We start from the raw sequence: 121,896 nt of genomic DNA, 5'->3' as shown, positions 1-121,896 counted from the left end.
CAGTGAGATTCATCTTGCGGCCTTCAGATGAGACAGAATCTCAGTGGGATTAATATGTGGGAATTAAACTAGGAATTCCTGTACTCTTTCTTTATGGGTGGATTTACCACTACATTTTGAGGTCATTGTCATGTTGCAATGTCCATGTTTCCAGATTCTGCTTTGTTTTTAAGCGATGGGTCTCAAGTTTTATTTCACTTATCACAAAAAGACACAGAGGAGAATAATCAGAATTTATTACCTCGGATACATTGTCCTGTTGAGCAATGATGACTAGCCAGTTACAAAAATACAGTAAACTTAACTTAAATGTCAAAGCATTATAAAGCATATCTATGGCATACAAGAATAACTCCTAAAATGTACATCTTTACAAAGTGTTTACAAATAAGATGTAAAATAAAAAAAAAGTGCAAAAAAATTACCACCAAAAAAACAAAAACAAAGCAATGTACAAACAAAAACATACTTCATTTTCCTACTTTGGATTTGATGTTTTTATTTAGCCTTTTCCCCATGTGCTTCTTTATTTTAAGTCATTTATGATTCAATAGTGCATTAAAATCTACAAATTTCCAAGAATATTCACAGTTTGATTCAGATTTTGAGTCCCTAAATGAAAGCACAGCTGTTGTTTTTAAATAAATATCTTTAAATCTAATTTACAGTTTGTGGCTCGTGGTACTGGTGAGACAGCAGGTACACATTTGAACAAAAAGTCATATATTGTGTTTCTCATCGTTTTATCTGAAATCAAACAACTGCGAGGGTAAAACTCTTAACAAAACAACTGAACTTTAAAGTGTCTTTGATTGTAACGTGACTTTCCTTTCGAGTGAGGAAGTGAAATCAGTAGTGCGATAGTGTCCCATAAAGTAAACCATTAAAATACATTTGCATTTGAATGAAAAAGAAACAAAAGACACCAAATACAGTACTGTCATATTTAAAACCAATTCACCTGTTTATTACCCTTGTGGTCCATCCTCAAACCAAAACTAAAATGAGCAGATTTAAGGAAAATAAAACAGCATCTACTTAGATTATCTACTGCATGTAAGAACCATTTCTCACAGATGCTCTCAATTTTAAAGGAAATAGATACTTATTATTTATTAGAGAATATCTCAATTTTCTTTAAGCACGACTCCCTATTGGTGACCAACGTTAGAGGAAGACTGACTCACTATTTTAAAAATAGACAAAATTTCCAAGTATAAGTACACTTAACCTACTGGATGTTATAATACCCCCAAATATTTGTCTTTATTTCCTGCTTGTTAAGCGATCCTAAAAGTGACTAGCTAGCCTGAGCAGCACATCTCAAGTTGCAAAATCTTGAATTGTAAAAGCAGTTTGTTCACAACTGTTTGATATTATATAATAGCACAATTAAGAAGGCGAGCGGTAACTGTGCTTTCAGCTCTAGTAAAGATGACGAGATGTACAGTCGTCCTTAGGAGCAAAATGAACATGTCCTGAACTACTGCATCTGTACAGCACAATCAATTGCAAATGCTTCTACAAGGCTCAGATGTAAAGCAGTTTAAAAGTTTTAAAATCATAATTCATCACAATGAATTCCACCTCTCCAAATTTTTGGAAGGAAGTTAACGTAAAAGCTAATGATGTACTGTTTTAACCTTTACTTGCGACCTATAGTGTTTTAATATATCTGTAACAGTTTGCTAAAAATAAAGCTGCAATCCAAGGATTGCTTTGATAGATGTATTTTTGTCTTAATATTTAATTTTCTCGTCAGCGAAAGGTGTGGCATATTTGACGCAAAGCAGCTCTGTCGTCTTTCAAACTATATGCGGTGTGTTAGCGTTGTTTTTGGTTTTTAGTTCCTGTGTAGCCTTACGCGAAGCTACTGGAGCTCAAACACTGAAACTTCTCCCTCAGAGACTGGACTATCTTGGGTTGGTTCTGCTGCGGCTCGCTCCACAGGTACTTCTCCAAGTGCTCATGCTCCAGCGACCTCAGCGGGTGGCAGGAGTGGACCGGAGTGCACGGCAAACTCCGGGACTGGACAGCGCTCCGATTTTGAGTTGATCTTGTGGTTCCCTGGTTCGACTTATCACGCTCAGCTTCACTGTCATCCTCTGAGCGGATTTCAACGTAGTCGTCGTCGTCATCTTCCTCGTTGTCCTTAAAGTTGGCCAAGTAGTTCTGAGTGGCTTTGAGGATGCCAGTCAGAGCAGAAGCACGGTTCAGGACCACCACCTGCTGGCCATCGTGTAAGGTGAGGTCAGACTGTCTCAGGGTGGTCTGGTCTGGGAGGCTGCTCTGCCGACCGGCACGCTTCAAACTGGGTCCACGAGGTCTGTGTGTGGACGGACCCACACCGGGTCCATTACAACTGAGCCCAGACTGCCAGTGGTTGTCTTGCTGGGGGTTTGCCAGAGAACCAGCTGACTGAGATTGATCCGACAGGGTAGACTTTGAGGTGGGAGCATTAAAAGAAGGATTTCTCTTTATAGAACTGTACACATGCTCTTCTTCACTCGGCGCGGAAATGCACGAGCTCCACCTCTGTGATGGAGCGGGCGGGGTTGTCTTGAGAGAAGGGATGGAAGTGGTGTGGGTGAGTCTATGCTGAGAGCTGGAGGACGTTTGAGTGTCTGTTCCCCCACTGGATGAAGACATGAAGTTCACCAGCTCCCCGTTGCTGTAGATAGAGTGGAGCCAGTCATCATCCAGAGAAGTTTCCGGCATTGACGGAGAGGATGGCAGGCCTGGGTGGAAGTGATGCGAGGAGGCGGAGGTCTGACTGGTAGAAAGAGGAGTGTCCTTAAACATCACCTGGTCATAGAGCTGTGAGTATTCCGCTATCCTTGCACCTGAAAGGGTAGCATAGAAGGCATAAAACAGGGTGAGTGATTATCTAAAACATTAAAACCAAAGACTTTATTTTGTTCGTATAGGCAAAAATGCAACATTTTGCAACACTAGTCATAGAATAAATCTGATAACATTGACACTTTTTTTTCCGTGTAATAAATTTACTTAAAATGCAATTTCTCTGTAGAACTTGGTCAGTTAAGAAACCGTTGACACAGATACTGACCTCATTAGAATGTCTTTTGTACTGGCTACATGTGACCTACCCCATTTTTGTTTCAATTTAAAAACAAAAGTTATAAAAATCTCCTTCCAGCAGCATGTTTTTAAGCAGGATCTAATGATGCAATAAGTTATCAACCTTCAGCTTTATCCGCTCTGAATCAAATATGCAACCTATTTTCGATCAGTGGGTGCCATGTGCCTGAACTCCACCCATTCACGCTAACCGCAACGCACTTTAGCAAAGAAGTTGATGGATAAATCATCAAAGTTGGCAATTTCAGCTTTAGTTACAAGTGTGATGAAGGATAATGCTCTAACAAGCTATTTAAAAGGAAATATTTTTTACCAAATGCCTCCAGGCTCTAGATTCAATCTGCTACTGCAAAGAGCTAGTTCATTTCAGCTAGCCTGAGCAAATTTTATGAAGACTGAAAAAATTATGGCAAAGTTGCTTTGATTTATTCTTTTAAGCTGAATATGAAACATTTTGTCATTGTATGAAAATCTCAAAGTTAAAGTAAGGGTCCATGCTAATCCCTAACATAAGATGCTAAAGACAGTTAAAAATGTGTTTCAAATGGACAAAGTCCTATTCTACCATGACAGTAATCTTCTAGTTTATATAATCTTTGATTCTAAACTACTTGATTATTTTGAATTCTGCTAATTATAGCTAAACAAGAAAAATTGTAATTAGAATGCACCAGCAAAACTTGGTACATGTTTAGAACTATGCAGATTAAACGGAGAAAGCAGCCATTTTGTAGATAAGATAAATGTTTCTTGTTACCTATGGCTGCACCCCCTTGTTTTTTCTCCTCCAAGATGGCGGCAAGGTCTTTCTGTTTCCTTTCCGCTCTGGCTCGACTGCAGGAATCTCCGGGGTCCATGCTTCTCATTCGCAGCAGCTGGTTGGCTTTCTTGATCTTCTGACTATATTGCCTTGCCATCAAGAACACACGGTTCTTTGTTTTATCCATCAGCTCCAGGGGAAAGTCCACAGACTCCCCCAGCAGGAAAGATGAGTTTGCCAGGGGTGAGTCCAGCCCCGCCAGCTCCCCTGGAAACAAATTTTGGAGGTCCTTCAGGGAGCCCTCTCTCGGAGCGGTGGTACGTTGCGGCAGCTCCACCAGATCATCATCCTCAAGGCGGAAGCTGCCGCTGCTGAGGCGCGCCAATCTGTTTCGGATGCTTTTCACTGTGCCCTGAGGGGGATCTGGGGTGGCAGGAAGGGGACGAGATGCAGGGGCAGGGCTGTGGATTTCTTCTTCAGTGGTACTTTCATTTTGACAATCAGGAAGGTTGATGACTGGGATGGTGAATGATTGTGTGGAGGTGACATGTGGGGGTTTGGGTTGGTGTGCTGGTTGGCTTGTGCGTGTAGGGCTGGCAGTTTGAGAAGCAACCACAGGACAGCTTTTTGTAGGACTGTTTTTAGCAGATGAGATCTTCTTAGGCGACTCATGAGAATTCACAGGGAATGCAGCAGGAAGTCGTTCAGCTTTCTTGGTGTTCTTCATGTAGTTTTCTAAGTCATTACAAAGCTCATCAACCTCCTCAGACATCCGATCAGCTCTCTTGGAGTCCTGTGGAGAGATTTTAGATGCAGAGGCAGGATAATTTGGCTCCGCAGAGCAGAGGACAGGATGAGATTCTTCATTCTTTCTCAAATGGAGGCTGTCCTCAGAAACAAACTCTGCAAGACTTCGAGTCAAGTCTTGCTCTGATGATAAACTGCCCCTTTCTTCTGTTTCTTTACTTCCTTCATTGCTTCCCTTGAGCTCCACTGACGGTGGCTCTCTGAAACAGATGGTGTCATATATATTTTCTTCAACAATCTGAAGATCACAGCTCCCGTATGGCTTTATGTCTTGTGTGGAGGACCGGTTGCTTTCTGATGAACTGTCTGGTTCAATGAGAGACTCTCTAACCTTTGCAGCACTTTGTTCTCTTGCCGAGTCTTTCTGCGTCTGGATTTCATCTGCATCCCTCCTGATGAGACCCATGTTCCTCAGGTCCTCGTAGCTGATGTTGTCATACACGTTTTCAATATCATCTAATGTTAGCTGCTCGGCTGAGGAAGACCCAGATATATCATTGCTGGATGATTCAGTGTGAATCACTTCCACATTGCTGTGACCAGTCTCGTCATTCCCTGGACTCTCTCGAGCCTCTGTGGCTTTCTCTCCTGCACTGCTTGCCCTTCTCAAGACTCTGCTGTTATCAGCAGGAGGGTCAACTTGAACTGTGGGCACCTGTTCAACGTGCCAGCTGCAAGGCCGGGCTGTTCTAGGTGACGATGGAGCCTCCAGTCTCTCCGAGAGAGGTTCTGGCTCTGCTGCGCTTGGTTCTGTGGGAACAAACATTTGGTAGATGTCCTCCTCCTCATCGTCTGGCTGCATCGTTCTCTGTCGGGTGGGAAACATGGCCCTGCGAGCCCGGTGATCAGCCCAAATGTTCCTCAATGAATGGTCCGTTTCTGTCACAACTACAGCTGGAATTGGAGAGTCTAGAGGTTCCTCTGTCACACGAGGGGTCCTGAGTAGTGGAGGATGGTGACTTCCGTCCCTTACTAGGGATTCCCTGGCTCGCTGAGTTAAAAGAGTAAAGCAGAAATATCAATGTATATGTGCTGAACTTCATCTGTGGACAAAATGATGCCCTAACAAATGGATGCCAATGCCAAGTTAACATTTCAACCTTGAATTATTATCCCACCTGCAGGTCTGAGGCACTCATGTTAAAAGCTTTCCACTGCTCTATGCTGTCAACAGACGCCTGAGGGTTCAGTCTCTTTCTGCTGCCTTTGCCGGGAACTTTCAGTCTCTTTCCACGACCCTAAAAGAAATATTGGGGCACAAAAGTTATAATGAATAATTCTTGGGATAAAGTGTCTGCTCAATCTGATTTCATCCAACATAAACTCACAAGAATGCTGTCGTCCTCATCGTCAGCATCTTGCTGATGCGACTCATCCCCTTCCTCCCTGTCGCTGTGCTCGTAGTGATCTCCAGGGTCCAGGGATTCTTGTGATTGGTTGATCAAGCTACGGCTGCGGCCGATAGTGCCCAGAGCCAGCTGGGACACAGGGGACAGCAGGGTAGCACCTAGACTGGTACGCTGGGGAGAGGAAGCAGCAGCATGTTTAAAAATGAGTAATCAATTAAAACTGGTCTTAATTGTTTGACTGTAACTCACTTTTTCACCATCATTGTTGGCAGCATTCTGCTTTGCGTTCTTCAGTAATTTAGAGAGTGGCTCTGGGAAGATATATTAACTAACATTTAGAATGACCTCCTAAAGTTTCTTTGGATAAGTATCTTTATTAAATCTTTTAATTTATCACCTTTTCTCCGTCCTCGGCGAGGAGTGGGGCCTTCCTTGGTTTGAAGGGAATCCTTCTTCTCACCGTCAGGGCTGTAGTGAAACCCAGGGTGGTCTAAAAAAAAAAAAAACATCAAGGTTACAATAAATATTTAAAAAATATGACCACAAGTATATGGATAAGAACTAGAATGCAAAAACTGGACATAATTTACATTGAGGCTGGCACTTACGTATTGCATCCATCTCCAAAATGGCTTGTTTGGCCTGGAATTTGACATATGAATATAGAAAAAAGGTTACTTCATTATAAGATTTACAAAGGGATTTCTTACACTAGGTGGCGCCACATCACAGTTTGAATTTGTTTTAGCTTCAGTGGTTAAAAAGCAGCCAGTACAATCAATTGCATAAAATTGTAATACTATTACACATTCCACTTTTGCAATTATTTGTTAAAAAGGAAAAAAAAAAAAAAAAATATATATATATATATATATATATATATATATATATATATATATATATATATATATATATATATATATATATATATATATATATATATAACCTTAAGCTTCCTAGTTATGAACTATGTAGTGTTATATTGCATAAAAACCTGGAAAATACATTGAGATTTGAATATGTAATGTGATAAATGTGAAAACGTTCAAGGGAAATTAGTATTTTTGTAAAGCATTGCAAATTAACTTTGTGATAAAGTGTGATATTCTACTTTCTGCCTCTTACTACAACATGATTTCCATATTTTATCAAGTATAATTGGATACACTGAATAAGATCTTGATGAATAAGTTCATAGCAATATCAGTCATACACAGTACAGTGTTTTCTGTCATCTTGAAATATTTTTCTAATGGTACTTTGTTATTGTTTTACTAGACATAAGTAGAATTGCACAACAGTAATGCTCAGTGATTGTAATCAAAGGACATAAATGCCCATTTTTATATAGGCAGCGTATCAGCAAGAGCAAAAGGTAATAAATTAAACAGCAGAAGGCAAAGATAAGAGCACAAGAAAATGTAAAGGAATATATGGACAGGATAAAGGGGAAATATTGGAGATATTTCCAACAAATTCCACTCAGTCTGCAGTGAGCTCCTCTCACCTTGGCTGGAATTTTTGCCGGATGGTTTTCAAGTATGAGCCTTTTAAGGTGCAAGATCCACATGCGCTTGTCTTGCTGAGATTTGGCCTGAGGTTAGAGCACAAATCAGGGGTAAGAAGATTATGTCATACATGGGCTTCAAATGGGGCAACATGATTCCTGCACATCACATGTTAGATGTTTTTTTTGTCCCCCCCCACCCCTTATGAATGCCCAAAAGAGAGCGGTTAGGTAACAAATATCACAGCTTTTAGCCATCAAACACTCAACATGTCTGAGCAGCTCATTTTAATGAGTTTTAATGTGCAACAAAACGATAACAAAGCTGTAAACTATCCTCACTCTTTATGGCTCTTGCACAATGCTGCCAGTAGCTGCAAAGGGTTTCCTAACATGTAATTACAATCAAAGCAACATTTGCATCTGGACACTGTGTTGCTGTACCTGAACTGTGTGCTGTAGTTTGGGATTCTTGTAATGAAACACACTGAAACTCAGTGGTTCTTTAGGAATAACCTCCACCAGCATAAGGTTGCAGCACTGGAGGAGACAAGCAAAAAGCTGTATTAGAATTGCTGCTACAAAGCAGAAAACGTCTGGTACTTGGAGTATCTATGGGGCACTTCAAGTTACAACACTGACCAGAATGTGAGCCTTATATGTGTAGGTTTCTTCTCGCTTCTTGGTGATCAGCAGCAGTTTGTCAAACAAGAAGAGGGTTCTTTCATTCTTGGCTCTCTGCAGGCGAAACGTTCCTTCGAGAACTAACTCCCCGTATCCGATCAGGTCCGGGCCCTTCCAATTGGTCAGGAGGCTTTGGATTTCCTGCAGTGAGGATACAGAGAGGAGTTAGACAATCATGTTTATTTTGACACAAAACAGGAAGAGCAATTATGTAATTGCATGAGTATAGAACATTTCTGGACTGTCCCAGAAAAATAATCACACAATGGAAGAACAACGATCGAGGGTCAGACTTTTTCATAATGGAATAACTACAAGAAAAACCTCAACCAAAGTTGTGTGTTTTTGTTTTTGTTTTTTTTGTTTTTTTATCTAAAATGAGTAATTACATTTTCCATCTCACTTAAATGTAAAGGTTGATGTTTGTTTGCTAAATGTTTCAATTTGAAATTTCTGTAATTTCAGTCTTAAGTCATTTGATGCATTTTGCTTTTGTTATCCATTTATTAAATTGCTGAAAATGACCACTTATAGCTACATTAACCACATTTACATAATGAACAAGAGGTAGAAAAAATAGATTAAGTGCCATTAAAACACAGAAGTTAACATAAAAATTTAGAGTGGTAAATAAAGAAAAATATATAATGGGAACATAAAAAGAGGAGATACACAAGTTTTCTTCGAATAGATCTGATTGATAATCAGCATATAAAATATTATAAATTTTAATTCTTCACTATTCATTAGGTGCATAAAAAATATGACAACAATTTTGGTCTGTGCACTTCTGTAAGTTTAAGGCAAAAGAATTGTAAAGTTAGAAAAAGATGCTTTGATACATAAACTCAAATACTCTTTGAAATTCTTGCGTTGGATTCACATCTCCTGCCTTCATCTGTTTTATGGATAGCAGTCCTTAAAATGATTTAAATCAGTCAAAACTTAAATCAGAAAGTCAGACTTAAAATTAGTTTCAGCCTGATTGATGCATCTCTATAAAAAGCCCAACAAAAGCTGAAAATACATCTCGTGTGTCGATAATGTTTTTACACATTCCTGCAGACCATCCCATCTCCCGGCAGATAAAAGAAACAAGCTTTGCCTTTTATGTCTTCCTTATGCAAGGCCATCATTAGGAGGGCATCTTGCGTAAGATATTAGGAATATCGGGGCTTTGGTGGTGAGTTCACATGACTGCTCAGCAAGATAGGAAGCTAAAGAATGGCCTGGAAAGCTTTTACCTGCAGCCTGACAGCGTGTTCATGTTTCCTCTTCATGTCGTTGATGTGCCAAGCCACTCTCTGCATGGTGTCGATGGCTTCCTGCATCACCTCGTAGGTCTCTGTGTCCTTTTCCATATGGTTGGCTATCTCCTGTGCAATCACATACAAATGAGCTTCAATTTAGCAAATGCACACAATGCATGCAAACCCACGCACGCACTCACACACACACACAGGAATGCTCACTAATTTTGTGTATATAAGAAAGAAAATACAATAAGGGCATCCACAAGAACAGTCGTACTGAGTGCCATATGTTAGAACATTTGGCTTTTCCAACAGAGTCATGCTTGAAGCCAAGTCAGCTTGACATTTGCAATGATATGGATAAAAAATATATATTATTAGTTTGTGCTTGCAAGTTTGTACCTGCTCTGACAAAGGTAATTTTTTTTTTTTTACACACCATCGTGTGTGTATGTGTGTGTTTGAAACTGACAGCTGGCAGACAGACTTACGTGCAGCAGGAGGTGATACTTAAGGATCCGCTGCACTGGCTTGAGCAGGTAGGAGCCCAGGGGCAGGGAGTGCCGCAGAGATTCCTGGCGCTCGCGGAAAAACTTGGCCAACGCCTTGTTCCTCATGCACTCGGTTAGCACAGCCACTGACCTGTGGAGACAAATCTCAGTGAATAAGATGTCATGTTTGAGGGAGCTGAAAGCAAACTGGACAAAGGAAACTGTGACGTATTCTCTCAGTGACAATCCAGAAAATGACAACTTCTGATGACTGAAAATTTTATAAAAAGCACAATACAATACAAATGAACTTAAGAAAATTTGACAAAAACCACAAGAGTTAATATTTCAAACAATGGGTTAAGTATTTACAATTCACATTATTTAATGATACGCATGGACCCCTAAAGCAACAAGATGATTATTTAAGTTATTGAAATTATTCACATATTTCTATGTTATGACTGCAAAACAATTTTGTGGTTGTAACAATGAAGTGGCACATCACTGTAAAGTTGAATAAAAGTGTTACATTGCTTTCTTAAATAAAGTATTTCAAAAAGCATCTTCTGATTTCATTTAAGTGTATCAGTGTAATGATGGCTGAGCAGAAATACATACAACACTTTATAGGTGATTATTAGTAAACAAAATTTTTAAAATTATTCACCATTGTTATTTCAATGTTATAATTATGTGCTACTTTGTGATGGTTTAAAATACCAATCCCAGTAAATCCATTGAAGTTGGTGGTTTTAATGTGAGAAAGTGGTTAAAAGTTCAAATAGTGAAAGTTTGCAAAGCACACAGTTTTAACTTGTCTTGTTTCATAGGACATTAAATCATACAATATCTTTATTTCTGTACTTCTCCACTGACAGAATATAAACTTATTGATCTCGCTGCCATACGTCAGTGTAGGATGTCAGTTTAATTGCGTGACACATGTCGAATGCTTTTAGTTTTTGCCAACCTAAACCAAATTTTGCAACTCATTCCCCAGAAACAGCAGCCCTTTACAACCTTGTAAGAAGCAGATTTACTGGCAGAGCTTTGTTGCTGTGCAACCTACAGAAGAATAAAAAGCTTTTTCGGCACAGTGGAACAAGACAGAGAGAGACAGTTGTGAACTTGTCTTCTTTTTTGTCTCTGTGTGTGTCTATGTGCATGTCTGCATGTCTAATTCCATTCCAGTGCGGCTCCAACACAGGCCTCACATTGTTCTGGAGGAAACCCGACCTTAGAGATCCCGATGGTCATGATGCATCCACAGCCTTAGTGAGCGTGCGTTTATGTGCAAAGCGTCTCCTTGTGTGTGACCTCCGCTGGGTTCGCCAGCTGTGGTGTGGATGTGGGAGAAGGCCAACCATAAACAGCTGATGACAGCATACAAATCAGCATTTAATTAGTCAGTAACTTGTAGGCATTGTCCTCTCCTGTGCTTTTCTTGGTAAGAAGATTTGCAGCCTGAGGAAAAGGTGTGTCCGACGGAGCAGTTTGTCAGAGCACAAAGAATAAACTTACGTTTCAGGCTGATTTTAATCACTCGCAACGTTCACACCGACACAAAAATACCCCAGATTATTCCTCCCAGGTGTCTCAAGGCACCGCGGTGCTTGCACAAAGCGGAATAAAACATTAACGCCATTAGGTACGATAAGGTGACAACTTTAATACCCTGTCTGTCAGCATGTGAGCTGTCACAATAAGAGAATGGAGGGAGAAAAAAAATAGTGAAAGGAGCAGGAAGGAAGGCGGAGAAACCCTGAGGCACATCTGATGGCAGACACTTTGACTCCTGCCGTAGGAGGCCTCCAAAAGAGTGCGTCTGCTTGTCAGAGAGGGGTAAAATGTACTCCACTGAAGGGTGCTCACAATAAAGTATGTGTAGATGATGAGGGTGAGATGACAACCATACACCTCCAGAACAGGATAGATGTGTCAGAAGACAACACTTCCAGGAGGGAAGCTGAAGTTCATAGAAAATTACTGTACAAATAAAAAAAAATGTAAATCACTTTTAGATGAATACAGAGGTCCCTTTAAATGGGTTAAAAATTACTGGTCTTTGAACACTTTCTGTATAATGCTCACAGCAACAACAAAGAAACTCAACTGCTTCCATTTGCTTAATCCTTTTCATGAGAGGAAAAAAACCTCAACTTTTTAAAGCAATTCCGAATGGTAGTTACAAATGGCTACTTTTCTGACTTTCTGCAGCAGCTAGCTGTGCTCCATCCCAAATAGCAGCTTTTATCCAAGCAGCAGAAAGATGAGATGCAATTTCAGCTAAGATTTTAGTGTTTTATGTTTTTTCTGCCAGTGCAACAGCTAATACCATTTCTTTTTGTTTTTTTCTTTTTGTTTTTCCTCCCCTCCAGGGGGTCTTTTGTGGGCTCTAGTGTCCCTTCTATGAAAGCAGGCTGACAGGAAGGGGGGAAGGAGAGGGGGCAAGACATGCGGTAAATGTTGCTGGGTCTGGGAATCAAACCCGTGACGACCGCATCGAGGACTCAACGTGGGTCGCGCTATCCCCTACGCCACCACAGCACACCCAGCTAATACCATTTCTTTTAGCATCTCTATTTCTTTCTGTATCTGCACCTATGAAAGAACTAACGGACATAAACACTCAGAGAAAAGTAACTTCTTACCGTGGATAGTTAGTGCAGTACTGGGTATAAATGTGGAACTCTTCACTCTGTAAAAGACAACATAACAAGAAGAGATTAAGTTTAGGAAATCTACACCAAACAGAATATTTCCACAAAATATCCATAGGAATGTGTTGGTTCATATTTGAGCTGGAGCTGATTAGTAAACTAGTAAACTAAATCTTTTTTAAAGGCGAGTCTTGATCTAATGTGGTCTCTGGACAAATCAAATCCGCTTTAGGATTTTCAAAATAAAAGCTTCTCCAGATTCAACACATAGAGCGGACATATTTAATTATTTCTTGCGCGGCCCGGTACGAATTGGTCCATGGCCCGGTACCGGTCTGTGGCCCGGTGGTTGGGGACCACTGGTGTACAGGAAACTAGAAAATGGCTTCAGGTCACTAAATGTCTTCTGAACTGACATTTTACCCATTTTCATAGGTTATTTAAAAATTGACTAAATTGTGCAATCTTTCCAAATACCATTGTGCATGGATTTTACAATGACAATAAAAGCTATTTTATTCCATCTTCACCAGCTGGATAGGCCCTTTGCCATACTGATGATAAACTCATTTGACTTTGCGGTTGCTATCACAGCCTCCAGCAGATTTCACTATATTTTATGATTCAGATCATAAGTGTCGTCATGTCCCTTCTATACTTATTTTCTCATAGTTAAATCTTACATTCACAATCCTATTGTTTCCCAACGGTTTAGACTGTCCACTAAACCAAATTCTAAATGTAGAGACTCCATATGGTTTTGCTTTCTCTTCTGGAAGTTTATCTTCTTTTACAACTTAAGGCGAATGTATTTTTATAGGTGAAAGTCACAACTTTAAAATATAAAATGAAATGCTCACAATGATCTCATTTTCTTATGACTGACTGCAGTGATGATGTCTGCGAGTTTGAAGCCTGCAATAACAAACTGTTGAAACGGTGGCGTGAACATAAGGTCTGCATTACTCTGTTTGTATTGTTGCATACAATGCGTTATTTAATAGGAAACTGATTTAAGGAAATCAAACACCAGCAATGTTTCTCTGGCAGCATTTGATAGTAATTTAATGCTGGGGTAAGGAGAGAATAAATTACTAATGCATTTTCATGTCAAAGAGTCAGATGGGCATGACAACAAACCTCTGTAATATAAAAAAAATGTGCATCTAGAATAAACACGAGCTAATGGGTTTGCTTACTTTACCATCAGTGCATCTCATCTTTATTTAATAATTGTTTAATTTCATCTGTGCTTGGTAGCATTGCTTTTTTTCTAGTTGTGTGGTCTGCAATTTTACTGCCAGGTCTTCCCGACAATCTCTAAAGTTGGTCAAAAAATTTGCCACAAGATTCCAATCAGTGTGTCAAATCTTGTAATTGTCTTAAAATGCTTGTCATTTTAAACACTTCTTTCCTATATTATATGAAAAAACTTATAAATACAAGTACATGTAGACATCAGCAACAATCTAAGTTATTCATCTTCTGAACAACTCGTATTTATATAATTTTGTTCTGTTTATCACCAGTTTCACCTTATCTGCAGTTAATTTCAGTTTTGATGACTAGCTCTTTATTTCATGTTTACTGCCCTGCACAGTCAGAGCCCACATACAAGGCCTCCACTCTCTTCTGCTCACTCATCCCAACTGAAACTCGTGCTTGTAGCTTATGATTAGCAGAGCTTCCAGCCTTTAATTCACAGTTTATCCCAACAGCTCTGTGCGGGCAGATTAAATTGCCCCTCATTCCTCATCGCCGCCCCTTTAACTGATACATTTTCCCACCTTGCATACCTCTCTGAACATCAAAAGACATCAAAAGGGGCAGCGTGACTTTACCAAAGTTGGAAATAAGATCTCTCTGGTCTCCTCTTCACATCAGTCAAGATTTCACTTTGTTTCTGTTTATGCAACATCTTTTCCTGAAAGGTCATTTATGGACATTTTCAATTCTGTCCATGTTGTCCTTTGAAGTTTTGAGATGAACTCTGTTCTCTTGCGAAACTAAGACTCCATGTTAACTCTGTTAGTTTTTCTGTGCGTGATGAGCAGAGGACTGAGCAGAATGCAAGATTTCAGGAATAAACACAGAGGGCAGATGACAGAAGCCTGTTCTAGCTTTTGTACACATGCAAACATGCAAAGCAAACAGACAGTTATAAGCATCTAATCCATAGTAAATTAACATCCTGCAGACATCACATTTATGCAAAAACTTGAGCTTTATCTCTAATTTAATCCGATATATAAAGCTAAGTATATAAACAATATATTCCACCAAAATAGGAACTCAAACTCTTCTGAATTATTAGCTTGAGGTACTTTGTGGGAACCGTCCTTTATTGAAAAGCAAAGCTCCTTCTTCCTCCTCATTGTCTGCAGCATGCTGCTGCCACAGACTGGTCCTAAACACAACCAGATGTGCCACCATCGATTTCTGATGACAAACACTCCCCAATGCATGCTCTTAATATCCCTCCGCAGCTAAAAAAAAAACAAAACGCAAGACCGCAAAGTACATAAGTGGCCCTATGGAAACAAATTTTGCAACGTTTGCAGACACTGAAATGCAAAGCATACACATCTACAGAAACTCTTTGAATCCAACCAGTTCACCAGCAGACCTTGGAATAACTCACATCTGTAATACACGTCCTTTTTTAGAAATATATACAAGCCATGGTAAATCATATAATCACCACATTCTGATTCTTCATGCTAGAGTTCTGAACACTTGTATGCAGCTGGTACCCATGCGGAAAAAGAGACATCTTCCTCAGCAGTATAAAGAGACAAATTATATGGAAGGAGTTTGACTTGTTGGAGCTGAAGCCAGTAATCACTACAGAGGGAAACAAAAAATGGTTCATGCTGGTTCACAGCCCACTCATCACTTTAATAACAAAGTAATAAAGCCCAAGGTTTTGCTGGAGCGATGATTTCCCAAGAACAGACCGATCAAAGTGAGTCAGCAAGTAGGCATTGAACATTGTAAATCATAAAAAAAAGTTTTAGCTCCTTGTGTAATTGTTCTCTTTGTGCTTCAGTCAGTCGTAGCAGCCCAGGCAACACTTTGAAAGGCTTACTCATGGCAAGAAAGGTCAAACAGAAGAGAACATGAGGATAAAAAGCCAATTATCCGAGACAGATTTACAATGGAATCTGTATCTTCTTCAAAAACTGTGCTGGGTTGTGATTCTTGGTTGTTAAAACTTGGAAGATAAATATGCTTATGTGTGGTTTTCTAGGTCTAAGCAACCATCATTAAGTAATAATAAAGCAAGCTCCGTTACAAGACATCAGTCTGGAAAAATATGGAGTCACACACATAGAAAACAACAGCTCTAATTGCCACACGAAGTAGGAGGCAGTCAGTGGTGACTAAATACTTGCAGAAGCTGAGACTCATTTCTCCAGACCATAATGACAAATCTATGCAAGGAGAGTTAATGCTTAGAAGTCTAATACATTTTGGTTTTTGAGAATGTATGTTTTAGCAAAATGGTTTCAGCATAATTTTCAGGCATAAATTACACACTTTAACAGGACATTTCCAGTTTAAATACAAAAGTTTTTTGCGGCTTTGAAGAAGCAGCAACTTTAAATACAATCTGCAAAATGCATCCTAGAAAATGATAGAAGGATATATAAAAACAAATTGAAGCATAGATGGAATGAAACAATAATAAATGTATAAATTTAAGCTGGTACCCAGCTTAAGAATTACTTTTAAGTAATTACTTTTAAGTAATTCTGGACTTAAAAGCTCAGAATTACAAATATTTTACTATTCCCTATTTTGGTTCTTCCCACTTTTCCTGACTGTGCCAAAACTCTAAACCATAAACTGCCTCTTAATCATACAATGAAAACAAAATTGGTATGAACTAAACCCTCAAAGCTTTATTTGAAGAGAACCTGACAAAGACACAGATGTTAAGCCCCAGTAAAAGAAAAAATATATATACAGAAAGTCATGAGCTGAGGAGTTGGTTTTATGCCATCTAAATGTGGTGCAGACATTTGAGATGTTTTGTAATATTGTACTACTTGCAAAATGGTGGAGGCATTCTTTCATCTCACCAATGTTCAACCTCACTCCTAAATGAAGCAACTTTTAACACCACAAACATATTTCATTGCCTTAATGATCCACATTGCAGCAACTACAACAAAGAAAAAAAACAAAAACAGTCAACATCATATGATCCATATTAGGTCCAGTAAGTAGAGCACTTATCTGGAACCAAAAAATTACCACAGCATTTTTTTCTCTGACAACAATTTCATTTTGAGAGTTTCTACAGTATTAATCAGCTGCTAACAAGATACAGGATGTTTGTTTATGAATTTCAACTAATTACCCAAAAAGTGGTATGGACTTCAATAAAACAACCAAAACAAACAAAAAAACATGTGTTTCAAAAAACTGCTGTATTTTGCCAGTAAGTGATGCTGAATGGGTGTTTCTCTTCTTTGTATCTGGTCAGACAGTGGCTGTGTGGTTGTGGAGTAATTGCAGTATGGCAGGGAGGGAATGTAATATGTTTAGTAGGAAGTGCTGGAATGCAATACATTATCATGGGACATGATCGTGCAATCATTTCAATGGGGCCTAAGTAAATGAAAAGTGGGCGTAGAAGAACAGCTGAGCCACATGAACAGAGGAATTCATGAAGTAGAGTTGCTTAGAGAAGCATTGCTATTATTCCTATTGTTGAAAAATGATAGCTGAATTTTAAATAATGGGCATAAATTCCAGTGAAGCTGTCAATGCCTTCCTGACCACCCCTGCTGCAGCTGAAACATAGTGTTACCTATGAACACCTCACCTCTTAATGTTTGTAATTTTCTGTGATTTGTATTTGTTAGAGAAGAATGTTTTGCCATGCAATGCTTTGCCATACAACACATTGCATGGCAACCTTAGTTCCATGGCAAAAGTTGCCAATCAGACTGCAGAAGGCAGTTGCACAGTCACAACTAATTTCTAGATTAAATGAAAGTCATTAGACTTCACAACTGAAAACTGAGATGTGAACAAAGATTAAAGAGAGACAAGGGGAATAAAAGACAGGATCATATTTACCTTGGATACGAAGCACTCTGCAATGGCCACAGGGTCTGCATTGCACTTCTCCAGCTCATGAAGAAGATCCCTAAAACAGATTACAGAGATGTCAGAAGCAAGGTAGGAACTGTCCATGCTGTTATTTTCCTGACTCTATAAACTTTGATCTCCAAAACAATTCCTCTGAATTTCAGAAGTAAGAGGTAGGTCATAGGGCGACTAGCACTGAGCAAATAAAGAATTCCCATGCATTCACACAACCAGCTCCCATGTGTAAAGTTATATAGGTGTATTACTGCATGTTGAGGAAAACAGACTGCTGCTGAGGTTATTGTTTTGTGGCAAAAGCATGAGGTTATCATGACCGCTTGAAACTGCTTCAATTCCTCCTTTTACTGGCCAGCTTGTCTGTGTGAAACTGCAGAGAAATGAATAGGTGGGAGAAAACGGCCACCGTGGGCGATGCTCCACTCGCCACATCTTCTTGAATTAGAACTCACAAGCACACAAAAAATATTGTAAACACGCCTGATTGCTGATCGAAAGATATACATAGACATCAGCGAGCACCTCAAACCAGATTCTCTGGTAGCTGGACATCATTTGTGAAGCCAGAAAGAGAACAGAAACTCAGGGTGTGTCTTTAAGCAGCTGTTGAAAAGTTGTTTCCAAACAATATTCCTGTCTGTCTAAATTAGCTCCCACATCACTGAATATTTCTAGAAATGTTTATTTTCACACAATAAACCTATTTCAGACACTGTCAAAATAATGTTACTTGCAGTTAGTTTTGACTGGTTTAACATTTATTGTCCACATTTTATAGAGAAGCACTTAAAATAGTTCCTCACACTGTGGGCCCAGTAAATATAAGGGGTTGAGGTCTGAAGCCACATTTTGACTAATTTGGTAGCATGCTTAAGTTTATTGTCCATCTGGAAAATATATTTGTATCCAAGCTTCATCTACCTTGTTGACGTCCTGAGATATTATTTAATTATTTCTTGAAATAAATCCATTGTGTACAATACCTGTTAAAGTGGTAGATGTCCCGGATGTTGCCAAACAGCGAACTTTTATCCTCCAAGCTCAGGGCCAGTCGAGACTGGTTACTGATGCACTCCAAGTAGTCCTGTAGAGACAAAGGCAGAGCAGTCAGGAGAGGGACTATAAACACAAAAGTTCACATCTTGATTCACTTAAACTTCACTGACTTTGTTTCAGGTTTTCAGCCTTCCCTTCCCCCTGCTTTTCACTCCCTTGGTTAAATATTAAAGAATCATAAAAATAAAAAAAAAATTAAAATCTAAAGTTCTTTTAAAAATGTGAACTTTTGAACATCGTGGCTGTTCCACCAATAACTGCATATATTAAAGTTAATAAGTCCCCAGTCTGGTGTGAATCTCTTGATTTTTCCACTCACTTTCTTTTTCTAAAAACTCCCAACCATTTGAGATGGAGATTTGTCTATTCTCATATTTAACTGTGCAGAAACACTGTAAACCAAAACAACCCCCAGAAAGCTTTCTGAATAACGTTTTGGCTTCTTTTAAAGTTAAAAGCCTGCTCACTTTCTGTTTTCAGTAAACAGTTTAACGAATAGATGGTGCAGCCTATTATGTTGATACAAATTAGTTAAAGACTGGTTTAACAAGACTCCATTAAAAACAGGTACATGTCAGCTTGGGAGGATTTCACTCAGCACATCTTATCACTGCCTTGATCACATTCGTTACTGATGGGTGCTGATACGCGTGTGGATAGTGTTTAGACAAAAGTCTTCAACCTCTCTCTGCCCTACATGCAGAAAGTGAGACGTGGAGAAACTAGGACAGGTGGAAAGGTTTCCATGCACGTTGCATTTGGACTTTCTATAGGAGAAACTCATGTTGCACAGCATTGACTGAATGTACATGTTATGTCACTTTGCATTAAGGTGGCAGTCAAAGAGAGAAGACACAAATAAGCTTAGGGTATCATTAGAAAACATACAGTGTTGATCACTAATGTAAAAACTTTATATAGTGATATTGGATAGGACAGATGTATCCAGGGTAAACATCCATTATGAAGTGTCTCTGAAATGTCGGTCACAGTCAGAGCTCTGATGGTATCTGTTCCTGCAGGTCTTAGTTCATCCCAAAAACAAGCGTTGGCAACCACTCCCCAACAGTCACCAGTCAAACACCTACGTACACTTTGGTAATACAAATGATGCGCAGGATGAACATAAGATACAAACTCAACACCATTTCTGTAACCAGACCCTACAAAGATGTTACAACACTGACAAAATAAGAAAAACAAGACTGTACTGAACCTGCAGAAACACCCAGTAATCATTTCATCACATAAAGCTGCCTTTATAATACACAAAGAAGAAGGAAGGTTAGGGAGTTACCCTATTCATTTTCTTCAATTTGTTGACTTTTCTTTTTACTTCTATTCTGATGGTTAACTCAAGTTCCTGTTGTTGTTTTGTTTGCTCTTTCATAATAAGAGCAGCTGAGCCCAGGACATCAGTCCTTTCATCTGTTTTTGTTGAGGTCAATGGATAAAAAGCTATCTTGAATCAGTGCATAGATTTTAAATGACCTTCACAATTTTTTATTAGGTTGATAGTCTCCATTTTGTTTTACATTGATACACAGAAGATTTCATGCTTCACCAGTGGAAACAAGAATTAATTAATTAAGTGTGACTTTGATTTGCCTTGGAAATCTGAGATAACTAATGTGGTCTAGTTCCAACTTGGGATAGACAAGCTTAACAAATATGTTTATTGCTTTTAGAGTGTTATTTAGACTATTAAAGTATCAGATTGGGACAATATGCTTTCGAGTGCTTCAAGAACCCATGGTTATTCCTATAACTTTTTTGAAGAAATACTTATTTAAAAATGTGGCTTGTGGACACTAGCATTAGCGTTGGGGACGTTTGTGCTTGCTGCAACATGTTTTGCATTGAGATGTTATTTAGGTTTGAATAGATTCAGTGGCAGGTCAACTCCCTTTTGAACAACAATAATCTTTTCCAACATCCCATCAGATTGTTTTTTGAATCAAAACTTAACGCCCGGATGAGCAAAGTCGTCATTGATCCCTGTGTGTCAAATTTACAGGTGTATCAGAAACCTGTACAGTATACAGAAGATTCCAGTTTGAGACTTTTGTGGGAAAAAAAATAAAAAGAGAAGCAATCTATTGCATTAAAAATATTTAGCACATTAAAATCTATGTAATTAACTTATCAAAAATAATGTTAAATTCTCAACCCTAATTCAAACGTAAAAAAAAAAAAAATCATATAGATTGTGTCCATTGGGGTTAATACATTACAAACTATTAAAAGTTTAAGAGACATTTTACTGCTGCAGCTCTGACCACATGTGGGAACCATATTGGATGTTGAACTTAGGACGGTTGGAGGGATATCCAATTTTCCAAGTTATTTTACAACTTTGGCCGTCAATCTTTTATTTTATGACTTTTTAATCTATAAGAGAAAAAAAAGTTGACATGTAAGTTGTACTAAAAGGCATAATAAGAAATAGCTGATCATAATTTAAGACAGGAAAAAGTTTGGTTGGAATGCACGATCAATGACCTCTAATATTAATTGATAACTCCAAACACAAAAGTCTAGTAAACAAACAACTTTCTTTACTAGACTTCAACATACTGTTTCAAAGGTTCCGGAGCATCAAAAGTTAAAGTAAGCTTAATTAGTTATGCATCAATTAGGGGAATCAATCAATAGTTGGATTGTGGGATGGAGACTCAAAGTCTGTCCATCCTGACAAAATGGACATTGTCAGGATCAAAGGGTTTGAGGTATAGACTGAGATTTTGGAAATCCACTATCGACAAGCTGGTGTTTATGCTGAGGGCTGTGTTAGCAGGTCATGTTTAGGATTTGTTGACTTTAAGCAGTAATATGTAAGGTGATGCTTTATTAGCCACAGGGTTAGGGATGTGACCCGGCGTGACCTTCTCATATCAACATGCTCCGCCTCGGTGAGCTCAACAAAGGTTAGCGTTCAGACCAACACATGCACACACCTGAGGGTTGACTCCCTTCTCTGAGCATCAGACATAACAAGTACAAACCTGATTCTTTCATGTGTTAACCATTAACCTCGAGCAAGTCTTTCCCCAAACATAACCCTAACACTGCACCACAGTAGGAAGTGATTACTCCACACAAAGCAGAGTGCAAGCATCTCAATCTTCACGCTCGAGTATTTTCATAGGCCAGGAAATGTCTGCAGATTATTTCCAAAGTGATGGACAACTTCAAATGACCCAGTTCAAGAGAGAGATTGGAAAGGTAGGAAGGGGAAAACAAGATCCGAACAGTTTGGAAAACTTTAAACTTAGCTGACTGGTGATGGATTGGTCTGGTTGCACATAATAGTTGAGGGAAGAAATTACTGGTCGTGCAGAAGTGAGGTTTAAAAACCACAACTTCACAAAAGATGAAAAAATTCACACAGAAATATTTAAAATCATTAGGCACATCACTGAGAAGAAAAAAAGGAAAACATGGGCAAGAATAATTCGCAACGGCAGTGCTGCTGACAGATGATACACAGGTGAACGCAGGGGAGCCTGGGTAAATATTTGTGCTGAGGCTGTCACACCCTCTTCCTCTGCAGGAAGCATTTTGGGCAGAGGGATTTACTGCAACACAGACTCCGGGATAACTCGGTTGGGCAGTTTGCTCTGTGTGTGTGTTGTGTATGTCTGTTTTCTTTGCTACAAGAAAGAAGAAACCTCAGGTGCAGAATTTGCCGCTCTGCCATCTGTCTATGAATCAAAAGCAAGTTATTTTGTCACAAGTCAGCACTTGGAATGAAAATAAATAGATGGGAAATAATAGATGGTTTTAGAAAAAACAAAAAAAATCTAAAAAGTGTGGTGCGTATTGACTTCACCCTCACACACCAAAGTAAATTTCAATAGAACCAGCTGCCTTCCAAAGCCATCTAATGGAAGCTCTGCCTGTGTGTAATCTAATCCAGTAAAAGACAGCTGTTTAGTTTTGAGAACATTAGTAAACAAATGCATCATGAAGACCAAATAATGCAATTCAATCCCTTGACATGACAATCATCAAATATGGACTTTATGGAAGACGGGCAAGAAGAAAATTGGCAACGAAGCTCTCTAACAACAAAAGATTTTGTACCAATCAAATAACCACACAATGTTTAAGCAGAAAAACAGTGCATGTGTTTGAAGTTTGTATTAATAACCACAACAAAGAAACTGAGCATGAGCATAAAATTCAGAAAGAAATTGGAGTTAATGGAAAAGAGTGCTAGCTTTGACGCAAGCCACTACACCCAGTCCTTAAAGCCACTTGAGCTCTGTCTTGAGGTGATGTGTATTCTTGCAGTTCAAAGCCAACAACACTAAATGAGCCCATTTGCTTGAGTGTGTATACACACAACAGATGTGTGCCTGTGAATGCAGGACAAAGGTACAGGGTGTCATAGGCCTGGACCCATCCCCGCCCACACAGGTGACCTTACAGATTCCCTGCAGGCAACAAGCTGAGGAGCTCACGTGTGTGAAAAAACCCCCATAAAATCGAAAGGATGGGTTAAACTTCAACACACTGCTCGACACACACACACAAAAATATTACAAGTTTTTTTTTTAAAGCATAATTATTCTTACTATTTAAAGGAAATCTACCAAATTTTAACTTGTAAACATTAAAAGAATAAAATGTGAATAAATCATTGTTGGCCTTCTAATTTATTTTCAATGTAGATCATTTTAAAAACACCATAGAGTACCATATCTCACAATAGATATTGATGACATACAACTTTAGAGTTCTATGACAACTTGAGCTTTATCTATTGAAGTTACTGAAACCTGGATCATATTTCAACAGGCCACAAATCATTGGCTCCCTGTTTACCTGTTTGTAAAAGGACAGATTCAAGATCTTGCTGATGGTCTATGGCTCTGAACTGTGTTGGGTCTCGGTACGGAGTCAGAATTTCTAGCCATGAATGTACCATATAGGCTCCTCAGGTCATCAGAGAGGTATCATCTTTTTCTATGCTGATTGGGTCTGGTACCAGCTTCTTTAAAAGCTTGAGAGTCCAGAAACATTCAGTTTCATTAAATCAAACTGAAAGTGTGATACTTACCGTAATTTTTCTAGATAGATGAACGATAACTTCATCATTTCCATTATGTCTAACTTGCATTTTAAGGTTTTTCTTTATGTGATGTCTATTTGTTTTTCAAAGTTCTTTTGATGTATTTCACATTCTGAATGTGTCCTTTAGTTTTTCCATAAAGAACTTTTAATTAATTTGTATATTATGTTACAAATAAACACTAGTTTACCTCTACGATGCTGCGTAGATCCTGAACGTAGGTTCTCTCTGTGTCCAGAATCTCCTGCACCACCCGGTCCACATACGTCCTGGGTCCCTGCACCGGGCTCATCTTCTCTTGTACTTCTGGACTCAACTTCGGCTGTAAATGTTCTTTAGCAGTATGTCTGCTTCCATCTCCATTGTTTCCATCATATTCCTCTTCACATCCCAGCTGCCTGGCCGGGACCAGTTCCAATCGAATCGCCCCGGAGTCCCGGTCAGGGGTGACGGGGTTACACTGAGGGGCCGTGACAAGGGTCGTACGGCTGCCCAAGGAGCAGTGACTGTCCCTGGAGGAGGCGGAGGAGGACGTGGAGCTGTAGCTGATGGGTCGTTCGGTGCCGTCAGGAGAGGAGTCCATGCTGATGGCGGAGCAATAACGTGAGGAGGCGTGGCGGAAGGCCGGGTTGCGGAGGCAGCGTGCTGGGATGTCAACGGAGCTCAGGTCTGAGCCGGAGTCCGGGACTTCGGGAAGAGGAGGCAGCACATCAGGCAGGTAGCTATAGTCGTCTAAATTAAAAAAAAGAGAGAGAGAAAAAAGCATTATTAGATTTAATTCTAAAGGCAAAGCATTTTTCCTATTTATCCAGTTGCAGGCTTTGGTGAAACCTATGAGGACTGCCGACTCGGGTTTCTAGGAGTCAGCAACTGTGGCAACATCACTGATCAATGTTGCAGTTCATTTTGTATGAATTAGGATAAATCTGGGAATTATCACAAAAGGAGTACAGTTATATAGGAACAGAACATCAGGATTAGAAAAAAAATATAAAACTCTACTGTTTTGAGACAGAGGCTAGTAATCAGATTATTGTTTCTGAAAATTTTGTTAACTCATTGTGAATTTACCAGTGGGAAGGCTCTATAAATACATTGCCTACAACATCAGAGCTCCTTCATGAGGAGGGTATTATTGCACGTTATGAGTCTAAAATCTTATTGGGCAAAAACCTCTTAAAAAATAAAAAATAAAAACATATTGAGGCCCAACAATCACATTTAATATTCAAATTAAACAAAAAAATACCAGTGGTAATATGAATCCCTCTCTGTAATTGCAAGTGTTAGTTAAATATCTTTACAGGACCTCTGTTTAGCATCCTCATTCCTGACCACAGTTAACGGACGTTTACACTGACCACCCACCATATGTGGGCCACTTGGAGATCTACCATAAATCTCTTCAAAAATGTTTTTCTTTAAAAAAAAAAAAAAAAAAAAAAAAAAAGCCCAACAGTCATCATACCACCTAGAAAATAAACAGAAAGAAAACCAAGCATTTCTGAATTCTAAGTTGTTTGACCAAATAAGTGTGTGGGTGATGATTTGCTTGAACACTGCATGCTAAGAGCAACCCATGTTATGAATGAAAGCTCTATTTCAAAGATATGTGCACCTACAGTAGTCTCTCTGGCATCTAGCCTGTGTCAAACTGGTTCACAAGAGAGTCCGTTTGTAGAAATTTGTTAAAATACCGTTTACCAACCTCCAATGGCCATACAGTCAGTCTAACTGAAGTAAACTTCAACATTCGATGTTTCAAAACAGAAATCACTTCTCAAATAGACTGCTACTGGTGTAACAGCAGCTGCTGTGTTGTGCCAACAGCGACATCCAGGAAGATCATCAATGCCAGCAGCACCAGCTCAACCTTTCTCACTTCAAAGCATTTGAGATCACAGGTTCAGGTTCAAAACATGAAACGTGAAACTGAGGACAAGCTCAAAGAATCCAGCTCCATACCCACTCTCTCCCTTTTCAAAACAGCCCATCATTTTGCCACAGCAGTACTTGGACTGGTCTCTGACAAGCAGATCATAGACTGGACTCAACACAAATATTAAGAAGCTGACCCCAAATCCATTCTGAATACATTCTGGATGTACAAGCTCAGAGTTAAAGCAAACCAAACAGAGACTTTCTAGTGAAAACCTGAACTATTTTACAGATAATGATTCAGGTTGCGACAGACTGGAGACCTGTGCAGAGTGAACCCCACCTCTCGCCCGAAACGTTCGCTGAGATAGGCACCAGCACCACTCCTGACCCCTCTAGGGACAAAGGTATACAGAAAATGGATGGATAGATAATGATCCAGGATTCTTTATAGCTCCATTTCCCTGCCAAGAAAAGCAGGAAGGAACTCCAGTGTCTCAAGACTTAAGTGGGATGAAGTTTTAGTTTCTCTCAGAAAAGTTTAGAAAGGATTTACTGCTTGTTTTTGTGTCCTCCAAATGTTTAAACCCCAGCCCTGACCCACTTTCTACCAATTAAAGATCAGAAAGAACAACAAATCTATGGAGTGAATCAACAACGCACATAAACACAAACAGACTTGGCTTTTTAGTAAGCCACACTCTGCTTTTATGTACACAATACATAAAGAGACAGATTAAATTGCACTCTGTGACTTTAACAGGCAAATACCCATTTCCTTTGCTGTTTGACAAATCTTTCAGTGCACGTTTGACAAGAAATTATTTATTCCACAATCCATGCCAAAGCTGATTATTTGATGGTTCTATCACCAATGTTTTTAACTAGTTGTACATTCAACTAGGTACGTACAAATCTGTGAATCCTGTACATGCAGACTAATGTGTGAGCACACAAAAAACCCAAACACCACAGAGAAGTTACCCCATCTTATGTTTGCCCTGCTCCTCATTCCCACCCTTCAGCTTCATGTTTGGGGCACACCCTGTCTGTTTCCTGGGTGAACAGGCTATTTTCCCTCTCACACATCAACCAGTCTGACCTCAACACACACATACACAAGCACAGAATAAGGATGACCAGGATTTAGTTACCTGCTATCCAGATTATTTTCAACTTGATCCATGTAAATTACCTCCAATTATGGTCCTAAGTATTCAGGCAGGGACTGGTTCTGCTCTGTGCGTGTGTATGTGTGTGTTGTTTGTCTCTGCATGTGCACGTGAGGAGTAAGGATCGTGTGTGAGGTCGGCGTCTCCTGCCAAAGGAGGGAGAGAGTGAATACAGCGAGTGTCTGAGCAACCTGGCATCAATCTCTGGCTTTCATTGAACTCAAACAAAGAGCGAGGATTTCATATGTTCGACATTAGGCCCGGCTGAAAGGCAAACACCGACAGCCAGCAAGAAACAGACGGAAGACTGGCAAACAGTAAACCCCAAGTACAAACGGCTGAATCATTTATTTTGATTATTATAATGTGTGCAAATGGATTAAGAGAAATGCTTTATGAGAAACCATGAGGAAATTATGTTGCTCAAGTATGTGAACTTTTCTCTAGAGTTTATTTTTAACTTAAATATAGTAAGCGATAGTAACGGAAGTAAATAATCTTTCCACTCAGTGTACTTAAAACGATTATTGCATAAAACAAAATTATTTAGAAGAAAGTTTGTGCATGACCAGAGAGAAGCCATATTTAAGATAAAAAGAAAGTACCTTTAATTTAAAAATGACTTGTATATGAATTGGACTTTGTCACCAGAAGACAATGTCTTTAAACAATTTCAGTATTTTTAGTCAATTCATTTAACATTTTAGCACAATGCTGACATTACAGTTTTAATAAATTGCCTTAAGACCTAGAGCGGCCTGTCAGCTTGAAGTTTTGCTGATATTTTTAGAATGTTAATCAAATATATAAAAAAATAATACAAACAATCAGAAAACTGAAGGTCAGGAATGGCTAAAAATAAGAAGTCTAAGTCTTGTTGACAGCTTTTAAATCAATCCAATAATTTTTTGCAAGATTGTGAATAATTTCTGGCATCATTAAAACTGCATTTAACATTTCTTTGCTTTTTATGGTGTAGTGAGTCTGAAAAGCATACTGTAGTTTGTGGAGGACTATATCTTTCCTGTTGGCAACCACCCAGTCATCCAACTTGGGGGAGAGACAATGTTACCAGCACAACACCGGATGAGGAGGGATGTGGCCAGACATGTTAAGCAGAGCTTCCACCCCTTTTTTAACTGCGTGCAATTCTAGTTTGTTTTTGTTATGCAAATAATTCGGTGTGACATCACAAAAAAAAACCTAAACTATTACTTCTTTATTAAGACATTAAGAGGGGCATGTAGAAACTGATTTGAGCTGATTATATCATATTAAGGAGCATTGCCGGAAACAATTACACGTGTGACTGCAGTGATGCTGAACGATAAAACTGAGTTTTTCACAAAACAGTCTCAGTTTCTTGCCATCATTATCTCATGATCACAAGAAAATATTGTTTTCTCTGTATAAAAGGCTGTCGCTTTTACTAAACATGAGACTGAGGTCTCCAGATAAAGAGATAAACATCTTGGTTTTTGTTATACAACAGCAAGGTTAACTCATGATCTTAAGAGAAACATCAGATTTCACTGTTGACTTGTGCAAGTTCGCCCTGTAGTCATGGATTTTTAAAGTGTGTACATAATTAACGTTCAAAGCTCCCAAATATTCAGTCTATGGACATTTCTATGACAAAGAGAAAATCTTCTTGCTCATAAAAGTCACTGTCATTTTCATTATTATTGTTAGCAATTCTCATCAAGACTGGTTAACAGCGTTAATCAACGTATGTACAACAAAAAGGGCCTTCACAACACACAGACTCACAAAGTAATGAGTTGCAGATCTGCAAACAGAAGCGCAGTGATTTCCCTCCACTGGTGCAAGCCAGCCGGACAAGCCTCCCTACCAGTCCAGCCAAGTTTAATGACTCATGGTAAATTTAACTGGTTCACTTCAGTCATACTCTTTACAGCCACCTGAAGTGCTCTTTGTTGTGAAGTGGTAAGCAAACAGCTGAGAGCGCTGCTCTCTATTTACGGCCCCAGGGGCCTCACAAGTAGCTCAAAAAGCTCTAAGCGTGCTTTGTAATACACATCTCGTGCAATCTTTTAAACTGTGAATCTGTTCCGTAAAAACATTATGGAATTTGATACACAAAACGTCACTGAGCAAAAACTGTACCCAGTGCTTATTGGAAGTCAAGTGGCTTCCTTAATCACTGGGTTCCAGCAGGAAAAATACACAGACAAACTGTAACATGGTGGCTCTAGCAACAAATCCAACACGTGATTCCCAGGGAGGATCCCTTGGCAAGAATATACAGTCCATAGAATATCAAAGACGAGAACTTCATCCTGTAAGGGTTGCCACTTGAGAAGATACCCACTTGGTTTGGCTACATCAAGAGACTCAAATGAAAGAGCAAGAGAGGAAACATTTTAGAGGCAGACAAATACATTACAGAGGCAGATGTGGAGCAAATGAAGTAACATGTCCTGAACTTGCATACACAAAGGTCTGTGTTGAATTTGCATTGTAAATACCCAAAGAACCATTGGGTTAGAAATATATGGAAATTATCCACAGGAGACTTGGGTACAAGATGAAACTGTAAGGAGTCTTATGGTAACCTGCTTGTTCATTGTGCAGCTAAGAGCTGTCATCACTACTTTGGTCTGTACCTTAGGATTAAAATTATTGTTGCACAAATCAGTCATAACAATTGTTGTTGTGGCTAAGAGCTAGACGCATTAAGACAATGAATTCTCCTAATTTGTCAGAATAGAGAAAATGGATGCACTGGACCCTTGTTTTAACAATCTTAAGTACTGATACATCGCTCATATATCAGCCATCTTTACTATATTTTATGTATCCACAGCCCACATTCAAAACAAAATTAGTTTGTGCTTGTAAACGCAGACTTTGTCAATTCAAATTTCAACTGCGGAACGCATCCTCAAAGCACCATAATTGTTGTGAAAACAGTTTAAAGAAATTATTTTGTCAAAATGACTAAATATATAAGCTTTTAATATTATTTAAGCTAAAAATGTCCATTCCACACACAACAACCTTTGGCACCTTTATGAGAACTAAACAGTGATTAGATCCCCATTTCTCTCTGGCTACACTTCAAGAAAACTAAGACAGTAAAACTGATTTTCTATAAACAAAAGACCACAATATGGGAGAAAAACATTTCAGATGCAATAATCCTGATTTTCTCATAGACCTTCAAGCTGCTCTCTATTTTCAAGGCATTTCCGGAAGTAAAACGCTAGAAGACACTCAATTCCTTATTTGAAATACTGGAACTTTGCCACTGTACAAGCGTTTTGATCCAGATTTTGTTACAAGAATATTTTAAATTATTTGGATTCTGATTTGAGCTTCTATGACAGTCATGGAAAAGATAAAAAGCTTTATAGTGAAATTCTTGTAGTTTTCTTCAGATGTTGCAGCAATTTCAACAATCACGTAAATGAAATTCTTTAAAGACAAACAGGAGGTTTCCAAAAACCTTTCAGCCTGCAGGAAAATCCTAGTCACTACTTATTGATGGTGGTTTTTCTGAATGACTAAAATATGTTCCTCTTTGCTATAGTTACATTCACAAGACAGAATAGAAACATATGACAAAACCTCTATTAGTCTTTCTAATTACGCATCTGACTTTACCAAACACCAACAGCCAAAGTTAGCCAAACACTGAAATAATCTTTATAATAATTGTTTTTATGACGAATAATTCACACATGCAACTTAGTGTAATGCAGCAGGGAAAACAAGCTCCATCTCAGCTCCAAGACATTAACCACACCAACAAGTTAAATGACATTCCTTCAGTTATATCCATAACTTATCCCATCTTGCTCACTCACACCTTTACAATACGCTCACAAACCACTCACAATCAGTCATAAACTGACTTCCGATCCTTTTCTTCGTCCCTTCCTGTCATTCTTTTTCTCCATCATATTTTGTTATGAAACTTAAAACACATCTGGTATTTCTCGACAGGAACCCTGCCAACTTCACAATTCAGCTTCCACCAGACATTCCTTTCAGTCAGACCATGCCTGTTCTTTTCTATTTAGGAAAATAACCATAGGCCAACCTGGACATAATGTGGGTACTGACCACCACGGCCCATGTTCACATTTAGGTGCAGTCATTATTTTTTCTCCTCTGGCTCTTCTTGCTTTCCAAGTTTATGAGACATAAAAACACTCACAAAAAATAATTTACTGCAATTTTAACCAAAGTAAAGTAAATTAAATAAGAAGGTGGTAAAACAATAAGATTTCCCTGGTTGGTACTTTGTTGTTTTTGAAAGAGATATGGATATTTGAACACCGTGATTGGCCGAGCTTCCCATTATAAGCAGTTCCCAACAGTGACTTTCTGACTGACAGCTGTTTAAACACCAAATGGATTTACTCTACAGCAGGGGTCACCAAACTCGGTCCTCGGGGGCTGGCATCCAGCACGTTTTAGTTCTCTCCCTGGTGGCACCAACAACCTTTTCAGCATGTCAATGTTCTTCTTAGGCCTTCTAACGAGCCATCATCTGATTCAGGTGCCTTAAACCAAGGAGAGAACTAAAACATGCAGGAGGCCGGCCCTCGAGGACCGAGTTTGGGGACCCCTGCTCTACAGGAACATCCTTAAATTTTCAACCAGCCTTTGAAGGAAAAGAAGGGATCCTAACAAAAAAAAAAGAAAAAAAAAAAAGAGTATGAGCACGAGACAGAATTTGACTGCACATTACTCAAAGTTGCTTGCAAGATTTTGTTTATTATACGGTATGCCTTCCAGATGGCAACTCAATCTTTGACCGTCCTGTGTACTTCTTACGAGAAACTCAAGAACTCTGAACGGATAACCGAAACCAGTTGCAATGCAGTCTCGTCTTTGTTTTCACTTTGGCAGCGTCTTTAACCTCAGGGACATGAGTAACTGCGAGTAAGAGTGAGGAATGAGGGTAGATGTCCCATAGGAATGAAAGTAGGAAGAAAAGATGAGAAAGAAGGCCAAAGGTCAAACACCACCCACTCCCATATTTTTTCCCATTCTTCCATTTCCCACTCAACATTTTTTTTGTGAATTCTGCCTTTTGCTTCAGTCCAACCAATCTACCCAATGAAGCACTAACTTTATAACAGTATATCCTAAAAATTGAACTTAATTTTACACTCTGAAACCTCGTCAATCTTCGACTTCCCATTTTCTGCATATTCCACTTCAGATCTGTCCCTATTTCTAACAGAGACATGGACTTGATCGCAACTGACGTTAAAGACCTCAAAGTGTCACTCTGGATTTCACACTGCAGCCCAATTAATGCAGTGAGGAGAGGCAGACGAATGCAGAGCCCAGAGGTTACGCACATATAGACAAAGAGGTGAAACATAGGATTGGAAATGAGGCGGCGTTTCCACTGAACTTACTGCTAGACCAACAAAGAAATGTGCGGGTTTGGGGAATATACTCAAATGAAAATGTTGCATGAATTGCTGGAGCAAAGTAAGAGGAGGTAGAAATGAAAACATGCTTAAAAAGGCTCTAATTTAAACCAAAGTAAACACAGCACACACCTGGTGCACCAATTAGCAACTGCATTTGTCTCCTGAAGTATAAACACTCATCATAACCACAAGATGTTTACAGTAAACATGCACACAGGTTAAACGGATAGTTTGGGACGCTTAAAGTTAGTTTCTAATCATAAGCAATTAATTATTTGCAGCATATTGCTCTCCTTGCATTTTGATTTATTATAAATCCAGATTAACTGCAGCTAAGGGCTAGTCCAAGAGGGACTAAGACCAAATCAGATGCCTTATGTCTTAAGTCCAATTTCAAAAGCGCAAAGTTATGAAAACATTGTCTTGTGACCTTTTAAAATTTTATTTACACAGAAGTTGGTGATTATTTACACTGAGGTTGGAGGCGGTGTGCCACCAATGAACGTCTTGCATGAAATGTATTGAGATTGAAACATGCAAAGTAAAAATAATGCTCAATCATATTTTTTATTTTTACACTTTATTATTTATGTCAAACTTGGGAGACATTATAACCATCATTCTCAGAACATATTTTACACAGAAAGATTATTGGCAGCGTACAGACTCCTAATTATTTCCTGTGTAAATATTAGCTTGTTTCTAACTCTCCATCTATTGCAAATCAAAGGTTTAATGGTTCATAGTGTTAGCATAAAATAATTGGATGTTTCTGAAATTTGGGGTTCTTTAAAATAATAGAAGTCCCCTGGGTCTTGGCAACTAAGACTACTTGTCAGTTTCAACCTTCTGATACTAAGAATATGAATTTACATTAAACAAAGTCATTATGAGAGTTATCCACTGTAGGTAAGATATTAACTGATTTTACAGTTTAACACAACTCCCTCTCTCTGTGCTATCCCTTTAAACATAAATCTGAGCTTTCATTGCCTCATAAAACTTAAGCAAACATGCATCCAGCTAGTGCACTAATTAACAACAACATTTTCACATAATAAAGAGAACACATTCAACAAAACCGCAACAGATTTAAAATATAAAATCCCCCTATGAAAAATAAATGTCCAAAGATGTCTTTGGACACTTTAATTTGTTTTTGACACCACAAAGACACCACTCAGGAATGTGCAGTGTAGTTATAGTCGAGTAGCTGTGGGAGAAGAATCCACCCGCATGCTGTCCCTATTTTCAGACAAGACCGCTCTCCTGCAGTCTTGTACTTGCCCAAGGGACACCCATGATACGCTTGCTGTTCACACCCTTCAGCCTTGCTTGAGACTGTGGCATGCAAGCCTAAATTTCTGAATGGAAAAAAAAAAAAAGTCATACAGCCGGAGCTGCAGGGTGTCATCTGTGGCCCCTCAGCTGAGAGACTCTAAAAGTAGGAACTTTTAAGGGATCTCATCACCACCCGCTCCCCCCTGAGCCATGTGCACTTATGAGTTTTGGATGGGCACCCTTCCCTCCCTGTGGACATGCAGAGTGGGAGGAGAAATACGGAGTACTCCATTGTCTCCAGCACCTCAAAACCAAAGACTTTGCATTAAAAAGTAATTATTCCCCCTCCTCTTCTTTTCTGCTTCAGACCCATTTGCAGCCTGCTGCCAGCTGCTGCCCTTTGAGACTCTAAATTGGGTCACAGGCTGCCGAATGGCATCTCAACATGCAGCAAGAGGGAAGCAACATGTTTAAGATTTGTTAAAACACAAACCAAGTAGTTCACAGAAATTATGCACTTAGGCAGATATTGTGATGGCAAAACTTTATATAGTGTTGAAATTTACAACTAGTGTGAAACATTAAAGCAAAATGTCAGGCATAGAAATCAAGTCGCATCACAACAGAAACATGTTAATGCCCATTTAAGAAAAGAAATATATATTTTGTAGCTGGATATTTCTGTTCTTACCAGTAGGCATTGTGGCTTGGCCCTTCTTCAGACGAAATGACAAAAATGTTTCTCAAAAGTGATGGTGAGAAAGTTCAGAAGGAACCAGGATTTCCACAGAAGGTCACATATCCAGACTTTTCCAAAACGTATTCCTAGCAGTTCAAGGGGAAAAAAATCCTCAGATTTTCTTAACTGTCCAAAGCATTGTGATTTTCTTTATTTTTCTTTTCTAGACATTAGCGTGCAGTCTGGTACTAAATAGAGAAGTTTTATTCTGAACTAACTCCCCCAGGTCCTTTCTTTCGCTCTCTTTAACTTGCCAATGATCTCCTCTGCCTACTTCTGTCTCTGAAAGCTTCTCTCCCTCCCTCTCTCCTGCATCCACAGCGTGCATGTGTGTGTCTCGAAGTGTTCATGTGTTTGCATTGGAGTGTGTGCGTGTGTATCATAGTGAATGGCCTCTGCTCTCTCATGCTCCCCTCCCTGCTGTGTATTCCCCTCCCCCTGACTCCTCCTCTCGCTCTCCTGCAGCAAATTACAAGAAGACGGGAGTCCCACAATTTGTGCGTTCTTTGCTCCTTATTTTAGTTCATTTGTTTGTTTTTTAGTTTTTGTTGTTTCAATTGAAGTCAGTTCAGCCTTAAGCTGAATTTTTTAATTTCTGCTTAAAAGTTTGAACAGCAAGAAAAGGTTTTTAGGTATATTTGTTGCACACTCTGAGAACAGTTAAACTCTTGCTGCTGGTGCACAACTGCATGGGCTGCACACTGATCCACACTTCACAAGAAGGAGAGGGGGTTATGAGTGATCAATAGGCTGCGAGTCGGCTTGGACAAAAGCTCCTCATCCACGGAGAGAAATCAGACTGCTTTTTGTGTTGCAGATTAGAGAAACACCAGCACAGGATGATCACAAAACATTCCCAAAAAGAAGAAGGCCAAAGAAAAAGCGTTTTTTAAAACGATTAAACTCAGTAATGCTGTAGCTCAAAAGGCTTGTAGGATTTAAAGATGGGCTAATGTCGATATATTACTCAAAATTATGTTAATAAAACTTTAGCTGCTTTGATTAGAATGTCCTTTATGCATTTTTTTAGCATTGAGCCTTGCTTCAATTTTAGTCAAACTTACAAAACAACCAAAAGGTTGCAGAAAGAAAAATGGAATTGCACTTGTATTACGAGAATTAAGAAAAGGTAAAAGTTTACTGTTTGGAATTTAGGGAATTGAAATCAGGGTTTCCTTCAGTGTTTTATAAGGCTGGCGGGCCATCAGGCTCGACTTATGCCCCCAGCAGGGAAATCATTATTTATTTATACAAGTCTTTTTAAGATTTTAGCATTTCTAAAGACTTTATAGTTGGTGTTCTGGTATTAATCATCCAATCTTTCAATAACACATGATTATCAAGTGATATTTTAAAATTTCCTGTCAACTTTAAACATTTCTTAACTCAAAAGCACAACGGGCCACTGGATGAATGACTCCCCTACCACCCAACTACTGGGCTTATCAAGTTTTCTCTGGGAAACCTTGGAAATAATAAAAAGGAAACAAAAACTGAATTATTCTTTGACATCACTTTGACACAGAAAAAAAGTAAATATAAAAGAATATTTTGCTGTGAAAAACAGTTTGATTTAATTTTTTTTATCTATATTCACCAATTTGATTTGTGCGGATGACTGATCCATCCTCTAAATGGTCACATAGTTAACAGGAAAAGGCTACAATAAATCAGGACAGAGTGTCATCTTAATGACACACGTGAGATACCCAATCCTCAATCTTGTACACCAAAGCAAATGTGTTGACCACTTGTTTTTCTTTCCATAAATACGAGGACTGGTCACAGCAGGTAGGGGTCCTAACAGACTTCTTTTTTTCCCTAACCAGTGCCATTACATAGACCCCCCTTGGACGACCATCACAAACAGAACAGAGCCTAAGAATCACAACCTCTCTCTCAAACGGTCAGAGGATCTGTTGACCCACGAAGGACCTCAGTCTGAATCCAAATGGTTCACCTGCAACCCCCTTTCTTCTGAAATACACACACACACACACACGCACACACGTATGCCTTCCATAATGAGCAGCACAAGCTTAGCAAACACGCACACGGATCTTCAAAACTCCTCAGCTCACTCAAGCGTGAACTGTTGAGGACATAAGGCTACAGCAGAAACCCCTTATCTGATGACCTGTGGATGCTCCCAAAGCCTTAACTCCTTGATGTTTGAAACGATACTAAACTCATTTCGGAAGAACCCAAGAGCTTTTATACATTTTCTGTTGCAAAAAGGGAATTTAGACTGATAAATGATAAAAAAAAAAAAAAAGGTGAAATAAAATGTAGAATTTGATAAATGTTTTCTTTATGTATAGCAAGGGTTGGGAGCGTTTATTATGATACATTTCTTGTATTGTCACGATAAATTCCAATTAATGATGTTTAATGTTGTTAGCATCAACAAATGTTAAATTTGAAAATATGATTAAATGCAGCTACTGTGTGCAGTTTAGTGATGGAAGGCACTTCTTTGTGGGACTGGCGTATTACAAATAGGAATGTTTTTCAAGAGTAGTCTTTGCGTTTATGAGACTATGATAACTGTGTAATGCTGTCAAAGCCACAGTTTCTTCAAAAAAGTAAAAAAATAGTTTGCATTATCACAACATACCAGAAAATACTGTGATAAAACCTTCAGTCCATATTAAACACAAGTTGCCACCAACTTATTTGTACCTCTGGTACCTTATTTATTTCCCTAAACAGTACCAACATTGGGCCATTGTCTACAGCTCAACACCAGAGTCACGTTCCTTCAACTTCTCATCCATCACCACTCAGTAATTTCCTCAACAGGATCTCACACACTGACAACAAGCTAAAACAAGGCAGTTGGATCCTTTGAAGGAGGCAAACATCCCTAAACTGGGTTTCCTCATGCAGAGGAAGAGCTGAGATTTTTATAGCGTGTAGAAATTTTAACTGCATGTTGTCGGATTGTCATGATTATAAAACAAAGACATTCACTCCCCCACTCACAAAATTAGTTTTTCAAAAGTATTTCAGCCCCTTGTATGGTCAAAACTAACTGTTTCCTTTCCATTTTTACTTGTGCACTAAACAGAGAAGGACTTTAAACCCACAGAGAGGCGGAGAACTAATTTAAAGCTCATTACTGCAGTTGACAGTATGTGTGAGTGACTGTGTTTGCATTTGAGTGTGAAATCAGGACCCAACTGCAGCGCGCAGTCAGACAGCTTCTTCAAATTTTCAGTTTCTAAAAGGAGGTTAAGTGTTTCTGTGGTAACAAGAGAAGTGTGAATATTAAGAAAAAAAGCATCCGGAAAGCGAGGGAGACTGTGACTAATGGCGGGGATTTGTGGGTGGAGGGGTCATTTATATATGGTTTCCCCCTCCCTCTGTGACACTGTCAATGCTGAGATGGATCATCTGCAAAAAATACACAGTCCGTCTTTATCTTCACAGATTCTTTTAAGTGTCGCCATCACTCACAGCTTTTCTTTTTGCAACATCTGAATTAATCAACTGTTTTGTCTGTTTTTCCCCTTTTCTAAGAAGTTTGAGATTGAAGAATCATTCCTCAGTCTGTATTACTGTAGACAACAAACCAAACACACAGCCAGTAAAAGTAAAAGATATCAAGCAAAAATAAAAACAAAACCATGGGTAAATTTTAAATCACGTTTTATAGCTTTTGTTATTGTATTAAAAGCATTGCTTAGTGTAACATCATCAAAAAAGACATACTTATTATGTATTAATGTGAGGAAACTTCCTCTTGATGCTAAGTGCTAACTACCAAATTTTACTCCTGCTTCCATACTGGTATTTTCCCATAAATTTCTCATATTATGCAGATAACCTCTGTGCTTAGGCACCCCTGAATAGTTGTCATAGTATAGCCAAAGATTTCTCAAGAATGCATTAAAGTTTTGGTGAGGGAATAACATTACAATATGAAATAAAGTTTAAAAAATATGATTATGTAATAACACGTATTTTCTCTTTTTGTTTCTATTGGGGCCACCTCCGGATTTTCTGCATTACTTACAGATAACGTAACATGATGCTAACTAACTTCTAATTCTGTATTACTTGCAGCGGGGAAGTCAGAACCTGGATCTAGAATCATACCTGACTAAATTTTGACTTTACGTTGTGCAAGTCATAATTTGATTTGCTAATTCCTGTGCATAGTGACCAAACCAACTACTATTAGCCATCCAAACTGATATAAATTCTATTTTATTATTTTTCCTTTCAAACATTACAGCAAAATGCTTGCCAAAAGTGGTGGTCCGAAGTAGCATTAAGTTGGTTATTTTTGAAAATGTGATTGATCACAGATCTGCGTCCACTAAAGTGCAGTTATAAGACTTTTGCAAAGCTGCCCAGCATTGGAGTTGATGGATGAAGAGCAGGTTTAGCTCATACAAATTATATTTCTTATTTCAGTGAACTCTACATTTCATAACTTGCTTTAATACCAATTTCCTTTCATTTCCATATTTATGAGCATTCCAGACTCCTGGACGGCATTCATTCTGGCTTCAGCTGTCCACTTTCAGTGCCAGGACAAGTCGAGGAATTTCTAAGTTCTGTAGGCCGAAACAACCTGGCCGCAGCACCGGTTAAAGCTTACGTAAGTGGGGGAGGAGCCAGACAAGCAGCCAGGAACACAAACAAATGTATTTCCCATTCTAGCAGACTAAACATCAATAGAGACAAAGACAAAAACTTCAGCAGCTACGCCAATAAAGCAACATCTGGAGGAACAGCTGTAGCTAATGATAGAGCAGGGTGGTACCATGGCTAATGAAGAACCTGGGAAAAGTATTTAAGATACAAGTTAAAAGTCTACAGCAAGGTAGGCATGAAGTGTGGAAGATAACTAGTGAACAATGGACAAAGAAGCAGAAACACATATGAGCTACCATTAGACATGTTGCAATTCACAATAATTAAATTTATCATGTAATAAATTAAAATCAGCTTAATTTTCATTTGTACAGCTTGCCGTTTTAGCTTCTCACACTCTACTAAAAAAACTGAATGATAAAAGTCTTCAGCCTGGTGCTAGCTCGTTTTCTGAAGGACTGTTTTGTTTACAGAGATTTCATAATTCATTTTATCTGTCGTTTCTGTTTCTTATTTATTTATTTTGTATACTTAAAATGTCTTCCAGTTCCAGTGTTAAATGTTAGAATTTAAAGTTTCTTGATATTTCAGAATGTGTTGTTGCATTAGCAAAATTTGTTATTATAACCGCCCTCGCTAACATGTTTTCCCATTTAAAAAATATATATATTGCATTAAGCCACTAAAACAATAGTGTATTAGGGTGGAGGGTAACAATCATTGTGTGCATGAGCATGTGTGGCGGATATATGGAGGAAGCAGTGTTTGGCCTCAGATTAGAAAACACTGGGGTCCCACTCCAGGAAAAGAGACCAAACAGGGGGAATTTTCCCTCCATTAGGGACATACACTCACTGGCCATCTTATTAGGCAAAACTCTTCAAATACTTGACAATATAAATAGAGAGTGAGCCAATCGCATTTCTTCAATTCAGTGCACTACTTGCTGAAGTTTTAGCATTGGATTAGCGAAGAGAAGGGATTTACCATAAGTGATGTTGAACAAGACACAGTTGTTGCCAGACAACATTCTGGTTTTTTTTTCAGAAACAGATAAATCTAGCAGGATTTTTATGCATTCCCACTGCAGAGAACGGTTGGCAAATGAGAAAATATCTTGTGAAAGGCAATCGTTTAGACAAAAATACTTTGTTGGTATCGGAGATCGGAGGAGGATAGACGGAATGATTCCAGATGATGAGAAAGCAACAGAAGCTTAAACAACTTGCTTCAAACAAGGTAATGCTAATATGATCAATGAATGCACTCCTGTCAGGTAACAACACACCCAATGAGTGTTAATTTTAGCTGTTACATTTAGATAGGGTCAGATGTAGAATAAACAACATGAAATCATAAATCTAGCCTGCCTTGTAGCAGTAACTGAGCATAATTAAAGATGCCACAACCTACCCAATTATTGTTGATGACCCTTTTACAACAGTATTCCTACCGGTCAATGTACCATGCTAGAAAGATTGCATCATCTCCAACTGGTCTCTTAAACAATACAATGGGATCACAGTACTGCAGTGGTCCTCCACAGTCACCAGATCTCAATCCAATAGGGCCGTTTTGGGATGTGGTAAAGTGGGAGATTACAGATGTGCAGTCAGTACCAGTGTTGCACATACATAGTGCTAGCATTGTCAATGTGAACCAAGAAGTTGAGAAGTGTTGCAGACATCTTGAGGATTCAATGAGAATAAGCAAAAAGGAATGTGGTCCTGAAGACAAAACGAGTTCAAATCGCAAACCGGCAAGGCGTACTTTGTGAAGTGGCCAGTAATGAGATACTCAAATAATACATAAACCACTGACAAAATCTGACATCATTTGGTTGCCCAAAGGTAAACACACATTTCTTAAATCGCTTTTTTTTTTTTTAAATGCAAGCCACACATTATTTTCAAAGAAAAAAATCTAAATGCAGGTTAGATAAAAACAATGTTATCTCATCTCTTCAAGAATGAGGTTTCCTTTGTTTTTTTTAATGAACTTTTCAAAACCTGTCAAAAAAATAAGCATTATTCCACCATTGTATGGGGGTGATAAAGTAGTCTCTACCATATTGTATCTAAATTTATGACCCCTAGAAAGCTGGGTGCTCCACTTAGGACTTTCTCAAATGAGGACAAACCACACAGGAGAGCACACACACATTTGTGCACGCCTACACAAAACACTGCAGGCAAGAGTATACTGTCATTGCAGTAACCTTAAAAGTGAAATGATTCATCAACCAGGTATATAATAATCTCACCCAATCAAACGTTACCTGCATGGATAAGTCTTACTGGATAATGCTGGAACTCAGAGAAATTTTACGTTCAAGAAATATCTTAAATGTTAATATATTTTTACAACCAAAACATCTTAAGTTTGTTTAAATTAGAACTTCAACTACAAGACCAACAATGACCCAGCATCATTTTAATTGCCTGGTCCTCAACTCTTCAAACACATTTTACAAAAAGTCTTCCAGGCTTAAACACAGACTGTAGAACCTGCCAAGCTGTCCAGCTAGACAAGTATACAAAGGTGCCATTAGACTTTTGCCAAATTGAAACTTTGGGGTGCGTAATTGCTGGTCAGACTTGGTTTGGCAGGAACAACATCTGCAATTATGATTAAATAAAGACCTGGGTTCTTTTAGCAAGGAAAAATCTTGCATGTATGAGCTAATATCCCATCGTACAACCTATTTTACAGTTTAACATTTACTGATGGCTCCACAATTCCATCCTAGATAGAGACATAACCTGCCACTTACCTCTGAGAGACCATTCTCACAGTTAGCCTTTCCTCAGTTGCTTGTATCCTAGTATCCTTTCGCATGTTAGATCCATGTCCGACAACCTGAAAAGTTTCAGTATAAGGCCAAATGAAAGAGGTAGTTTAAAGAGGTAGTTCTCGCTGTTGTCATCCCAAACCTCTACAATATGAGGTCAGCTCAAAGAAAAAGAGACACTGAAAGGAAAGCAAACGGGGGACAGATGGAAACAACGCAACAGAAATGACTGCCCACTGGGAGAAGAGGGGGAGCGACAGGGAGCGAAGAGCTTGCACATCCAAGCAGCCCACTTCCTGACCAATTAGTGCTGCAAAACTAGTCTCTCTCTCTCTCTCTCCACTTTTCCAAATGGCCAGTTACTCTATCCATCCTCCCTCACTTTGCCAAGCCCAATCGCTTCAAGTACCTGGAGAGCTGCCAGCACTGCAGGTGACACAAGTGACACTGGAAAGTGCAAGAGGAGCCGTCACTGAAACTGTGACAACCTGCTGAGAGGCTAAACGGCAGATGAGCAGTGGTGACAAACTGTTAATGTAAAATAACAGTGATTAGCAGTAAAGAGGAGGATGACGAGTGAGGGAAAAAAAAGTGACATTTATGCAAAAGAGGACTACATACAGATGAGCTGTCTTGCCTAACCCCAAAAATACACCAACAAGTGGGTCGCACTGCCTGCAGAGGCAGTTCAGAGACTTTTTTCTGCCTAACTAACCGTCATATCCACATGCCTCTGATGCAGACATTTGTTTCTATGGGAGAGGTTAACTTGACTACAAACTAAAGTACACATTTCATGAACCCATTCGCAGCAATAGCAGAAACTCCAGCAAATGGCCATGAACATATAAGTTATTTGGTCATTGTTCTGCATCCTAGTGGGGGAGGAAAAAGGAAAGTCCCTTCTCCTGGAGCCAGTGGCAGTTCCTGCCCTCTGGTAGCAAGGCTTCCTGAGATTGATAAAGCGCCTCCTGGCCCTGTCAGCACAACTTTCTCACTTCAACGTTTTCACCGTCTTTTCCAAGGAAAACAAAACTGCAAGTGCCCTTACAGCAAAAACAGATGGTGGGAAACACTGACTTTGATAAGAAAACTAAACAGCTTGCACTAATGCCCTAATTACTTTTTGAGTGGTCAATCTTTTCGAGGGAACCAACTCACTCAAATGAAGGGTGACTATGAAAACTACATTTATATGGGTTAGAAACTGACTGCAAATGTCATTGCCTGGAATATCTGGAATAGTAATGGATTTTTTAAGGCAGGATTATAGTCTGCTTGATATTCTGTTAACCATGAAGTCTGTGTGAATGATTAATTTTCATCATGGTCAGAAACTAAAATTGAGCCCCGACTACAGATTATAATTGTGTGAATAAAAGGCCAAACAGCTTCTACAGCACTTTGACACGTCAACTTTGATAAAGTATTAATGGCGGACACCTTTCGCAACTTGTATTCAGCTTTTATTCTGTGAAACTTAAAAAACTACCCCAGTTAGCTGGGTTAAGAAAATATATTCTTCAAGAGGCTTGTCTTGATAAACAGAATAATCATTACCTTTATAGCAACATTATTTGGTGGGGTAAATATTTAGAATCAACTTATCTACCATATGTTTAGAGTAAATATTTATTTTTATTTTTAGTCTTGGGATTTATTTTTGTTGCTACTTTAAACCTATTAATTAAAATGTTGTAAATTAACGAGTTGTAATTAGTAAAGTGTAGTTACAGTTTAGTGTCATTTTCAATTCATAAAAGGGACACAGTTTCATGGTGCCTTTCCGGTGAAAGTTTAATCTGTATCCTCTTCAAATGCTTGAAGAACGAACATTAAGCTCATGATGTCACATGCTAAATCTAACTGGATGACTACTAAAGGAAACAAGTCATATCCTATCTATCAAGCTGGGTCTGTCCATACCAGTGAACAAATCCATAAAACCTTTGTAATTAATCAAAAAGAGTTTTTATCTTTTTTCCTGTATCGGCATTCAAACACCAAGGTGTCACTGAAAGTATGACAGAGGTTTTATCCAACAGGAGCAAAAAGCACCGAGAAAAAAAAAACAAGCAAAACAACAGGAAGGGTCCCTCCTCCCATTTCCCGCCTATCTTCAGTGACTTGTTTGCAAACGAGGACCAAACAGGACGTGACATAATTAAGCAGGTGAATCATGCTCACATGACGATTTTCTCAATCTAACGTCAAAGCTTCCGATTGTATCTTCTCATCAGAGGAAATACGACTGAGTCCATCATTTGTCCCCTTTGTTCAGGATCTTAACTACAGTGATCTCACTCTGAGTGTTCTTAGCCGCTCCCGCTTCCACCCACACTTCGCAGCTTTTATATTTCATACGTGTTAATGAATGTGGTCAGTTTGAGCTCTGAATAATGATGAAGGTGGCAAAGAATATGATAGTTTAATAGACACAAACTATAATCCAGGTACAGTACCAAAGTATTCACATTTTGAATTTTTTTACATATCACATTACAACCACAAGCATTCATTTTTAGGATTTAGTGTTGGTCCAAAGTGGAAGGAAAAAGAAGCAACCCAAGTCAATACTTTCTAGAACCGTCTTTTGCACACCACCCATCAGGACTTGATCAGTTTTTGAATGATGAAAGGATTCATGACTGTGTTAAATTTGCTCACCAAGTATATGACTTGTGGGAAAAAAAATCATTTATTTCAATGGAATCAAAGTAAATAGGGCAGAATACACATTTCAGATTACAAATTTGTAAAATAAAATTGACTGTAGATTATTTTCTGTCCATTTCACATATATATTTGCAACTTCATGTTGATCTATCATACATAATAATAAAATACAGAGCACTTCTAGTTTTAAAATGTAAAAAAAAAAAGAAAAAACTTCAAGGTAGTATGTTTTCCATTAAGCTTGCACCTTCAATAGTCTCCAAGAAGAAAGAGATTAGAAATTAACATTTTACAAATGCTCACAAAATCCCTCCAATTAAAACTATGCATAATCAACAAAATGAAATACACCAATACATAAAGAAATATTTTGAATATATAGAAAATTGAGTTTTTCATTAGCCTTTTTTCTATAGCAACATGAGAATTTTTTCTTTAAAAAAAAAAAAAAAATCCCATTTAAACACTATTTTAAATAGTCTAGTATTTTTGTACCTGTTCTGTTATTAATGTGTGCACCACTAAAAATTAAGCTATCTGTTTAAGGCTTCCCTATCCAACTTCTAGTCATCAGTGAAAACTTTTGCATTTGGAGGAATCTTATTTTCAAAATGTTAGGAAGCCAGGACCAAAAAATGTTTTCTTTCACATGAGTAACACCACTGAAGCAGGTGATGAGTAGTTTCCTAAATGCTGAAAATCATCTGTTTGTCTGAACACTATTTAAATGCTGCTTGAGCAGAGACATGTGCATTTTATGCTTAAAATGTCAAAGGATGCAGTCACTTCTTCTCTGACATTTTGTGACACTTCGGTCTTCACTGAGACAGTATTGAAAGAAATTGCAACTATGTTATAATACACTAACTAGATTACAGTTGATTTTTTTAATGCAATAACAAACAGTAGGTACAATGAAGCATCCAGAAGTTATCTGTATGAGGACTAGATGGTTTGATGGTCCCATGCCTGGTCAAGCCTTCAAGGGTTACATATGAAAAAGACATACCCTTCCTTCATTCATGAGAAATGTTTCTAGATCTGAAATTGAAATAAATGAAATGAATGTAAGAACTTTGCTCTTTTTGAAAAGTTTGGCAAGCAAACAAATGTTAATACACCCCATTGACTGTATGAGTCATACAATCTGGAAATGATTATGGATTGTGCAGTTTCTGAAGGCAAATACCAGAAGTTTAATGGCTGCTACTGTTTATATGCAGTTTTAAAAGACTTTATATTTAACTTTAATCAAACTTCACAAATTAATCCTATCAATTTTCAAGATGTTAAATCAACTAAAGAATTATGCGCTGAACTTGTCATAATTATCTTAAATCTTAATGGGAAATATAACTCTAATATTTGTTTCAAATTATAAACAAAGAAGATATAAAAATATAGAAAACTCAAACATTTAGTGAAAAAGGAGCAAAAACACATCATTATTCAGTCTGTGATAAAGTACGGAAGAGAAAACTTGTCTGTATTTTAACCACAGTCGGGGAATTGTTCCATTGCATTCAGGCGCCACTTTGTGGATAGCGGTGTCTGTGTGTGTGGATATGTGGGTTTGAGAAGAATAAAGAGCCAGGAGTGCATACTGGCAGGTTCCCTTTGACCTGTGGGGGGCTTTATTTTCTCCCATATTCATATTGGGCTAATACTCTATCTTTCCCATGTCAGCGCAAAACCCTGGAGGCCGAGCCCTCTCCGTCCCTCTTCTCTCTTTGGGAACCTAAGATGTCAGCACACACAAAAGGGGCAATGAAAGCTGTCCAACTCAAGCAGGGGCCATTATTTACAGTACCAAAAGAAAATTGCTCTTCTCTCAAATACTAACCCCTCTCTAAAAATCACCCATCTGTCATCCTCAACTGCATCTCCTTTTTACCCTTTTCCAGTCTGCTTTTTTGATTCAGTCTTGAAATTTCTTCTCCTCCTTCACTTTCTTTCTATCATGTCTTTCACCCTCTTTCAACTCCACCCCCATCACCATAATAAAGTAAATTGTAGGTTTTGCAACCAGCAACTCCAAGATTAATTATAAATCTTATGGTGAAGAACAGCAAATCTCCAGTGAGCCATCCAAAAACAGACACAAAGATCCATGTAGGGCACGCAAGTATAGCTAAAACATGAAACCCTAATCCTCTGAAATTTGTGGAAAACAATGAAAGCTTTTAGAAAAGGCTCCAAATGTTTGTGTTAAGGCATGCTAAAGGATAAAAATACACACATAAAACCTACAATAATTATGATTGGAGTTACCTTAATCTCTGGAATGCATCTATTTGTTTTATTTTATTTTTTTAAGAAAGTGTCCAAGATGACAAGTCATAGGCTGTCTGAAGAAGGCTCGACTTATCTGGTCTCAACTAAAGCAAATATTTTCTAAAAGTGCACTGGCAATGAAGGATTTTCTTATTTAAAACATAAGAATTAATTTATCCACAAATCAAGTAAACCTGTACTTGTGTACTTGGAAAGTACATAAAAGTAAGTTTAACAGGGTTAAAAAAAAAAAAAAACCAGCATACTTGGAGTATTTGCATCTTAATAAAATCATGCTCCAGCGTTTTGAAAGGAAGCTTCTGTCTGACCAATCTAAATGTGATGGCCTTGTGCTACTAGTTTTGATGACAGAGTGAAATTATGAGGCATTACTCTAATAGCATTTAGACACCCAGGCTACAAATATCTTGCAGTTTAACTAAATGATGTCTGAACAGCTTTAGGGAAAGTAAAAGTAAGGGCAAATGGTTCTGACATGTCAAAAGTTAACCCAGGTATCACCAAATAGAAGATGGACCCCTTAAACAACACTGAAGCATCAATTTTACACCTGATTTGGCTTTAATCTAAATTTTGAATAAGTCTGCAACATTCCATCTGAGCTAAAATACACATGCTTGGAGAACTTTATAATTTGGGTTTTCTGGATTTACTAATGAAGAGTCAAGGAAATAAATAAAAAATATCTAAATTTGCAAATAGTAAGCTTTTATTATTATTTATTAGCTTTTATGACAATACAGGAAAATGCATATGTTGCAGAGATGTGCATCCAGTCCATGATGTTATAGTTTATGGTTAAATGCTATTCATAATAAAATAGTTACTAGGTGAAACTGGAAAAAATATGCTTTTTATACGAGTTTACAGGGGACAAACTGCAGTAAAAATCGACAAAGCTCTCCAAACAAAAAACTAAGGCCCAGACTCAAAAATTATAACACCTATTCTCCTTCATTCTTCACCAGAACTCTACTTTTAATAATCTCCAGGTCTCTCAGTCCTGATCTGCCTTTAGGTTCACCGCAGTGTCCATCAACTGTGCCATGTTTCCTGTGAAGTGTGCAGCTAATGTAGGCCATCAGTGACTTCAGCAACATCAAGCAACTGCCCAAATCCAGACCAGAGACTAAATCTGCAATACACACACAAACATACACGCACACATATATCCCTGTGGAGCTGTAACAGAACTCAGGATCTGGGACACCAGAGATAAATGTGAAGAGAGGCATGAGGAAATGGTTTGTAACTGAAAATATCAGAGAGAGAGCAAATATTTACATTCTGATATCAATCACTTAATTAACAGCAGTTCAACTTCAATGTTCAAAGATAAACATGCTTAATGTTCAGCCATTTAAAATAACTGAAACAACTTTATAAAAGAAGGCAAACATGAACAATTTCTAAACCACAACTAAAGCATTACAAAAAAAATGTTAAATTAAAAATTGCCTTTTGTACACAATATTGCTAAACGTCTACTGCAAAATCAGAAAGAAGCAAATTTTCAACTTGTTCAGCTTTGACCAAAATTTTAAAATCCTGTCTTTTTCTGATTGAGGAGTACAGAATATTTACTAGGTTGTACTGACAAGACCCCTCAGTCAGTGTGGGCGCTGTTACTGAGGAAAGACTAAAATTTTGTGATTTTTATATCAAACAGCTGTTTATTTGTTTTTGGGTCAGCTAGCAACTAACTGAAAAACCAGTCAGATTTTTAGTTTCTGACAAGCCAGTTTTTTGCCAGAACTACTCACCAGAAGATTTTCCATGCATGTTAATTAAAATGTGTGGATAGTGTAAATGATTAGTCTGTCAAAATTAAAGAAATAACCACAGATGGACCGGTCCATGTTTTTCACAATACCAATACAGATATCTATGTGTTGGTACTATCTCAGATTTAGTATTGGCTAGTACTGATCCAATACAGAAAATTAGTGCTGAATTGACTTAAAACATTTTTTTTTTTTTAAATGCAGTCGTAAATGTACTAAATTACAAATGTAGTTGATAACTACACTTAAATACCCCAATAGCTTTACAAACTTGGTGAAACATGTAAAAACAAAACAAACTTAATTTGTTCAGTCAGTGCAAAAAGAAATATAACAGTCAATATAAAATAAGAAATTACCTTGGACAAATTTCAATTTCAAGCACATTGCAATTATGTGCAAAGATTTTGACTAAGGAGTAGTAATCAAGTAATGCTGAGCAAGATTCAAATCCTAATACATTCCTGTGTGATGCAACATGAAATACATCAGGTCAGTGATCTATATGTGGCCTAGATACAAGAAAGCCAAGGAGAGAGTTAGCGTGAGGAGGTGGCTTTATTTTTAGTCTTGTTCCGCATTCACTTTTCACTAGCATTTGATTTAGAGAAGTGTTGAAGTTCACAGCTCAACGTAATCTGCAGGCAAAGTACAGGTGCTGATGAAGCACACTGTATCAAATCTAAGAACAAAGAATCACATCTAAGAACAATGGTGAACAATTCTTCTGAATAGCTGATGAGTTCAAAGCCAAGTTATGTACAAAACTGCTGGGAAGTCCACATTACTGACTGTTTAGCAAACACCACCTGTGGAGCATTCAGTTCAGCAACTTCCTAAAATACAATTTGTTCATATCAAACAGGACCGTTCTTTTTCCACATACACACACGTGAAGTCCACTCCCTCAGACGTAAGAGGCTATTTATACACCACTTCCTTTTATTTACCCAGCTCATTGTTCAGACCACATCTGCTGAGGGTCAAGGGCACAATGGCTGGTCTACATATGTAGCTGACCACACACACACAGCTCAGAAAGCCTGCAGTACAAAGAATTTCAGCCAGCAACCAGACACAAGGCTGCATTCAGGAAAATCCACTGCTTTTGTTCTCCGCCCAAGTGACAAAGTCTACAAATTGATGCCACCTGTTACCCAGACATTCTTGCACACTAATTCACACAAAAAATTATTTAAGTCACACAACCTCATATCAAAAACTGCATCAATTTTCAGACTCTGGGCACAAAGCAGAAAAATTGAGAATGGTAATGTTGGAGACTTAGAAAGGGTGTTGAGCAGGCAGCTCGTTATAGTCTTAAACCACTTCATGTCAGCTTTAATACATCAAAACAAATAAAATAAAAATACAGCCAGATCCTTTAAAAAGCCAACAGACGCTCATGATATTAAAACTTGAAAGGCTATCAGCTAAACTTTTAAATGTTTGAGCAGAAACTCAAAGGCAATATTCACATTAAACTTTCAGTTTATTGTGTTGAAGCTTTTAGGTTTGTTTTTCCTCATCTCTTCGCTCTCCTACAGAATAATGTTGCCTCAGATCATTTTACAGTAAAGGATAATGCCACTGGGACGAAGTCTAGTGCCTTTGTTGCAGCTGAATTCCTTCTTGAAGTGAGTTTTAACTACCTGAAGATTGACTTTATGACTTCAATAATAAAGTCCAACAACAAACTAATCTCCCAAATATCTTTACGTCTTTCTGTGATCTTGTGCATTAAATCAAATTGGTGTTTATATGTATTCTGTAGACATAACCGGAGCAATCAGGAAGAGATTAATTTTGTTATCAAAAATTTAAAACAATGTTTCAAAGGGTCTAAAAACCTTCTAGAATTTCTAAACAGTAAGTATTTGCCAAACGGGCAATAGATAGATTCCTGTAGTTTAACAATCTCTGCAGACCATTCCAGAGAGTTATTTCCTTTGGGGACAAGAGCAGCCCAAAATGACCTCTACAGGGTAAACAGTTCACACCATTATATTTCCAAACCAGCAAGCCCCAGGAGTGAAGCAGTGGGGCAGAGCAGGGGTACAGGAAACCAGTATGGTTTTGTTTTTAAACAACTAACCAACTGCTTTAACCACGAAGATCTACGACGCTAATCCAGGTATTATGAAATGTAGCAAAGGCTTCACGTCTGCTCTTCACAGCTTCTGTATGATTAATTCATTTAAGCAGTTTTGACAATACCTCCCATTTTTACTTTTCATTTTTGTGTATTCTACTTTGAATGTTAGTGTAAACATGCAATTTACCACCAGGATGAGGGTCTAAGAGCATAAGGTGAAAGTTATTTGTGCTTCCATTTACAATGACAGAATTTGAGTGGGGCATGTCCAACACACTTTTGCGTTTACTTGCTTCTTTTATAGAAAGGAAAAAAAATAAAAAAATCATACATGGTAATCAAGTTGGGAACAAACTTAAAAGCACATCTGCAGCTCAGATTATTGCTGAAAATGCAAAGGCAAAGCGAGCAAAGGGCTGCACAAAAGATGAAGAAAAACAGACTCTAAATGATGAAGAAAACAGATCCTGTTTGTTAAAAGTTAAATAGAAAAACACCAATAAAAGCAAAAAAGAAAAAAGTGGGTTTACCACTCAGCGAGGCAGTTAGTCAAGAGGTTTTTGTTGGGCACTGCAGAAATAAAGTACTGATTTTAGTGTCCCACTACATTTTTTTCTCCTCTGTGCAGGAAAACAACCTTTTGTCAACACAAATAAATGCCCTCTGTTTCCTGTCCTTGACAAGGAATTTTTTTTTGCCCATGTGGAGATAATCAGGAATACAGTGTGGATATGACATGTGATCCATGTTTTTTTTTTGTTTTTGTTTTTTTTGCTAAGCATGACAAAGGTTCTGGGATAGAGCGTAGTAAATGTGAAAGCCAATGACTAAATTTGGGGGATGTTCATTCTGTTTTTGCCAGAGCATTCTGGGTTTGATAAAAAGATATATGGAAAACACATAATTTTTAATTCTTTAGAAAAAAATACATTGTTGGCCAAATAATAAAAAGCTAAGCATAAAAACAAGTAGAAACTCTCCACTAGCTAAAACTGCTGCAAAGTCACATGTCCAGAAAAATTACCTCACATTTCCAACAGGTGTTTAAAAAAAGCAGCTCTCTGTAGAAAGAGTCAAAGCTAACGGCTTAGAAAAAAAAAAAAAAATAGAGCAAATGTAGAAACCACATGTCCAACAGCCGCTACTAATCCTCTGCTCTGCTTATCTGTGCACCCTCACTTCATCCAACCATTCAGGACAAGCCGGACCCCTGTGCCTCTGCAGACGGGGGTTTCCCCTGCCAAATGCTGCACTACAATAAAACAAAGCCATCACGCTGAGCTTGCTGGAGAAAGGTGGGGGGAGTCTTTAGGAGGGCACGCTGGGGTAGATGGAGGGCAGAAAGTGAGAGGAACAGCTGTCGAGCAGCAGCGTCGGATGAAGGGGGAGCAAAAGGAGAAAAAAAGAAACCTGGAAGAACGGGGGCTTTTCTCTTTTCTCTGTCGGTGAAATAAATTACTTTTATGTCTGTAGCTTGCTATCGTTAGAGTGCGCTTCATTCTCCCTGCCTCTGGACTCTACACATGGTGGCAAGTATACAAAGACACAGCTAATAGCTTCATTGTTCGGTACTGAATATCTTATGAGCGTTGAAAGTTTAAAGAAAGTTTAACTGCGCAGAGGGAGATAGGGATGAGTTAGAATGTTCTTGAACTTGCTTAGTGTGGAGACCGGCCAATGTATGTTAACATGACATGGTTTAAAGCCAGGTTTTAACAGATATATCAAAAGTTTCATATTTTGAACTGAGTTATAAAAAGGTGATGAGAGGGATCACAAACAGGGTGATGAAGCAATGTGGTGATAAGCTGGCTTCTCATCCTTGTTTGTAACCTGGAATAAACAGCTGTTGACAGCAATACACCATTAAGCAATGCAATGTGTCAGTGGTTTTGCCAACAACAAAACATGATTACTGAAGTGCTTCCAACTGGTTTATCACACCTGTAGATATAACATTTCTGGAAACATTGCAAGAAGTTGAATACTTTAGAATAATTTGAAAATGTAAAAAGACTGAAGGACTAGGGAAATATGGATTCAAGAAATTACTCTCCGTTAGGACACTTTTCACATTTTCCACAATAGTCAATAGGAATGTCACTTCAATGCCAATCAAATTTATGCCTAAAACATTGTTATTAACAGCTTTGGAGTAAATAAATAGAACAAACATTATGTCAAAAGGCATATCGGGACTGTCCTGCAATAGCATTTTCTTGACCCTACACAGCAGATACAAAAAGTCTACACACCACTGTTAAAAGACTTGATTTTTGTGATCTATGAAATAACTTATTACATGTCATTTAATAAAAGGTTCCTCTTGAAATCCCGAACAGCTAAATATCCTGCTGTGAAATAACTGTTTGACAGCAAAAGAGTTTAATACCAACCAATAACCCAACTTAACCGGTTCGCTCTTATATTTGTACTTTGGGTCCACATTTGTTAGGTTACTCCTTGCGCTCTGTGAGATAGATAACTGGTTTAAACTTCTAATCAAATCACTGATGTTTCTGATACAGCCCTGGGCAATGTCCAAATACAACTGCTCACTCCACCCAGCAGCCTGGGAAAACACAAATCACCCAATTAGAACGATGCATATTTGACCTGGCGACTCTAGAATAAAATTCAGATATTTTAGCCAAAAAAGGGACTATGATTAGACTACAACTTCTTTAAAAAACAAATTTTTTAAACCAGGTTTTACAATACATTATAAAACAATCTTCTAACTGCTCATTACATTTTTTAAGCTTGAGTCTTTTTACATGCATGTTAAAATGAATGGATGCCAGAAACAGTCCAGGGTATTTGGAAAGACTGCACACATAAAATCAGAGGGTAAAGAAGCAAGCCACAGAGAGGAGACCCTGGAGAGAACACTGGTGATGAGGAAAGGAGAAGCCAACAATGGCACATATTCACATACTAATTCAACTGAAAAGTTTCTGGTGGCCTCATTATGTGGCAACACAAGTAGAACACAATAAAATGTAGGAATTTAAATTAGGTGTTCAAGCTGTAAAACAAACTATACAGACTAAATGTAATATCCAGTCCTCTTCTAGTCAAGCTTTCACTGTCGGCACATAAAAAAAATAAAAATAAATATTAAAAATGTTACTTTCCAAAATTACTGCAAAACAATATGCTCGCTTTAAGTTGTTTTGGGTCACCACTTATCAGCTGCTCAAATACCTCATGTCCCACAATAACATCAAAGAAGTGAGCATCTGGCAATCAGAGACATCAGTGCTGTTGGTTATAAATGAGCATTTGAACTCAGTTCTCTGTGAGTACATAAACAGCACCCATCATCTGCTTTGATTGTTACATAAATGAATCTGTGGCCAGGCTTAAAAACACAAGAGAGTAGCCAAATGGATAACTTCAAGTCTGTTTTACATTAAAGCAAATTTGTTGCATCCACAGCATATTGAAACTGCTGCAAACACAAAACAATTATATTATTACAATTCATCTGCTTTTTGGCCAACATCATTGTGTAATGACCTATGCACCTTGTGGATTAAATTTATCAGCCAAGGGAACACTCAAAGAAAAGAGGTTGCCAACCTCTTTTCTTTGAGTTGGCAACCTCTTTTCGATGCATTCAGATCCAGATTCAGATCCAATTCAAATTGGATCTGAATCTTATAAATTAAAGCATTACTATATGGTGTCTTCTGAACCACTTTCATTTAAATGGCCTGCATAATTATTCCACATTATTCCCTTTGAAATAACAAGGTCTTATGACATGAAAACAGCAACACAGCCAATCAAAGTAAAATGTTGCTGTGGAAAATAACAGATTCTCACCAAAATTGGACAATAAGACATCACATTCAGATCGACTTCGGGCGAGAAAGCATAGATCTATTCTTGTACATACAAATATTTCTGGCTGCTGGTGGTGATGTAATTGTGTGGGGAACGTTGTTTTGGTACACTTTAGATCACTTAGTAACCACTGTGCAAGTCTTATGGACTTTTTGAGCCCATCCTTTTATGGTCACAGTACACCCATTCTCTGATTGCTACTGCTAGCACCATTTCACATAGATCAAAATAAACTGGTTTCTTGAGTTTAATGTACTCCATTGGGCCATGTAGTCACCAAATCTCAATCTAACGCGTCACCAGAATTAAGGCAGCTCTAAAGGTAAAAGTGTGTTAGATCATATGCAACAACACCGATTATTGAGTTTTTGCATATATAATATTGGATATTAAAAAGTTACTTTAAAGACTAATTCCCAGCTATTTACCACTGACAAGTAAAAGTTCAGCATGTATGTAAATAAAACCAGAGGAATTCTTTTTTGTCTCATCTTAGAGTCTCCAAACTGATAATTATAGCTAAGAATTTGCCCCACAGATATAAAAATGTCAATGGTTGTCAAGGGACATTCTTTGGGTATGGCAAGTTTGTGACCCCTGACCCACTTGGCCATTTTTCTTCTTCTTCTCCATCTCTCTGTCCCTTAATAGTTCTGCAGATCACCACCAGTCTATTATACTGATAAACATGATGTCATAAATGTGAACCACAGAGAAGCAAGAATGCTACTTTAATGTTCAACCACTTCAATGTTTATTAATGTCCTCCATTACAATTTATACAAAATTGTTATTAAAATGTTTTGTTGAAGAATATTAAATTTAATATTAGAGCATTTTTCAATATTATGAACAGTGGAGTTCCCTTACAAACCAATGTAAGGTTTATTTTATATATTGTAATTTACAGCAACTTTAAATTAGACAAGAAAATCTGTCAGTTGCACTACAATCCCATAAATACTTTGACTGCTCCAATAATATCTAAATACCCAGATAAGAAATCTCCAGCTGCGAATACACAACATTCCACACACCAATACACAAAGAGAATACTTATTAAGCACACATGACTAGGTGCTAAACTGAAAGTCAAGATCTCAGCCTTTAAAAAAGATTTATGGATCATATTAAGTAGCTAGAGATAATATACTTAGCTAAATTTCCAGTCATTTTAGAGGACCAGAATTTGACCACAAAATTCAAATAGACGAAACTTTGAAAATCTTCAAATCTTTCCAATGAAAGACAAACGTGTTGTTCATTTCATAAGTGTGCTGCATAATGGGAAAAAGATTGACTCTTAGCCTTCAAGAAATTTTTCATTTCCAAAGACATGTAATTAAAAGTTGAGAAAGAACAAGAAATATATATTTCTTTCCTATGAGTAATACCGTTGAAGCAAGTAATGACTAGGTTGTTTTTTTTTTTAAATGCCAACACACATTTGTTCATAAGTCAGAAATTGTTAAAATGCTCCTTGGGCAGAGATGTATGCCTTTTCTGCTTGATATTTAAAAAAAAGTGCAATTTTATTGAGTCTGTACTGTAAGACCCAAAGATGATTGTGGCTTTTTAATATATAGTAGGCCCAATGAATCATGATGACATCATAAGAGCAACCAGCCCAAATGTCTTGAGGGTTAATTGGTTGGCCTAACACAGCCAACCAATGAATAGTCTTTTTAAAAGTAGAGATGTAATATGCAGCTAAAACTGAGTGTGAAACTAATGTCTTGGTGCAGTTTTTTTTTTTTAAATAAAGTTAGGCAATCAAATGTATGCCATTGTTCTTTAACTATTGAAATATTTAAAGAAGTGGTGAGATGTTTAAGCTGTAGTGAAAAAAAGCATAAAAAGTTGCAAGCTATTTAAAAATAAACTGGATTTTATGTGGAGACATGTCAGTTGTTTACACAGGCTGCTACAGAAAGCTAGCCTTTGCCTGGAACACACACAAAGACTGCTGTTTACAGAAACTAATAGGCACTCTATTCATGCAACTCATTCCAAGGAATAAACTACCAGCCTGCAGGATTATACTGAAAAATTATGCATCAAGAAGTTAATAAAAGAAATTCTACTCAATGTGATTTAATTGTAGTTCATCCATCAGAAATTTCAGTGCAATAAGGAATCAAAATTACAAACCAGGAATGCCACCTTTTTACTCTGATACATCATGTACAAAAACCCCACACGGAGAAAATAACATTTTCCAAGACGTTATTTCAACCCAACACACAGAAAACCATCCTGGTATAGATATACACCTCTGCAACCCATCTAATTTTAGGCTCATTTTAACCAGACAGGTGAAGCCAGTCTGAGGCAACATTTTACAGAATTTTACAAGGTTACCATTTACACATTATACAAAAGACGAGACAGTAGGCTAGACTTTCTCTGTGAATGTAACAAACCATGTAATTAGACACAACATGTTGTTACAGCCCATCTCTAAAGTAAAGGCTCAAGCAGACATGAATACTTAAATAACAGCCTATAGGTACGACTCCTGGAATGTCTCTCAGCTGAACAAATTTAGAAAACCAGCAGTTATCAGATGCACAGAATCTCTTGCGACCTGTAGAATAATACAAGTGCAAATAAGCCTATACACGCTTCATTTAACAACTGGAGTAGATGCATCGAGATATATGTGGGTGTGCCAGTTATATTGTAAGCCTAGCTGTTCCTTTGACAGCTCCCATTTACTGTGGCTTTAGTGATTAAAGTCTTTTAAACCAGACGCACACTTACTGCAGCTTCACACATAGACTAGCTCAGGAAAAACGCTGAATAAGCACAGGATAAGGAAAACAATGATCACCTACCATTTCTAAAGAAAAAAAAAATTACATTAAAGTAAATTAATGGTAAAAAGTATGAGCATCCTTCAAAATTTGAGATGCGCTGAGAAAAATCGGCTAGACCTATCTGATAAGTGATATTTTCTTCACTTCCTGAATGCATTATCACAAGTATTACCAGGTCAAGGTGGCAATACCAATCATACTTGTGGACATTTTTACAAAAGTTTTTATCATCAAGATTAGTTTTTATCATCAATGAAGGAAATTGTATTTTCTATGACCCAACCAGGCGCTCTCACACAAGAAAGCTGGAAAGACATATTTGGATGAGATTTTTTATATCGTCTTATGTTATTGAAAACAGAAAGAAATAAAAACTTTGCTAAAATCCCTTCAGCAGGTCAAAATACACCTCGAATCTCTGGTAAATTCCTAATTATCATATAACAATTTTAATAGGTTAAATATTCAAGGTGGTAGTCACAAAACTTTTTCTCGAGTCATTTTTACTTTTAATAAAGCATAAAAGATTCATCTGGACAACAAAGAATTCTGTAAGGTTTCTTCATTGATTTATTATTAGTCTGTGTTGTGTAGATGAATTCATTTCTTTTGTGGTTTATGTGACTAAATTTATTTGAAGCTGGGTCACTTAAATACAGAGCACACCCAGGACAATCTTCTTTAATATGTCTTCTATCCCTTTAATGCAAAAATCACTATCTTGCAAAAGTTGCTTGTACCCACTCACAATTTTTTACTTTATTGAGATTTAATGGTAATTCCACACTAAAGTAAAGAGAACGTTACTGCTAAACAATCAAGTAACCAAAACTTAATAAGGAGGGAGGGGAAAAAAAAATAAAAATCCAAATTGGTCTTTTAAGGCAAGTTCCTTGGCAGTCTGTGTCATAGCAACCCAACAGTCCAAAAATATCCCAGTTCAGCACAAAGCAGGTCCCAGCATGTTCGTCTTCTGCTCCCGTCTGGGCCAGTCAAACGCTTGGTGGACATGAGGATACACGATCAGCCAATGAACGTACATGCACGCCTATGCACATCAACAGGAAGCACACGGTGATATGCATCAGGCTTATGTGCTTTGGAGTACATGTATACAGACACAGACACACACAGTGACAGACAATCTGGACATTATAACAGGAAGCAGACACTTAAACTGCATGAGCTCACCCAAGGCAACAGGATGACACTTTTTAAAAACACATAAGATAATTAGAACAAACCCAAATAAGCCGAAATGAACACTGATCACATTAAGTCAGGATAAAATTTTTATGAAATCGTGTGACCTTTTCTTCACACTGACATTCATGTCTACTCCAGGCTGCACAGTGTGCAGCTACCACCCAGCTTTGCATGAGAAAAGGCCACGCTTTGCATGACAGTTGAGGCCAACACCATTTTTTTTTGCATCTCGGCTCACGACAGGTAGAGACAAATCTCCAGCAGTAATTGTCCTTATGCTGCTCAAAGTACTCCATGTCCTGTTCAGTACTCAGATCATTAACAACTGTATAAAATTACAAAGAAAATATATTTTGAATTTGAAACATCTTGTGCTTATACTGCAACAGTTGGATATGATGTAAAGATATCAGCTGAAAGACTGTGATCCAGAAGAGAGAAGAGACTTGAGGAGCCACTCCCCACCCCTCCCAACAAACCAATAATCTGATGGAACTTGTTCACTAAATCTCTTTTACAAGAAGAAATGATACACACCAAGATAATAGCATTATAATTATATAATCACAACAGAGTACCAGTGCCCACGATTGGGGCGTGACTCCACTTGGAGTCTTGAAATGATGTTAAGAAATCAAAGTAAATAAATAAAATTATTAGACTAGATTTAAAAAAAAAAAAGACAAACTGTACTTTCTCACTAAGCACTTAGTGAAAACTAGTGCAAGGTATTTAATAAACATTTATAATTTGATAAAAAAAAATTGGTCAAGAGGTTATTAGACAGGCAAATACATTTAGCATATTTTATTTGCAGAATATGAATTTTGTCCGTATTGGACTCCAGTGACTTAGTTAGAAACAACAATAAATAACAATGAGCAGTGATAGTCCTAAGGACATGCATATTGCTCAGTACATTATTAAATATTTAATCAACACTTAAAAACACAGCTTTACAGACTATGTATGCATTATAAAATTTGATTGCCTTGGGCAGAAAAGACTTGCTGCAAAGTAAAATATCAATATTTTCTGGAAGAGGTAAATTTACCTTGCATGAAAGGGAGATGACACTGATAACTCACACATACTCCTCTTAAGGTTAACAACATATCCTGATTTTTAACTTGACAGGACAATTTTGTGAAGCAGCATTGTATAAAAGCAGAAGCTAATTTTAAATCAGCTTGTTAGCACAGCTTACTTCCTTTTTCCTGTATGACAAGAAGGAAGGCTCACTCAGCTGTGCAGCTGAAGCCCTGCTAGTCTGACTGAGACAAATGTTGGTGTTGATAGAAGCTGGGAGCGTCTCGTGGCCCTTCTGCTTGCCCTTGCTTTTATTTTTATCTTTGCATTGCAACAGTTTTAGTCCAATGCAAACATTCATCTCTCTCCCCAAACAGTCCTTCAAGGCATTAAGTGAGAAAAATATATTCCCCCGTCACCTTTCCTGGTCTACTCTCCAGGCCTCCATTGGCTGCTCTATCTTGTTAGTGTCTTCACGCCTCAGCTCCTGCATGTGACCTTGCACCATGGATGGATGCCAGCAACAGGTGAAAGATCATGACCCCAAAAGACAAAGACCTTCTACCCGCCTCCCAACCTCTGGGCCAAAGCAGAGATTAAAAAACACACCTAACTACCAGTGATGATTTGCCTTACAACAAAAAACTGGAGGTAAAACAGAAGTCATTTTGACAGACAAGAAGCAGAAATGTGGAACTAATAAACCTTTCATTTACTGTTGATTTTTATGTCAGTTCCAAATATGGGTATTTTTGCACTGCAAGTTCCTCAAAAACTAATTAATCTGGTCCAAAATAGTCCACATATGTGCCAAACCTCCCATGGAAACACAGTTGGGTTTCTTCCACTTGCAGTATGTTTGAACTCCACATGCTTTCTGGAAATGCATTAGGCAGAACAGAGATAAAAGCCCAGATGGAGGGGAAAAAGACATCAACACAAACATTGCATGCAGATACAAACATTTAAAACATCACCGTTCAAAAGAAAGAACACTATGAAGATGCATTTTGCACATGCAAACACAAAACCTGAACCTTAACATAGATATCGCAGGTTGTGGAGTGATTTTAGCTAATCTTCAGGGACAGAAACCTGATACAGCGTGGGACCAAATGCATCCTGTGGAGCCTTCCGTCTAAAAGCCCTCCAGTAAAAATATCCATCCGTGGACATGGGAGAAGGCTGCTGGACAGGTGCAACTCATCACAAAATGAGCCAACCCTTTGGTTTTGTTTCCATCCAGCAGAGATGAATATATCTACCATTACCTATTTTGGGAAATAAATACTCCTTCCAATCATTCTGCTGGGAAAAGAAAACATTCTGTGGGATTTTCCTTCTGCATCTCTGTTAATAATACCATTGCTACAGGATTCCAAGCTGTCCAAATCTCCAGACATAACCTAATGCCTTTAAAGAAAGGTCTTGAAGCCATCAGCATGCATTCCCAAGGACATAGTTCATTTCATCAGAAGATGAGCGGAAGACATTAAGTCATAAAAACCAAACTACTGAAAGGGCATAACAATTGAGGGTGTCTGGGATTATCTTACAATAAGGGTCATGCTCTAAGACAGGGGTGGGCAATCCTGGTCCTCGAGGGCTGATGTCCTACGACTTTTAGATGTCTCCCTGGTCCAACACACTTAAATCCAACAGCTGAATCACCTCCTAAATGCAGTCAAGTTCTCCAGAGTCCTGCTAATGACCTCATTATTTGACTCAGGTGTGTTGAAGTAGAGACGCATCTAAAAGTTGCAGGAGACCGGCCCTCGAGGCCTGGAGTTCCCCACCCCGGCTGTAAGAGAAAAAATATTTAAGGACTTAGAAATCCTTGAGGCTGAGTTTTTTGAGTGAATCTTTCATTTAATTTAGAGAATTCACACTTTCCATTTTTTACGGGATCATCATCAATATTTGGACCTTCTATCAGAGTTGGAAGAAAGCACCGACAAACTAAGTTCCAGTTTTCATGACAACGCTATAGGACAGTGAAACATAAATGTTTAGTTCCGCTTTAGCCTCTTGTTAACATGGTAACAGTGTTTTGGCTGGACAAACACATAAAGGGCAACAGGCTTCAGAGTGAAACAATGTAGAAATACAATGCAAATCATGTCACATAAAGACAAACTGAAAACATTTTGAAACAATTTATTTATAGTGAGATTTAAGATTTGAATAAGATATAAGATTTAAATTGATGTCTCAGCATGAATCAATTAAAATACTTATATTAATTTAAGAAAACTGGCAAGTTTATTTTGTCTAAGTGCAAAAAATAATTCTCATTGTTAAATGGATGTTGTGATGTAATTGCAATCTGTTGCTACAAGACAAATATTCTCTTTATGATTGAGGTCAGTTTGTTGACACATATGTTTCCACCAATGTGTACAGAAATACTGTTAATGGTGGTGATGTTCTTTTCACAAAGTGGTGCCCCAAATCAAATTCTATTTAAGTCCCCATACAACTTTGGGCCAACCCTGTATTCCAACATCACAACACTCCAAAACACAAGGCCAAGTGGACCAGTCACTGACAACAGCACAAAAAAGTCAAGGTTCTGCTATTTCAGTCGTCTGACCTCAATATCTTTGAGCCACTTTGAGGAGAAGTCAAATATGCAGTTCAAGTAAAGTGATTAAAAAAAAGCAACTGAAGCCATTTTGCCAAGTAAATAAAGGGCAAAATCCACAACTCCTGCAGAAGACTTCAAGTTGTAAGTTAGAAAGGAAAAGACAAAGTATTAAAATCTGGGCTATAAATACAGGTTCATCATTTATGGAGTTTCTGTTGTTGTATTGTAAAACACAACAGTTTGATAATACATGATCTTCTGGAGAAATTTTCCCATTAAGGAGCGTTTTCTCTCCTCATACGCAGTAAAATGGACTGCTATAACTCAACGACACAATGCAAGTGATTGTCTAGTCTCGCTACGAGCTCGTCCAGGCAGGGAATGCTACAAGTCAATAACTCGATGCAATCTGCCGGATTTGCTTAGATTGAAATCGTTGAAAACTAATTTTGAATAATGATTAACTGGGATCTTTGGACAAAGAAGCTGGTTCTTTTCCCACCTGGTCTTAGTCATCTTGCATAAAGGTGGTCTCAGAGTCACGCCCATTACAAGCAGACAATGCTATACTTTCATAGCATCTATCCAGTAAATTGTCATACAAGGCCTTACTGTTAATTAAAATAAATTAGATTTAATTTTAAGGTATATGTTCCAACTCATTTCCCTGCATCTGAGTGACATTTTCTCTTCATGCTGATTTTTCTTTCATCACAGACGCACACATTTCTATAACATATGAGGTAACCTCAGTATTTTTATTTATTTTTTTAAGAAGACTGAAATTATTCAGTGTGGAAATCTTCAGCAGGTGCCAAAACAAACTGTGCTTTTCCTTCATCCATCTGCTGCTGTTTTATCACCAGGCTGAAGTCTAACTAGGAGTAAAAAGTGGAAATACTTATAATATTATAGTCAGTGTCATTAGCTCAACACCATCGTCAGTGAGACAGTGCTTTTGAAAAGTGCTGTGTTGTCTTATATAATATAGTTTTCATAAAGGGTGAGTTTATCAAATCTCACCACTGTCCCTCATTAAAGTTGAACTCCTCGTTCTTTCCATTCATCTCACAGCACTTAGCAGTCAGCCTCTCTAGGATAGAGGCTGTCACCGCCCCGCAGGGTCACCCTGCAACCTGTTTCACCATAAATCCCACCTATTATCTTTTATCAGCGTTCGTCTGTCAGCTTTTATCTGCGTTATCCCGGGCTCTACCTGCCCTGCACACCTGTTTTAAGGATCAGATAACACGAAACTCTTGTTCTTGCTTGTGCCCCGGAGTGATTCATTAAACCCTCCACTCGAAAATGGTTTCTATACATTATAGGAAAAGAACTGGTATGTTATCACTCACGTGTTTTTTCTGAATATGTCTTCGGAGGGAGTTCACGTCCTCGACTCCCTGCAGCCGCTGGAGACATGACGTCCTTCATTAACATTAAAAATAGGTGGTCCGAAGTCCGTCTTAATACTTCACTTCCCTGTTTCACTCCTGAAGTCCAGCTGGCAACTTTTACAACGATACGTCATTGCTTTTTTGATATAATTGGCTTTATGGCCTGCGCATGCGTAACAACTTCGACAGTCAAAAAGAAGCTTAGCGCTAAATAGTTAACACCTGCTCATCGCATTCAGTACCACTATTTTGAAAATTAATACGAAAAAAAACATTTATATCTATAGATATATAGATATTTTCGGGTTATATATGTTATATCTATAACACGAAGGTCATTGTAACCCAAGTTCAAGTTTAATGAAATCTCATTATCATGAAGGGGGACGTTTTGCGGTGATGTGTTTTTTTATTTTCCTCCGTAAACCATTTTCTTTTGTCTGGACTGCTTTGTTAATAAACATAATCCTCCCCTTACGTCTTCATTTTAAAGATCTCATGTTTCGTCTGGTGAGTAATACCCTCACTGTGGATGAGATCTCGCCCTGAATGATTATGCCACAGAGAATTTGCTTCACAGTTAAGTCCATGTTCTCAATAAAATATCACCTTTCTCACATCAGATGACTTCACTGGCAACCGAAACCACTCAAATCCTCAACATTATAAAGGATTTACCCCCTCAGGTAGCTTCTTGAAAGGCAAACAAGAGCAAAGCTGTCTGTTAACATTACTGTCCTCAGTATCTTGTTCTCAAGAAAAAAAAACAATCTTGTTGGATAATAACTGTTTTTCTACATGCTTGTAGAAGCATGCCCAACCAGTTTCAGTTATATGGAAGTGCCATATAGAACAGATGTTCTACTAAGAGAACTTTAATAAACTCTATGTTTGGTGGAGAAAAATGCATTTTGTTTGTATATTCTGCAGATCTTTAATTCGTTAATATGTATCTAACTGGGTGTTTTTGTTTTATTGCAGCTTTAAACATCTTCCAATGAAATTTTCAGTTTACAGGTTTTGAAATTGCAGAAGTAGCATGTGACACTCAGCAACACAAGGAAATGCAATGCTGTTGTAAACAGCCATTTATCTAAAATGACTTCAACTGTGGAACTCACAAAATGACTTCCTGCCCTCCAGATAGAGATTTTCCACATTTAACAATGTCTGATTAGTGCACACAGAACAGCAGAAAGGGTCGTCTGCTATTATCTACCGCCTTTGGGAGATATGTTTTTACTTCTATGTTAAAAATAATTTTTTTGTAGCAAACTTTAACTAATTGTGCAGGTTGTGAATACAGCCCATGTGGTATTTTAAATGTGAAGGGAAAAAAAGTAAACAAAGTTACTTGCAGCAACAGCTACTTTAATAGTGTCATTCAGGAATGAAACAGAGTTGCACATTAAAATATTACTTTCTATGGAAAAAAACAAGGTACTCAAAGGTGCTGTCAGCAGTATTTGTGAGTGCATATATGGAGAATAGCACAATATAGAAAAGGGATAAGTACTTCCTTCAGCAGCCGAAACCTAAAGCACTGTATAGGTCAAAAATATCTAGGTCATGCCAACTTTGAGGTTTATCAAAAAGAAAGCTTTCAAGTCTGAATTTAGTCTGATTCTACAGTTTGTCTCGCGTGGTGACTCCGCTGACTTGCATGATGATATATGCCGTGAGAATATTTGAGAGAGATCTTGTCTGTGGCAATCTATGGGGAACATTGTTGATCTGTGTCATGCTGCATGAGATAAATGATGTCTGGTGTTTATTGTGTCAAAGGGCAATTTGACAGATGAAATGCTAAAAATAGGAGCAGTGATTTAGCTCTCCTGCAGGCAGGATGTAATTGAAAGAAAAATGAGGACAGCCACAACAAAACATATTATGGATTAGACAGTCTTTTTGCGACAGTAATCATTTTATGACAGATGTGTACAAGGCAGGGTATTTACTTTTATTCAGATCTTACAGACAAGACAGAAACAGAAGAAATAGCAATGCATATTACTGAATTTGAAACATTTTACTCATATTGTCAACCTTTCTTGAACCATAATTAAATCAGATGTTTGCAAATGGATTTAACATTAGCTTAAGAATGTTAAATCCATTTCTCTGCCCCCAAAGTTCAATCTCATCACCTGTGAATAACTGGAAGCTCCACTTTATTCTTTTCAGTCCAGAGAGTGAACTCTAAGAGAAAGAGAGAGAGAGGCACAGAGGGAGTGGGGAAAAAAAAGATAGGGAGAGAGAGAGAGAGAGAAAAAAACCTTTGTTGTGCTGGAGGCTGGCAAAAAAACTGCTAAGTTTGGCAAGATTAATTGATATTAGCACATGAAGTATTGGAAAAAGCGGAAAACGGCACAGGAAATGCCTAAGATGGTGTGTAACGCCATCTCAGATCATTGCCCATTTGCACCCACTCTGTCAATGCTGATGTGGTGAGAAAATAGGGGGGGACTGTGCTTTTGGCACATGAGTGCGATGTTAAATAAACAGAGAATCCTATAATGGTGATGAAAAAGAGTTAATTTTGCCATTTCTCATAAAATCAAGGTTATTTCCTTGGGAAAGCAAATCAGAAATATTAACCACATTTTTAGAAACGAAGATTTTGTTACTGTGATTGTTTTATTTGAAGTTGCAAAACTTTAGTAACGCAAAACTTTAACTGAAAAATTTGTGGGTTAAAAGAGATAGCAAAAAGAAACAAATATTGTCCTAATCTGAAGTAGTTCAAAAATCAACAACGCTGGCTCCATTCAGGCAGAATCCTGGCTGGTCTTCTAAAATTACCCCTAGAGATTGTCAACAGCACATCCAAGACATTCCAAGAGAACCAAGAGATCTAAAATACTTATTTCTGTTAAGGTCAGTGTTCATGATTCAAGAGAAAGAAATTGGCCTCCATTGGAGAGTTCCAAAGCCAAAACCACTGCTGACCAAAAAGAACATAAAGGCCCGATTTGCATCTGCCAAAAAGGATCTTCATCATCCCCAACACTTTTAGGAAAATATTTCTTGGACTGATCTTACAAAAGCTTAACTTTTTCCACGTACACTTTGGTTATGCAGCAAAAAAAATTATTTGAATGTTGGGGAATAATCTTAAAAAAATAATATTCTCAAACAGAACCAGGTTAGCTTCGATAGCAATTTCCCTTCATGAAGGAAACCCATTTCAAAACTGCATTGTTATTTTCACACAAGTTTTGCATAAGATCAAAGTTTTTTTGAGGATCTATAAGATTTTGGAATAAAGACAGAAATTTCCAAGGAGACAAACATGTTTGCATAAGAGCTTTCTGAATCTCCCGAACGTCTGCTCACAACCTCGCCTTCATAGATCTTTATATTCTGTGAAACAGAAAGACAGAAAAAGATTATCTGATCGGCACAGGAAGACTCCACTGTAAGTCTGTCATCATGTCCTCACAGAATTTGTTGGAAACATATTGTGTCTGACTGTATCACAAAAAACTCAGCTCTATGAGAATGAGCAGGTGGTTGAGAGGTGCTGCCGGCAGATCAAGCAGAAGAAAAAATCTGATAATATTCAGAACATGCTTTATCAGTATTTAACATTCAGATTTCCTCTCATGCGAGCTCACAGATCCCATTCGATAGAAAAGAGGTAATGGAAAAAATTCCTGCCTTTCGGTGTGATGTAATAAGGTGTTAGTGAGGTAGGAGCACAGACAAACCTGCAGGCACTTTATCCATTAGCGTCTGACCTTTTGGAGTGAACATTTTGACAAATCACTTTGTTCGTAGAAGAAAAATGCAACAAGTGCTAATGATTTTCCTTAGTTTTTTTTTTTTTTTTTTAAAGCTTTTTGGGTTACATAACTAACCTGTGGAAAAGTTGTCCAGACTTGATGAGAATCCACTGAAAGAATTATCCTGAAAACTGCCAGCTGTCAAGGGAATGTAAAAATAGATCCACATTTCTATTTATTCAGTTCCATTTATTCTCTCACCTCTTCTCACTGACACCGAGTCAGAAGTCTGGTTGCACATTGGGATCTTGCCATCACCAACACTTTTGACAATAGTGTTGATAGACTAAAGTAAACATTTCCACATATGGGCTGCAATATTTAAACCCCACAGGTATTGTGGCACCCAGAGAAATTTCTTTCTTCCTCCAGGCGATTTGTTGAAAACAAGCAGAAAATGATCACCATAACACGTAAAAAAATTGATAGCAGTAGCAGGACTTTGTTTAAGATTCTTTTGCTGTGAAGTGATGCCAGTTAGTCGAATGGATCCGGATCAATCATTTTCCGTGTGAGGTACATTTTCCGGTCAGAGGTACATCTAGAAAAGTTTCAGAGCGGTCACCAGATGGCTGCTGGTACACCATAACATAAGACAGAATTTGATTTCAAGAGTTTCACTATCCTGGTTTTATATGTATGAAACAGGACTGAGAGTGAGCAGTCATAGTAATTTCTTTTCCCACAAAACCTTAGAATTAGGCACCTGTCAAGATCATATTTAAGGCAGAATATACACATATATTAGTAACCTAGTGGTCCTAATGTGCTCCATGTTTTCTCCAGCTGTTACTTGTATGTGACCCACGAGTCAGTTTCTCGGAAACATGATCCATAGCTTCCTACAGTCTTTGTCTTTATCCATATATCTTCCTCTTACTTCACAAGCACATGAGTCAGAGGAGAAAACAGCCCCATTCACCCACTTAACCTCAGCACACATGCATTATGGGAGACAAGAGCTTCGAAGCAATACAAAGACAAGATAGAGGCAGTTGTGGGGTCAGCTGCAAGTGAGAAGCTGTTAGTTTCTCATCCTGAACTTAAAGCGATCTGTGAATGTCTGGCTCAATTTTGTCAAACTTTCTTTTCATCTGCCACAAAGAGGGCACCGTTCATACAATTAATATTTCAAGAGTGCTACGTGTCTCGTTCAATCAATGTTTCAGAGGATTTCTTGTGTTTATTCACCAGGATAAAATGAATTGGAATAAACAAGACACTAACTCTGGATCTGGATACTGGCTTCCCAGATAACAGTTGTTGCTGAAATATTGTGGAATGAGCTCGGACATCACCAGCAGGCTCCTCTTCGTCCCCACCTCCGTACTCTGTAGATAACGGGTGGATGGAACTAGGCTGTCCCTTTGCTAAAGTTAGCCATCCAATTAGTTCACACTCTAATTAGCTGTGAGAGCAGCAGAGGCATACCAGATTTCCCCAGTGTCCAAAACCCATTTCCCAGCCTGATTCGGGTAAATGAGGTTCTGGCAGAGACATTGCAGTATATCCAAAAATTGTATCAAAAGAAAACATAGGCGTTTATATCAAACAAAATATTGTGCAGAAAAACACATTAGAGTTTTATTTTTGTGGTTAAAAGAAATATTTTATAGATCTTTTCAATCACATTGTTGTTGAGAGCATGAAAAATGAGACTTCATAATACTTTTTAAGAAAAAAGTGGTCAACAAAAAAGGGAAAAAACACTTTTCATAAGCTTTTCAAGTCTGCTCCCTGGCATATGAAGCAATGATTTATCAAGCAAATATAGCATAAAGTCGGTATTACACAGGGATTAGTAGAGCACAGAAGATTTTCAAGGAAATGAAATATCCAGTTTTCCCGTTTTTATTCCTTCGCTTTTGGGCGGCCAAGGCCTGAGAAATCCACATAACTGTATTTGTTGAACATCCTGTTGCCCCTTTTAGAGAAGGAAAAAAAAAAGATTTGTGGTGAGTGTTACTGCAATGTGCGACTGCATATGTGCTGAAGTGTACACAAAGGACAAGCTACAGGCCCAAGAATGTGGAAGGAATATGAAACAATCAAAGCTCTGTGAAGGGAGTTCAGTTCTGGAAAACTGTTCGGATCAGGTGCAGCAGGGGACCCAAACAATGAAGCGCTCTGGGCCGGTGAGCAGATCAGTGTCAGATGTATCACTTATCATGAACAGGCCCGAATGTCTCACTCGACAGACACTCTGGACACATTAGACATTTATAAAAGGCACGAGTCATCAGAGGGTCAGCTTAATGCATTCCTCTCAGGAGTGGGACAAGGAAACTTCTACTATCATCCAAGATTTTTCGATCTGGATCAGCTCTCCTGTCTCCGATTCCCTCTCACATAGTTCACCGACCAGGTTGCATTGTTAGAGAGAGTTTAAAAGACTGCATTCATAGCCAAGAAACTGAGTCGCACAAGTGGTACCATACCAGTAAAATGAGTCAACTTATTTTGTTTTTGGCAGCTGCCAAAATTGCATGCCATAAATCACACATTTTCCCCAATCTAGTTCTGTTCTGGAAGTAAATATTTAAAGTCCTCCGCTTCAAGCAACATTTTGTAAGAATCTGATTTCAGAGAAAGCTCAGAGAAAAAAGCACATTGTTATTTCTCTCTCTGCGGTGAGGAAGTGCTCTGGCTTTAAATCAAAGCATGGGAGGTCTGACTGAGGCATTAGAAATTCATACACTCCCACTTCCCTGAAGGGACGAGACCAAGGATCCCACCCATTTACTGGAAACAGCAACATCTTAAGAAAACCAATCCAGATGTAAAGGTTGAAACTTTTTAAACAATTACCTTAGATATACTACAATGGTGAATCCTTGTTAATGTCTTGATAAACTAATTAATAAATGAACTTAATATGAATACCTCTAATTAACAAGTTGCTGAATTTCATCCACTTTGTGCCAGTACCAGTATAATCCTACATCATGATACTGCCACCACAGCTCTTGAGAGTTAGTGTGGAGTTCTTTGAAAGCCTCTCTTGGATCCTCCAAATATACTTTCAACACTGTGACCAATTACCTAAGTCTTTGTGTCCTTTGACCATTTAAATGTTTTCTTTTTCTAAAAGACGTTTGAGTCATCCATGTGGGCAGCTGCAATGAGTTAAAAGACTATGGTTTTGCAGAACTTCCGTTAGCGAGGATAAAGATGCTCTTGTTTTGGCCTTCTCAACCATGACGGTTGAGAAGGCCAAGCATCCAGGTTTTGTATATTTATATATATACATTTTGTTGGGCAAACTTGCAATCCCAAGCCCTCATTCCTATTAAAATGACCTACTTCAGTGAAATGCCTGTCCTTGCTCTTTTACTCCTTAGTACCACTTTAGAAAGGACCCCATCAATAACGTCATGTCTCAAGTATCGACCACAATCCCCTCAACAACAGCAAATGGACATACATAAATCTTGGGAACTTGTATTCCCAGTTGACACCAGACATAGTCATGAGGGGAAAGGAACTGCAGTAATTCCCTCATCGACTTAAAACTCCAGAAGAGAGCCTATGAGCATCTGGGTGATAATTCATTCAGTATTTTTATGGTTACATTTTGAGTTTAAATCCAGAAGCAGAAACCAAGTAATCTTGTCAAACAAGCTTTGGTCTATTTTGATACCTAACTAACACTAACCACATATAAATTCAAACAGCAAGTGAATTGATACATACATTCACAGTGCTACAAAGCAAAGTCATGAGTTGAAAGGGTCAGGCAGTTGTTGGAAGCGTGTTCCCGTTGAGACTCTGTGATTGAATCTATTTTCTGAGGCCACAACAATGCCCCCTTTCTCCTCTGTGCCTCACGCTTGATTGGCCGCTCTGAATAAGACTCCAAGCGAAATAATCCATACCCCTGGACCCCCACACAGCATTCTCAATACACAGAAGCACACAGGAATCCACATGTTGACACTTAAATAGTTACACATGTTGAGGCTCATGAAGCTTGGGCATGGCCTCTTGGAGAGTTTGCTGCTACCAGCCTATCTTTCCTTTGTTTTAAATGTTCATATTCACACTCACAATGTTAGGTAAATAAAATACACACAAGCAAGAAAAAAAAAGGGAAAAAGAGCAGGTAGTGTGTTTTATTCAAGTGGAAACGCCTGCCTTCAGAAATATCCTTTAACACTTTGGAGAAACATTGAAAGTTAGGAGTCCTTAGGGCGCCCCCACGTGGAAACGTTGAAGAACTGCGAAACAGTTAGGCTGAAATACTGATAAGATGCTCATAATATGATGCATTTTATTGCCTCACAGTGGCATCAAATCAATGTATACTGTATAAAAATATTTAGTATTTATCACTTGGTTTGCTGTAAAATGAATCATGTCTTTCAGGATGGGGCCTATAATTTCAAAGAGCTACCAGTGTTAAATAGGAGTTTCCCAGAAACTATTCACATCCCATATTGCTTTCCACATTTGATCAACCTATATATATGACCATTTAAGTATATATATTTGTGTGATTTTCATTGCCCACAATAAAATGAAAACGTATTTTAAAACATTTATGTAAGTTAATGAAAATGTAAACATTTGAAGATAACTAATATCTACATTATAAAGACTTTTTGGGGGGAGGAAAAATGTTGGGGTTCATTTTAAGACAAGAGAGCAAAAGTAAGACAGAGAGAGACGGAGAGAGAGAGAGGAAGACAGAGGCAGAGAGAGAAAGAGAGGGAGAGAGGGAGAGAGGGAGAGAAAACCAGCTGGTTCATTCACTGACAACACTTTCATTCTGAGGGTTGACCTTGGTTGCTCATCATTAGCATCGGAAACCAGTAAAAGGTGACTGACTTTATTTTGGTTTGTCTGATATTCAAAAGCGTACTGGAGGTCTTTTAGTAATTTTAGCAATTTTTTTTTTACTATTGTTCAGTCAAATAGGACAACTAACAATAGGTAGTGTGTGATGTTTCATTGAAGTTTGATCAGATTAGGTAAACCTGTCAATTTGTGAAATATCTAGGCCATCACTGTCTTGTTACTAGAACTATTCCCTTGTAAAGAATAAAATTGCATTTTTTGCATTATACAACAGTAATATTTAAAATGGACTCAACTTTTTAAATCTTACACAAACAATATTCCTTTTATCAGTTAATAATATTTCAGTGGAACCAAAACTTTTGTGATAAATTAATTATTGCTTTTGATATAACTAAAACTTAAGTGTCCGTATTTTGAGCCACTTGGAGTTTAAGAAGAGTTTCCCCTGGTGTTGGCCTCCTTAGAGCAAGTTGTCTTGTTTTGATAAGAGCTTTGGGGAGGTGACCTCATCATGTAAACTTGTTATCTTTACAGCCATTTAAAGAGCAGCTTCTTCTGCTGGCTCTTTAACATGTTTTAGGACACGTGAACTCAAATATTGCTGCAGTTTGTTTGTTTTTCTTGTTTGACAGATTCATGCTTTGAACAGGTAAATTACTTGGGATTATACCACCTAAAAAGTTCTCACAGATTTCTTATAATAATAGAGTTAATATAAATATATTTTGTATAAAAATATATTTTAAAACTTCTATCTTATATTTACAAAGCTCTGTTTGATTGGAGAAAACCTGTTCTCCATTGTTTCTGATTTTGAAAAGAATTGATGAAGGAGAACAGAAAATTAAAAATACTCAGTTGTAATTGTTGAGGATTTAAAAATATGTAAGAGGTCTTGGAATGTTCTTTATAACTACTGAACTTTTTTTAAAAAGTATTATTATTATTATTATTTATTTATTTATTTTTTTACTGTTTTGTTATTTTCCATTAAAATTTCAAACTGCAATGTGCTCTTTTGGGATACATAACCATGACATGAAAAAAATAGGCAATAGGCTACCAAATATAGTGCATTGAAGTTTGTGACGGCATTGTGGCAAAAGGTGAAAATATTTCAGGAGAATGCTTTTGGACACTCAAAGCACCTGTAACACAACCTTAAAATAATGTGACTATAATTCCTCCACAGTTCACAGGAATTATCCTCACACTAGAGCAGAGGTCACTGCATTTAAGACCAACCACAGGTAGCTCTACGAGGACGGGGTTAATCTTTCCCTTCAGACAGTAAAAGCGGTCAGGCGAGAAGGAGGTGCTACATAATCTCACGTACAACCTGCTGCTCATCGGAGCCCCAGTAGGGGCATTGCTTGGGCCCGCTGCCCAAAACTGGATTATGGTTCTTTTGCATGGGAGTGAACGGGCACTTGGACAGAAATAAACTGACACCTGTGCACAAATACACTAAACACGCAGGTGCAGAAGAGAATGAGATTACACAGAACGGCCTCTTTACCCCACTCTGTAAGGGGATAAACTCCTCACTCTCTAATAGAGTCTAAGGGAGCAGAAGTAGTCCTGCTACTTTATGTTCCTTTTCAATATTTATTTCACTACTTTTCTTTAAAGCTAAATGATTCCTTTTATTTACAGATACCTGTTTTGGTGAAATTTGACTGCCCTGTTGGTTGGTTGAGAGTTTCTGAATCAGGAGGATCATGGAGAAAGCATCGAAAGCAGAGGAAAATGAGAAGGAAGAGATGGAAGAGACAAAGGAGGATTCAGAGCCTGAAATCAAGCTGGAGTCACTGGACAACTCCAACTTCGACACCCTTTTCCAGGACACGTCAGAGTTTGAATTGGCCGCAGAGCGTCTGGAGCAGGTGCTGAAGAGCATGGAGACGCTGCTGACGGATGTGGAGGATCTCCGGAGCCAATGCACCTTTCAGGCCTCAGAGCTGATGCAGGCAGCGGCGGATCTGAGGCAGCAGCAGGAGGAGCTGAAGGAGAGCTACGCTGAAATGGCCCGGGAAATGCAGGACATAGTGGACTCGGTGGAGGAATTGTTCAGCACCAAGAGCGCCTTTGAATCCAAGGAGAAGGAAATGCAGAAACTGAGCCGGCAGTTTTGAGGCAGCGGAAGGGATGAACCCTGTTTTCAGTTGTGTGATGTGATGAATGCACTGTGTGGGGTGGTGGTTTGGACTCTGACTGTGTGAGGCGTCATTTTTAAGTTGTTGACATGTGAAGTAAGGCTTGTTTGAAGTGAAAATTGTTGTTTTTAGTTTATATCTGACAACCGCAAAGTGTGACAATAAATTTAAGTCTTTACAAATAAATGTTATTTATAGGAAGCTGCAATAGTAATAAATCATTCATTTGTTGTAAACACCATTGTACAAATTTTTGTGTTATTGCAACTGCTTTGTACGTACTCAGATATACATTTGAAGTTCAGACTCCACTTTGGCCCAGTTTGTGTTACATAGTCATAATTTGCTTCAGTAAGTAATATGTCTTGATAGTTTTGGAGATTTAAAAATTTGCATTCAATGTTTTTAAGCCAGAAAGACACAAGAATGTTGCTGTCTTCTGCCTTCCCTTGATATGTGTTTCAGACTGCGTCCCTGCGGTTTCCAACTAAAATAAACTGACCAAAGTATAAAAGCAATGTTTTCCTCCCCCAGCTCCACTGCTGTGACTTAATGGGCTGTGTTTAGTGGTTATGAGATGTGCAAAAGGGACAATCAGTGGTCAGAATGGGCTGTAAAAAACAGTAAGGAATAAATCAATGGGAAGCAATGGAAAGTTATGGCTATATTTTACTTTATTTTTTTAAGACGGGTTCTAGGATATATCCAGTGGTTACTGGATATATCATATGCATATACTTGTTGCATCTCTGCAACAAGTATATGCGCAGCCAATAAATGTTAGTTGTAAGAAGTCATTTGGTGTGTGGAACATTGTTGGATTAAATGCCTGCATTTATGCAAAAAATAAATAAATAAAAAGAGATAAATGAAATCTTTGATGATAGCAGCATTATGACGAAGTACTCCCCCTCCTCCACACAGTCCCCCCCCCCCCTCCCGTTTTTTTTGATAACACAATAAATGTTTTAGTTATCATCTCAATAAATAGGAAATTTTGTTTTCAAATGATAATTTTAGTTATTAAGAGAAAAGGGCAATTCAAACCAGCCTGGCCATCTCTGAAAAAGGAATTTTCCCCTTAAGCCTCATAACTAGTTGTGTCAACTCTGGAGGTGACAACTGTCTTCAAGTGTTTGCCATAGCTGCCAATGAGTACTTTAGGACTAATTTTGGTCCACTTTTAATTCTTTTACTACAGCCACATCTGAGGATTACAAACCCTGGATGGCCTGTCTGAGGTTTTGCCGCAGCATCTCAAGTGAATTTAATTCCAGTCTTTGACTGTGGCATTGTAACGTTAATTTAGATCAGAGATGGGCAGTTTCAGCTCACCATCTTTCTGTCTAACCCAAGTGGGCAGAAGCTTAAAGTCATGAAATTATGATCCAACATGTATCTTTAGGATTATCTGCTAGAAGGAATAATTTATGGCATTTTGAATTAAGGCAGGTCATCCAGGCTTTGAAGAGGCAAAGTAACTCCCATTCATAATACTGCCACTGCCATGCTCCAGGCCATCCTTGGAAATAGGTTTGCAGTATGATTTGGAGGGTAACTATTTCCTCTTTTATAGATGCCAATGACTTCCTTTCTTATCTGCTTTTACATTTCTGAAGATTGCTACAAGATCTGTTTGTTTTCATAATCTTTTAGCCCACAGTACATCATCTGGTCAGACTATTTAGGTGTTTTCTACAGATGGGTGTAGTTAATGTTAATAAACCAAAGAATATAGCTAATGTCAGGTGATTTGTGATTTGGCAAGAGATGCAATTACGTTTTTAGATAGGATAAAGTTGGTTTGCTAAATCCATTTGCATATTAAATTATTTGAAAACTGCATTTTATGTTTATTTCATGTTATATTTGATTTTAAAAATTTAACTCTAAACATTTAAGGTGCATGCAATCCTGCATATAACAAGGCAAATCCTTTTTTTATGGGGACGTATATACACAGTGCTAAAAACAGAAGCTAAAAAAAACTTTTTTTCTGGAAAAAGAAAGTCTTCTTGAATACTTGTAACTTGACACTTTCTGGGCTGCGGTTTTGGCAAGCAGACCAGATGAGAAGATAGAAATCAGTGTGTCTGTGCCGTCTTTCATCTTGTCGATCCACGTTCCTCTGTGGTGCTGATCTACCAGCTGGTGATTCCCTTAAACAAGGTAAGGCAGCATTACCTTTAAACACGTTTTCACCTTTCTCTTGTATAAATGACATTTATTCAGCATCACCATATAAATCACTTCCAGATGTGGATGAAAATTATGGTGAACCAGTTATAACAAAAGTTGAATGCATGTTTGCACGTCTTTGCATTGACATTTGAATTATTTTGCAGCTTTTCTCATTGATAGTTTATGAGAGGCTTTTGGTGAACATGAACATCCTGCAAGTCCTTGGCATCCTGCAGCTGGTTGTTCCTGCTTTTACAGTAAGTCTAATTTTTAACACGTTTTATTAAATACCATGTTTTTATTGTTTTTTATTGACTCCATGTTTGAGTCAATAATAGTTTTTTATACAGTTCATAGTAAACTGAAAAAATAAATCTAGCACTTATGGACTACATTTTTTTTTTAATTTAAATAAAGCAATATGAGTAGTTTTTTTGTCAAGTGCAGTTTTAAATTGCAGAATATGATTTGATTTGTTCTATTTCTGTACTTACAACCTGGTCCTTCTAGTTCTATCCACTCTAGGTAAAAAGGTTTTGTGCGGTTTAAAGGAAAAAATCTTATTTTTTGTGTAATCACTGCTAATGTCAGTGACATGCTACCTTCATCATCCACCCATCCATCAATCCGTCCATCCATTCATCCATCTGTAGAAAAAAGCCACGTTGACACTGGTAGAACATTTTCTACCCCAGTCAGTAAGGCCACATTCGAGTACCAATTTACCATTCAGCTGCTACAAACCAAAGCATCACCATTCAATATTATTAGTCAGCTAGTCTATATTTTGCAAATCTTAAATTTGACCTTTTATGCTTAAGTTCCCTTTTATGCAGATGTGTTCAGATTTAGGGTTAATTCTATAAACAATACTAATTCGTCTAGACAAGGTTTTGTTTTCCTCAAATCATTATAGTCTAAAATATCCTGAATAATAAGACAATTTCACAAAGGAAAACAAAAGTGACAATTTTACTAAAATATTTTGCTTGTACTTTAAGTTTTTTCAAATAAAGTGTGCTTTTGCTATCATAACACAAGTAATTGTGATTATATGCCAAGGAGCAAGTTTGTATATTCATTATGCAACACACAGGGGTTGGTTTGTGGTTTTAAGTTCCAGCTTCTATTTTAGTCTCATTGTGCTCTCACACTTTGGCTTGTTGGTTTGCGGTGGCTTGGATTTGATGCGAGGGAAGCAGCATGTGTTCCAGAGGCGGCACAAAGAAGCGGCACGAAAACCCTATTTTTATTTTTAAAATGTAACTGCATGTCAATTTTTTTATTTATGCATTTATTTTGGCAGGTGACACAGCCGGTAAATGACTATTGGGGAGAGTTTGGGCCCTATGGCCCTTGCAGTCGAACCTGCGGCACCGGAGTGGCAATGAGAACCAGGAGATGTATTACTTCAAGGTAGGATATTTAAACATTAACAGTGAGAATAATATAATATAATATAATATAATATAATATAATATAATATAATATAATATAATATAATATAATATAATATAATATAATATAATATAATATAATATAATATAATATAATATAATATAATATAATATAATATAATATAATTTCTCTCCTGCAGGACAGATGGAGGACACAACTGTGTAGGATCCTCCAAATCATTCCTCACCTGTAATACTCATGTAATTACATTAACTCCCTTTAAAACAAACTCAGTGGACACAGGAACACAATTTGAAATATTTAGATTTACAGTGTTTTTGTTTTGTTCTGAAAGGCCTGCCCAGTTGGATCAAGAGACTTCAGGGAGGAACAATGTTCAGAGTTTGACGGAATGGACTTTCAAGGAAAACGACACACATGGGTCCCTTATTATGGAGGTATAGTCTCCATTTAAGGCTCTTAAAAATCTTTCGCCAGCATCAAGAAGAAAGAAAAGATTTTACATAAACGTTTCTGCTTTAAAGTTTGAATTTTTATCACAGAGTTGGATTAATATTTCACAAACATTCTACTACGTAAAAGTTTGATTAAAATGCTGATAACAAACATAGTGGGGATTATAGTGTACAATGTTTTGTTTCAAATTACACAGTATTCCAGGAACAAAGTGTGTAAAGCTCCTGATTCAGCATGTTGCTAATTAATCCTTTAATATTCCAGCTTCTAATCCATGTGAGCTAAACTGTGTACCAAGGGGGCAAAACTTCTTCTACCGCCACAGGCCCACAGTGGTGGATGGGACCCCATGCTATGTGGGGCGCACTGACATCTGTGTGGATGGAGTTTGTCGGGTACGATTTGAAGCCCACTTATGTAGTTTTCCATTTCAAAGACTTCACGCTTAAACTTATTTGTCATACTGTTGATATGTTGTCTTTTTCCAGCTATTGGACCATAGAGAATTTATGGGTTTGGATAACGACACAGTCTCTGTCCACTCCTCTGCTCCTGTTGCTGTTTCCCCCCATCCAAGAGACACACGCACATACATCTACAGGGCCGGGGTTTACGGGGAGTGCTCTGCCACCTGCGACGGAGGCATGCAGTACCGCAGCGTGGAGTGTTGGGTCCAGGACCCGTCAAACCCCCATGTGGTCGATGAGTCATACTGCATCACACAGCGCCTGCAGAGGCCACAGAGTCAGCAGGCGTGCAGCATGCATCCATGTGCTGCAGCAAAGTTCAGCGCCTCCAGCTTCAGTGTGGTTTGTATCTCACAATGTCGATTTTTGATAGGTGTCATAGAAGCTAGAATAAACTTTTGCTTACAGTGCCTTGAAAAAAAATGCCATTTAATAAATGAAAACCTGAAAATGTAGTGTGCATTTGCATTAAATCCCCCTTTAAGGAACTTTTTAACTTTTTTTCTACAAAAACACAGCTCCACATAGCTTCTTTTGAGATTCTGGCAGTATATTATTGTTGTTCTGCATGCTATCAAAACTCTGGTTTTACCTTTAGATTTCCCTGTTCTGACCAGCATCTCTTTCCCCACTGAAAAAAAACAAAACAAACAAAGTGCATTTATAAACCAGCTGAATTTACACTGACATTTAATTACTCATAGGTAACAAATGGACTATTTTCTAATTTGGTAAATTCTGAATTGATCAAAGTTATCACAGCAAAGTGGCCTGAAAAAGTTTGTGATTTTAACCTAAGAATATGACAAATTAAAGCACTATTGTAGTAAATACATTTTGTTATAACATAACTGCATAGACAGCCAGTTTGAATCTGTAATTGGTTGTCAGTGTTCAGTGACCTGTGGTGAAGGGCAGCAGACGAGGGAGGTGGTCTGTGTGGGAGCGAGAGGAGAACACCTGCCTGACCATGCCTGCAGAGGACTGGCCAGACCTGCTTCTGTCCAGACCTGCCGCAGACCTGCCTGTCCCACACACATTTCCTGGCATGTGACAGAGTTTGGACTTGTAAGTTTAAGAGGAATGTCTCTGCAAATGCACTGTTAAAAAATGTAATCCGCATGAGTATTTCAGCATTAATAACTCGTCTTAAATCCGCAGTGCTCTAGAAGCTGTGGAGGTGGTGTGAGGGAGAGGAAGGTTGGCTGTTTTGATGCAGATCTGAATCCCTTCTCTGAGGATCACTGTGGATTTGACAGCAGACCTATGTCTGTCGAAACATGCAATGCACAACCCTGTAACAGACCACAAAGTGAGCCAAATGTTGACTGTGGTGTGTTTTGGTTGGAATATTTGTGCTTTTCAGCCATCATAGCCTTATTTCTCGCCAGCGGTTCCAAGCATCCAGGACTCAGGGGCTGGTAGAGGCACCATAAGGTTTGTGCCCCATGTTCCAGGGGAACAGTCAGGTTTGTTACACTCTACCTCCTTTCTCTTCCTTCTCTTGCCTGTGTATCTCTAAATTATTGGAATATTCAGCTATAAACACAGTTAAAAATACTCACAAGCAAAAACCATAAAAAACTTGAGTGCAGCCAAATGTATTTGGTTAATAAAACTTCAGTGAAATAAATATTTTTCAGGGAATAAAAATGTGTCTATTGTTGCTGCTTTCTTGCCAATCAATGACCAAACCTCTCTAAAAAACAAATAGAAAGACCATATTTTTTATTACTTCCTGCATAGGGGCAGAAAGCCCCCTAAGCAAAATTTGACTTGGAGAACCTCTTCTGTTTAACCCTATTTTCCGCCAGCCACCAGATTATACATAATATTTCTTTAAAAATCTTTGAACTTGATTAAAATCAATCTTAAATAAATAGCACTAAATAATTTGTAAAGGAAAGTTTTTTATTTGTATTTATGCAGAGTTTTAATATAGACTGAGTGAAGTTAGGAACAAGGAAGTAATTAATATGGTCGTTTAGAAACAACATGATTTTTTTTTTGACTTGTTAATTTGCAGTCACATTTGAAATTATGATGTTAAAATAACAAACAAGATTTTTCCTCCTTATGAACACAATAAATATCCTTGTTGGGTCTTTTAACTCTTCAATAAGCATTTGCTTATTAAAGATTTTTAAATTTTGCAACTTTCTTTTATTTGTGGACCTACAAAGAAGTATTAAGTTCATCAGTACAAATTTTAAGTTTTCAAAATAGTTATTTTGAGAGGTCAAATATTCCTCGGGGTCACTTGCTGGCCAGTGACCCCTAAGAAGCAACTTTTTCTGGTCACTTGCATGTTCTAAAAGCTATGGTTAATATCTGATTTTTAAATACCTTTCAGAAAAAATAAAACTTTTATTTTCCACTAAATGATTGCAGTATCTCTAGTTGACAATTATAGAGTTAATGGTTATTTCCAATGCAGATTACTTTGGATTTAAGAACAGCAACATTCAGTGACATTGTTATCCTACCCTCTTGTGTTAGGTCATCCTTGTGTGCAGTCACTGTATGGATGCTGTCCTGACGGCCACACACCTGCAACTGGACCCAGGAGCCAGGGATGCACACAAGATGACTGTGTTCGTAGCAGGTGATGTGCTCTCTGGATTCTGACATTTAAACCAGTATTTGACTAAAGTAAGTTGATTTGTACCTGTTACATGTTTTCTCTAATAGAAAGTCCTTCTCATCCTCAGATATGGCTGTTGTTTAGACGGAGTGACACCAGCTCGAGGGTTTGGAATGGCTGGATGTCCTGAGTACCAAACACCTGGGGTAGGACTCAAATTTGGTTGATTTGGTTAGACCTTCACATTTTAATTTTGCTATGTTTTTGTGTCAATTTGCATAAAAGTCACTTCATAAGACTTCAGGCCATACAGTGCCACTGACATGGCAACCAGTGTAAATACCCAAAGAGATCATAAAACGACAGTGACTTTAATTATTTAATCTATTTTGGTAATAGTTCAAAGAGAAGAAGAAGAAGAAGAAGAAGAAAAAAACTACATTTAGAAATGAAATACAAATTGTTTAGCTTCCAATACCAAAGTTTGCTCCATTGAAGTGCTATGTTCAAATCATCTGACTTTATTTGATGTGATGACAGGGTTATGACAGCAATCCAAGAGAGACACTTACATACATCTACAGGGCTGGAGTCTACAGCGAGTGCTCTGCCTCCTGCGATGGAGGTGTGCAGTACCGCAGCGTGGAGTGTTTGGTTCAGGATCCATCAAACCCCAGAGTGGTGGACGAGTCCTACTGCATCGCCCACCGACTGCAGAGGCCACTCAGTCAGCAGCCTTGCAACAGACACCCATGTGCTGCTGCAGAGTACAGCGTCTCCAGCTTCAGTGGGGTTAGTATCTTACTCCATGTCATGGTCTAATAATCACATACATTGGTGAACCATCACACTAAGCTAGACTGTTGTAAAACTGACTTACGAAGCAAGTTTTTTTTCTTCCAAGGCTATATGGCCTAAGTGACTGAATTCCCACAAGAATGCTGTTTACTCATTTCCTCTTGACAGTTTTAAATTTTCTTTCGGCTGAGACAGTTTTCTATTTCTCAATAACTGTGAACAGTCATTCATAGATGTTTTTACAGGGTCTATGCTGTAACCATCTTGACTAATTTGACAACAAAAGATAAATGGATTTATTTTAGTGGAATGTGGTTTTGCCTTTGTCAGTGTTCAGTGACCTGTGGTGAAGGGCAGCAGACAAGGGAGGTGGTCTGTGTGGGAGCGAGAGGAGAACACCTGCCTGACCACGCCTGCAGAGGACTGGCCAGACCTGCTTCTGTCCAGACCTGCCGCAGACCTGCCTGTCACACGCACATCTCCTGGCATGTGACAGAGTTTGGACTTGTAAGTTTAAGGGAAAACATCCTCGGCTCCTTATTACTGCTGTTATCTCTACCTTGTTATCCTCTGTCTTTCGTACTTGCAGTGCACCAGAAGCTGCGGTGGTGGCGTGAGAGAGAGAAAGGTCGGCTGCTTTGATACAGATCTCAATCCCTACCCAGAGGAACGATGTGGAGAAGCTAGTAGACCTCTTTCTGTAGAGTCATGCAACACACAACCCTGTCCAGGAGTACAAAGTGAGATAGACCTCTTTTGAAACCTTCGGCTTTGTATTTATTTTGTGTGCTAATTTTTTCGAATATTTTTTAGCGGTTCCTAGTGTTCAAAATCCAGAGGCGAGAGAAAGTCCAAGAAGATTTGTGCCACATGTTCCAGGAGATCATTCAGGTTTGTAAAAATGCCACTCTGCCTCTTAGCATGGAAGCTGGTAGATCTACCAAGAAAATAAGATGTGAACATGGTTTTCTATTTGATTCTGTTGCATTTTAAACTTTCGAACAAAAACACAAAACCACTGACATTTATGATCTAATCTATTGTAAAAATTCAAATAAACAGTATATTGAGCAAAAAAGCAAATGCAGAAGACCACAAAACAAGATCAAAACAAAGAGTCTATGGCATTTTGGGTGGATTATAGTGAGTATGCTGTGTTTGATGTCATGTTTTCTTGGTTTAGTTCCAAGGCCAGACACATACAGTGAGCGGGGCCCGTACCCTCCTGTGTACGGTCCCCACTGTGCTCAGTCATTTTATGGCTGCTGTCCTGATGGCCACACCTCTGCAACTGGACCTAGGAGCCAGGGCTGCCCACAACATGACTGTGGTCAAAGCAGGTAACCTGCTGTCTTCCTCTGAGCTTTGAAACTAGTTAATAACAGCCAGAGAAATTATCCATTTCTAACAGAGAAATTCTTTATAGATATGGCTGTTGTTTGGATGGAGTGACTCCAGCTCCAGGAGTTGGAAGGGCTGGATGTCCTGAGTTTCAGACAACTGAGGTAGGAAGGAAATGTATGACCTACATTAATAGAGCGTTTTAGTTAACCTCCAGTTCTCAAAGGACTAAGTCCTGTAAGTTTTAGCACACCTGGCTTCAATATTAGTGCATTAGCAGAGCTCTATAAGGCTTGAATGTATGTTAGCCCTGTAGTGGACTGGCGATCTGTCCAGGTTGTACCCTGCCTCTCACTTGTTAACAGCTGGAGATAGGCATCAACACCACTCCCGACCCCAATGGGATAAGGGTGTAAGAAAATGGATGGATGTGGATGGATGGATGGATGGATGGGTGGGTGGGTGGATGGATGGATGGATAGATGGATGGATGGATGTTAGCAAGTTATTCTTGGCAGCTACGATTGTTTTGTACTCAAAAATGACATCCTTTCATTCCAGCCTGGTTCTCTTCTTATAGTGCATAAAAATAGAAAACAAATGTGAGATATAATTATCTCAGAATTTAAAAAAAAATGTATGTAATGTTAATTTACATACACCACTTTCTGTGTTCTAACCTTAACCTCAACTTTCATTAGTTTGTTTTTTTTCTTTTTCTGAACAGCAGCGTCCATCTCGCCCTGCTGACCCATCTAGCGGGAACATTTGCCTCCTGCCCAGTGATGAAGGTCCATGTGACAACTGGATGGTTCGGTTTGTGTATAACTACAGCACTGGCAAATGCAAGGAGTTCTGGTATGGAGGCTGCCATGGCAATGCCAACAACTTCAGGTCAATGGAAGCTTGCAGGAGCGAGTGCGAGGGCGTTTCAAGAGGGCCTGCTCCTGCCAGGGGGGCGTCAAGAAGAGGGTCACTTGGAAGCATTGCAAGGGCGAGGGCTCAGCGCTCACGCCTTCAGCGTACAGAATAGAAAAAGAACTGTAAGATATAATAAATATACTCTTATGTGGAGATTATTTTTAAACTAATTTGAAGAGATTGTAACTCATTACAATATTTTTCAAAGCAGTACCGTACAATTTTATTGTTCCTATCGATATTTTCAAATGAAAATGCTTCTTGAAGTCTTTAGAACTGATTCTGAAAATCATAAAAGGAAAGTGAAACAAAACTGTTCATTCAAAATAGTAAAGCTTGCTATTCTACAAACCAGTTCAAGTCAGTTATTGGCTTGTAAGCTTAATAATTTTTTTATATTTTAGGTTCTGTTCTTCCCTTCAGTTTTAAATATTTATGTACTACCTAATACTGGAATATGTGGGTGGACAGGATTTTGTTCATATGCCAGTTGAAGAAAATTGCCTTATTCTTTATGTCAAATCAACTTGAGATTTTATCATTATAAATTATATACTTACAAATCTTTGTCCTGATTTTGCATTTAATTTGTTTCTTTCTGCAAATGTCTTTGTGATGTTGATTGATCATTGACATACTGTAAAACTGTGAGTAGGCCCAATCAATAAAGTGTTATCTGATCCTCCTGCAATTGGTGTTATTTATCTGTGATAATGTGGTCATGCAATATCTGTAAATGGGAAATTTGTAAAAAGGGGTCAAACACTTGCATTAAAAACTGCAAACCATAATTTAAATAGTTGTTTCATACTTTGGTAAAAGTAGGTTTTGTGCATTCAGTCTTTAGATCTATTGTAATTTTTAAAAAATAATATAAAAGTAATATGAGTAGTTTATTATAGGTCGGTATTAATATTAACAATCTACTCTGAAGAAAATGATTAAAGTTTGTAAGCTTCCAACTCTTAAAGACTACAAGTAATCCATACGTAGTCGAGTGCATAAGTATTAACTTTTTATTTTACATCAGAACTTATTTAGCTAAACTAGTTTCCAGTTGCTACAAAAATAAGTATTTTACTAGTTCATTTGACTTCAATTATTACTTTTAGTTTGAAACCAAATTTTTACTTTGAAGCCGTAATGTTTTACAACCGGAAACACTTTTGCGTCAGTTCCTTCAAGTATTTTTTCTAGAATCCTTGCTTTGCTCGGGAATCTGAAAAGTAGATTAAGCGATTTATTTTCCCTTCTTTGTTTGCTTCCACCGTAAATTTGGAGGATCTGTAGTGAGAGCAGATATGGTAAATGTTACTTGCACGGAGGTTTGAAATTTAAGAAACACTGATAATAAGCGACACTGCTAGTTATTCTGTTTTTGCTAAGCTAGCAAGCTGCGACGCTAACAGTTGCTACTAATTTTAATCTGTCAAATGTATTTTTTTTTTTGCTGTTACAAGATTAATTTAAGTTTGAAATTAACCCCTGGCTTGAATTCTTGTTATTTAGTTTAGCTTCTGTTGGATTGTTGTCTGTTGTATTTTTTATGTTGTATGTACTTATTCAGTCATTGCGTTTAGTCTTTAACCAAAAATGGTCAACACTCGTAATATTTTGAAATGTGCAGAAGCCCTCCATATTTATCTTTGGCATTAGAGTAAATAATAAAATCCATTTTTAGACTATATGATTTGTGGTATATTATTATGTTTTTATTAAATTTAAACTTGTGTTTTTCAGTCGCACACAATTTTGCTTGTCCAGCCGACCAAGAGACCAGAGGGCCGCACATATGCGGACTACGAGTCGGTAAACGAATGCATGGAAGGTATATTTTTTCCTTTTTAAGTTTAACTATGTATACAAATGTGGTTATGAAATTTAATGTTGAATTGGTATACTATAAAGTGACAAAAGGGAATTGCAGCAACAGACAGTTTTCACCCACGTTTTAAGCAAGCACCTGTAGGGCGAAAGACGAGAAGATTTGATGAAACATTATACAGATTCAAAGAAACTCTAACTTACCTCTCACAGCACAGCAATACTGACAGATTGTTATGGTACAGAATCGTACAAAAACATTTACAGGCTCATTTTCTTTTCATACAAAAAATTACTCTCAATATTTCTAAATATTGCAACATTTTAAAATGACAATAAATGTATTTTTAAATAACTACAAATATTTCCTGTGGCCCGGTCTTAATAATTATTGGTATGCAAAGAGGTTAAAATATAGCGGATTAAATTTAAATAAACCAAAAAATATGTTTTTAGTGCTGTTTTCAGTACTACAGAAATCAAGTTCATCATGGCTGTAGAGGTTTTTCCACAACACATTTTTATCAAGATCTTCAAAGATTTTAATTTACTCAATATCAACAGACATCAGGACACTGTTACTGTTTTCCTTTAATCTTCATTGGCACGCTATTACATTTTCCTTCCATATCTTGCTGTTCAAAACTATTGCACCTTGTCTTCCAGGTGTTTGCAAAATGTATGAAGAGCATCTGAAGAGGATGAACCCAAACAGTCCATCCATTACGTACGACATTAGTCAGCTGTTTGACTTCATCGATGACCTGGCAGATCTGAGCTGTCTTGTGTAAGGATAGATTACTAGAAGAACAGACTGTACGTTTTTTGTGGGATGTTGATTGCTCTCTATAAAATACAATTTTTGTTTTTAATACAGGTACAGAGCTGACACGCAGACATACCAACCTTACAACAAAGACTGGATTAAAGAGAAGATATATGTCCTGCTGCGGCGCCAGGCTCAGCAAGCAGCAAAGTAAAAGCATGTTTGACATGTTGTCCTTCTACATGCATCTGAAAGGATTTTAAACCCCTGTACTGCAGAGTGCTTCAGATATGTGTACAAGGACAACACCCTCGGACTGCCAAGGGTTTCATTGTAAATTGTGTATACATTGGAAAATGTGGTGGGGTGATAAAAACATTTCAGGGCTTTATATTGACAATTTGCTATGCCTTGGATCATTTTTGTCATTCCATTACATGCATTTCCAATTTGTCACACATTGAGAATTGGGGTAATGGCAGGGATGAACTTCTCTCTTCAGTACCTGCCTTTGAATATGTTTTACATTATGGTTAGATGGTTTGTTTCTGGATTCACTGCTGGCTTTACATGCAGGTGATTTATGTCTGAATTAGAGTGAAGTGAAAACATTCATAAGGTTATTATTTCTCATTTCATTTTTTTATTGCCATTATGGTAGAAATTGTTTCTTTTTTATATTTTGCTTTATGTAAATGTCAGACTTTTTAAACTCTTGTCTCTCATATTTGAGTTAAACAAAATAAACAATTGTTTTCTGACTTCTGTCTATTTAATCTGCAATTATTGTACCACAACTCTAACTCTACAACAACTAAGCATTTTTATTGGAAAAGAAATCGATGGTAGAAAATGTGATTTTTCTTTTCTTTTTTTGTCCTGCTACTGTCTCTTTAAATGTGGCGGGCTGCCCTGTTGTTGCAGTGTCGGAAACCCCGTACTGCCTGTGAAGGGACCCAAGATGGCTGAAAACTCAAGGGGGGCACTTAGCAATTATCTGAGCAAGACGTCTGAAATGAATGGCAAATAACAGTATAATGTAAAGCGCTATCTTGGATTAATTATTTTGGTCCATTTTATTGGTCTGCACAATTTTGGGGGATGTCCGAGTATTAGAAATGAGAGAGAGGTCTCTCCGCGGCCCCGAGCCAGAACATGGCGGAATACTTGGGGAAGAGACACCAGCTAATGCTAGTTAGCTGGCGTAATATTTAAAAGAAAAGCGGAGACACTGTTTTTGATTTAAGCAGTGCTTGTTGTTCGCGAGTAAAAAAATAATGTTATCGGTGTTGAACAGCGGTGAGTTTGCTTTAGACTGTAGCTCTGTAGTAAATATGTAGAGCGTAGGCAGCGAGCGTACTAGTTAGCTAACGTTACCTGCAAGCGTACAAACTGTACTGAGAGGAAACCAGTGCGTTTTTGTCGAGCTGGATTTATTTTGAATGTGTCTATCTCAGCTGTAGGCGTACAGTTTGCTATGTCTTTCCATCGTTTTTTGTAGAAAACAGACGAAAACGTCAGTTGTCCTTCGTTCAGTTAATTATACTGTCGTTACCTTACCACAATGGTTTCTGTGCTGTTTCTGCCAGGCGCACTGCCTGTATCTCTACGGAGATAAGTTTCGACTCGGCTTGGCAAAATAAAAAAAATAAACTTGTAAATGCACAATCCTTCTGGGAAGGCTACGAAAACCCTCTTTATCTTTGACGATTTTCAAAGTAAAGATCAACCCCTTTTAAAAGATTTTTAACACTTCAGAAGTGGACAGGTGGTAGGGGTTAATCTGCAGTTGTGTTACTAGGTGAAGAAGCCCCCCTGTGAGACCCTAAAAAGTTCGGGAAAAGGAACACCGGTTACAATCACCTGCCAAGATGACGGACACTCGTAGGAGAGTCAAAGTCTATACCCTCAACGAGGACAGACAGTGGGATGACCGTGGGACCGGGCATGTCTCCTCATGCTATGTGGAGCGTTTAAAAGGCACTTCTCTCCTAGTTCGAGCAGAGAGTGATGGTAAGTGAACAACTGAAGGGTGAATTAAAAAAACAAAAACTCAGAAAATTTCAGTAAAAATGTTTAGCTTTTTGATAATCATTTTTATGTTTTTATGTTAATTGTACAGTGTGGTTTTGATTCTGATTTTACAACTTTGAGATTTCCCTTTATGGGATTAATAAAGTACTTTGTTTCTGTACAGTAACAGTATTTCTTAAAAGCAGCTTTTTGGCTTTGTTGCGCATTTTCACCTCATATGTGTCACCTTTTTAATTTGGCAGGTTCACTACTATTGGAGTCCAAAATCAACCCAAATACAGCATACCAGAAACAGCAGGTCAGTACACTACACAGTACTTGGTTAAATTAAGAAATGTTCTTTTCTGATGTGTCCAGGTTGTAAATTTGGGTTGTTTTTCTTTTAAAAAGGACACATTGATAGTATGGTCAGAGGCTGAGAACTATGATCTAGCACTCAGCTTTCAGGAGAAAGCTGGCTGTGATGAAATCTGGGAGAAAATATGTCAGGTAACAATTTTTTGTGCGTGTTTGTCTCTTCTGTCATTGTGTGTAGTGGATATGCGCTAATAAGTCAAGCGGAAATCAAAATCAGCCAGTTTTTGGTTTGCTATCATTGATGTTTGGCAGGGGAATTTTGAAAAAAATTTTTTTCTAATGCTGCTCAATTCATCAAAAATATATTATCATCACATGTGTAATATGCATATCTCTAAGGATAGTTGGAAGTGCAAAAAATTTTGGCTAGCGTATTATAAGTGTTATGCACTTGCTTTTTTCATCAAAATGAAGAAATTCAACCATTCTTTGTCTACAAACAAAGAGCATATAGTTTAATGCTTGTTTAGCTTTGTTGCGCATTTTCACCTCATATGTGTCACCTTTTTAATTTGGCAGGTTCACTATTATTGGAGTCCAAAATCAACCCAAAATCAACCAAATACAATTTTGGCTAGTGTATTATAAGTGTTATGAACTTGCTTTTTTCATCAAAATGAAGAAATTCAACCATTCTTTGTCTACAAACAAAGGGCACATAGTTTAATGTTCAGTATAACAAAAATATGAAAGATTAGCAATACACGATTAAATGTGCATAATCATTTTCTTCTTTCTTTTACTTTTTAGTTAAAAACAACCAAATTTATCAAAGGGCCTTGTGAATGTATTTATTTTGAATGTCTTGTTATTCTTTGTAATTGAATATTACAATTGAATATTGTAGTAATAATATACTCTGTTTATGTAACTCTAATATCTGTTGCTCATCTGTTTGTCTCATCATCAAGGTGCAGGGAAAGGATCCGTCAGTGGACATCACACAGGAAGTTGTGGATGAGTCTGAGGAGGAGCGCTTCGATGACATGTCTTCCCCAGGTTTGGAGCTGCCGCCATGTGAACTAAACCGCCTGGAGGACCTCGCTGAGCTGGTGGCCTCCTCGCTCCCGTCGCCGCTGCGGCGTGAGAAACTGGCTTTGGCAGTGGAGAATGAAGGCTACATTCGCAAGCTTCTGGAACTGTTTCGCGTGTGTGAGGACTTGGAGAACCGAGAAGGACTGCACCAACTGTACGAAATAATCAAAGGCATCTTCCTGCTAAATCGCACCGCACTCTTCGAGGTGATGTTTTCTGACGAGTGCATCATGGATGTCATCGGCTGTCTGGAATTCGACCCAGCACTGCCGCAGCCACGGCGGCATCGAGAGTTTCTGACTAAGACGGCGCGTTTTAAGGAGGTGATCCCCATCTCCGATCCTGAACTGCGTCAGAAAATACACCAGACATATCGCGTGCAGTACATTCAGGACATGGTGCTGCCCACGCCCTCTGTATTTGAGGAAAACATGCTGTCCACCCTGCACTCCTTCATCTTCTTCAATAAGGTGGAGATAGTGGGCATGCTACAGGTGAGAAACAAATGTTTAAATACACTTAGAATACACACAAACCTGTTATGCTTTCCTCAGCGTGAAGTCGTCTGAGTTTTTATGATCAAATGACCTTTGTGTTTTTGCACCATGTCAACTCACCAGTGTTTATGTATTGCTGTCTCCATAGAGATAGAGAGGTGTTGTGTAAATCAGTGTGGTTGTGCCAGAGGCAAACTAAAACGCATATAAACATTCACTATTGACTCAGAGACACTGTGCATATAACCTTTTAGCATAAAGCTAAATTAAAGTTTTACTGTTTAAACAGGTTGAATACTTTGGTTAATATTACTTTGTTTTTGGCCTATACTGTCCTGCAAACATTTTAAACCTCACATTATCTTCTGATAAATGACACATAATCAAAAAGTTTAAAAAATTACAATAACCAACCTTTAGATATACTTTAATTTGTAAGATGCTTTGTTTCTTTTAGTGACATCTCACGATTGCAATTAATCAGCAGATGTGTTGCATGTTGGACTGTCTTAGGAGAAAGTGATGTTGTGATCATATTATCTACTTGCTATTCACCACTTCATAAACTCTGCCCTGTTAATGTCAGGATGATGAGAAGTTCCTGACAGACCTCTTTGCACAGCTAACAGATGAGGCTACAGATGATGACAAAAGACAAGAACTGGTATGCCAAAAATGAATTAGTGATTATCGACTTGTAATGCAAATCAGGCTGATGTTTTTTGTTTTTTCTCATGGTTAAAATAATTATGTTTTTGTATTTCTTTCAGGTAAACTTTTTAAAGGAGTTCTGTGCGTTTTCACAAACATTACAACCTCAAAACAGAGACGCTTTTTTCAAGACTTTGTCAAACATGGGCATTTTACCTGCACTAGAGGTTATACTGGTGAGTAAAATGACATTTATTGATGTTTAGATTTTATAGTAACATCGCAGTCATTAATGTATCACATTTCCTAATGTAAAAACATAGCATACAAAGAATATGAAATAAAGTATTTAGACCAATAAAACCTGTAGAACAGATTTAAATCAGTGTATGCAGTTGCCTTGCAACATATAGTTTACAAAGCTCAAAGAGAAAAAGATGAAAGTTGAATATTTTTTATTTTGTTAAAGCATGGAGCAAGAATGGATTGGGTGTCATAATCTTTCTGTTTTGGGACACTCGTGCGCTAATTCTTCAAAATCTAGCATTTTTCTATCTTCCACCTGAGATGTTTTCAACCTTAAACCTCACAGTCATGTTGCTCTGTAATGTTGCTGCTGTAGCTAAGAGAGAATACACAAAACATAAACAGTGACATTCGAACCATCACTTATACATTACTGTATTGTTGAGTGAGGGCATACTGTTTCACTCTGTGAAAATGGTTGCCATAGCAAAAGTATATTTTGTCTGTATTTGTCTGTACAGTTGTATTTTTTCATCTTTACTAGCTTTTCTCCAATTGGTGTAAACAGTTTCTTTAAGGATTAGAGGCACAAATGGAAATCTGGCATTCCTGATGTATGTCTTAATGTTTGTTTCTTTACTTAATCCAATTTTAAAGTAGTGTCAGTGATAGCTGAAGGTAACTGTTTGTTTCCTCGTGGCTAAAAAGCTTTAGGACTAACTAAAGCATTTATTGTTATTGTGAGTTCTGCTGGTATTGTGTTATTGTGGAGGACTGCAGCACAGCAAGATAGTTGATATCCTCAGAATGAAGAGTTTGTCTCATATTTTTCTATAAACTCATTTCACCAGTGAAGTTTCTAAATACTGTCTTAAACAACAGACAGTGGTGTGTTTTAATTGTTCTGTTTGGTGGAGTAAATGCTATCCTGGGTCCGACTTTCTAAACATAAACGTCACTACATTTTGGTTTTGTTGATCCTTATGACTAATCCCTAGCTGCAATGTTTTGACTCTTCTGTGGCGCCACTTCTTTTGGGGCTCACATCGTATTTTTCTTTTTAAAGGGTAAGACAGAAAGGGAGGAATGTGAATCTTAGACTCAAAGTTCCATCAATAGCATATCTGATCTATTTGAATTAATTTTGTTTTTAAATTAATAAACGTTAGTGCATCAAGTAATACATACAAGCAAAATCAAAGATCTAGTATCTAGTACAGACAAAAGATTAGATTTTTTTAATTTGAAACTGAATTTGAAATATATAAGTATGATTAATTGCATAAGCCTGATCACCTGCTGAGATTGGGTCAGAAAAATACTTAAAGTAGTTTGAAATTCTAATTCCATGTGCTCTATTTTTTTTTTCTTGTTTTCTATTTTAACCTTTGGAATAGTATTTTATTCGTTCAAATAATGAAGCTGATATCTAACAGGCCTTTCTTTGCCCAACAGGGAATGGATGATGTTCAGGTTCGTGGGGCAGCCACAGATATTTTCTCTTATCTAGTGGAGTATAACCCCTCCATGGTACGAGAGTTTGTCATGCAGGAGTCTCAGCAAAATGATGATGTGAGTCTATATGAAAAATACTCTGAAATTAAATGAAAGTTATAGCACTTTCCCACAAGTGGTTTTAAACTCAACCCTTTGTTTGGTTCTCCAGGATATTCTTCTCATCAACCTGATCATAGAACACATGATCTGTGATACTGACCCAGAACTTGGTGGCGCTGTCCAGTTAATGGGTTTGCTGCGGACTTTATTGGATCCAGAGAACATGCTGGCAACCGCAAATGTGAGTTTTCACAGCTTTCACTTTAAGGGTTGGCTAATATGTCCTCTATCACTATTAAACATGTTGAAATTGTTTAACATGTTTAATTGTGACTGTGATGGATTAAAAAAAATCTCTGTTGTCATTATTGCGATAAATACCACAAAATATTCTGATGGAAATATTTTGTCAACATCGCTGATCCCATCATCAGCTTTTAGACAACTGTAATTTTACTCAAAGTTGAGGTAAGATTTGTTCTATTATACAATGCTTTAGTTGAAGCACAGTTTTTTTTTCTATGTGAAAAGCATTGATGGATGCGAAGATGAGAAATTAAGTAAATTTTGTTGTATAGGTTATGTCCAGAAACAAACTTTTATTAATTTGATGGAAAATATAGCATCAGTTAATTCATAGCAGACTGTGACCATTTAAAGAGTGTAAGAACAAACTGTGACTTTTTCCATAAATTCAAGGTACTTTTGCTAATTGAATGAGTTCAGCTTTCCCAACCTAATCACTAGGGCCACTATGCCTGCCATTTTGGTGTTCTGTATTGCAAATGCTAAAACAGTCTTTGCAACCTATTTTTTTTTTACGTTTTACAGTTTTACAGTTTCTAAGACTGACATGAGAATGCTATTTCAGCTGAGAAACATACTTTGGGTTATTAAGTTAAATGTTTTACTTAGTCTGTAGTTATGACATTAATATAGAAGTCACAATAAATCCTTAAATAGATTTGAAAGCAGAAATTGTTTCTCGCAACCAGAATAGAATTTATCAAACCTGCTTTTATTCAGCTATTGCATGTGATCTGAAGTAGACATTTGAAATAAGTGAAATACAAAAACTTTTCTTTTTTTATCCCCAGAAAACAGAAAAGACAGAGTTCCTGAGCTTTTTTTACAAGCATTGTATGCATGTCCTCTCTGCTCCGCTATTAGCCAACACAACAGAAGAAAAACCAAGCAAAGGTACTGAATATTTTTAAAATGTGGCAATTGTGCATTTTTATTTCAAATGTCACGTTATTGATTAGTTGTCTGCATTTTCTGTTGTCTGTAGATGATTTTCAAACAGCCCAGTTGCTTGCCTTGATTTTGGAGCTGCTAACGTTTTGTGTTGAGCATCACACGTATCACATCAAGAACTACATCATCAACAAAGATATCCTAAGGAGGGTTCTGGTTCTCACTGCCTCTCAACACGCCTTTTTGGCACTATGTAAGTCTCAACATGAATATTTTAGCCATTGCCTGGTAACCTATGTACAATAAGATGTGAATATTCCTACCGTTGTAGTGATGCACACGTGTTAGTAGGCCTGTCACGATAGCAAATTTTGCTGAACGATTAATTGTCTCAAAAAACTATTGCGATAGACGATAGTATTGTTTGAAGACCTTTTTACACTGATTTAATGGAAATGACGTAATAATGCATGTGATTACCTGCAAAACATAGATACACTTTATTTTAAACAGAACACCCAACACTGGAACTGATAAACAAAATAAACAAAACAACCAAAAATAAAAATAAAATTGATTCTCAGTCTCCATTAACAAAAATGTACTTGAATAAAAAAGAAATAACATAAAGCCAAAGTGTAAATAAATACTGCATTCAACCAAAAGAGTGCAGATTATAAAGTCAGTTTACCATATTGCCCTTCAGTAATCATTAGTTTTCCCCACTGGGATCTTAACGCAGCCTGTTGAATGTGACAGGTAGCCAATCAGAAAGCGCGGATTCTGCTCCGCGCTTTCTGAGGGGAAATTACCGAGGGGAATCCCAAACAGCTGAAACGGCGCGACCCGCGCCGTGTCCAGCGGACATTGGAGATGATATGTGGAAACAACAATAATGTTTATAAAACATTTCGTACAAAGAATATAGAAATGGTGAGGGGAGGAGTTGGAGCGAAATCGCTACGTTGATGAACCCGGTAACTTTTCAGCTGTTCTTCGTTAACGTGACATAAATAGGTTCTAATGATTTTCATTCAGTCAGGACGTTACGCTGACACTAGAGCCACATGCGTTGCAGATAGATTGTAGTAAAGAATTGATTAATGCCTGGTTTTAAAATTAGTTAGCTGGACTTGTAGCCAGCCATTGGAACCTTGGCTGGCTACAAGTCAGCCAAGGCATTAGCCGACAGAAATACCTAGGATTTCTGTCCAATGTGTGATCTCAGGTTTTGAAAATGGGCCGACAATCGACCGACAGCACTAAGATGGTGTTGTGTGCGCTGGGCATTAAACTAAGGAAATGAGGAAGGGAGGGTCAGTGGAGAGCACCGGAGTTGAGCCTTTTTTCATTTAGCGTCATCAACAGAAAGAGAAAAAGGCTGGAAGAGACGATAACGGCGATAACTAAAATGACGTAGATAGTTTTAATTTATCGTACGATTAATCGATTTCTCGTTTATCGCGACAGGCCTACGTGTTAGTAAAGAAGCTATTGCTAGATGCAGTTTCTGGAAGAAACATAAATGATCAGATTAAAATTGTACCTGTAGAATTTGACTTGTTTAGATGAAAGATGGACTTAAAAGGAAATTTGTGACTTGTGCTGATGTGGAACTGTAGCATTTTTCTTATGGGATGGGATGATAAATATTGGGAAAGTGTTTAAAATTTCTGTAGACAGACTTTAATACGTTAGATGTGGGGAGATTATAGTTGTGACAACATGACCAATTGGATTTTTGTTCTTCTGTGTTTCAGTGTACCACTATTATTTTTGAATAATTTCTGTGTCTTTCTGTTTTAAATTCTCACCACAGCTAAGTCATGTAATGTCATGATTATTATTATTATGACAGGGAGGTATTTTCGCTTACAATACAAATGGGAATGTTCCAGTAAATAAATCCCTTTTTGATTGAGGAACTTGTTCATAATCTAAAAAAACAGCTGCTCAATACTGAGCAAATGAAAGAGTGATGAAAATGTATTCTGTCTTGCTGTTGTTAAATATTGCACTGAAGCAGATTAATTCATTAGTTTAGATGCAGGTGTTAAGCACATGAATAGAAATTATGACGCCAGACTCTGTTGTGAAATGTAGTTCCAAAAATAGTAATTTTTCTTTGATTTATTGTAAGTCATAATTCCATGGTTTAGTGCTAGTTTAACGTATCGCATCAAATCGCATTCTGCTATAACAAATTGCATGACTGAACTGAATTGTGGATAAAGAGTGAATTGTATTTAGCAAGTGTCTCTTACTCGGATATTGTTAATGTGTTGGATCGTTGATGGCACATTGAGTTCAGCCATAAAAATATGTATAAACCTTTAAGACCAGCAAACCTGTGGAATGACAGGTGTCTGTTCTTTCCTTTAATACATGGCGTGTGAGTTTGAGTTGAAATGTGCCATAAAACAGATTTTTGTGCCTCTGCTGTGTGTAGTTTCCTGAAAGGATTTATGGATGCGTGTCAAATGTTAGTGTTTTCCCCATAATTCACAACTCCACGCCAGTGAGTTTGAATGCTATCTGTATCTCAGCTGTCCAAGTTTGGAGCTCTGCATGAAAGTATCTTTCTTCATTTTCAGGTGCCCTGCGTTTCATGAGGAGGATTGTAGGCCTGAAGGACGAGTTCTACAATCGGTACATCATGAGAAACTTCCTGTTTGAGCCCGTCGTTAAAGCTTTCCGCAACAATGGATCGCGCTACAACCTATTAAACTCAGCTATGATTGAGATGTTTGAATATGTCCGTGTGGTGAGTATTGGGCCCACGCAATTTATTCTCCACAAAATTGTTTCCCCTTAAATTGGAAATTCTAATTATCAAAAAATATGAATTGAATTTTATGAAAAGGCTGTGGTACAAGTGAACATAATTTTATTGATTTAAAAGTTTGTTTACTTTTTCTATCAACTTTGATTCACTATTACCATATTTATAAATTATCTTCTGTTTCTTTGTTATGTTCTTTGTTGGTCTGTTTGTTTTGTTCTTTGAATGTTCATATGGACAACTTTAAAATATACATTTCTAATGTTAAATAGAGAAAAAAGTCTTCTCTTGGGTTTAAATAGCCAAAAAAAGTAACAATTTCTCATGGATTACCCACCTCAGAAACCAAAAACAATTGTTGTTTTTTTTAATGGCAATAAAAGTTCCAATATTATCTAATTATTTATGTGATGTTAAAGTTAGCTCAACAAATATGATGCATGCTGTGCTTATAAGTTTATCATCAGTCATAGTTTTGCAGACTGTCTGCACTCTGTGGTTAAATCTAATTTCTTTTATCCTTCTATACTTTTCTTTCCTTCTGTGATTTAATAACTGGTTTATTTTGCTCTCATTCTAGGAGGACATAAAATCTCTGACAGCTCACATTGTGGAGAACTACTGGAAGTCTCTGGAAGATGTAGACTATGTCCAGACATTCAAAGGCCTAAAGCTGCGATACGAACAGCAGCGAGAGAGACAAGACAACCCCAAACTGGATAGGTGAGAAAATCAAGGCGCAGCAGTGCTATTACTGCTACTCCAACCTGAATTGTTAGGAAAGCCTGTTTTTGTCTTGAAAGTTAATGTTTTTGTGATTTCTCTTTCTTCGTTCCGAGGTTAAAAGGTCCAGCATGAATACATAAAATTATAAGTAGATGCTTTGTTTTAGATTACTTATTTTCTTCCTCACAATTTGCTGCTAACTTTTTTTAGCTCAGTACTTTGGGTACATTGATGTCTAAGATTGTTAAATGTTTCAGTGAAAACACAAACTTGAAGATCGTAAATGAAAAGCATTGCTGCAAATTATTGCTCATTCATAATTTCCAGCTGTAAGAGCCTGTTCAAACAGAACCTAGATGATTTCTTATTTCCTTTTTATATGGTTTATATGTTTGTTTGTTTTTTGTGGTTGACATGGCAACTAAAAGGTGCCATAAATAAAAGACTTGCTAAAAAAATTTTTTATTCCTGAGCTAATTCTTTTCCCCATCTGAATCTCGACAGCATGCGCTCCATCTTGCGGAACCACCGCTTCCGACGCGACGCACGGACGTTAGAGGATGAGGAGGAGATGTGGTTCAACACAGATGAAGATGACCTTGAGGATGGTGAGGCCGTTGTTCCACCCTCCGACAAGATGAAGAGCGAAGAAGACCTTATGGAACCTATTAGCAAATTCATGGAGAGAAAGAAATGTAAGTATCAGAAAATGGCTCTGCAGTACGCCTGAAGATAATAGTACGCTGTAGAAATTAGAGGACCAGCTAGAATAAATATGTACTGCAGGTTAGCCATTTTAATGTTATATTAAAGGTCATGGCGAATAATAAAGGTTTCTAAAACAGGAGTACATTTAGTTTTGGTCAGTTCAATTTAAAATCTGAACTGCTAAGTCAAACCTAAAATAGATTATTGTTCGCCAATTCTTTAAACTACAACTCAAACTACATATTTACAGCCTGTTAGATAGAGTTAAGCCTGATTATTCTATACAGGAAAAACAGAGAAATATCCCTTTACACAAGTGCTGAATCAGATGGAGACCCTGGCGTTCTTAACCATTGGTCCCACGAAATTGGTAACCAAGAGAAACAAAAGAAAAATCACATCAGTTATGTGCCACCCTTGTCAAAAAATACTGCATCATTATACCAACCCACATTAGTAGGAGTGCGTAGCAACTCTTAACAGACTATGAGAAGACAGTGGTCCTGGTAGGCGATGGAGATGATGCAGTTCCCACAACTTCTTACAGTGTGTAGTTCTTAAGAAAACAACACTAAAGTGGTTCTAAATGATGTGTCAACAATTGTTTTATGGCTAGCGTTGTTTATTGTGTTGACTAATTTGTTGCAGGCCTCGTATATAGTGGGTCACTTAGTTTTATTAAACAAAAGAAAACTATAAATAAAAACAGCCTTAATAAACTAAATCAGAATTTGATTTCAATGAGTAAAGACCATTTGTTAATTTCTTTTAAATGCCTTTTAATTGTATTTACCAAACAGTTGTATATGAAATCTTTTCAATTTGGTGTATATACTTGTTTGCCATTAATCAAAAGAAGAAAAAAAAATTGAGCGATGAGAAGCCATGAGCTCAAGATATATTCATCCATTTTTTAAAGTGGACCAAAATATGCTTAGTTTATAGAAAGTTCTTCTTAAAATATCTTGTTAGTAGACCTGTGAAGATTCTCTGAGGTGCAATTTCACTGTATTACAAAAATGTATTTTTAATAGTGTTTTGGGTTTTTATCTTTAAACTAATTTGAGGAATTTTGTAACCTGGACTTTTGAAGCAAAATTGCTAGTCCATAATTTCTCAGCTTTCCTCTTTTACGGAAAACAGCCTCTTAGTCACTTCCTCACCCTAAAAATGTAAGTAGTTTGGTGAGAATAACTTTTCTCACCTTGTCATGTTACCCACAGTGAAAGACACGGAGGATAAAGAAGTATTGGGCAAGTCGAGTTTGTCAGGCAGGCAGAATCCCAGCTTCAAGCTTTCCTTCTCTGGCTCCACTAAGACCAGTCTGGCCAGTCCTCCTTCATCAGCATCACTGAACCCAGGTTCTCCAGGATCACCAGGATCTCCCGGCTCAGGGGCACGGAGCTCGCCCCCCATGACAGCTGTAACCACAAAGGTATTTGTTAAAACTTAAAAAAAAATTAAAAATATCAAAAATTAATTAGCACGGCTTTTGAACACCCTCTAGAAAAGAGAGTGAATAAAACTTGTTAAAACTATGAAGCTTCACACCTAAACTGTTAGTTTTCACACAGAACCTGCTTTTAATTGCAAGCACGAGCAATGTCATTTGACGACTTTACAGGTTTTTTTTTTACCAGATAATACACACATGAAAAACAATAACGCATAAATCTGATGCCTTTTAGACTAGCATGTTGCTAAAATAGAAGTTCTGTTAGCGGCAGCTTTTTGAGGAAACACTGTTTAAAGCCAGCAGTGTCTGCTGAACTCCATTCTAAACTTTTTATGTACGGTCCTTTGATTTATGGCATTTTGCTTGTCTGCTGCAGGGAGGTTTAGTGGGACTGGTAGACTATCCGGATGATGATGAAGAGGAGGAAGAAGAGGAGGACGGAGAAAGTAAAGAGGATGCTCTGCCGCCCACAAAAAAATCCAAACTGAGCTCGTAAAGAATCACTGTTGCAGCTTTTACTCCACTCAGACAGTCTCAGAACATTGACTCTTCACAGGAATGATCAAACTTGCAGACAAATTGAATGAATGAAAGCTGCCCCTCATTGTGAGAGGGCGGCCCAACGAGGAGCAGACTGCTGATGGATATAAAGCCTTCTCAGATTCTCCCAGTTCATAGAAGTGCCAATCAGGAGAGCAAGAGTGGACAAAAACCGTCTGAGAAGTGGAGCGGACGTGAAACGTTTTGGTGGATGATAGAGCTCCCACGAGAGAGCCTAGTTGTTGTTTGGTGATTTCTCAACTGGAGGAAAAAGACCACATACTAATACAAATGTACACACAGAGCATATGTGCTCGGACCATAACCCACTGCCCCCTCCCCCTGCCCCCCACTCAGGGAAGGACATCACAGCGACCCAGATGGGTCAGCCAATTCAGACCCACACCCACCTATTGCACCCCATTCCCTCCCTAGAGTTCACTTCCTCACTGTTCCTTTCTGCTTCCTTTTCTTCTGCTCTCGTTTCCTTCTCTTCGTCGGTTGCTTTTTGTTCCCTTTTAAGTTAGTTTTTAGGACCAGATGGGAGGCAGCACGAGGCAAACACCTGCCCTTGTTGTCATTTGATGTCATCAATGTTGTTGCTCCTCAGTGGACGTTCTTTCTCTGAAGAGAAAAAAAAAAAGCCAGCAGTTTTTTTTTCATGATTTTCCTTTTGTTCTCTATTTGTCTCTTCCTCCTGTTTTTTGTAAATGACAACAAAAAAAGACCTGCCTTTAAATGTTCAGGACGTTTTCAGACACACTTGAACAGGTTTTTAAAGACCTCAGTAGGTGAGCTAGTTTTACCCTTTTTTGCCCTTTGAAACTGCAGATTTTTTGGAGAATTTGTAATCCCATCTTGATTAAAGATTGAGTGGAATTCTAGATGTGATGATTTTTTTGTCATATCTTCTCATTTTTTTTCCTTTCAAGAGTGTACACTTAGTTGTTCGGAAAATTTGGGACCATTAAAAATGATCTTTCCTGTAAGATGTCCCCTATCTTTGTCCTGAGAAGTCGGTGTTTCTTTGTATCCAAGATTTGATCTTTTACTGATGTTTTCCCAGAACGATGCCAAGGCAGAGCAGAAAAGAACAGCGCAAGGAAAATGGAAATATCTGTTTTGACACATTAACATTTCAATTGTTATTCTGTTTCAAATTGCTTGTTCTGCAAGTAGAACAGTGTCAAGTCATCCTCTGAGCCCTTACAGCTTTAAAGAAACCAGTTTTGTGAGATTTTTGGATGCTGAAGTCTTTATGATCCACCAGGTGGCGCCTTAGGTGCATAGAAAAGCTGGCCTATGATTATTTCCACTCGAAACATTTCTTCTGCACTTGAGTCAGCAGCAGTGAATGTGTGTATATCTGTAGTGTAGATACAGCTGCTTTATCACTGTCATTGGTTAGATTTGCACATTATAATAACCCAGAAAAGACATTACAAACATCTTCTATTTAAGGTCAGATTATTGTACCTATTGCAGTATAAAAAGCAAAAACGTAACTCCACACAATAAGCAGTTAAAACTACTTCTAAATTTACAAAGTTTTTATATTTTTTACTGAACTTCCTGCCTCACCTATAAATAAGACTCTTCTAATATTGTTTTAAATCTTCTAAGTAGAAAGGGACTGGCATTTATGCATAAAGTTATCGAAAGGGAATATACCTTCATTGATGTCACTGCTGGAAGTTCACATGTCACAGCAGCTTTAGTTGAAAAAGAAAACAAGTAGACAAACAGGCAATAGAAATTGATGTGTGGGGAAAAAAACTGCAAGAACTGATGCACTAAAAGTATAAAAAAAGATATCCAAAGTGTAACATGATAAATAAATATGCACAATTGCACCATCAGTCACATACCGACCTGTAGTTATTCGCAAACGTTGCATCATAGTTTACATTAGTAGTGTCCTACCCTTTTGCCACATGGTACAAAACATCCAGTTGAAAATGTTTGTGGGCAACAAAAAGAAGTTATTTTTTAATTAAAGATGCATGAAAAATATGTGAATCTTTGTTCACGTGCTCAGCAATAAACTAAGCTCTGAATATTTCAGTGAAATATTTATTTTTGTGGAAAGTGAATCTGAATTTAACTAAACTTAACTACAAAACACTGTTTTTGCATATTTAATGGGATCAACTGATTTTTATTTTAGTCAAAAAAAGGTCTTTTCAGCAACAACAAGGGAATTTATGTCATGCTTTCCTTTCAAAACATATGCATAGAAATTCAGCTTTATAATTGTTTATAATTATGCCCACAAATGTGTGTATATTTAGTTTAACTTTGACATTTACCAGTTATCGCCTGGGGTACAGTAGCTGCCGATATTTAGTAATGCAACTGCACTGTGCTGAACCAAAATACCCCCTTCCACTGGATAAGGGAACATAGTTTTTAAAAAACGTCTTCACCTCCCAGTGTATGTGGTAAACTCAGTGGGAGCCAGACTACAAGTCCAAAACAAACAGCACCAGGGCCACCAAGAAGTCACTGTGTTGTCCCTCCAAGTGTATTGTGGCCTTCAAACATTGTTTTTTAATTAAAACCCAACAGAAGAGGTTCACTGGGTGCCCAGTGTGCGACGAGAGCCATCACACAACGCCTATTAAGGCTCCCATTCAGATGAAAGGCATCTCCAGACAACAGCAGCTTTTGAAGAGCAGCCCTCCCTGCCAGACTCTGTTTGCTCCTCTGCAGGAGTGTGGCAGAGTCTGCGTGTTTGTTTCTGCCTTGCATCTCTGCCAGAGGAGAGGCCAACCTGCTCCTGGTGCCAGCTCCTGTTCCACCAGAAAGCCAGCTGCACGACCAGTGCCAAGTGGCTCACCCGACTGGACCCGCCTGTATGTCTGCCAGGCTGAAGAGTCTCCATCAGGGACACTGCTGTCCATCTTCCTGCTGGGTTCATGAAAAACGTCTTTGACAGCTCTCTTGATTGGCTCTGCCCCCAAAACAATTGGTTCAGTAGTTTTTGCTGAAGTCTGTACATAGATCACAATCGGGGAAATTTCTATTTAACTTTTGACATCAACACAATGAAAAGGACTAACATGCACTATCAGATTGTTTTGGTGTTAATCTGTTAGCATATTATCAAGAAACAAAAGTAATGCGAGCAACAAAAGTGTATGCCATTGTTATTCATGTTTACAGTTACCTTAGAAAATACCGGTCCTGTTAAGCGTAAGGAAAGAAAGAATGACATCTAAATCATACGTATTTTGAAATCTTGACAAGCTTTCAGTTTCCACTGCAAACTCTGTATCTTCTACTCAGTATACAGTATTCATTTATGCCTATTGATGCATATTCTACACATACCAAAGGTGGTACTGAAATAACTTTGCTCCCATCTAGAGGCCAGTATTATCACTCATTATTCTTATTCACTGTAGCTCATTTGCAGACTGTATGCCTTACGTTTTATATGTAGGTGATATATTTAAATCTAAATTAGAATCTGCATTACAACAAAACACATTTTTATATATAATTGGAAACATCTCCACGCAGTAAGCAGTTACATCAGTATACAGGAAAAAAACCCAGCTAAGCTAATTATCAAATGCTGGATTTAGCTGGGTAGCTTCAGTTGTACTTGGAAAACAGCTTTCATGTAATAGCAGGGATACATAACACTCCTTTAAATTACACCTCTAGATGTCAGTGTTAGACCATGTTTTTTGCAATCATAAATATTACAGCAGATTTTCTTTTCCTTGTGTGCAAGGAAAAATATGTTTAGCCTTCTTTCAGACAGCTGACCTTCAATGCACAGCAAAGCAAAGGAAACAGACACAATATGCTCCGTCCCAGATGTGTTGCATCTGGGACGTCTATACAGAGTTATTTTGAAACAAAATCTTTATAAATTGAGGCATACTTTTATAACACGAACAATACCATAAATATTATGCCTTAAACTCAACGTTATATTTTGTAGCCATTCCAATAAATAGCTGAAAATCCCTTCATAAAATAAACTGTCTAAATCTGTAGATTGTTGCAATATTGGAGTACCAGGGAATATAATATAATTGCTCATCAATATCGAATGTGTAAGAGATTCTTCACTCTTATGATTCTGAGGGTGTTGCAAAACAGAACTGAACAAAAATCTATTGGTGATTTTCTCCATTTCTAACTTTTATGATTTAACAACTCTATACTCTGTGTCCTAACATGTCAGCCATAAGCAGACAAATAGATTTATGTATGCACATTTCAGGTAGCTGATACCCAAGAAAACACACACACACATGCCTGATTGAGATGGTTTCATTACAAAATAAACCTGATAAATTTCAGTTTGATGATTTGAGTTATCTCCATGATGTATGGATGATTAGTTTAGCACGACAGTTTCTTCCTCAATCACTAGAGGGCAATAGAGACCACACATATCTTGAATTTAGGTATAATTTAAATAATTTCTTAAAAAAAAAAAAAAAAAAAAAAAAAAAAGCAAATTGGTAGGATCACTTTAATTGATCAAATGAAGACTAAATAGAGAAGAAAAAGTAATGTGTTATTGTAATCCCATCTAATCCTGCTAACCAAACCAGGATATATAACATAGGAAATGCGCCTCCTCTCATGCGGGTTTTCGGAAACCTAACCGAGGTTGTGAAAACAAGCGCACAAAGCCCGGCTTCATGTCTCCCCACCGGTCCGGGCGTCGCAGCAGACAATGACCCGTGTATCCCGACACAAAGTGCTCTCTGTGTCCACCGGAGCTCCCCCGCTCTAATGGAGGTGATTGGCCGTGTTCGGCACTGCACGTCTGCCGCCGTGTGTGTGATTAATCACCGGGTTAAACGCTGGAGCTGCTGAGCGTCCCCAAGGCGGAGAGATGGAGGAAGGTGGACCCGGTGCTGCCGTGACGCCCCACCTCGTCCCCTCACCTTCCCCTCAGCCTCCCCAGGTCAGCATCGGTCGGTAGCGAATGAAAGAGTGGAAAAAATTCATCTTCCGACCCATCTGGTTCACATTTAGCCAAAGGTGAGAGCCTGTCACGAACAGAAGTCCGGCAAGCTTTCCATGAGATTTCCTTTTAGGAAACGGAATTACTGGGTGACAGATAAATTAAGTCAAAAGGTTCCCAGAATGACATGATTGCAACATAAAAGGAGCAAAATGGGCCTCATAGCGAGTTTAGCGAAGGCTGCTCTGGTTTGAAAGTCATTATATTGATGCTGACCAGTCGCTGCGACAGCTATTTTACTTTAAACACCTCCCAGCTAAAAGGCTTGAGTTTCCTAACGCAAATCGTACGCAGAAATGATAAATTACCAAACAACTAGGTGGGATTTGATCAAAGAAGATATCCTTTTAAGAAAATTGATCTGACTTAATTATAGATCCTAATTGGTATGAAACATATTTAAAGGGATGAATAGATAAATCACATATCATTGGGACTAAGTAAATATAGAAATCCTATTCACAAAGGAAGAGGGTCTGATCTTAAGACTGAAAACTTCTTTTCTACCTCTTGGATTTTTGGTATGACTTGAAACCAATCACAGTTTATCAATAAATTAGTCTTCTAGTCAAATCAATTCTGAAAAAAAAAAATATATATATATATACAATTGTGTGACCTATTATAAATGCAAAGAATGGAAAATGAGTGAAGGCTAATTTTGTGGGTGCTATGGTGTGCAGGGGATAAGCACAACCCACAGAAGGAGGCCTTAGTCCACTTGATCTACAGCATCATGCTGTGGGAAACTTTTTCTTTCAGCTGAGAAATGAAAGCTGGTCAGAGTTAATGGGAAGATGGATGTAAGTAAATACACAGTCCAATAACCTCCTAGATGCTAAAGACAAGACTGAGGCAGAGGTTTTCCTTCCAGTAGGAAAACAACCATACAGATATAGCCAGCACAGAGCTATTCTGATTGATATGAAAGCATGTCCCTGCATCTGCTCTGTGTTGTTCTATCTCAGAAAAATCCTCATGAAATACATTGGAGTTTGTGTTCTAAATATAAAAACACCCAAAAAAGTTCAAAGGGGAATGAATACTGTTGTCTTTTACTAGAAACAGCATGCTGTCTAGGAGCACTGAATTTAATAGTGCTTTTGTAATGTGAACTCCCACATTGGAAAATCAATCAGATTAAGTCCCCATCCACATGAAACCTCTGCTACTATTAAAATTGCATAAAACTCACACTGAATAAAATAAAACCGACTTCACCAGCCCTCTGGGCACTTATAACTGGAGGTGTTGCTGATAAACTGCCGAGCAGCGCAGCTCTGGGAAACAGAGTGTCTTCTGTGAGGGGAAAACAGCTCACAGACATCCAACATAAAAAAAAAAAAAAATAAAAAAAAACTCATGGCGAGAAAGTATATGACCCAACCATAATGCCTGAGCTATTGAATTTACCTCTTGTAATGTAGCATGAATGAAGTCCTTAAAGGTATCAGTTTCTAGTCAATAAACAAGAGGGATTCGGACATGTGGTTCAATGAGAGTTGAACATGTGAGACCAGTCACACACATACATACAAGCCCACTCTCTCACAGATACTTCTGTGTATATTACTTCGCCCTCTGACTTAACATATCGGTAACCAGTAACAGAAAACTACTCAAACAGGACCGTTCCCAAATTACAGTAGCGCTCGAAACTGTGTTTGACATCCACAATTTGTGTCCACTTTTGTTTCCACGGAGTGAAAAGCCTGTGTGCAATCAAATTTATTTTGGGTTTTTCTTTTTACCACGCAGCCAGGCGTGATGCCTCCCACTGCTGGAGTGTCTGGGGCTTTGATGGTGACTCCGTGTCGTGTGGCGTTGGTGTCAGAGCCGTGCCAGGCGGCGTGTGTGGTCAACGGGGGGACTGAGATGCCACAGGGGATCATGGCAGAAGCTCCCACAGCTCAAGCTGGTATCCTCATTCTATTATTGTCTATTCATCTTCTTCCTCTGGTTACCTCAAGGAACTCTTTATTAAAAATGTGCCTTTTTTACATAATGCCTGGGCCACCCCTCACTTTTTCTACCTCAACTTTATATCCACACACCCTTCTTTTCTGGGCCAAAGGGGCATATGGTTTGGCTGGGCAAGAGATAAGAGAGACTTGTCAGCGTTGCGGTGCTGAACAAACACATCTTTCATTTCTTCCTCAACTCCTCTTCCCCGACCTACTCCTCTCTACGCCTGTCTATGCTTTATTTTCCACCCCCCCTTTGCTCCTCTCCTCTCCTGAGCTGCTCACCTCTTTCGTCTCTGTGACAGCTGGGCACAATTAGGAGCAAGAAGTCTTTTGTCTTGTCGGGGGACAGAGAGAGAGAAAGAGAGAGAGAGAGAGAGATATTTTGTTGTATTTGCGGGTGATGGAGAGGAGATGCGAGGCAGAGAATGGGCTTCAGATGCTCTGTGAGGAGTAAAGACGATGGGGGTAAATGAAGGGCTGGAGTAAAAGAGGCAGATCTCCTCACGCTGAATGAAACGCTCACTATATCCACTCCGTTAGGGCACATTATAGACATGCGCTCGCTCACTTTATGGAGAGAAAAGTGGTTTCCACCAAGCTCTGCTTTCATTTATGTTTGGCTCCCTGGGCTCTCACACATACACATTCCCATGCGTTGACATTTGTTCTGCACATGCACACTCCTACTGTACGCGTGGAGGATTTGCTTTGATTCCTGATTGCTTCGGTTTCTGCGGTGGCTTGATCAGGTTACCATTGAAGCTCTGTGCCAAGCCGGTGTGTCTGCATATGTGTGTGTGTATAGAAGTGTGTTGGGAGTAGCGCAGTTTCGTCTGCTATTATTAGTCCTCTTCTACGGACCTGACTCTTCCCCCCCCCGTCTCCTTACTGGCACCAGTGCTTCATTATCATCCAGCTCCCGTGCAGCAAGTCTATGCTATCACTTCCAGCGACAACAATGACAACCCTGCTCCCATTCCAGCTGGGCTTTTTATAGGCTGCCCTACTCCTGTGTACATTGTGCTAATTAGTCAGTGTGTCAAAGGCATGGGGTGTAATAGCTTCCCAGAATCAGGTGACACACTTACACTCTACTGTGTGCTCAAAAACTCAAACCAGCCCACTGTTAACAGTCATATCCTTGACCAGCATGGCATTTTGAAGGGCATGAAATCCTCGGTAAGTACACTTCAGTCATATGAGCGCAGTGACTATCTCCACATAGAAAGACAAATCATAACACCCTGTTCACAGCCTCCCATAAGACAGGCAGGAGGCCTGTGGCAAACTGCGGGGTTGCTTTTGGAGCTGAAAACTTTAACATGTAACGAAAGAAGAAGCCTAAAATAAGTCAAATATGAATGATTTATGGAAAGCCAAAATCTTAAATGACCTATAACTGTTATTTATAAATGTGAAAATTGCAACATCCATCCATCCATCCATTTTTTTTTATCTTGAACTTAGATAAATAAATGTAGAAATTCATCTTCTATTTTATCTTTATCACACATTACAAATCATAATCAGTCTGTGGGACTAACTGCTATATGAAAAGTGATTGGTCTGCAGTTGTTGGGCAACAACAACTACCGGTAATCTAATGTTAAGCCCAGAAAGCAAATAAAATTGACAATAGTCAATGGTCAATGGTTTTAATCAAATCATATACATTTTTTTATAATGGTCTAGTCCAGTGGTGCCAAAAGTCGGTCCTCTAGGGCCGGGATCCTGCATGTTTTAGTTCTCTCCCTGGTTTTACGCACTTATATCAAATTGTGGCTCATTGGAAGGCCTACGAAGAACATTGACATGCTGAAAAGGTTGTTACTACCACCAGGAAGAGAACTAAAACATGCAGGATGCCGGCCCCCGAGGACTGACTTTGGGCACAACTGGTCTAGTCAAAGTCCAGATCAAAATCTTTGGTCTGTACTTAAATTGAAAATCTATGGCGATTATTTGAGACATAGTCCATCCAGTCTGACTGAGCTGATCTGATGCTGTTTTGCAAATAAAAGTAAGCAATTGTTACAGTCTGTTGATATGCAAATAAAAGTAAATGCAGTGATGGGTAATCCTGCACAACGTTTGACTCTGGGAGGCTCAATACAAAATACATTTTTATATTTAGCATAAAACAAAGAAAAAACAAATATAAATTTTCTTCCCGTTCGCAATTTGTTCTTGCAGCTTTGAACTGTTCCATCACACAGCAGCAATAACTGCACTGAAGTGTGTGTGGTTTCTCTAAAAAGTAAAAAGAATAATGACTACTGTTGCAGCACAGTTGTGTTAATTTATAACTTTGTTGAAATGTCCTTTTTATTCTCTAATGCCAGTGTTTACGTTCAATGTGCGCTCATCTCGATCTGCACGTGGATATTTTGATTGTGCTTGAGTCGTGTGGCTCCAAATGAAAATAAACCGCCAGTAAAAAGCGTCTGCCCCGGACTGAAGTCATGCTGTGGCTGCTCTTTTCTCTTGTGTTTATTTTCTGACCCGAGTCAGTAAGATGTTAGCTTAGCAGAGCTGAAGATGTGACCCCTGGGTTCTGAAGTCTGTGGTACAAGTGGGCTGCGGATTTAGGGTACGCGTGTGATGAGTCCTTTGTGGGTTTTTTCCTTCCTTTGGATCAGTCTGAGTTCAGAAGTTCAGGCTGTGCCGTTGTGGGGAGCACGTCTTTGAAAACGTCTCCAGGATACAGTGGAGTTATGAAGAATAACTGATATGATTTCTTGCCATTTTTGAACCTTGAAGCAAACCTAGCAGTTCTTACATTTTTTCAAGAGAGATCAGCTTTGTTTTTCTCTGACACAGAATTTTGTTGAAGATGCACACTGTTAAGATTACACTTAAAAGTGTAATTTCCTTATGATTAATATTTTTCAATATACTTTCATGTAAGAAAAGAAGCACAAAGTAGAATAATTACCAAAAAAACAAAAACGTCCCAAAGAGCCATATTTCTGCTTCCTTATATAATACAGAGTTTTTATTGTTCCTGCAAACGGAGGGGAGACGGGGATGGAAATTGCCATTCAGTTAAATCCAGGACCTGCTGGTCATGTTGATCACGAGGTTCTCGAGCTTGAGAATCTGATGCTGGCTAATAGTCTGAAACTGCTCACTGGAAATGCCAGTACTTGGCTGGGTGGGTGGTCATGCTTGTCAGGGAAGTATAAACCCAACTGCTGCTGAAAGTATTTTGAGACAGGTTCAGAAGCTCTTAACTGGACGCTAGGCTTCTCCTGGAAACACATGACAAGACTGGACATAACTTGTTATATCTAAGTGACAGATTTGAGTAAACAAACATACTTTAATGATCACTTTAACTGAATTTAAAGTAGTGGTTTCTTTATCAATTGACCCATCTAACATTTGTTCTTCCATAAAGCAATAATTTCCTTTTAAATAGGGGTTGGAGTGAGTACTCATGACTAATCACTAACTTTACTGCATTAAGTAGTAATCAGATTTTAACAACTTAAGCCCCCTTTCCTCCAAAATGTTAAGGTGTTCATTATTGACAGTCTGCCTTACCAGGTTTAATCAACATAGTCTTTTGCTTTGGTTCTGCGATAAATTTTCACTCAGACCAAAAGACATTCACAGAATCCGTCTTCTTGAGCGGCATGATGGTTGGACATTCTCATCATATCTATACTTGCTTGAACTTGTTTGAACAGATGAATGAGGCACCTTGAAGCATCTGGAAATTGTTCCCAATGTTGAACTGGACTTGTGTAGCTCCTGATATCTTGGTTGATTTTTTTGACGTTCCCCTCTCTGCGTAAGGGTGCCTCCAATTAACTCTAATGTGTCAGTTAACCTATCAGAGGTTTTCAAACCCATGACATCATCTTTTGAGCTTTCCCTTTTTAATAAAGAGATATATCATTCTGTATGTAAACATTTGATTTTGATAAGAATAATAAATACATCTGTCACATATTCTCTCTCACATCACTGTTGCATTTACCAAATAGAAATAATTTTGGGAATTCTATCTGACCTAAAACAAGAGATCAGATAGATAGTTCTCACTGTCTGACTTAACTTCAGACAGAGGGGAACAAAAAGGAGCATGTAAATTCTAATTTGTGTAAATTAAGACTTCACAGAGTTGGTGTGTTGGCTGTCTATATCTCATTACCTGTGTTATCCGTTTGGAATTAGGTTATCAAGAGACAATTTCATGATGAAAGTTGGAGTATTTTATCTTCTTTGTGTGGCCTTTTTTCATGGATGTACCCATCGTTAATGTTGTATCAGCCTTATCTCTCATCTGTCCACACGTCTCAATCTTATCAGAGTCTCTACACACCATATCCAAATACCAGCTCCCAGGACCCGCACTGGAGAGTCAAAGTTCACCTGTTTGCTATGTGACCTCTGGGCGCCCTTTCCTGATGTGATGGACTATGGGCACAAAGGAGCCCCAGTGGTCAGTGGTTGTTGAGGTTGCAGGCCATCCCCTTAGCCACACCAGGGGCAGATAGGGGAAGGTTTGGCGGGTCAGGGGTCAGAAAGATGCCACATGTTCGGTCGTCTGTCACACAGGTCGGCCCTCTTAGATGACAGTAGCGGCCTTTGAGAGCCAAGTCCAGTCCTCATTTTCAGCTTGCCACTTTTGCTGATGCAACTCATTCAGGCTATCAGTTTCCTCTGGTGAGGTTGGGATGTGCCTCTAGATTTAATGAACTATTTGGATGCCACTGAGTTTCACAACAGTAAAATAAATACAGATTTTCCATTGCGACTGGACACGGCGTGTATGTTTTCTTCAGCTGCTTTTAAAGTGTGATTCTCAGAATACACTGTCAGATGTAGCAACTGCACCTTAAATTATCACTAAATATTTAATATGCAACCACGGAAAGAAAAATATTCCTCCAAACATTGTCCTGTCTCTTCCAGACACACCATGAAAGCCACACACACCCAAAGACAGATGCATACAGGGTGGAGGTGACCCTGTCCAGACGGGATGCAGGGCTCAATTCCATGGCAGAGAGCTGGTGTTATTGCTGAGGATGTGAAATGTGAGCCAGCTTGCTGTCCTGGATCGATAAACTTGTCTCTTCTGCTGTCCCAAGAGTCCTCTTGCTCTCTATCACTGTCACCACTCTCCATCTCATCCCCCCATCTATGCTCTACCATTCTCGTCTTTATTGATATAAATCTCCATTTCCTGTTCAGGATTTTCTTTTTTAATCTTACGTTATTCCTAAAAAGAAAAGAAACAATGAAGATCTCAGAATATTTTGCATTAGAATTGCAAAATACTTTACAGGAACATATTTAACTGCTTCCATCTTCCCTTCCTCCCTATTCTTATTGATTTTATCTCATTCCATCTTCAGTGCTTCTTTAATATCACGGTTTTTGTCCTATTGATTTTCTACACAAGCAACTGGTCTGTCATGCTGCTGCTGAGGAGGAATGTGGCAGACTGGCTTTTTCAGTCATATGGATTCAACTAACGAATACGTATACAACTGGTACGCTAGAATATATCCTGAATGAGGCACTCTGTAACATGTTTGTAAAAAGCTTTTTTTGCATGTCTGTGTATATTTTGTGGTCAAAAACTGAAGGTCTTTGTGGAAATGAGCGTAGAATATGTACATATATGTTCAGGCAGCACTTTAACATGTCTCTTTGTGGGCAGTCAAAGCTGATTGTAGGAGTTTTGTGGCCCTAAGGGCTGGAGTGGGGTTCAGAGAGTTGGACCCTCATCCCCTTTTCCCCACAGAATTAAGTGCAGGATAAGGATAGTTCATATACTTTTTAGTAATGGTAGAGTTGGAAGAACAAGTTAAAAGTAAACATTATTGAAATCAGAAGTCAAATGCCCTCTTCTCTCCCACTTGTGGATGTGACATCTTCCAGTTCTATTGAACCAAATCATAAACAGCAGAAACCACATGTTGGCATAGAATCTGTAAATGTCTGAGGTCAATTCTGACAAAACTGTTTTTGTTTAAAGTCATCTCTATTTTTAAAATTCCTAATTTAATACATTTTTAAAAGAGGTATTTGTAACTTGACATTTTCATTGCATTTCTGATCAGTTCAGAAATCGTGGGTGATCCAATTCACAATATTTGCCTGAACTCAAGGAACGCTTTCTTATGTAATTACGAAATTAAGGCTCAATCTTAATTGCACTGATTCCATGTTTGACATCAGGAAAATTGTAAAGAAATCCACCAGAATATCACAAAGAGAATTGGGGACCTCCAGAAGTCAGGTTCATCCTTGGGTTCAACCACCCAGTTGACTAAAAGTGTCAAGTTCATTTGTTCAAGCAAATGTCTACTAGTTTAAACAGCGTGGTAACGTCTTCAACACCATTTAGGTTGCAGAAAACTCCTTCTGTGTCCCAGTGATTGACATATTGTGGTGCAAAATATGGACGCTTATTAAATTTTAAGAAAGTTTGTGAAAAAAAAGTTATTTCATTATCTTGTGAAGATTAACAGTTTAACTGATCTGAAACATGGAAAACTTAGACTGATGTAATATCAAAAAAGATTATTTGTTTTTTTCATAAAGTGTAAAGTTACTCATGTTTGCTTATATCAAGAAGTTTTTGTGGACTAAGATTTAGTCACTTGCATGCTGAACAAAATTTAATTATTATTAGTTGTTTTTTTTTATAAAAAAAAAGATTCCCAGATGATTGGAACATTTAATTGTGGAATAAGGTCATTAATCAACATAATTTCAAAATAAACACAAATTAAAAATTTGTAGCTAAGCTTGCATGCCTCATTTATTGTTGTCTTAATGGTCAGCCCATCACTGTGAGGTTGCAGCTTAATTATTTATCTTTTGTTATTTGAAAAAATTAATAATTAATGGGCTGTCATTCTCTGTGTAATGGTACTGTCCATATAGAATGATGACCTCATAATGTTATCAGCCAGTATGGATGTATTCCCAAGGCAGGGGGGTGTAAGCCATGCACTGAGTGGATAACTGTTTTGGACACACACAAAAAAGAAAAATCAGCTTAAGTGTGACAAAAAAAGCACAAAAAAAACAAAAAACATTAATAAACTTTTATGGGCCCAATACCTTTACACACCAACATATCAGGTGAACAAATTATTTTCCCATTGAAATGAAACATGTACAAAATTGATTTCCAAAGAGCTGTTAGTTGAATACTTGGCTTATAGTTGAATAGTTGATGATCAGCTGAAGCTTGACTCACATCCTAGCTCAGGTCTTTGCTGAATTTTTTTCCTTTTTTCCAAAAGCTATTCATGTCAGATCATACTAATCTTCTGCTGAAAAAATTTCAGCATGAAAGTTTTCCTTTGTTCACTTTTTTCAACATAATCTGTGCAATATCCTGTTATGGTCAGGTTGTAAACTAGACAGAAATGAGTCAAAAAAAGAAAAGAAAAAAACCCCCCAGAAAATGTCCAAAGAAAAACTTTAAAAGACCTCAAGTGAGTAAAAAGAAAACTTAGACTTCTTGGAAACAAAATATAACATCTGAAAAAGTAGAGTTTTTCTACTCTACTTTGGTTTAGCAGCCTTTAAACTGACAAAGTTGATGCTTTTTTATAAACCTTGTTTGTTGGATAAGATCAGTAGAAATGTCAAAGATCATTTTTTATTTTCCGCAAAACCAGAATATTGATGCATTGTTTCTAGTTGTAATAACCTCATACTATTTTTTCAATTTTGTCCTTTGGTCATTGTTTTATGCATACAATTGGAGCAGTGAAGGTTTAAAAGAGACGTGCGACATGCACAGCAACATTCCCTTCATCATCTCTTGGGGAGTACTTTGCCCTGGCGCTCACCATGACTGTGACCCTGCGTTTTTTGAATCCAGCATAAGAAGAAGAAGAAGAATTCCAGCAAGGCGGATTTTCCTGTAATAGCCCCCCTCTGGGTGAGAGCCATCAATCTGCTTCTGGCAGCGTTTTACCCGGAAACAAGGATCACATCCAGTCAAAACAGACCTGTGTTTGGTTTCCACCGCTGAACGCTGCTGGACGCCAGTAGCAAGAATCACTGTGAATGTGTGTGTGGGAGACGAAGTGAGAACTTCTGGCTGTTTCCAAGAAAAGCGGAACCCAGGTGAACCCCAGCAAACCCCATGAATCTAATTTGTTAAGTTTGCTGGGAAGCAAAAAAAAAAAAAAAAACCCAACCCAAACTTTACAGTTTCACTCTCCAAGAAGACTTGACTTTCATCTTTCAGTGGCGTAATAGCGTAAGAGTGCCAGCTCCCGTACTGTGCGAACTGGGGAGGATGCTTGGTCTTCTCAACACATGTTGCTGTTCTTCGTAATGAGTTGAGAACTCCCATCTGTAGCTCACTCTCTGCTCTCCTTTCTTCTCTGGGTCAGAGAATATAAGCCATTAATCATCACCTGGGTGTGTGACAGCCAGTGTTGTATTGGAGGTTTGATCCTGACTTTCTGACAGCCTTTTCTCTTTGGCTACTATTGCTCCAGGGGTAAAGGTGGGGTAGTGGGTATTTGTGAGTGTGGGTGAGGGGTGTGTGTGTGTGGAACACACATCACAGGAGGCATAATTGGCCATGAGTGAGCGCTTAGTGGATCAGCAGCGAGCTCCCTGACTGAGTGGTCTGTGTCAGCCGCCCTTGGACCCCCTCCAAGCAACCAGGGATATTTTTAATTTACCTCCTACATCAGGCCTAAAGAATGCCGCCCCCACCCTGCCCTTCCTCAGCTATAGATACCATTCTCTACCCCCTCGCTCTCTCTCTCCCTTTCATTCACTGTTGCTCTGCTTCCCATTATCTTTATTTGAAATGCAGATCTATATTGACTCATCAGAAACATATGTGAGTGAACATACTACTTGCATATGTGAAGGACTGTGCAAAAGCAGTCATGTGCGTGGAATCCTAAATTCACTTACTCTCAATTTGAAAGCCGATACGTGACTTCAAGGTGCGCTCCGGAAATACCTGAGAGTAAAGGCAGGATGCATTTTGTTTTAAGCAGCACTGCCAGGTCATTAGAGTTCAGACTTTCTTCAGAAGCATGCCTTTCTGATTGATCAGAACCAAAGAGTGGTCCTGTCTAAGATCCACTGTGGCTAATGTATAACTCTGGTTAGGCTCCTACTGATAGGCCCCTGCTTCAGTCTTCAGTTGATGGGAGCAACTGCATATTATTATGGTTTCTTATGATTAGTGTTTCAATGTGAGACACATAATTTTGGAGTCCCAAATAAAATTCATATTCTATGAAAGCCATAGAGGTTTTTCAGAGAACATTAAGGAACGCTGTCGGTCAGGGTTAAAATCGTTTATTAGTGTTTAAATTATAAAATAATATTTGAAGCATTTAACAACCCACTTGACACTATTCAGGTGTGACTTGGCTCTCCTCCTAAATCTTCCTCAATAATCTAATTTATGAGAGAAGAAACCAAGAGGCACACTGGACACAGTACAGAAATCTATTATAGCTCAGGTAATAAAATATGTTCACAGGCAAAAATGATGAGTTATGCATTTTACAAATGTGACATGTATTGAAAAGTGGCAACAATAAAGTCATTACAAAATTAAATCCATTTTGAATTGTCATTTAAAATAAACTACAAGCCATGTAAGGGACACAGTCCACAAGTGAAACAGTAGGCTAAATCTAACAGTAATACTTTATTTGACGGCGTGTGCATAAGACTGACATAACAGTGTCATAAACATGAAATAACACCTGTCATGAACATGGAGCCTTTATGAATGTTGTCATGAAGTGTTATTCAGTAAATAATGACACTTTTAATGCAAAGTTGCTTCAAAAGTTGCATTGAAAGTCCATTAAAAGTGCCAACTTTGCATTAAAGTGTCATTATTTACAAAATAATGCAAAGTTGGCACTTTTAATGGACTTTCCATGTATCTTTTAAAGCAACTTTGCATTAAAAGTCTCATTATTTACCGACTGACACTTCATGACAACAGTCATGGACATTCATAAAGACTCCTTCATGTTCATGACAAGTGTTATGTCGGTCTTATGCACACCCGGTCAAATAAAGTGTTACCAATCTAACTTTATAGTCTACATGCAAAACACCATGCTGTGTGGAAATCTAACAGTGCACATCGCCCACAGTGAAACATGGTGGTGACTGCATCATGGCATGGTGGTCCTCTTTGGCAAGGACTTTTCTTCAATTGTATGAGTGGGCATGTCACTCCCAAAAAGACAACCATGAAATAACAGAATTTCTGGAACCCAACAACTTGTACCCTTTCAGACACAAAACATATTGCGACAGATTTCTTTTTTGGACACCAAAAATTTCCGGTTTTAAAATAAGTGCACGTGTCAACCCTTTGAGAAATGCCTGTGTTAATCTCACTGTGGGCTGACAAGGTGGCCCCACACACAGCAGGCTGTGAACACTTTGAACATCAAAAGGTGAGAAAAGGTTTACATTCTACAGAATCCCACCTTCAAGGTTACAGGGAGGAAAGCTTCAGCATGGTTCACTGCTAAGGTCTGCATGTGTGTTTGTTCTGGCTCTGTCTGTGAACCTCCACCTGAGGCTGTTTCCTCTGTCACGGTAAATTCCTGCGCAGCTTTCACAGTGTCAGCACCAGCAGCAGGGATATCTTTGGGATGGTCGCCTTTGGGAGGCCCCACTGTTTCGAAGTTCTTCGGGTCATCTCCCACCAGGACTGCTTATAATAAAGAGCTTCTGTGTCGTTGTACTGTGGAGATGTTAGCCATATAATACAGACAAGTGTCTTGTGTTTCAGTTGCAGACGGTGATTAGAAGCAGCAGAAGAAGGATATTGCTGATATTGTTTTGTTCGGGTTTCTATTGTAAAAATGCAGGAGTTTAACTGCAAGGAGTTCAAGTAAAGACCAAACTTTACTTACACAATTTGTACAAAAAAGTACTTTAGTTCTTTTATGTTTTGTATTTAACTTTTAGAAACCTCTTAATTTTTTTCTGTTTCTTTTTTTTCATTCTCAGCTAGAGCCCATATTTGTGTTGTGCTTTATCAAGGCCTATAACTCCAAAGCACTTTACATTGCAGTCAGTCATGGTTATAAACTACATTGTATATTTTATTGTGCCCTAGAGCTAGTGTCTAGCTCTAGGGCACAGTGGCAAAGTGACAGAGATGGGGTTCCAGCAACCCATTGGATACTGGATGAACCCCAACCTTTTGATCTACCACCACTCCTGGAGCTAAGGCGCAGATGTAAATCTGCTAACACTAAATAAACTTTTGCCATGACACTAAATTCACAAACATCTGTGAAACAGGCACTTCTACAGTTTGATATGGGAAAAGATGTTGTTTTTTGTTTTGAGGAGGTTTCAGGACATCACTAAGAATGTAAAGTAAGAGGTTCATTCTTAGGAGTAAACTGACAAAAGACAAGAGGAAAACTGAGGTTTCCTATAAGGAGGGGGGTCTGTCCGCAGAGGCTAGGGTTGACTGGTGGTGGAGTCTTGATGTTAATGCTTTTCTTTGTTTCCCTCCGTATAGATGTGGAACCAATGGAGGAATGCTGAAGGTTGGTCAGAGATGAGTGAGGAGGTTGCAGAGGAAGAGTTTGAACAGCACCAACCATGGTGATCTGTCAGAGGTACATTGAAGTGTTGCATGGCAGTAGCTGAAGGTGATTGCGAGAGTGGGCTTGGAGGACAAAGAACCTGGAATACAGAACCAGGAGTGAATGAGGACTTAGGTGGGTTTCCTAGGAGGACAATGATAAGGAAGGTAAGTGAGGAGTACAATGAGAGGAGACCTTATTACCACCAATGTCGTGGAAGCATCTGGAGTCTGCCTCTGGCGAGTCTGTTCCTCTTGTGCTTCTGGCTGATTGCACCAAATGCACGTCAGCTGCAGGAGCACACCTGCCAGTCACAATCTGGAGGGGAGGTAAGAAAAACAACACATCAACCAGCGCTCAGCTCTGTTGATATGACAAACTGGCTAATTTGCATTTGACGTTCTCAAAAACTCCCTCTTCAACTGCACACGTCCTTTGGGCCCACTCCCAAGTGTTGTTGTGCGTGTTATGCACATATTAGAGAACTGACTTGTCTATAACAATGTTAAGTAGAATCAATCAATAAAACTGCTTTCGTTGAGATTCTGCAAAATGATATTCAAATATCTACACAACTGGGTAAAATCCCTGACTCTCCCATTGTTTTTGTCATGTTTATTTTCATGGTTGAATAAAATCTATTGTTCATTTTGTGCTTTCATTAATACACATCAAAAAGCATGTAACTTCAATAAAACAGAGTAAAATTTCATTTAAAAGTATAACTTTTTTTTACCCTATTCTTCAAAAAATGTCATCGTTGGGACAAGATATGGTCTCTTTTATTCAAAAATATTAAGGTCGGTGAGACAAGACATTTTACTTTATTTTATATGCTTCTTCTGTGTTTGACATATTTCTATTTTGCAATATTGAATAATATTTAGCTTTGTGTAAAACGGTGTTTGTTTTTAGAGGTGCCCTTAAAAAAACATTTAACCACCAGCTGTTCAGAGTGGCTCAGTGGACACTCTTTTTTTTTGTTCACGTCCCAGTTTTCAGTGAATATGGAACTGTAGTACTGTGTACTAACAGTGCTCATAAATCTTCCACATATTACCTCAAGACTTTAGAGGATTGCCACATTATTCTGTCTCCCTTTTTGATAAATGCATGCTTTAATCTGGGACTTGTGCTTCAATCCTCAACAGGCGGGTTTTTAGTCGAGATTTAAAGGAAGTCAGTGTTTCAGCTGTTATACAGTTTTCTGGAAGTTAGTTCCAAATTTGTGGTTCACAGAAGATAAATGCTGCTTCTCCTCGTTTGGTTCAGAGCAGACCAGAATCAGAAAACCTGAGAGGTCTGGAAGGTTGATACAACAACAGCAGATCTTTAATGTATTGTGGTGCTAAACCATTCAGTGATTTATAAACTAATAACAGTATTTTAAAGTCTATTCTTTGAGCTATAGGATTCCAGAGTAGGGACTTTAAAACTGTTGTTATGATTCAGTTATGATTGAAAAATCTGATAATTGACTCTCATTTTGTCACAGTTTTCATTATCCTAATGAGTGTGTGTAAATGTAGTTTGTGTGAACTGGAGTGGAGTGTTTTGTAAAGAGTGGGTTTGTGAAATGGGAGGATGAAGGAAATGGGACATCTTATTTTCCCACCTGCAGACTCAACAAGGCAGAGAAATCAGATGAGGGAGGAGCCTGCGTAAATTAATTTTCCCACTGGGGATTTCTTTGTCTTCAGGCCTGTTCAGTGCTTCTCATTTTTATGTGCTGCACTTCTTCTTGTCATCCAACCCCCTCCTTTTCCTTTGGGTCTCCTTCCCACTCTTTGTCCTATACATCAGCACGTGCCGCACATGCATTACATCACATATGCGGTTGCTCTCATTACAGTAATAGCCGCTCTACTTAGGCAGATTTTGCTGCTGCAGTAAACTGTCCTCAACTTCAGCTCTCTTTCTCTTTGTCTATTAACTTTCCTGTATTGTCCTATTTCTTGCTACATTTCTATTTCTTTTTATTTTCTGCAATTCTTATCAATCTACTTCTTTGGAATATATGCCGGAGCTTGCTTTTTTTCCTTGCAACGCACTAACTCATCTTCTGAACAGGATGCATTCCGCTTGTTACGACCCCTCCGGGAGGTCTGTGATGGGCTGTTTGTATTCACATATGGACCCGCATTTATGTGCAGTTCACTGTTAATGCAATGCAAATATCAATCATGGCAGAGAGAAATGTGGAAGATCAAAGTTGAGCGGATGCAGCAGACAGGGCAGATGAGTCTAAATGCGCTCAGGGTTCAATATCAGAGATGACCTCGAAGAGCTTTGAGACCGAATAAAAGCCCTCATGGCCCCCAGTTCCTGAAAAGTGTTACTGATAGATGAGGAGAACAACAGAGTGTTTGCCGCACGAGAGACAGCGCTCTTTTGATATTGCCAGCATGACAACACCAATCCGCGTGAACCCCAAAGAAAAATGAGCCGAGCCCCTTATTTCTTAACGGGGCAATGAGAAATGATGGGTGGTTACAATGTCCCCTTCATCAAAATATGTACCTCCTCTCTGCCCTGGGCCTTTCCCTCTTGTTCACACAGGCCCCC

General features: G+C 38.2%; 4 protein-coding genes across 7 annotated transcripts; 3 read left to right on the top strand and 1 right to left on the bottom strand.

Annotated features, from left to right (window-relative positions):
- Nucleotides 1-219: 219 nt before the first annotated feature.
- Nucleotides 220-63,660, bottom strand: LOC122825810 (pleckstrin homology domain-containing family G member 1). Of its 3 annotated transcripts, none has more exons than XM_044107371.1 (17): nt 63,452-63,660; nt 24,061-24,602; nt 18,721-18,821; nt 17,708-17,777; nt 12,608-12,654; nt 9,954-10,104; nt 9,454-9,585; nt 8,168-8,350; nt 7,970-8,065; nt 7,526-7,612; nt 6,627-6,660; nt 6,416-6,508; nt 6,268-6,329; nt 5,998-6,189; nt 5,788-5,907; nt 3,860-5,660; nt 220-2,843 (listed from the first exon to the last, which is right to left on the bottom strand). In XM_044107371.1, exons 1-17 carry the CDS (start codon nt 63,534-63,536, stop codon nt 1,861-1,863), a joined length of 4,779 nt encoding a protein of 1,592 aa, XP_043963306.1. In that variant the 5' UTR covers nt 63,537-63,660; the 3' UTR covers nt 220-1,860. The 3 variants fall into 3 exon arrangements, with proteins under 3 accessions (XP_043963306.1, XP_043963308.1, XP_043963307.1); XM_044107373.1 differs by lacking the exon at nt 63,452-63,660 and adding an exon at nt 41,736-41,974; XM_044107372.1 differs by lacking the exon at nt 63,452-63,660 and adding an exon at nt 34,310-34,603.
- A 12,701-nt stretch (nt 63,661-76,361) lies between these two features.
- On the top strand, nt 76,362-85,092 carry paplnb (papilin b, proteoglycan-like sulfated glycoprotein). The gene is made up of 19 exons (XM_044107370.1): nt 76,362-76,403; nt 76,580-76,672; nt 77,722-77,831; nt 78,013-78,073; nt 78,169-78,271; nt 78,555-78,685; nt 78,779-79,099; nt 79,649-79,825; nt 79,919-80,069; nt 80,149-80,226; nt 81,257-81,362; nt 81,469-81,547; nt 81,882-82,133; nt 82,470-82,646; nt 82,729-82,879; nt 82,953-83,030; nt 83,323-83,479; nt 83,566-83,644; nt 84,208-85,092. The coding sequence occupies exons 2-19, from the start codon at nt 76,619-76,621 to the stop codon at nt 84,511-84,513; spliced, it is 2,571 nt and encodes an 856-aa protein (XP_043963305.1). The 5' UTR covers nt 76,362-76,403; nt 76,580-76,618; the 3' UTR covers nt 84,514-85,092.
- A 448-nt stretch (nt 85,093-85,540) lies between these two features.
- On the top strand, nt 85,541-87,752 carry erh (ERH mRNA splicing and mitosis factor). Its single transcript, XM_044107369.1, has 4 exons — nt 85,541-85,705; nt 86,142-86,229; nt 86,892-87,012; nt 87,103-87,752. The coding sequence occupies exons 1-4, from the start codon at nt 85,703-85,705 to the stop codon at nt 87,203-87,205; spliced, it is 315 nt and encodes a 104-aa protein (XP_043963304.1). The 5' UTR covers nt 85,541-85,702; the 3' UTR covers nt 87,206-87,752.
- A 172-nt stretch (nt 87,753-87,924) lies between these two features.
- smek1 (SMEK homolog 1, suppressor of mek1 (Dictyostelium)) lies at nt 87,925-101,766 on the top strand. 2 transcript variants are annotated; one of them, XM_044107368.1, is made up of 16 exons: nt 87,925-88,290; nt 88,793-89,004; nt 89,268-89,323; nt 89,416-89,514; nt 90,294-90,911; nt 91,501-91,578; nt 91,685-91,801; nt 93,267-93,383; nt 93,478-93,609; nt 94,466-94,568; nt 94,660-94,818; nt 97,160-97,329; nt 97,928-98,070; nt 98,578-98,768; nt 100,005-100,216; nt 100,614-101,766. In XM_044107368.1, the coding sequence occupies exons 2-16, from the start codon at nt 88,863-88,865 to the stop codon at nt 100,731-100,733; spliced, it is 2,457 nt and encodes an 818-aa protein (XP_043963303.1). In that variant the 5' UTR covers nt 87,925-88,290; nt 88,793-88,862; the 3' UTR covers nt 100,734-101,766. The 2 variants fall into 2 exon arrangements, with proteins under 2 accessions (XP_043963303.1, XP_043963302.1); XM_044107367.1 differs by having other exon boundaries at nt 87,925-89,004.
- Nucleotides 101,767-121,896: the final 20,130 nt, after the last annotated feature.

This window comes from Gambusia affinis, linkage group LG22, assembly GCF_019740435.1.
Source record: "Gambusia affinis linkage group LG22, SWU_Gaff_1.0, whole genome shotgun sequence".
Taxonomy (NCBI): Eukaryota; Metazoa; Chordata; class Actinopteri; order Cyprinodontiformes; family Poeciliidae; genus Gambusia; species Gambusia affinis.
The sequence above is the reverse complement of the archived record's forward strand: the minus strand, read 5'-3'. Positions and strand labels throughout refer to the sequence as shown.

Excerpts from the sequence above, each read along its gene's own strand:
- LOC122825810 (XM_044107371.1), bottom strand. The coding sequence starts at position 63,536 with ATGTTAATGAAGGACGTCATGTCTCCAGCGGCTGCAGGGAGTCGAGGA. Across the intron at positions 8,351-9,453 it reads AACACGCTGTCAGGCTGCAG|GAAATCCAAAGCCTCCTGAC; the intron begins GTAAAAGCTTTC and ends TCCTCACTGCAG. Across the intron at positions 6,330-6,415 it reads TCGCCGAGGACGGAGAAAAG|AGCCACTCTCTAAATTACTG; the intron begins GTGATAAATTAA and ends ATATCTTCCCAG.
- paplnb (XM_044107370.1), top strand. The coding sequence starts at position 76,619 with ATGAACATCCTGCAAGTCCTTGGCATCCTGCAGCTGGTTGTTCCTGCT. Across the intron at positions 80,227-81,256 it reads TGTTCCAGGGGAACAGTCAG|GTCATCCTTGTGTGCAGTCA; the intron begins GTTTGTTACACT and ends CTCTTGTGTTAG. Across the intron at positions 83,645-84,207 it reads CTGAGTTTCAGACAACTGAG|CAGCGTCCATCTCGCCCTGC; the intron begins GTAGGAAGGAAA and ends TTTTCTGAACAG.
- erh (XM_044107369.1), top strand. Across the intron at positions 86,230-86,891 it reads GGTAAACGAATGCATGGAAG|GTGTTTGCAAAATGTATGAA; the intron begins GTATATTTTTTC and ends CTTGTCTTCCAG. Across the intron at positions 87,013-87,102 it reads GCAGATCTGAGCTGTCTTGT|GTACAGAGCTGACACGCAGA; the intron begins GTAAGGATAGAT and ends TTTTTAATACAG.
- smek1 (XM_044107368.1), top strand. The coding sequence starts at position 88,863 with ATGACGGACACTCGTAGGAGAGTCAAAGTCTATACCCTCAACGAGGAC. Across the intron at positions 93,384-93,477 it reads AGTCTCAGCAAAATGATGAT|GATATTCTTCTCATCAACCT; the intron begins GTGAGTCTATAT and ends TTGGTTCTCCAG. Across the intron at positions 93,610-94,465 it reads ACATGCTGGCAACCGCAAAT|AAAACAGAAAAGACAGAGTT; the intron begins GTGAGTTTTCAC and ends TTTTATCCCCAG.